This window comes from Drosophila obscura, unplaced genomic scaffold, assembly GCF_018151105.1.
Source record: "Drosophila obscura isolate BZ-5 IFL unplaced genomic scaffold, ASM1815110v1 contig_9, whole genome shotgun sequence".
Classification (NCBI taxonomy): domain Eukaryota; kingdom Metazoa; phylum Arthropoda; class Insecta; order Diptera; family Drosophilidae; genus Drosophila; species Drosophila obscura.
Window position 1 is genome coordinate 3,197,046 of NW_024542883.1, and position 121,896 is coordinate 3,318,941.

Below are 121,896 nucleotides of genomic sequence, written 5' to 3' on the forward strand. Positions count from 1 at the left end.
ATCCGACCAACAGTGGAAATCGCAGGGTGATGAGATGCTTTCTTTTACAGTTGGACAGTTCCAATGGTATGGTTAGCGTCTTTAAAGGCGCTACATTGGACTTTGAGCAGAGTAAGCGGGATATTGTAAGTCCTTGGCTGTTCGGTCTTATGTAAACGCACGCTCCATATGCGGTCATGCTGGCGTCACAGAATGCGTGCAACTGGAGAGATGAGTTCGGGAGCATGACAAAATGAGGGAATTTACAGTTCTGAATTATGCGTAATTGAGATGTCATGTCTGACCACACTGTCGACAAAGGGTCAGGCAGTGCAGAATAGGTGCTATTAAACCGAGGGGATCATAAAATCTGTCTATAGCGGACAGGACAGAGCGTTTGGTGGGTGGGCCATCTGGCATAATTTGCGAAAAATTGAACAACAGGCTATCTGAAGTAGGATCCCATATAAGCCCCAACGCCTTCGCTATGTCCGTTCCATCATGAAACTTGAGAAGCTTCTCCCTGTCTTCCTCCGGCTCCTCAGCAAGCACCATAGGCTCATTGGAGCACGTATGGGAAAGTGTCCTCTATGCAGGAGATCCTTTACTTGTCGCCGGATCACATTCTCCTCTTCAATTGTGTCACCACCAGACATGAGATCGTCTACGTAGAAATCCCTTCTTACAACTTGAGCTCCTATAGGAAATTATGCCTCCTCATCGTACGATAGCTGGTGCATGGCACGAATTGCCAAAAAAGCGGCGGGCATTGTTCCATACGTCACGGTCTCCAGCTTTTACACCTTGATTTCATCAGTAGGAGCTTCGCGCCAAAGGATGCATTGCAAATATTCATCCGGGTGAGACATCCGTACACAGCGATACATCTTGCAGATGTCTCCACAAAATGCAATCTTGAAGAACGCAATGATGCGGCAAGAAAAACTGCACCAATTTCTGTGTGTTAGAAGCCAACGACATGTTCCCTAAGTCTAGATATTCCTGAAGGAACGCGCTATACTGACGCCAATAAAATGGCAGAAAACCATGATATTAGTCATGCTTTGCCTGCTGCCCCTAGTGAGGTTGATTCTTACAGAGCCAAGGCGAAGTCGATCCAGCGCCAACTCGTGGCTATGAACACATTTATTACCGATGACTCTATAATTCAGTTTGACGAGGCTGATCTACGCACGCGAATAAAGCATAATAAAACAATGTACGCTGATTTCAACATTGCACAGAACAGCTTAGAAAGGCTCCATCTGATGGTGCTCGACAGCGTCGCGCGGGCCGATTTCACGGCGGTTTATTTGGAGATGGATGCCAAACTAAATCGCGAGTTGAATGCACAGCAGAAGCAGTTGGGCAAGACAAACTCAACGGCCATGCCTCATCATTTTTCCGGAGTTGCTCCGTTCAACACTTCATCTCGGAGGTCAAGGCTGCCGCATCTGGTATTGACGCGCTTCAGTGGAGACTACGCAGACTGGCCAGATTTCTTCTCGATGTTTTCAACTGTGGTGGAAAATGAGCAGGAGATAAGAAATTTTGAAAAATTCCAGTATCTACGTGCTAGTCTAGACGGGGTAGCACTAGAAACCATACGTTCCCTCGAAATATCCGATGCGAACTATGCAAAATCATGTTGCATGTTGATTCCAATTAGGTACAGTGGGCAGTGCAAATAACGAACAAACGAACTTGGAGAACCAGGGAGGTTTTGACGAAACAGCTTTGATAACAGGAACATATATAAGTAATAGCAGTGTTCCAGTGGTGGCTTGGAGATAAGACCACGACGAATTATGCCATAAGGTATTCGCCGATGGGTGAAGTAGGAGAGACGTCAAATGACGAGCTTTCCAGTAATGAGTTGTTGTTGGCCGATCAGCTCAACAATAAAACAAACAGTTATTTACGGCTATGGCCGGAGCTTATTCATTTATTCGACGTTGGTTCGATAGATGATCTGTTAAGACTAAAAGATTTAATATCAGAAAGATCAAGCTAAGCCCTAAAGCTTTCTATCCAGCGGCAGCGGCGCGACCGTCTCTCGGTGGCGACGAAGTTAGTGGCCTTAGTCAGCTGAATAAGTTCTTGCCTAATTGCAAGAACCCAGTGCCCAATTGCACATCTGTGCTACCGAGTGTTAAATTATATTAAGGGCGTCGTTAATAGTGTCATAGAACGAATTGACTGTTTCGTCAATGTTCGGTAACACGTGGAGAAAAGACCAGTCAACGTGCGAGAGGAGAAGACTTAACTCAGAAAAATTTGTTTTCCGAAAATAGAGTGCGGTGGAGAGAAGCGGTTCACCTATGAAATTTTGACAGAGCGATTACAAATAACCAAATCTCATACTGTCACGTGATGCTTTCATTGCCGCAAAGTTTTTCATGATAAGGCGTAGCGTTCAAACATAAATTGTGGGGCTTTTCCAAAAGTTTTTTTGACGCATTGATGCACCCAAATTCAAGGTAAAACGAGAAGGAACGTGTGAGTCGCTTCTGGGGACGCGACTCTACTTATACCCGTACTCAGTCAGTATAAACATTTTTGAGCTTATAATTTTTTAGAATTTAAAAATTGAAAACAAAAATTTTTTTTCTGCATCTGTTATCTACATCTACAATGTATTTTTTACATCTAACATGTAGATTGTACATGTACCATTTAGATCCTACATCTCCCCCGCTAGGGGTTGCTCGCGCACTGAACGCGGCAAAGTGTGCGAGCGAGAAAGAGAATGAGTAGCTCTCTGGCTGAAGTAGACGGGGGAAGCAACAGAAAATTAATTTCTTCATTCTGGCTATAATTATGATACGATCTGATTCAGATTCGGCAATCTGCTAGATATGATCAGATATGATGAAAACTGCGTTTTCAGTTTTATCGCATCTTTAAAATTGTGCCTGCCACAGACTTTCGTCCTTTTTGGGGGCGGAAGGGGCAGGCCGAAATACACTTGTAGAAGTGTGATATCATATGAGTCTGGAAACCAAATTTGGTTTCTCTAGCTCTTATAGTCTCTGAGATCTAGGCGCGCATCGAGACGGACAGACGGACGGACGAACAGACGGACGGACGAACAGACGGACATGGCTATATCGACTCGGCTATTGATGCTGATCAAGAATATATATACTTTATGGGGTCGGAAACGTTTCCTTCTCTGCGTTACACACATCCACTTTTACCACAAATCTAATATACCCCTAACTCTTTTTTGAGTACGGGTATAACAATAAAAAACGAGAAGGAACGTGTGAGTCGCTTCTGGGGACGCGACTCTACTTATACCCGTACCCAGTCATTATATACATTTTTGAGCTTATAATTTTTTAGAATATAAAAATAAAAAATAAAAATTTCCCATTTTACATTTTTTTGCTACATCTGTTATCTACATCTACATATACTATGTATGTAAGATTTATAATAGTTAGAGTTAATTAGAGATTACATGATTTAAAAAATAGGTCAACTTAATTAATTGTTCTTATAACTCCCGTACAACTTTCCGCTGCTGCTTCCAAAAACCGACTCTCACTATCGACTTCTTCTTATCGCTTTGCGCTATCGCCTTCTACCTTATATCGGTACATCTTACCGATAGTATCTTGAGATTAATGTCATGTCTTATCCGCTTGATACCCTTACTCTTTACATTCGGCCCTCCTGCTCATCTTCATCTGTCCCAGATGATAGTATCTCATCGTTTTCGGATATAAAACGCCATAGCTTCATGTTGTCACTACTCGTTTGCCACCTTTCTGACGTCATAGCGACCGTTACGTTTTACATTAATGACTTCATATGGGCCTAGATACTCGCTGGCCAACTTGAGACCTGCGACGAACTGCGTCTTCTTGATTGCCCCCATGTCTCCCACTCTGTAGCCGTGCTCAGCTCGACGTTTTTTATCGTAATTGCGCTTGTAGACCTCTTGTGCCTGCTCGATGTTGTGTCTCGCTTTTTTTCGCAGCTCTTGGCGCTCGTTGTTAAACAGCGCAACCAACTCCTCGTTGAGTAACTCCAATAGTCGACTCTCAGCTTGGCTATGCATCTTAGTCCCAAACATGACCTCGAATGGCGACGACTTCAATGTTGAATGGATATGCGAATTAACCGCCATCTGGACCTGTGGCACATACTTGTACCACTTCGACGACTCCTGAACCGACAACTTAGCGATGATGCCCAAAATTAAACGGTTCACCCGTTCAATCTGTCCGTTGCATCTCGCCACACCTGTCGTTGTCCACACATGTTCGACTTTATTCTCGTTGAGAAACTCGCTAAATGCGTTGGATGTAAACGCTGCTCCTCTATCGCTGACTATGCGTTTGGGAAAGCCAAACACAAATGACCAATCAGTCAGCCTCTTCACAACTTCTTCTTATCCCGTTGACTTGGTTGGAAACAGCCAGACGAACTTGGAGAACGCATCCACCGCAGCAAAAATGTATTTATATTACTTGGCTGTCGCGTCCATTGGGCCCAAATGATCAACGTGCAGTGTGTGTAGTGGCGTGTCACCCTTGTCAATACAATGAAGATAGCCCTCCTGCTTGCCCAATTTTTTGCTGAAAATGATACAACTGATACAATTAGTAATATCCTTTGCTACTTTCCTTTCAAGATGCGGGATCCAGTATTGCTGCTGAATTTAGTTCATCGTCTTCGCTGTGGAGAAATGACCAACTTAGTGCGATCCTTGAATGATTTCTCTCTCCATCAGCTTTGGGACAACTAATACGTCATTGCTATTCACAACTTTGAAGAGAAGACCTCCTTTTAGCTTGTAGTCTTGGTATGGGCAGTCCTCTAGGATCTCTACTGTGACATTTATGAAATCGTCATTCTGCTGCGCCTTCTTTATCCGAGCTGTCAACTCCGTTGTCCCAACCATGCAAGTTTGTGGAAAACAGCTGAGACAGTCCACATGTCTCATTCTGTCCCCTGGGCGATGTACTGCTTTAAATGTGAAGTCCTCCATATACAGGATCCACTGGGAAACTTCTCCCGGTATGTCTGCTTTGGTTGTTGTCTGCTTAAACGCCACACAATCAGTAGCAAGATCAAATTTGATCCCCAACAGGTAGTGACGAAACTTCTTGAGTGCGAGGTATGCTGCTTTGACCTCCAAATAGTAACTGTGACGTTTGGTTTCAGCTTCTGTAGTCTTTTTACTCCAGTAGTAGACGGGATGGAAACTGCCATCAAACTGCTGCAACAATACAGCTCCGAAACCTTCCTTGGACGCATCCGTGTGGAGTTCCGTTGGCGCTTCTCGTGAGTAGATATGTAATACAGGTGCAATTACAAGAAGCTTCTTTAAGGTGTTTAGCGACTGGTGTTCTGCTTCGCCAATGTTGAAAACTGCTTCTTTCCTGAGTAGATTCGTGAGCGGCCGTGCAACTTGTGCGTACCCAGGAATGAACTTTCTAAAAAAGCCTGTGAGTCCCAGAAACGCTTGAACTGCTTTGATATCCTTCGGCGTAGCAAACCAACTAACTGCTGCTGTCTCTTTGCCGGGCCAGTTTTCCCGTCCTCAATAATATGGCCAAGAAAGTTAATGCGGGGCTGCATAAAGCTACATTTCTTCCACTTGATCTTTAGGCCAAATTGCGCAGGTGCAATTACAAGAAGCTTCTTTAAGGTGTTTAGCGACTGGTGTTCTGCTTCGCCAATGTTGAAAACTGCTTCTTTCCTGAGTAGATTCGTGAGCGGCCGTGCAACTTGTGCGTACCCAGGAATGAACTTTCTAAAAAAGCCTGTGAGTCCCAGAAACGCTTGAACTGCTTTGATATCCTTCGGCGTAGCAAACCAACTAACTGCTGCTGTCTTCTCTTTGCCGGGCCAGATTTTCCCGTCCTCAATAATATGGCCAAGAAAGTTAATGCGGGGCTGCATAAAGCTACATTTCTTCCACTTGATCTTTAGGCCAAATTGCGAAGCTGTATTTAGAACCAATTTCGTTTTCTTCATGCAAAGCTCGGGCGACGCGGCGTAAACAATAATGTCGTCCATATAAAGCTGCATAACATCAGAGTTGATTAATTCTTTAAAAATATAGTTTACAAACCGAATAAACGCTGCTGGCGAGTTCTTAAATTCGAAAGGCGCTTTATTAAACTCGAATAATCCCTCTTTCGTAACGAAGGCCGTATACGACTTGCTCTGCTCTTCGATTGGAACATGGAAAAATCCATTTTCAAGGTCCATTATGGTAAACCACTTAGCAGACTCCAGCTTTTCCAAGACTTCCTCCATGATCGGGACTGGGAAACAGTCCATCAATACCATGTTGTTCAATTTCCTGTAGTCTACACAAACTCGATGTGTACCATCTTTCTTCTTCACGACTACAACTCGGCTTGCCACATTTGAAGATGACTTGCGTACGATTCCTTTCTCGATCCATTCTTCTACTTGCTTCTTTACAGCGCTGGCTTCGTCTGTGGATAAACGAAACGGAGAGTGATGAAACGGCTTGATTACTCCGTCGGGAACAATTTGCAGTTGGATTGGACACTGCTTTGGAACTTCTGTGGGGATCAGGTAACTGCTTTTTAGCATCTGTTCAACGTCTGTGCGATATTGCGGTGGAGCTACAAAGGATGACTCTTCAGTGACATTATATATAAGAGCATACTTATCTATCGACTTGGGATCTTCGTCCAGCTTCGAAAACGTGTATCCTTTCATATCAGCCACGAAACGAAACTTTTTGATGAAATCGTGTCCCAACAGTGCATCGAAATCAATTTGGTTACTGGTACGACTAGAAACTTCTGGTTAGTCTGCAACTTATCCATGGTAATCACGGTAAAGTATCCAACAGGCTTCGTTGTTATATGGTGAAGACCGCGCAACGTAGTTTTGCATTTTAAAAGTTCAACGTTTTTTATTATCTTTAACACATTTTCTTTGATTATGGTTACATCTGAACCTGTATCTACAAGACAGTCGACTTCAATGCCATTTATCTGAATTTTTTTTCATGCGATTGCGATCTGAAACAACTCATACTGTATCAACTTTATCGGCTTCATAAGGACAGTTACGCGAAATGTGACCATTCTGATTACACTTAAAACATTTCATTTCTGCTTTTCAATCTTTGCGCTTGTGCTCTCCTGATCCACAATTATAGCAGTATTCTTTTTTACCGCCTGACCCACTTTGCTGTTTATAATTCGGCTCATGTTTTTCTTTATTGCCCTTCTTCTCCGGTATGTTCAAACGCTCGTAGATATCGAACTCTTCTTTCAAGGCTTTAAATGATTTACATCGATACATGGCATACTTGTACTCGTTTCTTATATCCAAACCGTTTACAATATGGCTTATGACAGCCACGTCTTCAACATGTCCAACTGCAGCTATTTTCCCTCATCTGCAGCAAGTACTCGTGCAGCGACTCATTACTCTTCTTCTTTCTTTCTTGCAGCTGTTGATGAATTTCTGCACTATTTTAGCTAAATTTAAATTCCTCCAATAATACGAATCTGAGCGCCTCATAGGTGCACACGCTTTCAGCTTCTAGAAAAAGTTTAGCTGCACCAATCATCTTTCCTCTGGCATGCACATACTTTTGCTTTTCAGTAAGCTCATATGCGTCGGCATTTTTTTCAAAAATCTCGAACCACTTTTCTATTGGGACCGATTTGCCATTACACTCATTCACAACTTTTCCAAAATTATCTGGAGCGACTTTCATTTGGACTTCTCGTTCCTCATCAGCTAGCACTTTTAAACTTAGCAGCTTTATCATCCGATCAATTTTGTCCTCACCTTTGTTTTCCATATTCCCACCATTTTCCATCTCGTTTGCACTCTGGCGCGACGTTCCTGTTACAGCTTCTGCCATCTCCTCCTCTTTCCATTGCAGCGGCGGCGGCGTGTTCATCATTTTTTTTTTTTGGAAGCAACAGAAAATTAATTTCTCCAACCTGGCTATAATTATGATCCGATCTGATTCAGATTCGGCAATCTGGTAGATATAAGCATTTTTTACGATACTGCGTTTTTAGTTTTATCGTATCTTTAAAATTGTGCCCGCCACAGATTTTCGTCCTTCGTGGGGGCGGAGCGAAATACACTTGTAGCAGTGTGATATAACATGAGTCTGGAAACCAAATTTGGTTACTCTAACTCTTATAGTCTCTGAGATCCATTCGCTCAACAAGACGGACAGACGGACAGACAGACATGGCTATATCGACTCGGCTATTGATGTTGACCAAGAATATATATACTTTATGGGGTCGGAAACGTTTCCTTTTCTGCGTTACACACATCCACTTTTACCACAAATCTAATATACCCCTTAACTCTTTTTTGAGTACGGGTATAACTAATGAGACTGGGAGCAATCCCAAGCAGGGGAAGGCAGTGGCCAAAAGCCTGGCGTAATCCGCTCAATAGCAGGTAAATCCTGCTCGGTGGGGTCCCATCCCGAATCCTGGGTGGCACTTCAAAACCCAAAACAGAAACCTTGGAGAGGCAGCTAAGCAATACTGTGGCTGACCGACCTTCTGGTAAAGTGGAGGGAGCCGATTTGCCGTCGACCAGCGCCCAAGCCAAATACACATACTCCGAAAAGAGGACTGCAGGCCACATACTCCGTCGGCAGAATGCGAGTACGGAGACCAGACCGTCGGCCGATTGGTTGAAGAAGGTGGAGTGGGCCACGGCGGTGCTCCCAGACTTTATCATGAAGCCACCAAGGGAGGTTCCTCAGCCTAAAAGGCAACGCTCCCAGGAGACGCCAGGACCTGCTGCTTAGCGCTCAAGGGTCCAGGCAAATATATCCTTCGCCCAAATTGCCAAAGAAAGGACACTTATTGGTGTCCTGGATAAAGGCAGTGCAGATGTAAGGATCCCAAGAAACCAGTGGAAGTGGGTGGAAGCGGCATTGGTCGACCGCTGCTTCGAGCTGCTGGAGAAGGACTCTGGGCCACCCCCAGTCTGTAAGGACATGAGATGGTTCCAGGGCAACACCAAGATTGTAGCCTGCGAAGCCGAGCGCTCCGTACAGCTGTATAAAGCAGCGGTAGCGCAAGTCGCGGTAGACTGGACCGAAGTGCCCAGTAGACCGAGGGCCAGAATTTGGGTGCCCGCCTCAATGAAGGAGCCGGAGCGCATCCTCAAGATGTTGCAGCGATGATATCCACACCTTCCCACCGAGGACTCGACCCTCATGAGAGAGTTTGAGGCAATATGTCGCGAGGCCGGGTGTGTCACCGACGACTCGGACGACGACACGACAGTGGTGGAGATTGATCATAACGATGTCTCTAAGATCAATCTCCACCACTGTAAGGCAGCATCTGCTGCTCTCATACTCCGCTTGGTTTCAAGCGTAGCCGACATGGTCCTAGTCCAGGAACCTTGGGTGGTAGGAGGCAAGGTCTGTGGATAAGCGACGAAGGACTACAAGCTTTCCGTAGCCCAAACAGAAGTTAAAACTCGGACCTGCATACTTGCAAAAAGACACCTAAATATCTTTCTGCTCCACAATTTTAGCAACGGCGACAACACGGCGGCTAGCCTAGAGATACAGGGAACACACCTAAGACTGGTGTCGTCCTACATGGACCACGAGAAAATCGATCCTCCAAGTGACCTCGTTCGCAAGATAGACAGCGAGAGGTCGGATACAGGCCTCATAATAGTCTGCGATGTCAACGCTCACCACACTCAATGGGAGAACTCCGACACAAATGTAAGTGAATAACTTTTCAGCTTCATCCTAAACCCGAATTTGGTTATTTGTAATCGCGGGAGCGATCCCTTTATTATAAAAAACCGGCAGGAGGTTATCGACCTCACATTAGTGTCTCACAAACTGTCAGACATAATTAAGAGTTGGAAAGTCCTAGAGGACCACTCCTTCTCTGATCATAGGTATATCGAGACAGTCCTATCTCTCGAAAACCCTTACCCCACTGACTACATTAACCCCAGGTAAGCCAGCTGGGATATACATAGTTCAAAAATGGAGGAACTATTCCCCCCCTTAATCTTCTAGTGGACAATTTCATAAATCATGCAATAAAGCCTTCACGGCATCATGCCGCTTAACCAAACCTAGGGGGAAAAAAAAACCCCCTTGGTAGTCAAAACAAATAGATATCCTACGCAAAAGCTGCATGACTCTTTTCAATAGAGCCAAAAGCCACAACGAGGAGGAACACTGGGCAAACTACAAGAGTAAGCTAGCCCTATATAAGAGAGCAAAAAGAGCCTCTTGGAAAAAATTCTGCTCTGAGATTGAGGAGACGTCGGAAGCAGCAAGGCTCCGTAAGATCCTGTCAAAAACAACCCCCTCGGTGGGGTACCTCAAAACAATGAATGGTACGTAGACTAACTCTATTGAGGACTCTCTACATATCCTACTCGACACACATTTTCCAGGGTGCATAACCATCGAGCCGGCAGACCCCCCCAGTGAAGGCCCGGCAACATCGATGGCGCACATCCTCACAAAAAGGAATATCAGCAGGGCAATAAATTGCTTTAGTTCCTTCAAATCACCTGGTCCCGACCAGGTCATTCCGGCCCAATTACAAAAAGCCGGAGACACAGCCATTAACTGGTTGCAATGCTTCTTCAGGAAGATACTGGTAGTGGGAAATATTCCTCACGCCTGGCTTAAGGCTAAAATAGTCATTATCCCCAAAGCAGGGAAAGCCTCACACTCGACCCCAAAAGACTTCAGACAAATCAGTCTATCGTCCTTTCTTTTCAAAACCTTTGAGAGACTAGTCGGGCTACATCTGAAAACCATACATCCTAAGTGGCTGTCAGGCGCACAACATGCCTACCGAAAAGGAAAATCCACAAAACAGCACTCCATGAAGTAATCTCGACGGTAGAGAAATCCCTACACGTCAAAGAATACTCCTTAATAGCTTTCCTAGACATCGAGGGAGCTTTTAACAACGTCATACCGGAAGCCATCACGGAGGCCCTGACTGACCTGTGGGTGGATCGTCACATGGTGATGCTCATTGATCAATTGCTTACATGCTTACATGCAGGACGGTGACATCATCAATGGGATCGTCCACTCAGTCAAGGTATGTCAACAGAGGCACCCCGCAAGGTGGTGTCCTGTCCCCCCTTTTATGGAACATAGCAGATTCTGTGCGACCTGGTAGTGGAGGCTGTAATGACGGCATAGACGGACGATGTTGCCATCATATTCTGGGGAAAAATCCCTCAAACACTTTGCGATCTAATGACTGCAAAACTCACGCGACTGTCTGAATGCTCAAAGTCACGCGGACTGGGAGTCAATCCGTCGAAAACGTAACTTGTGTTGTTCATAACCAAATACAAAGTTCCTCCTCTTAACCCCCAATACTAAACGGATGCAGGCTCTCCTTCAGCGACAATGCCAGATACTTAGGGTTGGTAATTGACAAGAAGCTGTGTTGGAACCTGAATATCAAAGACAGAGTGAAGATGGCCACGATAGCCCTCTACACTTGCAAAAAGGTCATTGGCTTGACATGGGGCATGAACCCAAGCATAGTCCAATGGATATACCTAGCAATAGTTAGGCCAATATTAGTCTAAGGAGTCGCAATGTGGTGGCCTGTCCTATCAAAAAAGACCATCACTAAATAACTGGGCAAGGTGCAACGAACTGCCGCCATATGCATCAGTGGAGCCCTACACACCACACCAAATGACGCGCTAAATGACATCCTATGCCTCCAGAGCCTAGACCTTACAGGCAGGGAGCAGGCAGAAATGGCAGCAATTCGTCTGAGAGACTCCGACCAATGGGTGTCACAGCACACTGGTCACGCATCTATCCTAAACGAAAACGAGATCGTCCCAACAAAAACGGACTACTGTGTTCCGAGGGAGTACATAGATACTCGTTCTGAAATAATTATCCCCCTAAGAGACAACTGGCTCGAGGGACCACCTGGCCCAGACGGAGCCATACAAATCTTCACAGATGGCTCAAAACTGGACAATAAGGTCGGAGGGGAAATCTACTCCGAACAGCTAAACATAAGAAACTCTTTCAGGCTTCCAGATCACTGCAGTGTCTTCCAAGCGGAAGTCATAGCGATCAACGAAGCTTTGGGTTGGCTTTGTGAAATTGCCACTACGTCAACTCATTTAAACATCTACAGTGACAGCCAAGCTTCGATCAAATCGCTAAATGCAATAACATCGAGCTCGGCTACCGTGGCAAACTGTCGCAAATCTCTCCACGAGATGGGTCCCGGGCCACCAGGAAATTGAAGGCAACTGCATAGCAGATGAGCTGGCCAGAACTGGTACTACAATCCGCCTTCTCCAAGATAAGGAGGACGCTTGTATGCCAATGGCCACTTGTAAGCACATTATAAAAGAGCGTTTTAAGCTACTAACAGACAATAGGTGGCAAACTGTACCGCAATGTCGCATAAATTGGCAAACATGGCCTAGTACCACAAAGAAGCGCACCAGTGAGCTCTGCAAGCTCAGTAGAAAAAGGTGCAGCTCAGTCATACGCTCCCTCACAGGACATTGGCTAACAGGCACCCATGCTAACAGTATGGGTGCCCCCTACATCCACTTCTGTCGAAGCTGTAGAGATGAGGACGAGGAAGAAACGGTGGAACACTTATTCTGCTCCTGGAGGATCGCAAACTTCATAAGGGCATCAGGATGGGACAACTGCTGACATAGTGCATCACAAGGGAAGAGGACATGATCCGGTATCCCAACGGGCCGTAACCGGCCCAAGTGTGTCGGGTTCCTGGCAATCCCAACAACCGCCTCAACCTAACCTAACCTAACTGTATCGCTAGTGACGGTATCTATCCCACTTAGGGAGGACTGGCAGTGCGGCAACCGTCACTGTTTCGGGCTCCCGGATCACTATAGCGTTTTCCAAGCGAAGGTTGCAGCAATCAAAAAGGCCAGATTTACAGATAGATATATAGACAGTGAGTGTCTATCTAGTAAGTGTATTCTTGGACAATCCACAATTAAAGCACTAGGATCAACATCGTCGAACTCAAAGACCGTTAATGACTGCCGCATTAACGCAGAGCAATTAAACCTCTTAATATGGGTTCAAGGACACAAGGACATTAATGGGAAGCCAGGCAAGGCACCATACGTGCAGTGTTCTAACGCTTGACATCTTCCAGCAAAATGCAAACAGGAAATATTGCGGTCGATATGGCCATGTCGAATGAACAAACGCTCGGAAGTGCGCAGCTGAGCGCAGTGCTCTGAAGTCGGTCGCACCACCGAGATATAGATCCAGTGAATCAGAGCAGGTGACAGGCCCCATGTACTGCAGAGCATCTTCTTGCATGCGTAAAGCGCAATGGTGGTCTTCTTCACCCTTTCTTCTACATTGCCAGCTCCTGTCTGGCTCCTGTCTCGTTCTGCCAGCTTGCTGTCCAATACCAATGCCGAGGTATTTGATTTGTGTTTTTGGGGTCACACTTCCTTTTATAAATTTTCATAAAGGTCCATGTCGGTACCTTGTATCTCTTGGTAAAGAAGATGAGGTCGGCTTGACCGCGTTGATACTGAGTCCTACTTTTTCCGCCCACTCACATATCTCCCTGAGTTCATTAGATTATGGAGCTGAGGGTGGACGGACATAAGTTAGTTTAGGTTTATAGGGCTGCTCGACCGAAGTCGAGGTCACTTGGAGGCAAATCTGCCCATTGTGATGCCCACACTCGTCACGGGATATTGTCCGGTGCCTAGGGAGGTTTCGCGAACTATCCCGAGGTTTCTATAAAGAGCATCAGTATCTCCAGGGTCATGTTTGCCATGCTGTCCAGGTCTCGTAGAAGGCGCCGCCGAGTATTCGGTGTTGGTTGCTAGTTTCTCAGAGAAGATTCCAGCTCCTGTTCCTTCGGCCGTCTTTGACCCGTCGGTGGAAATGGAGAGCTCGATCTGCCCCAGGGCAGTGTACTCTTCCATTTCTCCCTATCCGGTATGTGTCCTTTAAAATTTCTTTTCCTGCGGGACTGCCGCGAAGCTTTGCTTCGCAGGGGACTGGCGGGTCTATTTAGACCCCTCCTTCTACGCCGTTGCGTAGCCGCTCCATCTCTCTCAGGTTCCGCATGACCTCTGATGCGTACCTCGGATTGCTCGCGAGGATGTGATCTCGACGGAGCCAACTTGCACCGTAGCAACCTCCACTTTCCTCGGGCTGGAGATCAACACCGCTTCCGTCTTGGGTTCAGCCAGCCTTAGGACACTCAGGCCACTGATGTCAGCCACTCTTGAATTACGGCCACCGCTTGGTTGCACCTGGCCTCCACTTCTCCGAGGTGCTTTGCCACCAAAGCGAGTTCGTCTGCAAAACCTACTGTACGAGAATCACCAGGAAGTTGGAGCTTGAGGATAGCATCATACATGACGTTGCATAGGGTTGGGCCGAGGACAGAGCCTTGGGGAACGCCGCATCTGACCTGATACTCCACTATGCCGCAGACGGTGTCGTACAGCAGCCTTCGGCCTCGAAAGTAGTCCTCGATGATAGCCACCAGGTAGTATGGGATTCCTAGCCGCTTGAGTGACCTGAGGATGACGTCCCACCTCGCCGAATCGAATGCGTTTTTGACATCTAATGTGACAACGAGGCAGTACTGCTTCCGCCCTCCAAGCCACCTAGTGCCCTCAATGGCTTTTGACGCAATGTCGGTCGCTCCGTCCGATGTGGCGGTACGGAGTTCACGACGGGCTGACAGCTGGGTGAGGTGCTGCAGAAGGTAAGGTCGATGATTGACCCCAACCCTGCTCGGGAGAAGGTATGCTCTGATCCGGTGTTGAGTACTTGTAGATCTAGAGTGGCAAAGGCATCCATGAGGGTACGACCTCTAGCGTTGGTGGACCCCGATCCCCATTCCTCTGACCAAGAGTTAAAGTCACCGGCCATGATGATGTTTGTCCGTCCCCTAGCGTCGTCTGCTATCTCATCGAGAATGGCGCCGAATTCCTGGATAGATAGGCGTGATGCCAGCTGTAATGTCAAAACTGGCCAACCTTGGCTCTTACGTAGCCGTTTCCCCTGCGAACAGCCTCAGCTTGGGGGTGGTACGCCCGCATATCCATATCGCTGCCGTTTCCGTGCTGTCAAGAATGTAATTGGTGTTGCTGGTTCTGCGGTAGGGTTCGGAAAGAACTGCCACATCCGCTGTAGTATCTCTGACTAGCTGCCAGAGTAGATTAGGCGCAGCTTCGCAATGGTTGAGGTTGAGCTGCAAAAACCTCACTTTGCTATCGGCTTCTGGGTCTCTGGACGTCTACTCAAGAATGAAGTTGCTGGTTCTGCGGTATGGTTCGGAAAGAACCGGTCGATATTGCTCGTACACCTGGCTGCAATGTGCCCGAAGTCTAGGCATTTAAAGCAGCGCCTCTGGCCTGATCGTACTACGATCCTGAATCTCGTCCAGCCAATCTTTATTTTGCCTACCTCCGTGAGAAGCTTCGCCAGTGGGAACGCTAGTCAAACTATAGCCACCTGGGAACTTCAGTATCCTGGACGCAGGGCCCTGATGCTTCCTACATCCACCGGATGCTCCAATTGGGCAGACAGTGCCTGGGCGATCTCCTCCTTCGTGGGTAGGTCGTCGATGTCGCGGATCTCGATAAACGCTTCGCTTACCACCGCCCGGACGCCTGAGTGCCAAGCACCTGGCTTATTTCCCCCTTTAGCTGTAGCAAAAGATCTCTCCCTTTGCTGTCCGTTAGACTCTGTCGACGTTGTTGCCGACTTCCTTCAGCTTTCCGTCATCTCTCCTGGTCACGATCCTGAGAATGTCGCTGTAGGACAGGTCTCGTGTGGTGGCAATTATAATCGCATCTGGCCTGTTACGCTTGGGCGGGTAGGCTGTAGACTCCCTGGGTCTGGTTGGTCGTACAACCGGCGCATGGCTTGGCTGGCTTCTGGGTCTGCTGCTGACGGTAGACTATGTCTCTGCCCGCGGTGCTTCTGCAGTCTGTTGGTCCGTCATCTGGTGCGTGGACGTTGTGCAGCTCCTCTTGAAACCTCGCGCACATTGACGAGTGGAGCTCTTTAAGGATTATTATAGAGTCCCTTGTCGCCTGGTTAATGTACCGCGCTGCCGGTCTCCTCTCTATGATCTCGAGGACCAGCCCGTTCAGGATCTCTCCCACGTCGCAGGCCAACGCCTGTAGGCTTTTGGGGACCTTCTTATTTTTCACACTTTCCGTGCTAGCAGGGCTACCTTGCTCCCTGCCCCTTTTGGGCGTGTCGCCGTCCATATTCGCGTCGCGATGGGGTGCAGCCCCGGAGGGGGACCTCGCGATTTTTGCTCTCTGAGCGAACGCCTGAAATTCGTCCGAATCTGAGAGCTGGGCTAGATTCGAGACCCCGAGCATCCTTCCGGCCTAGGCGCCGCCTGGTATGCCTGATATGGCTGGCTGGCGGCCGGATCCTTGGCCTTTGCCGGTTCCTCCCCGGTAGACCGAACCTTCGGCTTCCCCGTTGCTTCCAGTCACTGTTGTTAGAACGTGCGTATATATATACACGTATATAAACGTTTTCCGCCTAGGGGGTAGGCAGTACTTCCCTTCCGCTACGGTCGCTGGCAGAAGCTAGCTGATGTGGGAGCTTCTAGTTCTCCGCAGCGGTCGCTGGCAAGGGCTGGCTAGTTTGTCCCTTCACAGCACTGTGATCGATCAGCTGGCTTTCGACCTGCGCTCTCCAGCCCTGGTATACCAGTCAAGCAGCTTAGGAGCCTGAAGTGGAAAATGTGAAGGAACCCAGAAAATGGGAAAAGGCCGAGAACAGATATGCAGAGCAGCTATTAGACGCGTCCGTTTTTCCGCCTTTTTTCAACCTTTTTGTGATGCAATTAAATTATTTACAAAAAAAAACAAACTTATCCTCTTTTGTCAAGTGTATTTTGCATAGAACTTTTCAGTTCTGAAAAGCTGAAAAATGCCTTAAACATATTAAGATATCTCAAATTCAAATTTCATAATTTTTTGCGATATTTTTTCCCGAAATTTTGACTTTAAAAACTCGGGAAAAGTCGAAAGAAAAATAGTATCTTATATCTCGTTGCATAAAATTTTACTGAACAATACTTTAAACGACGCCTAATTAAAGCGTCTATCTAAAACTAAAAATACATGCCAAGAATTATTTTATTTTCGACTTTTCCCAGTTTTTAAAGTCGAAATTTCCAAAAACTGCAACTGCAATCTATGCAACCAGATATAAGATACTTTAGTTATGTGAAAAATAAAAGCGCTACCTCTGAAAAAAAAACATTAAAAAAATACCATATTTTCAAGAATTCTTCAAAAAAACCAAAACATAAAAAAAAACCATATTTCGTTAAACAATTTTAAACCCCGAAATCTATAAGAAAAAGTAACTTTGGGCCACAGCCTAATTGTCGTGTTGACTAGTGTTATTTAAAATATTATATTTCCCTATTTTCATTATTTTACTTTATTTGTTTGTATATGTATACCTTTTTTTGTTAAATTTTAATATTTTAATTTGGGAGGTTTATTTTTTTATGTTGCACAGTTAGGAGTTTATACCGTTATAGTAGCTGGTTGGTCTTCAAATTCAAATTATGCTTTGTTAGGCTTACGTGAGGCTTACGTACTGTCGCTCAGACAATTTCTTATGAAGTTATTTTAACATTAATTTTATTATCTTTTGTTTTATTTTTGGTAGTTTTTTATTTTTTATTATTATTACGGGATTTTATTTATCGAATCTTCCCTATTAGAGACTTACTTCAAGTATACAAATCTTAGCCTAATATATTTATTTAATTAATTACACTTAATTACTTAGAGTACGTCCCTAGCTAAGTATTATGCTGCGTGGGGAGGTCTCTTCGCCGAAGTCGTGGCTATTGTGCCAAGTTAAAATCTGCGCAAGTCTATTAGGATGGGTCTGAAGCTTGGCCTGATACTTTGCTTTCACCTTGGCAATTTCATCATTAACTGATCCTACATTTAAGTCTTTATGGATATTTTCATTCCGTATGTATGATCATAGTTCTAAGTATCTTCGATGGAGCTCTGTGGATTATTTCTAAATTACTAACGCAAGCATTTCCCCATAGCTTGGAGCCGTATGTCCAGATAGGTTTGAGAACTGCATTGTACAAAAGTACTTTGTACTCCAGTTTTAGTGGTTAACGGGTGTTTATTAGCCAATGTAGATTTCTCTTCGCTTCGATGTGTTTACGCCAAGTAAGCCTTCTATCCAGATGAACAACAAGGTATGCTACTTCAGTGGTTTGGGGAATGTTGATGTTGTTCAGATATAATAGAGGGCAAGTTTGTCTATTTAGGGTAAAGGTGATATGCTTTCACGTTTGCTCGTTAACCACGAGATGAGATGATAAGTGTTCCGTTGCTCTTGTTGGGCACTTGAAGCGACTTAGTATGGCAGTATCATCAGCAAATGTCGAAGTTGTTGTTAGGATGTTTTTTTTCGGTAGATCTGCTGTGAATATGATATACAGTGTCGGTCCAAGCACGCTACCTTGCGTTACACCAGCTTCAATTGGATAATATTCAGAGTGGAAATCTTTGCATCGTATGACTCCAATATTCCATGGATGCTCTGTGGAAGTAATATTTTGATTTTGTGGATTAAGCCATCTAACCAAACGCGGTCGAAAGCCTGGGCGACATCTAGAAAAACAGCGGAGCAATACTCCCGTCTTTCAAATGCATTTCGTATCTCAGAGGTTATACGGTTTACTTGTTCAATGGTTCCGTGTTTTTCGCGAAATCCAAATTGGTGAGTCAGGATGGCACCGTTGCTTGATACGATTCAGGAGCAGCTTCTCAAATATCTTTGATAGGCAAGGCAGTAGGCTGATAGGTCTATATGATGATGGCTTGGACTTGTCTTTTCCGGCTTTATGGATCATTGTGATGACTGATTTCCTCCATTCTTGAGGATAATAGCCACATTTCATCATGCTGTTGAATATCACAGTAAGGAAATACACTGCACAGCTCGGCAATTATATGACTATTTTAGGGGAGATGAAATCGTGGCCCGGAGCTTTCTTTTGCTTTGAGATTTGGTCTTTAATGACCCTTTGACTTCTCCTGATTGGAATATGATAGGCGGAGTAGCTTCGGGATTGTTGGTTGGTGGGAGCACAAAGCTATTTGTTGCTGGGTGTGGTTTGAAGGCGTTTTCTAGATGGACGGCAAATGTATTTGCCTTCTCTTTGTTGCTGCGAGCCCACTCTCCTGTTTGTGTACGCAAAGGTGATTCACTCTCGAATGGTGGGCATACGCCTGATTTTGCTTTCTACAGTGGGAATCGTTTGCTAGTTGGGGAGAGTTGCTCCATATAGGATATTTGAGCTCGGTTTTTTTCATCTTCTAGGGCTCTGCGTAGTAGGTGGTTGGCTATTTTTAGCCGCTCTTTCGAGGCAGGTGATCTGTGTGCTTGCCACTCTCGGCGAAGCCTTCTTTTATCGCGTAGCAGCACTTCAATGTGCCTAGAAGTACGACTGCTGTTGGAAAGTTTATTATATGCTAATATTGGTGTTGAGTGTTTTGCCGCCAGTGACATTGAGGATACCAATGCTTCGACTGACCTATCAATGTCATCTTTACAATTAATGTTTGGGCAGCTATCAATATGAGAGCTTATGTACTTCCTGTATTTGAGCCAATCTGTTTTGCTAGAAGTTAGAAAGTGTGGGCGTTCCGAAAGCTGTGGATGGTCGTAAAGGTGAAGTAGAATGGGCGAGTGATCAGTATACTGCGGCTAGGTTTAGGTAGCCGCTCTGAATTTCAATATGAATTGCTGTTGCCTGTAGATAGGGTGTAGATATGAAGGCAATGGATAATGCCTAATGCGATTCTTGATCAGAACGCCATGTGCCTTACCATCGGGATGATTTGTCGCATAGAAGTTATAGCCATCGAGGTGAAAATAGTTTTTATTTGTTAGGTGAGTCTCTGATATGAGCATGGCGTCAATGTAGTGTTGAGCGAGGAACTGTAAGAGCTCGCATTTTTGCTGCGAAATGCCATTTGCATTCCAGAAACATATATTTATATAAGCCATTTAAACAGATTTCTGTTTGATTAGGAGCTCCAGGAGGAGATTTCGCTTGTCGCTCATGCATCGCTTGTTGTATTGATACCATTGTGTTTGTTATAGTTACCAGCATTGACTCAATTCCACTATGCATTTGGGATGGATTTGCAGGGGTATGTTGGGCAGAGATTTCTGGGATCTGATTTGATGCCTGATGCTGCATTATTCCTGCTGTGGTTGGCTTAGAGACTTAGGTGTACGACCCGTTGTTGTAACTTAACGCCTGAGCAAAAGAAACTCCTGGAGTCGTAGTTGATGGTATATATGGTAAGTTTTGTCGGACGACCGGGTTTCGAGCTGCAGGTATTTGTTGGGTTAGGCGAATTTTCAGTTCTTTATAGACAGGACAACCTCTATAGTTGGCAGTATGGTTTCCCCCACAGTTGCTACATTTTTTGGCAGATGGGTCCTCCTTATTTACGGGGCAAGCCTCAGTGAGCTGAACATCACCAAAGGCAACGCAGACTGCCCGTAGAGTGCAATAAGTTTTCGTGTGTCCATATTCCTGGCAATTTGTGATCCTACGGTGAAGTAGATATTGAAGCTTGTACATTGGGTGAACTTTATTTTTTCTTATATGCGTACTTTCAGGTGTCAGTTCTTTATTGAACATTGGCTGGGGAATTTTATTTCTATTTATTATGTTCATAGCCATTTTGTCTTCGAAGCCCTTATCGTTAAGTCCATCTATTATCTAATTGATTGGGACTGTTAGTTCGATTCCTTTGATAACCACTTTGCTACTTTTAAGTTGGTCTGGACGTTGATATGGAATGACTGCACCATCAAGTGGCCCATGCGACACCAAGCCGAAGCCTGTTACGCGCGGAACCCAGGCAGAAACGCAGCCCCTCCTCCCGCCCAACCGACCGAGGGGCGCTGCCGCATGACGCGCGATGCGTGTTACTGAACCGATCGCGAGCATGAAGGGAAGATAGGTGTTAGACTAAAATTCGAGGAAAATTAGAGCTAAACACAACTCAAATAGCTAAGAAATAGTACTAATTACGGAAAAGGTATGTTAGTATTAGTGATTTAAGAACAGGAAGTGAATTATTAGTGGATATTATATGGTAGAGGGAGTTAAAGTCCGAGCATAGGACCCTAAATGGTTCTTGAAAGGAATAATTCGATCTACAAAGCGGAAGGAACAAAGGAATGAAGTTTCTAGTAGATCTAACAGGAATCGTAAAGTTTATGCGACTCAACAAGCCCTGACTTGTCTCTATCCCTTGATCAGGTTGTGCATAAAAATCACACCGAGCATTTTTTTACGACTTACTAAAGTTGGAAGGTTTATTAAAAGCAATCTACGAGGGTAAGATGGCAGGCGTGTAAGGCCACGCAGAGCAAAAAGTAAAAAGTTTTTCTGGACTGATTCTATACGGTCCTGCTGTACTTTGTACTGGGGGCACCATACACAAGAACCGAGATATAGAGAGTCTTCGTTATATAGGGGTCGTCAAATTCCTCCTCTTTATAAACCCAAGCACGCCAATGGCCTTATTTACCATGGTAGAAATGTGTTCAGAAAACTTTAACTTGGGGTCTAGTTTAACACCAAGATCATCAACCAATTCTCTCAAGAGAACCACCGCAGAGGCTATAAAGAGCCAAAAAGGGGCTGGAGCGATGAAATGTCATTACTTTGCATTTCGAGGCATTTAGGTGTAACATATTTGCACAACACCATGACTGAAAGTTATTGAGATTGGATTGCAAGCGAGAGTGAGATGAAATGTCCTTATACTGGACACAGAGTTTAACATCATCCGCATACATGAGTACTCGAGAGTTTGTTAATACTAAAGGCAGGTCATTAATAAAAAGTGTGAATCGTAGGGGGCCTAGATGGCTGCCCTGTGGTACTCCAGAAGTAACCTTAACAGGTGAAGAGAAGGAGTTTTTGAAGAGGACTCTTTGAGACCTAGAACGAAGGTAGCTAGAAATACATCTCAAAAGATTAGGCGGAAACCCTAAAAGGTCAAGTTTGTGCGCTAGAAGGGTTTACAGAATCGAATGCTTTACTAAAATCAGTGTAAATGACATCCGTCTGCAAGTTACCTTGGAAGCCTTTAATGATAAAAGAGGTAAGCTCTAATAAATTGGTGGTTGTTGATCGCCGCCTTATAAATCCGTGCTGAGACGGAGATATAAGTGATTTTCAGAGATGTTGCAAATGCGGAGTTAAAATTTGTTCAAACATTTTAGGAATAGCGGATAACTTAGATATACCTCTATAATTATTCGCATCAGATTTGCCACCTTTCTTATGGATCGGAATAATAAAAGATTCCTTCCTGATGGGTGGGGGAAGCATGAAGAGTTAATAGATAGGGTGAATAGTTTAAGCAGGGGTCCACACAGAGCGTAGGCTCAGTACCCAGCCGGGAACTCCGTCGGGACCTGGTGAAAACACCGGCTTAAATAGTCTTGATTTTAAGTTTTTTAGACTGGATAACTCTTTGGTAAACCAAGGAGGCTTCCCAGATCTAACCGGACAAGAAAGTGGGACACAAGAATCAAAAAATGTGTCCAGTGCATTGTAAAAAATGTTTGTGCCGTTCATAACATCAGTGCACATGTACAGAGCGGACCAATCAAAATCCCTAATAAGGTTATTAAGCTTTGTAAGCTCGGCTTTACGAAAGCAGCGGATACGTTCAGATAGCCTACCCATTCGATCCACTACAGTAGGGCCAATATCGACTGACACTTCGAATGTAGGATGGTTGGAGTCTTCAGGTATAGTGAGCGGAAGGGCTCGGGTTAACAACGCTATAGTCGGATCCGAGACAAAGCACAGATCAAGCAATCGACCCAAGGAATTTTTCACATGGTTGACTTGAGATAGGGATAGGTCTAGCAAGCCGTCGATAAAGTCATGTCGTGACATGGGCACAAGGTTATTAGACTCGTTTACCGAAGACCAAACAGTACCTGGCAAATTGAAATCACCAAGAACTGTCATATGGTCTTTATCTGATAGCGAGGAAGAAACAGTTTTTAAAGCGGACAGGTGATGCTCGTATATTAAGATATCCGAGGAAGGTGGAATATACGAGCAAGTAATGAAAATGGAAAAGCCTGAGAGAATCAGTTTTACGCACAGGAATTCCAGGTCTTGTTGAATCTGGACCATGAAATGTTCCGATGTGCAGTTTAAGTCCACTGCACTTCGAGACGAATGGTCATTTCTATTAATTGTGTACCGGCCCGCCAAAACTTCGGAACTAGGGATGTCCGGCTTTAACCAGGTCTCGGTGCACACAATAACGTGGGAAGAGAATGCGAGACTCTCAAGGAAAAGAGTGCTGAGCTTACTACGCAAGCCTCTAGCATTCTGGTAGGTAACTACAAGAGAGGAAGTTAGTTTTTTGGATGGGTGGAAGTAGAGGTGTAAGATGAGGATGGAGATATAGCACTGGTCTGAATGCTAGGAAGAGTATAGGGGCCTATTCTTTTTCTCAGCCTTAAATTCTTTAACCACCAAATGCTCCGGCCAAAACTTGGCGGAACAAATGGTTTCTAATTGAGTTGGGGAGACGCTTATCTTGAAGGAAGATATCTCCCTGGCGTAAGAAAAGTTCACTCGGTCACATCATTGGATGTGAGGTCAGGGGCTAACCGCGAGAAAAAAACTTGTCGCTTTGGTAGGACTCCCACCATTGGTTTTTGCACCACAGGCCTAGTACCAGTGATGGCAGTATCCGGTGGTCCTGGACATCTATTAGCTGGTGGGAGCGAAACTGAGGGGATAGTTAAGGGGTTGGGTGCGGACTCGATGGACACGGACTCTGCAGACATTTCTAACTGCATACTCTCCGAAGTGACGCATTCGGCTCCCGAATCTGCATCACCAGCAGCGATCGTTGCCCTTGGAGTAGCAAACGTAATCAACTGCTGCACTAAGGGAGTGGTCGGAGTAAGTTTTTCAGATGCCGGCGGACATGAGGCAGTCGGCACTTGCAAGTCCCGCGGAGTAGACTTCTTGCGCCTCGGAGACTCAGCCAGCAGCTGTAAACTGCTGAACTGAGTGTTCATGGCCAAGAGCCGATCATATTGCTGCTTAAAGCCTACGATCAGCTCTTTGAAGCCACTCCGCGTCTGCCTCATGAACGAACGCATGTCGTTTTCCACAGCACGGCATTCCTCACAACTATAATGTAGGCCGTTGTTTTGGGAAATGGCGTCTCCTACACGGCCCGAGATCCCTACACATTTTGCGTGCACTACGCTTTCGCAAAGCCAGTAAGGGATATTGGGCTGGTCAGAGGTGATCTGCTTCTTGCAGGTTTTTTTGGCACAGACGATAGAAAATTCCATATTGATGTCTTTTATTTTTTTTTATTTCGGGAAAAAAAAGTTCAAAACAAATAGCAATCAGAGTACTGTGCAGAGCAAATGCTTAGAGCAATGCTTAAAGCGAAATCGGTAAAAATAAGATGAGAGAGGAGAGTGGTTGTTGTTGTTGTGGTCGAAGACCCAGTTTTCAGCGAGGGCATTGTACTAGTTGTTGTCGATATTAGCAAATCACTGGTTAGGCAGTACGAGTCGGGGGATGGGCACTGAGCACTCCATGACCCACTTTGCAATGCAGGGGAGAGAGAGCGTGCTCTCTCCTCGTTCACTTGCAGTGATGCAGTTTTTGTTGGTCCTGCTGCTTTTGGCGAGCGTATAGAGAAGTACGCGTTGTTTTTTTGCTTGCGAGAGCCGACGCTCGTCTTTTTGTTGTTGCCGGGCTTGGCTCATTTTGGCTTTGGTTACAGTGCTTGTGCCCTTTACCAAGCTGGTGCTCTTAAACGTTGACATTTGTTCTTTTCTATTATTTCTATTAATCTTTATTACACGATTGGATGGTATTCATGGGCAGCACGATCACTAGTACCCATGCCTCCCGCGTTATTCGCGATTTTTGTTATCGTTTTGTTTCCGGCGGGCGTCAAAATCGTCTGAGTGTTGCGTTCATAAAGCGTTCATAAAATATTTTTTAATTTTGTCACCTCTTTTCTGCTGAGTCCCCACTTTAAATACACACAATCCAAACAAAAAACAGCCAGTTCCTTCTTTTTGCATTTAAAATAAAAACTTATAAATTTAATGTTTGTTTGATTAATTTCTATGTTTATCAGTGGCAATTCTATTTTTTATCCATTATTTGGTGTTTTGTTTCTTCAAAAAATTTTTCTGTTAGCCCTAGGGGGGGCCCTAGGCAACTGCTAATCCGGCCCTGGACCTATTCCCGTCATCAGACACAAACGTCAGACTTTATATTTTGTTGGCGTATTCTGTCGCTCGACTCGACGCGGGCCGAGGAATTTACGAAGCCGAAAGCAGAGGCAAAGGCTAGCCTAAAAGAGAATGGAAACCAAAATTCAGTTCAAGCGGAAAAAAATTGTAGAGCCCACACACAAGCATTGTATGTGTGAATACATGGCATACACATATTTACGTAACCAGGAAACGAAACTCAAAACAAACTCAAAACGGTTCCGGAAAATAAGAATTTTTTTGTCGTGTTTACACACATACATTTACAATACTCAGCTTGCATTCGCTTCCCGACATGAGTCATACATGCCGAACGGCCCAGCTCCCGACCCGAATGTCTCAGCCTCACAGAGCCGAAGGCCCTGGGAGCTGGGACAGAAAACTCAGCTGCGACACGTTCGTTGTATGAACTGGTACATCTATATACTGTATGGTTAGTGGTTAAGCATAGGCCCCTAGTGGTGGCAAAAAGTTGCGTCGGTCTCTGATTCATGTGCGTCTATTCGATATATTCATTGCTTTTGCGCTTAACAGCACATTTTTTCACTTTTCTGCCTATCAGCGCAACTATCACCACTAATAAACAACAAAAACTTGTGGATCAAAAATCAAATTTTGGCGCTAAAAATTGATGGTTGTGCAAAAAGATGAAAATATTCTTGAAAATAATTGTATTATTATCATACGACATTTTTGTGACCCCTGATGATATTAAGACACTGCTCGAGACGAACTTCGATGGTTTTTATAATTTGAAGAACACAAACTCTACAAAGAAATGTCTGAAAATAATAAATAAATATGAGAATCAATTCTCTTTCATCCATTTTCTTGTCGTCTTGCATAATTCTGTTAATTTCTCCAAATTTGTTTTTCTTTCCTTGTCATCAAGCACCCAAATCAAAACTGAAGTCGCACGTCTGCCAATGTAAACGCATTTTCTGCTTCATTGCGTCTATTCCGATATCGATAGAAGACGCGCCCAGTGTAAAAAGGCTATTAGAGATAGGGGTACAGAAAAGAAAATATCGGGCGACGATCCCTAACTATCTTATAAAATAAAGAGATATTCGTGATCCGGCTTTCACTTGTGCGTTTTACGTCTCAGCAAAAAGTCATACCTTTTCACCTGTTAAGCGCAAAATTTACTGCTGTTACACCCAAGCGTTATTGCCAGCTTATACAAAAAAGGCCTCTGTTATGTTTAACAGAGATTTATCGATAACCAAATCAGGCAGCCACAGCTGTTCGGCCAAATCCACTATTTGTTGTGTCATTGACCAATTTTTTCAAACCCAATTATGAGGTTGGTTTAAATACAAATTATAAAAAAAGGCTCAATTGCACTGGTAATGGTGTCAAATCCATGTCAATTCATCAATCAGTCATGTATTTTTATACCCGTGCTCGAAGAGGTTAGGGGTATATTAGATTTATGGTAAAAGTAGATGTGTGTAGCTCAGAGAAGGAAACGTTTCCGACCCCATAAAGTATATATATTCTTGATCGGCATCAATACCCGGGTCTAAGTCTGTCTATCGGTCCGTCCGTCTTGTTTGTCGCCTAGTTCTCAGAGAGCTAGAGCAACCAAATTTTGTCTCCAGACTCGTGATATCACAATGTTACAAGTGTATTTCAAAACTTTCCCTCGGACCCTTCCGCTCACTCAAAGGACGAAAATCTGTGGCATCCACAATTTTGAATATTCGAGAAAACTAAAATCGAAGTATCGTAGAGATTGCCTGATTAATATTGGATCATTATTATATCCAGAATGAAGAAATTAATTTTCAGTTGCTTACCTCGTCCCTCCGCGCAACAGACGGTACTTATTCTTTCTCGCTCGCAAACACTCTGCCCTGTGCAGTGTGCAACCTTTCGCGGAGATAATCTACATTGTAGATGTAGATAACAGATGTACCAAATAAATGTTATATAAAAAGTATTTTGAAATTCCACATATGTATGTATATCATAAGCTCAAATATTTATATAATGACTGAGTACGGGTATAAAAGTAAAGTCGCGTCCACAGAAGCGACTTAAAACGTTCCTTTTCGTTTCATTTTGCAATTTAGATTCGTTTTGTTGTATACTTTTACTTTTCATTTCGGCAAGTGTTGTTGCCATTTTGAAAACGGAACAATTTTTCGTTTTCCGAATTCGTTAGAACCTACCGTTCCGTTTTCAAAAGTAAATCGTAATTGTTTTTGCAATTGTGAAAATCGGTGCCTACCTGACTATTTTCAAACTTAGAGTTATGATATGATTAGTATTCAGACTGGCTCGTCTTTCTTCGTCGACAGAAAGTGCTATATATTTCGCTGTGCCCAGTGTGACCAAAGTGTGAAAAGTGTATGCTTTACTGTAACACTGTTTTGTTTGTTTAACACAAATCCGTTAAAATTTCAAATTTTGTATTAAAGCAAGCAAGCCAGAAATGTCTTATTTTTGGTCGCTGTGAAGCTGGAGGACAACAATGCAGATCGTAATATTGGATAAATCCGATCCTGCAGAACAGAAATGCAGTCAACATGTTTTTTATCTGCTTAAAAATATATAAAATGAGTACCGGGTATAAAATTAATGCATAATAATATCTATATTATCGGCATTCATTCGAAAGCCTTAATTTGTAAACTAATATAGATTTTCCATTGAATCTGCTGAGGATTCCTGCAGCGTTTTGGTAGAGACTCAGGTTTGATATCCCCTGAACAAATAGTGCAATTTTTTTTTTTAGAACATATCCAACCATTTTTATTTGTTCTCGTTGTCCTCCTGTCTTTACCAGACTACGCAACAAACTTTTTTTTTAGCAATTGCCCCTTAACTAAGAAATTTAAGGTAATTTAATATTTTTTTTAGTATAACTTTAATTAGCGTTCCACTTAAGATATCAATAAAATAAAAATGTTACATCAGCAATACAAAAATTAAGAATGCTTCTTTGCATATCTACGATCAAAATTGTAGATAAATTGGAGATAAACTTAAAGATAAAAAAACTTTTTCTCAAGTGCATTCTGTGGAATGGCGTGCAAATGTGTACCTACAAGGGTAGCTAGTTTTTTAGCATACTGGCAAACAGCTGGGACCCGTGTAGTTCCCGACCAGTTATAATAAAGATGGCACATCTTATATGTGAGCTTTTGGATTTGGTCAGGGTTGAGACGTATGTTGCTATAGAGCACATTGTAGCTAGTTGGCGATACTGTTCCTTGGCGAACCGTCTGTGACACCAAGTAAAAGTCGTATCTTTCGGGAAGAGTGACAATATCATCTACTACCGTTCCAGGGGGGGGGTTTCTTCCGTTTCTAAAAAATCGTGTGTTGCAAGATTTAGTGACCACAATGTATGCCAGCATCGGTGGAGCACTATTTGCACGCTTATATTCAATATCAAGCTTTTCCACAATATCTTTCACTTCGTATTCGAACAACTGCTTTAAAGATCCTGCGCTAACACCGTCCCGATAAAATAGTATACGTGTTGGTAACTTTTGATGCTCTCTCTGATATTGTCTCAGGGCCTTGGCTATCATTGGCCAAAGAGTATTAGCTAGCACATCAAAGGCACTGCACTCAGATACCGTGCTAAAGTAAGTTGAATTCTGCTGAAGATCCATTGAAGCAACTAAAGCACCATAAGCCTTGCGGCGGTCTCGTGCGCTTTTCGCAATATCAAAGCCAATGGTCATTAAACCGGAAAGTGGCAACTCAATCATCCATGGTGTGTACCCCAATTTACAATTCAATTGAATTGCTATTTTTGTTGCAATACTCATAAGGCCTCGATTTTTTGAAGTTTTTACAGTCACAACTTGAGTAGGAACGGCTCTGTCAATACATCCTCTCTTTTTAATAGATGAGTATCTGAAAAACATATGTATTTGATTTTGCATTGAAATGTTATTTTGATTACACTAATCAACACGACATTTACGCTGTGGACCAAAATGATTTTTTCTTATAGATTTCAAGGTTTACAATTTTTTAACGAATTATGGTTTTTTTTTATGGTTTATTTTTCTTAAAGAATTTTTTTTAGAAGGTATTTTTCACATAACTTAACTATCTTATATCTGGTTGCATAGAACTTTGTTGTTCTGAAAAGCTGACAAACGCTGCTACACTTATGGACAAAATAATAGGAGTGCTTTTTTTTTTTTTCAACTTTTGATTTCTAGTTCATATCTTCTCTAATCTCAAAAATCAAAGTTTTTTCAAATCTTATATTAATTGTAAAGAAAAAGTAAAAACAGTTTCACAAACCCTTTAATTTACAAGAAAATTAAATATTTCCTTAAATCTGTCAATTTTGGCTGGACACAATAATAGGTGTATGACGCAAAACATTAACCTGTAGCTTATTAAGATAACTATTTGCTTGCAGAAGGTAGGGTATTAGGAAAATATAACTAAATTGGGACTTAACAGCCATTAAAATTGTATTTGATGGGCCGTGGGCGTCACTGTAGTGTGAAGGAGAGAAGGCTCATTCGACGACTCCAAGATGAAGGAAAAACGTATAAATCCATTGCCAGGTTAATGAAACGATCTCAAAACTTCGTAACAAATGCCATAAAACCAAAAAAGTAGGTGAAACTCGGGAGCACCCAGAAAATCATCATCTAAGACCGACGATCGCATGGTTCAGTTGGTTAAACGCGACCCGTTCAAGTCCTCCAGGACGATTGCCAACCAAATTGGGAATATTGTGTCATTACGGACCGTTCGTCGGTAGCAAACCTACCAGGTAGGATTGCTCATGGGGTTCCTTTGCTTCGTTCGGCAAATTTACAGATGAGGAAAAAATTTGCACTAGATCGTATAACCTGGTGCGGACCGGAGGGTGAGAAAAAATGGCTTAATATCCTCTGGAGTGACGAAACCAAGATCAATTTATTTGGAAATGATGCCAAAAGGAATGTTCGTCGTCCGAAAGGCAAAGAATTTGATCCCAGGTACACATGTAAAACTGTGAAACATGGAGGTGGTCGCCTAATGGTATGGGGCTGCTTTTCATGGTATGGTGTTGGTCCGATTCATCGTATTGACGGAATAATGGACAGATTTGTATACAAAGATCTATTGGAGACGGTGATGCTACCATATGCCGAGGATAATATGCCACTTTTATGGAAGTTCCAGCAGGATAATGACTTGAAGCACGCCTCTCGAGTAGTAAAGGATTGGTTCCGAGAGCAAAGTGTGGATGTTCTTGGGTGGCCAAGTCAATCCCCGGACCTTAATCCCATCGAGAATCTCTGGGGTGAACTCAAAAGAGAGGTCGGGATATTGGGATATTGTCCAAAGAGTAGGTACAACATTCCAATTGGAACTTGTCGCAAGTTAATATCCTACATGCCAAGACAAATGGAGAAATCCCTCCAAAATAATGGCGGATATACCGGGTATTAGCTGCCAGACACTCAATTTAATATAAAACGAGAAGGAACGTGTGAGTCGCTTCTAAAGACGCGACTCTACTTATACCCGTACTCAGTCAGTATTTACATTTTTGAGCATATGATTTTTTAGAATTTTAGAATTAAAAAAAAAAAAATTTACATTTTACATTTTTTTGCTACATCTGTTATCTACATCTACAATGTATATTTTACATCTAACATGTAGATTATAGATGTACTATTCATATACTACATCTTTTCCGCTAGGGGTTGCTCGCGCACTGAACGCGGCAGAGTGTGCGAGCGAGAAGGAAAATGAGTTGCGTTGTCGTTGGCAGGAGGAGGCAGGGGAAGCAACTGAAAATTAATTTCGTCATTCTGTCAGATTCGGCAATCTGGTAGATATGGTCATTCTCTACGATACTGCGTTTTATCGTATCTTTAAAATTGTGCCTGCCACAGATTTTCGTCCTTTGTGGGGGCGGAAGGGGGCGGTGCGAAATTCTGAAATACACTTGTAGCAGTGTGATATCACATAAGTCTGGAAACCAAATTTGGTTTCTCTAGCTCTTATAGTCTCTGAGATCCAGGCGCTCATCGAGACGGACAGACGGACAGACAGACAGACAGACAGAGACAGACAGGCAGACAGGCAGACAGGCAGACAGACAGACGGACAGACAGACAAGAATATATATACTTTATGGGGTCGGAAACGTTTCCTTCTCTGCGTTACACACATCCACTTTTACCACAAATCTAATATACCCCTTAACTCTTTTTGAGTACGGGTATAAAAAGACCTAAAATAGTGAAATATCGATTTAATTTAAACATTTATCTTCGTACACCTATTATTGTGTCCAGCCAAAATGGACGGATTTAAGGAAATTTCATAATTTTTTTCTGTATTTATTCCCGAAATTTTGATTTTAAAAACTCAGGAAAAGTAGAAAACAAAAAATAATTCTTGGCATGCATTTTTAGGTTTAGATACACGTATTAATTGAGAGACGGTGGAGCTAAAATTCGTTAGCCAAAGCTCAAAAATGAAAAAATAGATAAAAAATACTTTTTGGAAGGTTGCGGCCCAATTTGAAACAAAGCAAACGTATTCCTTTGGCATTGGACCAGCAAGGGGTTTCTCAGGTAAAATGAGTTTTGAGTCGTTTTGGTCAAACGGCTGCAACTTGGCTGCAACCGTTTATCCATCGATTCTTACAAACGATACCTTAAGGCTTAAGCGACGCCAAGAATTATTATTTTTTTCAACTTTTCCTAAATTTTAAATCAAAAAAAAAAAAAATACGTAAGAAATTATGAAATTTGAAAGCTTAATCCAGGCGTTAAGCTGCAGCTACAAAGTTTCTAGGTCGGATTTATAGCTGCATTTGTCACCTTTTCAGAACTGCAATGTTCCATGCAACCAGATATAAGATACTTAAGTTATGTGAAAAATAGAAGCACTACCTCTGACAAAAACCAGATTTTAAAAATTCGTTAAAAAATGAAGGAACGTGCGATACGCTTCTGAGGATATGAGTTTTTAGAATTAAAAAAATGTTTTTACATTTCACATTTTTTTTGCTACATCTGTTATGTAAATATACATCTACAATGTATATTCTACATCTAACATGTAGATTATAAATGTACCATTTATATTCTACATCTTTTTTGCTAGAGGGCGCTCACGCACTGAACGCTGCAGAGTGTGCGAGCGAGAAAGAGAATCAGTAGCGTGTTTCATGAAGGGGGAGACGGGGGAAGCAACTGAAAATTAATTTCGTCATTCTGGCTATAATTATGATTCAGATTCGACAATCTGGTAGATATGGTCATTCTTTACGATATTGCCTTTTCAGTTTTATCATATCTTTAAAATTGTGCCTGCCACAGATTTTCGTAATTTGTGGGGGCGGAAATTTTGAAGTACACTTGTAGCAGTGTTATATCACATGAGTCTGGAAACCAAATTTGGTTTCTCTAGCTCTTATAGTCTCTGAGATCTAGGCGCTAATCAAGACGGACAGACAGACATGGCTATATCGACTCGGCTATTGATGCTGATCAAGAATATATATACTTTATGGGGTCGGAAACGTTTCCTTCTCTGCGTTGCACACATCTACTTTTACCACAAATCTAATATACCCCTTAACTCTTTTTTGACAACGGGTATAAAAACAAAGTACTACAAAAATTTGTAAATCCCGAAATCTATCAGAAAAAGTCATTTTGGTCCACAGCGGAAAGAAAAAGTTCAATTTTTTCGAGTAGTGTTATCAAACCTTTCTACATTATTGTTGGGAACAAGACACAAGATTAATTTTGGATCCATGCGCGTACAATCATCCATAGCGCGCACATATGTCGCAGTGCGATCATCGTAAATTTTTAATCTAAAAGTAAAGAGGTTATTTTAAGAAGATGTACATTTTTAAGTGTTACGCTTACTCATGTGGGCTTCTTATTTTCAGCCCCATACCAGAAGCGGCACGAAGCAAATTTTCAAGCAAATTTTTAAGGTCAAAGGAATTGCGCTCCGGTGCAATTACGGCCCACCGGTCGAGACCCTCACTGGGAGTTGTGAGCAGCCGTTGGTCACGGAAGCATCTTGTCCAATCGGCAGTTTCGCCAGCAGAACATCTGAATACAACTTATTTATATACAAAATCCCTTTTTTTTATTTGACTCACTTTGATTGATTAAAGACAATTTTCTGCGGTGGAATTATCCGTCCTTGTACTTCTGTCAGATTTTCATCGAGTTTCATGTTCCAGTCTTTTAGTACCTTCACACTATCGGCAGTGGTTTGCAAACGATTGTTGAATCTACGCAAACGATCAATGCGGCGGTCAGGATTCATGCGTGTGTGCTCTGACATTGCTCGCATTAGTCTGTAATAGGGTTAGACATTTTAGAATAATGTAATCTTAAATGTTTAAGATAGCTGGATTTTCAGGTCTTACTGAAAATTAGAGCGCATGGCGTCAGTAAGTCCGGTAACTCGGCATAGCTCTGGAATAAGAACTACGACATCACTGGCATTGGTTTTCTGAGACTTGTCCCTATTTTTTGAAATTAACAAGGGCTGATTGTGGTCACGAATGCGTATATTATATTTCTAAAACGAATAATGTTAGTTATTTTCTATTTTCTTTTATCGTCGCCAAGTATTGGGGTTTTTTTTTTACTCACAGTCAGATAGTACTCGATAAAACTAATATCTTTCCCTTTGCAACTAAATGTAGACTTTGGGGTTTGTGCAAAATCCACATCGTTAATGCGGTATGTTTTGTTGTTATAATCTGTAAGAACAACCAAATCTAGAACATTCACGCGAAATTCGTCTTGATGGCGTGAGGGGTTATTAGAACAACGTTTCAATATCTCATACACAGTTTCAGTGCGCATAACTTTATGTGTTATTTCTGTACACAGCATAATATCTTTTTCGTGTTGTCGGATAGAAGTTTCATATCCTGGCCAGAGTTCCATTTGATGATCTCGGATCGGTATCTACAAATACTATATATGTTAGATAAAGGTAAAGAAAAAAATCTACATCAATCTGATATACCTTTGCGAGTGGATCAAAAAGATTGCGCCCAACTAACTCAAGCTTCAGACCCTTCATGGAGCGGCGCAAAATAAGATTTAGCACTTGCAAAAAGCGTGGTTCTGCGTTCGATATAATTCCCACACACTTTATGGATATTTTGTAGTCAATTCCCATTTTTGATTGTCCACACAGCACAGTTAAATCCTTCTCAAATTTTTTGGTTGTGAACAATTGTTTTCCATCAAATAAATAGCCTGATCCCAAAATATTAGTGTGATTTGACAGTATGCCCATACGCACGCGTATATTTTCCAGCTCAGGCTCAAAATCCACATGGTAGTGAACTATACGCCACTCTGGCTTGGTTTGTAATCGAAAGAAGTTTGATTGCAAGCGAATAGGTTCTCCCTCATGGCCTTGCTTCGACACGACATCAGCCGGACGTGTCTTCACAATATCAAAGCGATCCAAGTGCTGCCGTTCCTGCATTGGACCTCCTTCCTGTCTCGATGACACATGAGATGGGTCACGATTGGCTGCAGCGCCACTGGACCGCCCCGATGTGGAAGCCTCAGATTGTCCTTTGAAAATCTTTGCACGCTGCAAAAATAAATTTCGAATAGAAAAATTGGAAAAAATTATATTATATTTTGTGGTTTAAATTCATACATGCCCATTTATAATGGGTATAGGAAAAGTAGCTGCTGCTGCGCTACCGTATTAGTGTATTACAGTGTTTGGAACCAATACAATGTGTAATTTGAATTTTTGCTATATCTGTCATCTAGTTCTAAAACGTTAATTTAGATCTAAAATGTAGATTTTACATCTTCCCCGCGCTCACTGAACAGGGTAGCGTGTGTGCGAGCGAGAAAGAGAATAAGTAGCGGCTGCAGCGCTGGTGGAGGGTGTGTGGTTAGCAACTGAAAATCTGATCCAGATTTTTAATAACAGTTAAAACGAGAAGGAACACGTTTGAGTCACTTCTGTGGACGCGACTCTAACTTTATACCCGTACATTTAAAAAATTGTTTGCTACATCTGTTATCTACATTTACATCTAAAATGTCGATTCTACATCTTCTCCGCGAAAGGTCGCGCACTGCACAGGGCAGAGTGTATGCGAGCGAGAAAGAGAATTAGTAACGCGTCTCTTGCTGGAAGAGGTGGGGAAAGCAACTGAAAATTAACTTCTTCATTCTGGCTATAATTATGATCCGATCTGATTCAGATTCGGCAATCTGGTAGATATGGTCATTCTCTACGATACTGCGTTTTCAGTTTTATCGTATCTTTAAAATTGTGCCTGCCACAGATTTTCGTAATTTGTGGGGGCGGAAATTTTGAAATACTCTTGTAGTGACATCACATGAGTCTGGAAACCAAATTTGGTTGCCCTAGCTCTTATAGTCTCTGAGATCCAGCCGACAAACAAGACGGACAGACAGACATGGCTCTATCGACTCGGCTATTGATGCTGATCAAGAATATCAGGGGTGCCACAGAAATCACTAGTGAAATGGGAAACCGAAGAGAGGAGTTGTCTGGCAACTTAAAAAAAACACACATCTGAATTTTACGTTAAACTTAATTAAAATGCTTTTACCGAGACTGTTGGCCATCGAAGAACTACGGAGGCAACATATTATAATACAAACCTTGCAGCGCAGGCTTCTCAGATGCGCATCGGACTCGTTTTTGCGCTCAGACGATACGTATGCGGTTTTTGTGATTGTCTTATCAAACTATTGCTAATTTAGTTCATTACAACTATCAGTTTTAGGTATAATGATCGCTATGATTCTATTTGTGCTGCCATGGGTCTGCACTTAGCCGAACAGGGGTTTTCGACATAAATGCAATGGCAATAATGTGTAGAAATGGTTTGTTAGTTCTGTTCTGGCATTTTGAAGCGATGCCACCTGGTAGAACTACAAATGACTAAAATGTTTTTATAATTTGCACAAAAAGTATGCACACGTTTGACGTAAAGGAAGTTTTACTACAATAAGCTATTTTTTGTAATGCTTAATTAAAGAAAAACAGAATGCTTTCAATATAATTAATATTAAATATATTGCTCCGAATTCGACTTAAAAAAGGTGGCATTACTGTATTAACTTCGAAAGTCCGAATCGCCCTAGGTGGCCACCTCGGTCTGCAGCGGATTGAGAGTGGAATCGTCAAGTGAAAATTCAGTCAGCGGATTGGATAGTGATTTACTAAAATGCTTATTTTATTAACTTAACCTGTATAATGTTAAATTATTTGGATGAGGGTTAACCTCCAATTGAACAATCTTTATGGGAAAGTAAGATTCGAATCGTTTTAGGTGTGTTTTATTTAATAAAATCGCTGGATAAATTGTGAGCGATTTTTAATCCGCTGAAAAATCGGTGTGTGGCACGGCGGAATGGAATTGAGGTGATTTTCCAGCGGAAGTGATTTCTGTGGCACCCCTTTATATATACCTGATGGGGTCGGAAACGTTTCCTTCTCTTCGTTACACACATCCACTTTTACCACAAATCTAATATACCACTTAACTCTTTTTGAGTACGGGTATAATAACTTTGGAAATGAGCACTACATACAGTTGTGGTCAATGAAAAAGTAGTGCTGCACCTCATCTCTTTTTGAGACACTTCCAGCTATCCAAATTGAACAAATTATACCTTTTTAAATAAACTGGACTGTTAGCATTAGAAAACCGAAGAAATATCCATTCATTAGAGTTCCATCTTCTTGTTTTACATGACATAAGCCGAATACCCATGAAATTTGCTGTTCAATGAAAAGGTAGTGTTTTTTTAGAACATCGAAAAAACAACGAATCTCAAATAAAAACATATATTTCATGTTTCCTGAGCTTTAGTATTTAGTTTTTAATCAATTTGGTTTTCATTTCGAACTTGCACCGGCCGAACATGGGTCATTAATCTCTTGCCAACGCTTCAATAGGATTTGAGCCAATAATCCATGAACCACTTGCTAAAACTTGACTCTGGTTAACGAATTTGCAGTTGCAACAATGTATTTGGTATTCCCCCATAAGATTTCGATGAGATTAATATCCAGTTGGACATTGTCCATGGAAAAACGTCGATCTTTTCCGATAACAATTAATTCCTAGCGAGCTTTTATGGGTGTTTCAAGTCATTATCCGGTTAAAATATCCTTTTAGCAGTAATTTTTCAACTGTAATATGAATGTAATGTATTCTTAAGTATGCCTACATACACAGTTTCGCTCAAAACCACACTATACTCAAACGCCAGGCCAGAAAGTACTAGCTCATATGAGCTGGGCCCCATAAGGCTCAGCCTAGCATGCTATATATTTTATGATTTTAAGAGGTAATCGGATTTCTATGTATGCCAAGCCTATTCTTTTGAGCCTATCTTACCATATAATACAACTTTACTATCATTAGTCAAAAGTATTTTTTTCACTGTGACAGAGGCCATTCCACATGCGTTTTTCCTAACTGAAGTCGTGCACCCATGTACTCTCAGACCCAAACGCGGAGCTTTCTGGGACTTTATGCATTCAAATAATGTGTAATCAACCGTCTACGAACTGACACATCACTGACAGAGCGATTTGAAATTTTTTTCATAATTTTTGAGGATTTTGAAGGCCTGGTGGTCTTTCATTTGACCATCGCCGACCATCCTCTAAAAAATAGTTTTTCGAATACAAAATCGATTTTCAGTCTACTTCTTATAGATAATTGGATTAAATACAATAGTGAGAGTGCATACAACATAAATTCCAATCCCATTATACCTCCTGCCCTAAGTTTTTTGTCCAACTCTTAGGTCTCCTCTTCTGTACCGAGCAATGATATCTTCAACGCTTCAAAATCAAAAGTACCACTATGTCCAAAACATTCTTTCATCAAATTATTCGATATGAGCTTGCGGATGGTGACTTATTTAAATTAATTAAATTACTAATTACTAAATTACTATTTCATTAAACAGCAGATATCATGGGTAGTTGTCTAAAGTCATGAAAAACAAGAAGATGGAATGCAAATGAAACGGGGTTTCTTCGAGTTTCTAATGCTTGCATTTCAGGTTTTCTGTAAAGGTATCACTTTTTCAATTTGAAAGACTTGAAATCTCTCAAAAAGTGTTTTGAGCGTTGTTTGCTGCGGCACTACTATTTCATTGTACACAACTGTATTTCATATACATGCCCCCTTCCATTTTGTCCCCCAACCATGTATAACACCTGACTAATAAAATACTTGACCTTAACTTGACCACTTGGATAGATTTTAGAACTTTAGTATACTTTCATAAAATTGTGACGACTCAAGAACCGATTTACCTTTACTGCAAACTTAAACCTGCTACATAGCAACGAACCACCAACTATTTATGCCCTCGAACTTAAACGCTTTGTTCGAAGAGGCAGTTCATTGGCAATGCAATCCGCTTATGGATCAGTCTTCCTCATCATTAGGAGCGCATCTCAATTTCAAATTAAAATCAAAGAACATTTAGGAAACCATTAAAAATAAGCATAATAAATAAACTCATCAATATAAAAATAAATAAATAAATAAATAAATAAATTTAAAACAAAACAAAACAAAAATAATGTAAAAGTATTAGATTTAAGTACATAACTCTTTTCAAAACGTCAATGTATAAGTATTAGATTTAAGTAGATAACATCCATACATATACATGTAACAGGGAGTGAGCAAGTCGTCCCACTGAAGGATCATTGGTTAACAGCAGTGACAGAAGAGCAGCAGCCGTAACAGTAGATGAACAGCAGTAACAGCAGAACGAGAAACAACAGATCTGCTGTTAACCAGCAAAGGCAGAGGAAGAACACAGCAGAGAAGAAGATCAGCAGAAGGAGTAGAAAGATAACCGAAGCAGAGGGACGCAGCGTTGAACAGCAGAAGCAGAAATCAGCCGATATCAAGCAGTTTTAGAAGCCCAACTATTCTTACCATTACCTGTGCACCGCGATATAATATCAATAAAACTATACCTAAATAATAACTTACATTTGGGGGCTCAACCGGTCGCGTATTGCCAGCGAAAAGTGAGAAGAATTTGTATACCGTATGTCTCACAAGCAGCCAGAAGATAAAGCGAGACGGAAGAAAAGTTGTGCGCCGCAAGTCTCAGAAGCCGCCAGCAGAAGAACCGAGACAGCTAGACAGCAAGTGAGTGAAAAGCAGAACCGTGAAAAAAAAGGTTGTTCCAAGCAAAATAAAAGCGCACCAACAGCCAAGAATATGCAGCAAAACGAAGGCTCAAGTGGGTCAGGGGCATGCGGGAACTATCGCCGAAACACAGACAAAGAAGCGATGAGTGCAGCAGTCATAGAAGAAAACACACAGACGCTCCAACAGCTAGTACAACTTCTCTCGATGAAAATTAGTGCTGATGAAATGGACAAGAAAAACGATGCAAAGCTGGTAGTGGAAAATTTTTCCAAAAATTATTCCAGAATACAGCGGAGAAAATATGTCGGTACAGCAGTGGTTCAACAACTTCGAACTAAACACTGATGCATATGGACTTAACGACAAACAAAAATACGTCCAAGCCGAGCAAAAATGAAATGTACGGCCGCTCTTTTCCTCGAGTCCACAGCAGTGTATGAGTACGGCCAGTTACGTCAGGAACTTCTACAGGAGTTTAAGAGTGATCGTTTATGCAGTGCCGAAATTCTGTACGAGTGAAAACTAACAATGAAAGTTTTCACGAATATATACTGCAGATGAAACGCATTGCTTCGCATGGGACAATAGACACGGAGTCGATAATTCGATACATTGTCGACGGATTGAAGTTAAAAACGGATTACAGGTACACTTTGTATGGATGCACTTCATACAAGCAGCTGAAAGAGAAATACGAAATATACGAAAGATAGCTGTCGGCCGATGAGGGTTTGACGCTAAAGAAGAAAGACGCACACCCGTTCGAAAAGAGGCCTAATCACAACAACTATATGAGGAAACAGCACTGCTATAATTGTGGATCCCAGGAACATCTACGCAGGGATTGCCGAGCTGCATTGAAGTGTTTCCAATGCAATGAGACTGGACTCATGTCGAAAGACTGCCCGAGTGCGGCTGCCGTAAACGTGGCATACGAGGAAAAATGCCTGAAGTCTCTCAAAATCAACGATGTGCAAGTCAAGGGGCTCATAAACACCGGTGCAGATGTTTCCATTTAAAAAATGTGCGTGTTCGGGAAACTGAGTGGCGTAATTCTGCAACCAAACTCGTAAACTTTGAGATGACTTGGAAACAACATCACACGCTCCGCTGGGCAGTTCATGGCAGAAGTGGAGATCGACGGAATGTGTCTGGCACACAAGTTCCTCGTTGTGGCCGATAATGCCGTCGGTGGGCCATGAATGGGCCAACGCTGGGATAATACGACGCTCATCATCAAATTTCGCCAGTCGGAGAGTAATCGTCAAGAAAAAAGATGGGAGCAACCGGGTTTACGTGGACTATCGTCAGTTGAAAGATTGTTTCCCCGTTCCAATCCTTGAAGATGTGCTAGAGAAACTGGAAAATGCGAAAATGTTCACCATCATGGACCTGGATTCTTTCACGTTCCTATGGAAAAAGGCAGCAAGAAGTATACGGCGTTCATAACGAAGCAAGGCCTTCGTGGAAGAAGTGGAAGAAGTGCCGATTCCTGCAGTCGACCATTACCATTTTTGGGCCATCAAGTTGGAGGAGGAGAAATCAAGCCTGGACTGGAGAAAACCAAAGCCATCAGAAAGTTTCCGATGCCGCAAAACATAAAGTCCTTTTTAGGATTAACTGGTTTTTTCCGTAAAATTATAAAAAACTATTCACTGATCGCAAAACCATTAACAAATCTTCTGCGAAAAGATGTCCAATTTAAAATATGCCTGGAGGAGTAGCAGGCGGTCGCCATACTAAAGGAAGCATTGGTGAACGAGCCGGTGTTGAGACTCTATCGCAGGAATGCAAAAACCGAGATACATACTGATGCGTCGAAGGTCGGGTTCGCAGCCGCGCTGTTACAGTGGCACGAGGGACAATTGCATGCGATCTTATTCTGTAGTAACAAAACGTCTGAAATGAAAAAAAATGAACAAAAAATACCTTTTCGATGGTTGCGGGCCCAACTGCCAATTGGGAACAAAGCAAACGAAAAAGGGTTGTACATTTGGTACCTGATCGCGATCCCAATTCCCAATGGGCAGTTGAGCTCGCAACCTTCCAAAAGGTATGTTTTGTTCATTTTTTCCATATTTTAGGTTTAGTTAACGAATTTTAGCTCCAAAGTCTCTCCATAGATTTTAATGAGCGATACCTTAAACGACGCCAATTTATTTAATGCACCTCTACACAAAAAAATAGAGAATACAGGATATAATTTTTTTTCGACTTTTCCTGAGTTTTTAAAGTCAAAATTTCGTAAAAAATACCGCAAAAAAATCATCATTTTTGCATTTCAATGCTTTATATTTCCCAGACGGTAAGCTGTAATCACAAAATGTTTGGGTTTAACTTCTAGCTGTTTTAATTACCTTTTCAAAATAGCAAAGTTCTTAACAACCAGATGAAAGATACTAGAGTTATGTGAAAAAAACAAGCGCTACCTCTGAAAAAAGCTTAAAAAAAAAATACCAGTTTTCAAAAATTCTTAAAAAAAGTTCTGCCATAGAAAAAAAACTATAATTCTTTAAAAAATTTTAAATCCCCATATCTATCAGAAAAAGTCGGTTTGGATCCTTGAGGAAAAAAAAGTTCGATTTTGTCGAGTAGTGTAATGGGAGGAATATGGTAAAAGCAATTCAAATTTTAAATGATGCTTCGGATGGGACTCTTTGTGACGATGACACTAACGGGGAAAATGTAATGGAAAAGCTGGATTCTATAGAGTTAGCGAATATTCACCTTGTAAGGTGTGCTGCGCACACGCTTCAATTGTACGTATTTGATATAAACAAGCTGAGTGAGATCAGCGAAAAAGTTAATACATGTCGCAAATTTTTTAAATTATTGCGTACAGAAACATCTAGGTAAGTGAAGGCTTTATTTTATTTTTTTTTTTTTTATTTTTCTTTATTTTTATAAAAATATTTAACTTGAGCAGACGTTTCTTAATCGAGAAGAAAAAAAAATACCATCCCTCGATGTTGCAACTAGATGGAATTCTAGTTATTTAATGGTGGAAAAATTATTTGAATTAAAAGAGTTCCTTGCTGTGCAGTATGACAGAAGTATTGACGTTGATTGGGATTGGATGGAGGTTTATATTGACACGTTCAAGGACACTTACGAAGCGACCTTAAAGTTACAGGATAAGAATTTAATCTATAGCGAATTCTACATAATATGGATGGAGCTTAAATTGAAGTGCGAGAAAAGCCAAAATTATATTAAAAAGAAACTACTTTCACAGATTAAAATAAGAAAGTGTAAGTTGCTCGAAAATCATGCTATGTTAGCTGCAATTTTTATGGATCCACGCGTAAATTGTATTTTAACTGACCAACAAAAATGGTTGGCAAAACAAAATTTTAAAAAAATCGCTTACCGTTTATTCGAGCTAAAGCAAGTAAGGCTAAGTGTGTTTAAAGTCCAGGTCCTGTCTTATTTATGTTAATTGTTTGTAGTTTTGAGTAATTGTTTTTAACAAATTGTATTGTCCTTGTCAAAAACTTATACACTAAACTAAATTTGACAAAAAAAAATGTATTCTTATTTTCTTTTAATTTGTTAAGGTGCATGCCGCAACACAAATTGTGCCATCATGCGAGGTTGATACCCAAGATCAGCAGAAGTAGCCCTCAAAAGTGGATGATATCTGTGCTCCAAAAAAAATCGCTGTTTTCCGCTTATTTTAATGGCGTACAGATACTGTCCGAAACCAAAGAAGAGCCTGTTTCTGCAAAACTTGTTAAAATCTATGCTGATATTGACAACTTTGATCTTAGATATGGTCGTTTATCATTAGATGCGAACATTTTGCAGTTTTTTAACGACATGAAGCTGCAGTCTCCACACCTATGTGCGCTCGCTGGCTGTACCTGCGACTCAGGTGTCTGTCAAAAGGGCATTTTCAGCGCTTCATTTCATTTTGAGCGAAAAACGTAGTTCTTTAAGTGCAGAAACTTTAAATTTGTTATTAGTTGTTAAGCTTAACCAAGAATAAATAATAATATATATAATATATATGTACAGTGGCGACCAAAAGTGAGTGCATGTTCAATAAACTGACCTCGTCACCCATAAAACATCAACGAAACAAGATAATCAAACAAACTTTTTCATTTTATAATTATCATTTAATTCTTAACAAATAGCAGTAAACAACAATAACATATGAGATAAGTTAAAAAAGTTTTAAACTAAAAACCAAAATAGCCCGCATAAAATCACTTTTGCACGTTTTATGACTTGCACCTATTTTCGCTCTCCCACTTCTCTTATCAGCAAAATCAGGCAGATTCATGTTTATGTTTCTTCTTATGCTATTCTTATTGCTCGTAGTGCAGTTTAAAACGTGTTTCGCGCGAATCAGAGCAAAATTTATCAATTGCTATCATATTAAAAATAAATTGCTGATATTTTGGATAATGATAATGAGAAAAATATCTACAGAAATTGAAAATAGTGTTGTGTGCCTGACCGAGAAGGACTGTTTTTCGCGTACTATTTCCGAGAGGCTTGGTATTAGCCAATCGGCTGTGATCGGAGCTCAAAATAGACGAAATGTGACGCCCAAACCGCTAGTGAAAGGTCGCAAAAAATTATTGATGGACTCAGATGCTCGCCTAATGATGTCTGAAATGAGAAAAAACAAGCTGCTAACACCAAAGGGTGCTTCTCTGGCCATTAACAAAAATGTTAAGAGAGCCTGGAGCCAGCATGAAAAATATGAGTGCCAAAATTTCGTATGTCGTATTGTCTTTGGTACGACTGTCCCGTTCGACTTCCAAGAAATGTCCAAATGTATTAGAGCAGGGGTCGGCACACAACTCACACATTTTTTTGGTGCGTTTGTGTGCGAAGACAACAGACACGAAGTCAAATACGTTAGTTATTTCTCTGCCGCTGCGAAAGCCGAGGAATTGTGCATAGGGCACACGAATGCTTCTCTGCCGCTGAGCCAAGCGAGCAGAATATGAAGCCGTTTGTGCTGTACGTGTGCTGACTGCGCTGCCCGAAATTTTTTCCTATGCACAGTGCATACGATGCTGCCGGCCTCTGTATTAGAGCCCTGCATGAACAACGGGCAACCGAATCGAATTCGCTTAGTCCGATCCGATTGAATCAACGATTCATCTTTCTTAAAGCTTCGATACACAAATTTGCTGATTTTTTTCTTTGCCCTCTGTCTAAAAACTGTAGTCGTGTGATGAAGGGAGGGAGAGTGTGCGAGCGAGACAGAGAATGAGTAGAGGGTCTCTTGCTGGAGGAGGTGGGGGAAGAAACTGAAAATTAATTTCTTCATTCTGTTTTTTTGTTTTTTTAATTTTTGTTAAATATTTACACCCAGCACTTCTATTTCTATGAACATCAGTTTGTATAGGCATTTTTCTTAAGTCATGTAAAACAAGAAGATGGAATGCAAATGCAATAGGATTTCTTCTTCTTTTAATGCAGACATTCCAGGATTTCTAAAAAGGCATCACTTAAACTTGGAATACTGGAAGTGCATCAAAAACAGTCCTGAAAGTGGTGAGGTTCGACACTACTATTTACAGTTGTGTGTAATGAAATATTAGTGCCGCACCTCACTACTTTCAAAACTCTTTTTGAGATATTTCTAGTTCTTCAAATTGAACAAGTGATACCTTTACGGAAAGCCTGGAATGTAAGCATTATAAACTTGATGAAACCCCGTTACATTTGCATTCCATCTTCTTGTTTTTCATGACTTTAGACAACTACCCATGATATCTGCTGTTCAATGAAATAGCAGTGCTGGATTAAATTAATTTTTTTAAATGAAAAAACAAAGCAAATTAATTTAAATAATTAATAATAATCAATTTAGATATCGAATAATTTGATGAAAGAAAGTGTTGGAAATTGCGGTACTTTTGATTTTGAAGCGTTGAAGAAATCATTGCTCGGTCCAGAATAGGAGACCTAAGAGTTAAACTAAAAACTTAAGGCAGGAGGTATAATGGGATTAAAAACTAAGTTGTATGCACTCTCACTATTGTGTTTAATTAATTAACTATAAGAAGTAGACTGAAAATCGATTTTGTATTCGAAAGCAAGAAGTCCCAGAAATTTCCGCGTTTGGGTCTGAGAGTACATGGGTGCACGACTTCAGTTAGGAAAAACGCATGTGGAATGGCCTCTGTCACAGTGAAAAAAATACTTTTGACTAATGATAGTAAAGTTGTATTATATGGTAAGATAGGCTCAAAAGAATAGGCTTGGCATACATAGAAATCCGATTACCTCTTAAAATCATAAAATATATAGCATGCTAGGCTGAGCCTTATGGGGCCCAGCTCATATGAGCTAGTACTTTCTGGCCTGGCGTTTGAGTATAGTGTGGTTTTGAGCGAAACTGTGTATGTAGGCATACTTAAGAATACATTACATTCATATTACAGTTGAAAAATTACTGCTAAAAGGATATTTTAACCGGATAATGACTTGAAACACCCATAAAAGCTCGCTAGGAATTAATTGTTATCGGAAAAGATCGACGTTTTTCCATGGACAATGTCCAACTGGATATTAATCTCATCGAAATCTTATGGGGGAATACCAAATACATTGTTGCAACTGCAAATTCGTTAACCAGAGTCAAGTTTTAGCAAGTGGTTCATGGATTATTGGCTCAAATCCTATTGAAGCGTTGGCAAGAGATTAATGACCCATGTTCGGCCGGTGCAAGTTCGAAATGAAAACCAAATTGATTAAACACTAAATACTAAAGCTCAGGAAACATGAAATATATGTTTTTATTTGAGATTCGTTGTTTTTTCAATGTTCTAAAAAAACACTACCTTTTCATTGAACAGCAAATTTCATGGAATTCAAATGTATTGATATTTCTTCGGTTTTTTAATGGTAACAGTCAAGTCTATTTAAAAAGGTATCATTTGTTCAATTTGGATAACTGGAAGTGTCTCAAAAAGATTTTTGAAAGTGTTGAGGTGCGGCACTTCTATTTCATTGAACACAACTCCACAGGACCATTTTCTTTTAGGCTCTGAAATGTTACCGTCTTCGTCGATGCTTTGGAGCGACACAGATGGGACTCAGCCGAAAATTGGTTCTACAAGTCAAACAATGTTATGAGCTCTTTGGATTAAATGAAAATACGCTTCTAAAAGAGAATTTTCAAGAGCTGTCAAATACTTAATTTTAAAGAGCATTTAATTTTACGAGATATAACCACTCAAAGTTGAAATTAAATTCTTATTCGCTTATTAATTTAGCAAGCTAAAATGGGCGATGGCCCCATCGTGCGGCGCTGTCTTGAGTTGGCTCTGCTTTTCGCTGACGAAGGCATAGAAAAGATAATTAAAACCCCGCGCGCTCCCTCTGTCCATGGGGCCTAGCGAAAAATCCCGCCATAGAACAGCTTTTTGGTCGCTCATGCTCTTGGTGTTGTATAGTATTTGACTACATTAAAAAAAAATTTCGAAATATATAGCTAATATTGAAATAAATAGATACATATATATGCACTTATCTTCAAATTAGTTTAGTGCATTTTAATGTTTCAATCTATAATTTCAAGGAATACGATACCAGTTTTATAGCAAGCTGCGTATGTATACACATTCATGCTACATACCAGTGGCTCACAGCTTAAAGCATTCAGTTTCTTTAAACATGTTTGCAGGTTTTATGCATAATAACAAAAGTAGGAGTTTGATGATACTGAGATTCGTATAATTCTAATTCGTGTTAACAAGATTACACGAATAACTAAGAAAATGTATTTCAGTGCAATTACTTGATTATAACTTTAATATTCAAATTATATTAATATCTAGTATATCCATTTTAGTTTCTGGGAAAAGTTTGTATGTTTATACTAGTGCATATGTATGTATGTGATCAAAAATGCTTGACTTTAAAGTTAAAAATGGTGGTCGCACGACGCCTTCAAGAATATGCATGTATTCACATATGTATGTATATGTACTTACATATTCCAACCGTCAGAAATTGCTTGCACAGCAGAAATTCATGTTGAGTTTATTATCAAGCGCTTCGCGACTTTTCTTATAGTGGAAAATATTATAAGCGAAACCTTGATTTGATGTTACAACTTTGATGTTTTTGGATACTTAAAGATGCATGTCATATGTAAAGCAATTTACAGTTTGAACTTTTACGAAACACGAACTTACAATTTTTGAATAAATCGGATATGTTGTTTTTTTCATATTTAAATATGTACTTATCCAAATATGATTTTGCATATGTTTTAACTTTTAAGTACATGTGAATATATACACAAGCAAATCCGTACAATCCGTAATTTCACCAGATACGACAGAAATGTTCGACAGGTAACTACACATATATTTAGAATAGCGGGAATCCAATATATATGATCATGTACTATGAATAATTTTAATTTAAGTTTGAATATTCCGGGTACTGGCGTATATAGTATACGCACACCAGGTCGCAAATACCAACGTATGCTCCGAATATGTACAAACTTAGATTTCATAACGATCTAGGGATAATCAATTCTACATACCGGCTCCTCTCTTTTATCAGTTTTACTAGACCCTGGCTGGTCAAAAGATGCATCTAATGTCCCATATGGACGTCTATGTCCACGCCCCTGATTTTCCGACATTTCGTTAATAAGAAACTGGACTAAAATGGACCGAACTGATGCCGACAAAGTTTTGAAATGATCGCCAAGTTTTGAACAGTGTGACCGAAGACTTATCGCTCAAATACACCACATGACCCTTAGAAATATACTGATATAAACTTTCTCATTTTTTAAATATACCGAGGAACGAACTCAAACCTCTTCAGCCAAGTACTTAGTTCCGAAAAAAGTTTGCTCGCAAAACGTGTCATACATTTTGCTAGCGGCCGAGTGTGCTCTACGGTTACAGTCAGTAAGATGTGTTTTGTAAAAAAATTTGTTTGAGCTACACAAAGTTTATGAAATGCACTTCTCTTAACTTAGTACTGCTCGGCGTACAGTTGCTAGAAAACACTTTGATGCTCGAAGAAATTTCTTCTCGGTTTCATACGACTATCATCCCAGATTTTGCTATCATACACTTTTTTCGGATCTGAGTACTAGATTTTAAAGCCCAATACTCAGATCAGCTGAATTTGTTTTGGACAAAAAGTGCCATATAAGTATGTCGCTCGAGGCAAAGTGTGACCAACATTTGTTTTGTGTTTTTGTTTAAGAATAGAATAGGATTAAATTTCAAATTTTTTACTAAAGCAGAAATTTTTTCTTTGTGCGCGCTGTGGAGCTGCAGGAGCTCCTTGTAGCTCCACTTCCTTTCTACTTACAAAAATATTACCACGATGGGCGTTCTTTGCCCATGATCGGAAATCATGTTCTGCGATTTTTATATTCGAGCTAGTATTACTAACTAGCTAAGGCTCTCAGCAGGCTCCGGTTTTCACATCCACTTTGCGCTTTACTATTCAGCAAAAAGTCATTCTTTTCAATTCAAGGCGCTCTGGAATCCACTTTTGTGAATTAGTTTACTCTGTGTACTGTTAAGCGCCAAATTTACTCCTATTATACCCACTCGTTAGTGCCAGCTCATACAAAAAGGCCTCTGTTATGTTTAACAGAGATTTATCGATATCCAAATCGCTGTTAAGATGAATTCACATATTTTTTTTGCCCTGACCAATTTTTTCAGATCTAATTTTGAGTATGTTTTATATAAAAATTATTTATAAAAAGGGCACAAGCTCAATTGCACTGGTAATGGAGTAAAATTCATTCCTTTTGCAATTAAGATTTGTTTAGTTGTATTAAAAGCCGTTTACTTTTCATTTCGGTGAGGAATTTGTTGCCGTGTTTGAAAACGGAAAAGTCTTCCGTTTTAAGAGGGCGGGAGCGCCTGACTTTTCGTTTTGAAAAGTAAATCACATTTTTTGTGAGAATGAAAACCGGAGCTTGACTGAATATATAATTTTATGGGATATATAAATACATTTTCTACAAGATTGGCTAACTTTGAGGAACCATATCGATTAGATTATTTTTAATTTAAGGTTTAAACAAAAACGGCCAAATCATAAACGTAAGTGTGTATGGAATGAAACAGTTTCAGCTATGATTATGGACATTGGTATACCCAATTTTCTTTAATGGTGCTATGATATTAGACTTAACTAACTGACTGGCTGCAAAATATAGAGAGAGATAGATAACGAAATACATCAGCATGGCTTTCCAGTTGCAGCAGAACTTATCGATTATTTTACTTTGCGAATTCGAACTTATAATATGCGAAAATGTGAATGGTCAAACGCCCAAAACCATCCACAAAATATTTTTTTCAGCATTTTTCTTAGCTTATATGCTATTTAATTTACAATGTTAATAGCAATAAAAACTCTTCAATATTTGCTTCTGAAGATAAATTATTTGAATGGAAATCAGAAGACCACAACACGTCATATTTTGCAAGATCAGCTATCTGGTCGAAATAAATATTGGGACATAATTATGGTTTAGGTTGTATTACAGAGTAAGAATATTCCCTAACAACTTGAGTTTTATTTTTGAGCAAAAAATATAACTCAAAGAATAATGATTTTTTTTGAGTTGAAAAGTATAACTCAAAATTAATTATTATGTTGTGAATAATTTAAAAAAAAAAATTAATCATTATTGTATAATTTTTTGAATAAAACTTATAATAATTACAGTCCCTTGTTTTGACTGCTTCTCAATTTCTGAAAAGGCCTTGCATAAGTATAATTGTAGAAATAAAGTCAATACTTTTATGTAAAATATTAATTTTATCCAAGTAACTTTCTTAATTATTATGTTTTAATTATTAACGGCAAACACGTGCAGCGTGCTTTTCTGACTCTGTACAAAGCAAACGAACATTTTGTCACACTTTCGATGCTAATTTTCGAAAGAACCGTTCAAATCTAAGTAAAATCAGTATAGCATTGTAAAGTTTGGACAATCAGCTGTCCATAAAGTCAGTTGTTGTTTGAACATTTTAAGATTCATTCTTTGATTTTTAGCCTATGGCAGCATCCACTGTGCAGTGTCTTAGTTGTTCGACTGAAATCCCGTAGACGTGTCTATAGACGGCTACGAACACTTATTTAGGATTTTTTCTCTAATGATATCTCTCTCTCGTCACAGCAAAAGTTACCAATATCTAATGGTGGATGGTGCACCGATGTGGCTATCTAAGAGAGCACCCACGAAAATCCGCTCGCAAACAATCCGCCCAAGTATACGCAGTGACAATCCTTTGAGTGCCGATCAATAGTAACACAGTGCCACAGTACCATTAAGTAAACGTTAAACTAGTGCAAACAACAACAGAATAACGACATGGAATCTCACAGCGAGGAACAACCAGGCGAGTTATAGCCCAGGGGCAATTTACCAATGCAGGGGTCAACATTGACTGGATCCACAAACTCCGTCGGGACGATCTGGGAGCTCTCGCCGAAGAATTCGGATTTGGCAGCGAAGGAACGGTCTAGGAGCGACGAAAGAGATTTGCCGCATTCGTCGACGGGCCATTCGTCCAGGACGCCTGGATTCAACTGGTAGACCTTGAACGGCAATACGCCAGACCAGCAAGACGCTCCAGTTTACCCAACCCACCACTCCTGGGCCATCAGACAAGCGGAAAATGGACCCCAAGGTCGGATTACAAATCCCCGCAGCCACAACATACAGCAAGCCCGGCCCACCCATCGTCGTGATGACAACAGAATTTCCAAGGCCTCCAGTTACGGAGACCAGCCGTTCGTCCACGCAGAGGATCGTGTCAGCAATCGACCAACACATGGAGGGATGCCTGCACAGCCACGGAAATGGAGAATCCGGTTCGACGGACAGGACCCCTATAATTTCTGGAGCTACTCAAAGAACGCGTGCTCTCGTACACAAATCAGCTGCCCCTTGCCATGACCGTACTTCTCACCGATCGGGCTAGTCGCTGGTACCGCACCAGTCAGCTGCAAGGCAGCTCATGTGTATATTTCCGCCAGGCATTTTTGACGTTCTTCCTGCCACCATGGTATTTCGAGCAATTGGAAGACCAGCTCCGAGCCCGCAATCAGGCGGTGGGCGAACGGTGGTGGTTCAATGATTTTCTAATCGAGATACGTCTACTCATGCACACACCGCGACAATTTGATCCTCCAGATCAACATGGAGGCGGAGGACATTCTTCACCCGAGATTCGGGAAGATGACGTGGAGCGCAGGGCGCGTGGGGCACGTCTACATACGTCTCAAAATGTGCCACCCCGAGGACAAATATGCGCACACCCTTCAGACAGGAGAGGTGGAGAAGGGTCTTGCGCTGGACGATTTGGAGGTGGACCTGACGATAATTGTCAACCCATTGAGTGCAGCTGAGCCAGACACCCGTCACGCTGAGTATGCTGACGCTCAACTTGCATAAGAGCAAAATAGCGTCGGCGGAGCTCCCCATTTCAAGCAAGAGAGCAAGGGCCCATCGACATAGCTTTGGTCCAGGAGCCCTGGATTGCCTCAGGCAATGCAGTGGCCAGACTAAAGTCCTTAAACTACAATCTACTCTACTACTAGCAGGAACACAACCGCCGTGTGTTTCCTCTTCAGAGAACTACCATCTTGCAGCGCTGAGGGAGCTTAGTAAGCGTAAAGGGCCACCAGAAAGGCCACCCAAGCCGGACAGGTCATGGGGAAGCGTTTTAAAAGTTAAGGTGCAGGGAGTCGGAGACCCAGTACCGGCGGTGAGTGCGGGTGCGAGCGCACACCCCCCGGACTGCAGGAAACCCGAAATGGCAGTGGAGTGCTTGGCTGCCAAATTGCTTAATGCCACAAGCAACAGAAGGATCCGCAGACAGAAAGGGACGATAGAGAATCTGGAACAGGGAACCACAGACGGAAGCTTCGTCTTCACTGGTCCCTTAGAGTCGGAGGCAGAGTTGGCTACGGCCCCGGAAAGGAGCCTCAAGAAGCACGTGCAAAACGTGGGGAGGTACGAGCGGCTTAATTAAGTCGATCCTACCAGCGGAGACCAAGCCCCCAAGCGCACACGCGGCGGTGATTGAGGACCCTAAACCTTCAGCGTCAGCATCAGCTGGCACGAAGACGTAGGTGGACCAACCTTTAACGTCATCGTCTGCGAACGCGCGAGGGAGAAAGGCGAAAAAGGTGTCCGGGAAGCAGAGGGGGAAGACCACACCTCCGACGCAGGTACCTAGGCACCACCAACGCCTCTGTACAGAAAGCACCGGTGGAACCGACTTCCGAGCCGAAGAAGGCGAAAGCAGAGGACATTCTGGCCAGCCTAGGATCGCCGGCCGAGCTGCGGGTAGCCATCATCGACCGCAGATAGCAGATAGCCCGTTTGTTTGCGAGTGCATGGGTATCAAGTGGTATAAGGGAGCCAAAGCAGTGGCCTGTGGCTATGCAGAATCTCTTGAGTTTCTCAAAACCACAGTCCAAGGTTGTGGTGAACTTTGGCCAGGAGCGGCACTCTGAGTAGTCCCCACGGATCAGATTCCCAGGAGAACGATCAAGAAGGTGTAGATTCCTCCCCCGATCAAGGCGGATGAGGACACACACGTTCTAATCAAGGCACAGAACCGGATCCTGGAGACATCTGACTGACCATCACAAGGGCGATAGCGCGAGACAAGGGGAATGGCAAGGAAATCTGGATCAGTATTGGTCAGGAAAGCCTTGCCAAACTCCTTGCATCGGACTGCCGAATATCTTTCAGTATGGGCATCATGGCTTCGTTCAGCGGTACAGTACCGCGACACCCCAGGTCCGCTAAATAGCATGAAAGTGGGGCAGATTAATCTGCATCACTCAAGTGTACCACCGTCAACCGTCAACGACTTCAGACGCATTTTTGTATCGCTCCGTAATCGCAATTAATCATAAATTAATTCGCGAAAAGCGCTCGGGGTAGGCATGGGTACTAGAAGAATAAAAGAAATAATATAAAAGAACAAATGTCAACGTATAAGAGCACCAGCTCGGTAAAGAGCACAAGCACTGTAACCAAAGCAAAAATTACCCAAGCCCGGCAACAGCAACAAGACGAGCGTCGGCTCTCGCAAGCAAAAAACAATGCGAGCTTCTCTATACGCTCGCCAAAGGCAGCAGTACCAACAAAAACTCATCACTGCAAGTGAACGAGGAGAGAGCACGCTCTCTCTACCCTGCATTGCAAAGTGGGTCATGGAGAGCTCAGTTCCCATCCCTCGACTTGTACTGCCTAACCAGCGATTTGATAATATCGACAACAACTAGTACAAAGCCCTCGCTCAAAACTGTGTCTTCGACCACAACAACGACAACAACCACTGCAATTGCTCAGCGCCCGATACTGTAGACCCACTGCGACAAGCCCCAACTCTCACAACCAATCAGTTCGAAAAACGCTAACGGAGCGTTTATTCAGACTGGGCTCGATCGCTATGTGCAAATCAAAAGAAAATTGAGCCCACAAACTGCGATGAACAACAATGCAACTAAAATAACCGAGAACACTGTGCCACATAAGGCACTAGCAAACAATAGATTTGCGATACTAAGTGTCCCAAATGAAGATGAGATCGCCCAAACACCCAAGGCCAAAAAATTAAGACCGCCTCCTATTTATGTTCGACAGGCAAAATGTGCTGAACTGACTAAAAAAATAACTGATAAAATTGGCGCAAACACATTCTAAAAAGGGGTAACATAATTGAAACAAAAATACAAGTCAATGACGAATAAAACTACTACACCTACCAAAGCAAACGTTCTCTTTCGTAGTGACCAGACGTGTTTTTGTTTTGCGCTCCGCATTTTCTTTTTGTTTAACTTAAATAACTCTCTAACTAACTTACATTAAAATCAATTTTTACCGCGGGTGCAGCCTGATAATTTTGTAAAAACAAAACTTATTTAATTAATTTTGTGCGTCGGTTACGTGTGTTTGTGTTATTGCTTTTCGTAAGTACGCCCTCTCATTACATTTAGCCGCTCTTTGTCGTACTTATTGCCGTCTATCACTCTCTCTATCACCTAACTCTCAATAACTGTTCTTTCTCTCTCGCTCTTGTAACTTTTTGTGCAGTAACGCTCTCACTTATAAGCTGTTGCTGCAACCACTCTCCTCTCTCATCTTATTTTTACCGATTTCGCTATTTGTTTTGAACTTTTTTTTCCCGAAATAAAAAAAAATAAAAGACATCAATATGGACTTTTCTATCGTCTGTGCCAAAAAAACCTGCAAGAAGCAGATCACCTCTGACCAGCCCAATATCCCTTGCTGGCTTTGCGAAAGCGTAGTGCACGCAAAATGTGTAGGGATCTCGGGCCGTGTAGGAGACGCCATTTCCCAAAACAACGGCCTGCATTATAGTTGTGACGAATGCCGTGCTGTGGAAAACGACATGCGTTCGTTCATGAGGCAGACACGGAGTGGCTTCAAAGAGCTGATCGGAGGCTTTAAACAGCAATATGATCGGCTTTTGGCCATGGGCACTCAGTTCATCAGTTTACAGCTGCTGGCTGAGTCTCCGAGGCGCAAGAAGTCTACTCCGCGGGACTTGCAAGTGCCGACTGCCTCATGTCCGCCGGCATCTAAAAAACTTACTCCGACCACTCCTTTAGTGCAGCAGTTGATTACGTTTGCTACTCCAAGGGCAACGATCGCTGCTGGTGATGCAGATTCGGGAGCCGAATGCGTCACTTCGGAGAGTATGCAGTTAGAAATGTCTGTAGAGTCCGTGTCCATCGAGTCCGCACCCAACCCCTTAACTATCCCCTCAGTTTCGCTCCCACCAGCTAATAGATGTCCAGGACCACCGGATACCACCATCACAGGTACTAGGCCTGTGGTGCCAAAACCACTGGTGGGAGCGACAAGTTTTTGTCTCGCGGCTAGCCCCTGACCTCACATCCAATGATTTGACCGCGTTTATACAAAGCAAAATAAAAGCCGTCGGCTTAAAGGTGGAAAAATTTAACTTTTCTTACGCCAGGTAGATATCTTCCTTCAAGATAAGCGTCTCCCCAACTCAATTTGAAACCATTTGTTCCGCCAAAATTTGGCCAGAGCATTTGGTGGTTAAAGAGTTTAAAGCTAAGAAAAAGAATAGGCCCCCCATTACTCTTCCTAGCATTCAGACCAGTGCTTGTGTTCACCGAGACCTGGTTAAAGCCGGACATCCTTAGTTCCGAAGTTTTGGCAGGTCGGTACACAATTTTTAGAAATGACCGTTCGTCTCGACGTGGAGGTGGTGTCCTTATTGCAGTGGACTCAAACTTCACGTCGGAACATTTCATGGTCCAGGTTCAACAAGACCTGAAATTCCTGTGCGTAAAACTGATTCTCCCAGGCTTTTCCATTTTCATTACTTGCTCGTATATTCCACCTTCCTCGGATATCTTAATATACGAGCATCACCTGTCCGCTTTAAAAACTGTTTCTTCCTCGCTATCAGATAAAGACCATATGATAGTTCTTGGTGATTTCAATTTGCCAGGTACTGTTTGGTCTTCGGTAAACGAGTCTAATAACCTTGTGCCCATGTCACGACATGACTTTATCGACGGCTTGCTAGACCTATCCCTGTCTCAAGTCAACCATGTGAAAAATTCCTTGGGTCGATTGCTTGATCTGTGCTTTGTCTCAGATCCAACCATAGCGTTGTTAACCCGAGCCCTTCCGCTCAGTATACCTGAAGACTCCTACCATCCTAAATTCGAAGTGTCAGTCGATATTGGCCCTACTGTATTGGATCGAATGGGTAGGCTATCTGAACATGTCCGCTGCTTTCGTAAATAAGGGATTTTGATTGGTCCGCTCTGTACATGTGCACTGATGTTATGAACGGCACAAACATTTTTTACAATGCACTTGACACATTTTTTGATTCTTGTGTCCCACTTTCTTGTCCGGTTAGATCTGGGAAGCCTCCTCGGTTTACCAAAGAGTTATCCAGCCTCAAAAACTTAAAATCAAGACTATAAAAAATTTCGAGATGTTGGTTCTACCTCTTCTCCCTGTCGCTATGTAATAGCTCGGTCAAATTTCTCCGTTCTTGACGCTCAATGCTATAAAAACTACCTATCTCGATGCAGGATACGATTTTCACAGGACCCTAAACAGTTTTACAGCTTCGTAAATAGTAAGCGTAGAACGTCCGCACATCCATCCTCGTTATCTTTTCTCAATATGTCAGAAAACAATGATCAGGCAATTGCCGATCTTTTTGCCAAATTTTTCCAAACAACCTATTCTCATGAAAGCTACTCTGGTCAGCCGTATCCATACAGTTTACCAAGGTCGAATGGCATCTTCAGCCCCTTGTTAAATGAAAGCTCACTGCTTCATGATCTTCGACTAGTTAAGCCGGTGTTTTCACCAGGTCCCGACGGAGTTCCCGGCTGGGTACTGAGCCTACGCTCTGTGTGGACCCCTGCTTAAACTATTCACCCTATCCATTAACTCTTCATGCTTCCCCCACCCATCAGGAAGGAATCTTTTATTATTCCGATCCATAAGAAGGGTAGCAAATCTGATGCGAATAATTATAGAGGTTTATCTAAGTTATCCGCTATTCCTAAAATGTTTGAACAAATTTTAACTCCGCATTTGCAACATCTCTGCAAATCACTTATATCTCCGTCTCAGCACGGATTTATAAGGTGGCGATCAACAACCACCAATTTATTAGAGCTTACCTCTTTTATCATTAAAGGCTTCCAAGGTAACTTGCAGACGGATGTCATTTACACTGATTTTAGTAAAGCATTCGATTCTGTAAACCATTCCCTTCTAGCACACAAACTTGACCTTTTAGGGTTTCCGCCTAATCTTTTGAGATGTATTTCTAGCTACCTTCGTTCTAGGTCTCAAAGAGTCCTCTTCAAAAACTCCTTTTCTTCACCTGTTAAGGTTACTTCTGGAGTACCACAGGGCAGCCATCTAGGCCCCCTACGATTCACACTTTTTATTAATGACCTGCCTTTAGTATTAACAAACTCTCGAGTACTCATGTATGCGGATGATGTTAAACTCTGTGTCCAGTATAAGGACATTTCATCTCACTCTCGCTTGCAATCCAATCTCAATAACTTTCAGTCATGGTGTTGTGCAAATATGTTACACCTAAATGCCTCGAAATGCAAAGTAATGACATTTCATCGCTCCAGCCCCTTTTTGGCTCCTTATAGCCTCTGCGGTAGTTCTCTTGAGAGAATTACCTTGGTTGATGATCTTGGTGTTAAATTAGACCCAAAGTTAAAGTTTTCTGAACACATTTCTACCATGGTAAATAAGGCCATGGGTGTGCTTGGGTTTATAAAGAGGTGGTCAAAGGAATTTGACGACCCCTATATAACGAAGACTCTCTACATCTCGCTTGTTCGTCCGATTTTAGAGTACGGCTCTTGTGTATGGTGCCCCCAGTACAAAGTACACCAGGACCGTATAGAATCAGTCCAGAAAAACTTTTTACTTTTTGCTCTGCGTGGCCTTAGCTGGGATGCAGGTGTGAGACTGCCATCTAACCCTCGTAGATTGCTTTTAATAAACCTTCCAACATTAGTTAGTCGTAGAAAAATGCTTGGTGTGATTTTTATGCAGAACCTGATCAAGGGTGACGTAGATAGCCCTGACTTGTTGAGCCGCATAAACTTTACGATTCCTGTTAGATCTACTAGAAACTTTATTCCTTTGTTCCTTCCGCTTTGTAGATCGAATTATTCCTTGCACGAACCATTTAGGGTCCTGTGCTCGGACTTCAATTCCCTCTACCATATAATATCCACCACTAATTCCCTTCCTCTTCTTAAATCACTAATACTAACATACCTTTTCCGTAATTAGTACTATTTTTTAGCTATCTTTGCATGTTAAGCTCTTTGAGTTGTGTTTAGTTCTAATTTTCCTCGAATTTTAGTCTAACACCTATCTTCCCTGCATGCTCGCGATCGGTTCAGTAACACGCTTCGCGCGTCATGCGGCAGCGCCCCTCGGTCGGCTGGGCGGGAGGAGGGGCTGCGTTTCTGCCTGGGTTCCGCGCGTAACAGGCTTCGGCTTGGTGTCGCATGGGCCACTTGATGGTGCAGTCATTCCATATCAACGTCCAGACCAACTTAAAAGTAGCAAAGTGGTTATCAAAGGAATCGAACTAACAGTCCTAATCAATTAGATAATAGATGGACTTAACGATAAGGGCTTCGAAGACAAAATGGCTATGAATATAATAAATAGAAATAAAATTCCCCAGCCAATGTTCAATAAAGAACTGACACCTGAAAGTACGCATATAAGTAAAAATGAAGTTCACCCAATGTACAAGCTTCAATATCTACTTCACCGTAGGATCACAAATTGCCAGGAATATGGACACACGAAAACTTATTGCACTCTACGGGCAGTCTGCTGTGGTGATGTTCAGCTCACTGAGGCTTGCCCCGTAAATAAGGAGGACCCATCTGCCAAAAAATGTAGCAACTGTGGGGGAAACCATACTACCAACTATAGAGGTTGTCCTGTCTATAAAGAATTAAAAATTCGCCTAAACCAACAAATACCTGCAGCTCGAAACCCGGTCGTCCGACAAAACTTACCATATATACCATCAACTACGACTCCAGTAGTTTCTTTTGCTCAGGCGTTAAGTTACAACAACGGGTCGTACACCTCAGTCTCTAAGCCGACACTTCAACCAACCACAGCAGGAATAATGCAGCATCAGGCATCAAATCAGATCCCAGAAATCTCTGCCCAACATACCCCTGCAAATCCATCCCAAATGCCTAGTGGAATTGAGTCAATGCTGGTAACTATAACAAACACAATGGTATCAATACAACAAGCGATGCATGAGCTTATGCGCAACCAAAATCTCCTCCTGGAGCTCCTAATCAAACCGAAATCTGTTTAAATGGCTTGTATAAATATATGTTTCTGGAATGCAAATGGCATTTCGCAGCAAAAATGCGAGCTCTTACAGTTCCTCGCTCAACATTGACGCTATGCTCATATCAGAGACTCACCTAATAAATAAAAACTATTTTCACCTCGATGGCTATAACTTCTATGCGACAAATCATCCCGATGGTAAGGCACATGGCGTTCTGATCAAGAATCGCATTAGGCATTATCCATTGCCTTCATATCTACACCCTATCTACAGACAACAGCAATTCATATTGAAATTCAGAGCGGCTACCTAAACCTAGCCGCAGTATACTGCCCACCACGCTTCTGCATTTCCGAAACAGAATTTGCAACATTCTTCGACCTACTAGGTGACCGATTTATAGCAGCTGGTGACTACAATGACAAGCACACCCATTGGGTATCTAGACTTACCAACCCGAAAGGAAGACAACTATATAACGCTATAATAACCCCACGAAACAAGCTAGACTTTATCTCTCCGGGCAAGCCCACATATTGGCCCACAGATCCAAACAAGCAACCCGACTTGATTTTCATTTTGATTTGGCAGTTACACGAAGGGTGCTGCAAGCTCAGATTAATGTAGATCACTTAACAGATATATCATCGGATCACTCGCCCATTCTACTTCACCTTTACGACCATCCACAGCTTTCGGAACGCCCACACTTTCTAACTTCTAGCAAAACAGATTGTCTCAAATACAGGAAGTACATAAGCTCTCATATTGATAGCTGCCCAAACAATAATTGTAAAGATGACATTGATAGGTCAGTCGAAGCATTGGTATCCTCAATGTCACTGGCGGCAAAACACTCAACACCAATATTAGCATATAATAAACTTTCCAACAGCAGTCGTACTTCTAGGCACATTGAAGTGCTGCTACGCGATAAAAGAAGGCTTCGCCGAGAGTGGCAAGCACACAGATCACCTGCCTCGAAAGAGCGGCTAAAATTAGCCAACCACCTACTACGCAGAGCCCTAGAAGATGAAAAAAACCGAGCTCAAATATCCTATATGGAGCAACTCTCCCCAACTAGCAAACGATTCCCACTGTGGAAAGCAAAATCAGGCGTATGCCCACCAATCGAGAGTGAATCACCTTTGCGTACACAAACAGGAGAGTGGGCTCGCAGCAACAAAGAGAGGCAAATACATTTGCCGTTCATCTAGAAAACGTCTTCAAACCACACCCAGCAACAAATAGCTTTGTGCTCCCACCAACCAACAATCCCGAAGCTACTCCGCCTATCATATTCCAATCAGGAGAAGTCACAAGGGTCATTAAAGACCAAATCTCAAAGCAAAAGAAAGCTCTGGGCCACGATTTCATCTCCCCTAAAATGGTCATAGAATTGCCGAGCTGTGCAGTGTATTTCCTTACTGTGATATTGAACAGCATGATGAAATGGGGCTATTATCCTCAAGAATGGAGGAAATCAGTCATCACAATGATCCATAATGCCGGAAAAGACAAGTCCAAGCCATCATCATATAGACCTATCAGCCTACTGCCTTGCCTATCAAAGATATTTGAAAAGCTGCTCCTGAATCGTATCAAGCAACACCTACACATAAACGGTGCCATCCCGACTCACCAATTTGGATTTCGCGAAAAACACGGAACCATTGAACAAGTAAACTGTATAACCTCTGAGATACGAAATGCATTTGAAAGACGAGAGTATTGCTCCACTGTTTTTCTGGATGTCGCCCAGGCTTTCGACCGCGTTTGGTTAGATGGCTTAATCCACAAAATCAAAATATTACTTCCACAGAACATCCATGGAATATTGGAGTCATACCTACAGCAAAGAAGTTTCGCAGTACGATGCAAAGATTTCCTCTCTGAATATCATCCAACTGAAGCTGGTGTACCGCAAGGTAGCGTGCTTGGACCGACAATGTATATCATATTCACAGCAGATCTACCGACAAACAGCATAACAACAACTTCGACATTTGCTGATGATACTGCCATATTAAGTCGCTCCAAGTGCCCAAGAAGGGCCACTGAACACTTATCATCTCATCTCGTGGCCTTAGAAAAATGGCTAGCAGACTGGCGGATACATGCAAATGAGCAAAAGTACAAGCATGTCACCTTTACGTTAAACAGACAAACTTGCCCTCCATTATGTCTGAACAATATCAACATTCCACAAACCACCGAAGTAACATATCTTAGTGTTCATCTGGATAGAAGGCTTACTTGGCGTAAACACATCGAAATGAAGAGAAATCTACTTAAATTTAAAGCTAGTAATCTAAATTGGCTAATAAACACCCGTTCACCACTAAAACTGGAGTACAAAGTACTTTTGTACAGTGCAGTTCTCCAACCCATCTGGACATACGGCTCCGAGCTATAGGGAAATGCTTGCGTTAGTAATTTAAAAATAATCCACAGAGCTCAATCGAAGATACTAAGAACTATCACTGGGGCACCATGGTACATACGGAATGAAAATATCCATGAAGACATAAATGTAGGATCAGTTAAAGATGAAATTGCCAAAGTGAAAGCAAAGTACCAGGCCAAGCTTCAAGCCCATCCTAATAGACTTGCGTAGTCTTTAACTTGGCACACTAGCCATACACGACTCCGGCGAAGAGACCTTCGCCTCCAATTCAAGCGGCCAAAAATTGTAGAATCCACACAAGCACAGAATGTGAGAATACATGGCACACACACATTTACGTAAACTGTAATCTCTAGAAAAGTCGGTTTCTGCAGCTAAAAACGAGAAGAAACGTGTGAGTCGCTACTGGGGACGCGACTCTACTTATACCCGTACTCAGTCAGTATATACATTTTTGTGCATATGATTTTTTAGAATTAAAAAAATTTTACATATTACCTTTTTTTTGCTACATCTGTTATCTACATCTACAATGTATACTTTACATCTAACATGTAGATTATAGATGTACCATTCATATTCTACATCTCCTCCGCTAGGGATTGTTCGCGAACTGAACGCGGCAGAGTGTGCGAGTGAGAAAGAGAATGAGTAGCGAGTCTCTGGCAGGGGGTGGCGGAGGAAGCAACTGAAAATTTATTTCTTCATTCTGGCTATAATTATGATCCGATCTGATTCAGATTCGGCAATCTGGTAGATATGGTCATTCTCTACGATACTGCGTTTTATCGTATCTTTAAAATTGTGCCTGCCACAGACGGGGCGGGGCGAAATTTTGAAATACACTTGTAGCAGTGTGATGTCACATGAGTCTGGGAACCAAATTTGGTTACCCGAACTCTTATAGTCTCTGAGATCCAGGCGCTCAACAAGACGGACGGACAGACAGACATGGCTATATCGACTCGGCTATTGATGCTGATCCAGAATATATATACTTTATGGGGTCGGAAACGTTTCCTTCTCTGCGTTACACACATCCACTTTTACCACAAATCTAATACATACCCCTTAACTCTTTTTTGAGTACGGGTATAATTATTCTATGCATACAATCATATATTTTGGAGTGTTACACGTACACAACACATACATGCTTGCTCTCCGTCGGCTCGTGTCACGTCATTAGCCGAACGCGGTCGGCCCTAGAGCCGAAGACCTGGGAACGTACGCTGCAAACTCAGCTGCGCCCCTTTCGTTGTATGAACTGGCACATCTATATACTGTATGGTTAGTGGCATGACGCAGCCCCAATGTAAACAGCCTATTAGACAATTTTTCTGCGTAGAGAGGGATAGCTCTCGAGACAAAATGCAACATTATTGTTCGTAGCCGTCTCTAGACACTTCTAATGGCGTTTAGTAAAACAACTGAGGTACTAATTGACACACAATGATGTTTTCCAGCAGAACACAGACACCAAGCCAGCAATATTGTATCCGCAAAGTAAAATTTTCGATAAATTCTGCTGCAGCGCTGCTCCGAGCTCAAATTGACAGCCAGCTTGACGCATATAATTCTCTCGCCCTGACTGCAGGCATTTCCCAAAGGGGACTCTTTATTTTTCCAGCTACACAGTTAACAAAGTCTAATGTCATATGGCTATTCAAACAGCTAAAAGTGAAGGGTAAAAAAGCTCCTTGCAAACTGACGCATATCCATTGCCGTGATACCCAAGGTCCACTAAACAACATCAGGTAGTGCACTCAAGTGCACCATGCTGCGGCTTATGGACAAAAGACGGTAGACGTAATGCTTAGCCAGGAGCCCTGGATCGTAGGTGACAGGGTTTGGGTGTTCGCAGATACCGTCTTCCCTGCCACACCACAACCCGCAGGAAAGGCCAGAACCTGTACGAACTTAATGTTCTGTTTTCTTCCAGGTACTGCAGATAGTATCTTACGTTGTAAATATGTGGAAGAGGAAGGACGGAAAACATCTATACATCTATTTCTATTTAACCCGCATACCTGACATATAAAGAAGAAGACCTCATCACAGATTCACTGCTATACCATAGATGGCACCACAGAGGCCTCAAGGCTTCGAGGAGCACTGCCAAAGGGGCCCACCATAACAGGCTTGCTCCGTAACCATGACGGTACTTTCGCAGAAAGCATTCAAGAATATATATAGAACTCCTCATGAACCGCTTCCCTGGTTCCTGAAATATCATTGGCGGCGAATCCACCGCCGACGCAGAGCGACATCAGGAAATTAAGGATATCAAACGAGATATAATAAAACCAGACAGGATTCATCTGGGCCATTAAAACATTAAGTCCCTACAAATCCCCGGGGCCGGAAAAAATCTGACCAGGCATGCTGCAATCAGCATGTTCACACCTACTTCCCTGGCTGCTCTATCTTTACCTACCTAAATGGTAGATCAGGAAGATAGATACACGAAGTTTTTGGGCATATTGAAAAGACCCTTAGCCATAAGGAATATACTTTGGCGGCCTTCCCAGATATAGAGGGGTCCTTCCACAACGTCAGGATCGAGTCAATAACGGTCGCAGAAGCCAAGACAGGCACACACCCGACGGTAACAAGATGGATGGGCATCGTTCTCAGGAACAGAACCATAAGCGCCAATCTAGGCTTCTCTTCCTCAAGAAAGACACACGAGGCACTCCTCAGGGAGGAGGTATATCCCCGCTCTTGTAGAACCTGCTCCTCAACGTCCTTCTTTTTCAGGTGGGGAGGAGCGGATACAAAGTCACGACCTGTGCGGATGATCAAGTAATACTGGTAACGGGCAAGCTCCTTCCCACAACCAGTGACCTTCTGGAATCTGCACTGGGCACGACCGCTAGCTGGAGTCTCCAGAACGGTCTGGGGGCTAAGATCCTATTCCAGGCTGCGGTAAGCTTCAGTCTGTCCAGGGTACGAACTACAAGTTATTTGTAGTTTGCTGGGACTTTTAAGGAGTGGAACTGGCCGGGTGAAATCTAAATAAAATAGGGTAGGATCATAACACTTGGTTATGTTTCTGAGGATTTTTATTATTGTTTATTCGATGTGTTCTTCGCCCTTCGTATAGCTACCGACGGTCTACCGATTGACTGGGATACATACTTTGATGATTGTGACTTATCTGCTAGCGCGTGTCTGTTGATTGACCGGTAACAGAGGGTTACCGAATCATCGGCCACAGCCAGTGTCCAATATCCTAAGTAAGGAGAATCGGAGACTGCTGACGGTCTTGCGCGTGTGCGTTGATTGACCGGTAACCGAGGGCTACCTATGTCAATACCCTCCCAGCAAATCTTCAATGTCCCAGGTAATGCGATAGATGTATGTGTATTTCGGTTGTGTAACTGGTGGATATACATAAATTTATGTGTCGTATTGGGAAATATGTGTATTTTGCTGTATTAGCTTATTGCTATATATATTTAACTCTAGTAGGAGGTGGTAGTATTGAGAATATGTTATTGTTTATTGCTATATATATACACGTATGCAGCAATAAGACCCATTATGGCATACGGAGGCCTAGTATGGTGGGAAGCGACTAACACTGAATCTCACCTAGAGAACATCCGTAGAGTCGAAGGGACATCATTCCTTGCTGCCATCCGATCTTTCAAATCCATCCATTTCATCTGCGTTGTCAAGCTACTATCAAAGCTTTGATGTTCTGCAACACCACAAGCAGACCCGTACGTGAAGGTACGGATATACGGATAAAGTAAAGCATATCAGGGTCATATTGACATCGCTTCCAACGAGAGTGCGGAAGACTGTGCCAGAACTGGAACACCTAAGCCAATGGCGGCGCAGTCACCGGCATCATCTTGCAGAAATTGGCCGAGCTAAAACGAGATCAGACAGGCGGTGGAACACAACTCCTAACTGAGATATCTCACGCTCGCTCTGGCCCAAGAACACTGACGGGAGTTATAACGGAGCCCTGATATCGGTCGCATTGCCACTAGATACGGACTGTCCCACAATGAATTCTACCGCAGCTGCACGCACGAGGAGGAGATAGAGCGCGTCCAGCATCTTCTATGCAACTGTCCTGCACTCATGGGAAGACGTCACCAAATACTCGGTGGAGCCTTCTACGAGGACCTGGATAGCCTGGCCACCACAACGATGGGGAAGGTGGCACTCTTTATTGTTTTAAAAACCCACCCTAATTAAAGGAGAGCGTCAAATGACAAGTATGGTGATCACAATGGGCAGGTCTTCACCCACTTCGACCACAAATGTAATATACCCCTTAACTTTTCAAGTACAGGGTATAAAAAGAAAAAAATCTTCTGGTGCCACTTTAACTAGTATAGCTTGACTTGTTGAGCCGCATAAACTTTACGATTCCTGTTAGATCTACTAGAAACTTTATTCCTTTGCTTTGTAGATCGAATTATTCCTTGCACGAACCATTTAGGGTCCTGTGCTCGGACTTCAATTCCCTCTACCACATAATATCAACTACTAATTCCCTTCCTCTTCTTAAATCACTAATACTAACATACCTTTCCCGTAATTAGTTATATTTTTTAGCTATCTTTGCATGCTTAGCTCTTTGAGTTGTGTTTAGCTCTAATTTTCCTCGAATTTTAGTCTAACACCTATCTTTCCTGCATGCTCGCGATCGGTTCGGTAACACGCGTCAAGCGTCATGCGGCAGCGCCCCTCGGTCGGTTGGGCGGGAGGAGGGGCTGCGTTTCTGCCTGGGTTCCGCGCGTAACAGGCTACGGCTTGGTGTCGCATGTGCCACTTGATGGTGCAGACATTGCATATCAACGTCCAGACAGAAAAAATAACTCTTCAGTTCGAAAATATTGAAAATGAGATTGCTTTCAAAAGTGAATCTGTTTTTTTTATGTATACTATATGTTGGGTAATAATTACTTTATTTTATATTTGTTTTAAAGAAATACATGCATAAATGACCATATATAATATATAGGTGCATATTTTTACGTGATTAATTACAATTTGTAGACGATACAATTTATATCTGTGTGATTAAGTGCCTTTGTTATCTTTACATATTTTCGTATATACAGAATATTAAGCATTTAATGTGAATAATGTTGTTATATTAATTATATTCAAAATCTTTTCGGTTATTCAGATTTTAGGGTAGGGATAGTGTTATTATCGATTATTTATAATTTATTATCCAAAACACCAACTTCTATAATACAAAAGACCATAATTATTTAGACACATCTAGTTATGCAGGGGAGTATTTCCCACCCGCTCGACCTATATATACTCGAATATGTCTAATTTTTAATGCTATGTCAGTAAATTTAACGATAATATAATTACTCGTTTGTATATACAATTCTGTTAGTTTTCGATTTTAAATATATGTATATTGTAGGAATAGGAATATTTTATATAAGAGTGGTTAAAAGCTTTGGTGCTTCCAAGTAATCCAATTGCAGACCACGCTTGCTAAATACCATCGTATGGATTAATTCTCTTTGGAATTACTTCTTCTTCTTATTCATTAATATTACGACCGGATTTAATGAATTCATCAGGGATCAAGCCGATGTTTCGTTGGGTTCCATCCAACCTTCACTGTCGTCTTCACTATCCGAATCTTCAGACTCGGACAATTCAATCGCCACACGTCTTGCCAAGATCGATGCCACATCCAGAGGTGCTGTGTTGCGTTCGATTTCCTTCTGCTCCGACTTTTCCACCTTACGCAGAGTGATGCCTGAAATGAACATTTGTTTGTGAGTTACTTTGGCCGTAACTAGTTTATAGATTACCAAATGGCACATACCATCTCGAATAGCTTTCATCAAATCGTTGCGGGGATCATGGAATGGAGGCAGTAACTTTTTGGCACTCACAATGTGCGACCCCCCATTTAGTTGCCCTTGCTGCATTTGCCCATTGGCAGGCGTTTTGGGTATAACGTGGTGTGAATGCAGTGTATGAAGACTGCCTGTGCCATCATCTACAGGAGGTGGCGGTGGCGGCGGTGGTGGTGCCGTATTTGGTGAAGATAGTTTAGGTAAATGCTACAGGATGATTTAAAAAAGTTAACGTCGAGAAATACAATTAAAAATCACAATTTATCAAACCTGATCGGGCACTGGTGGTGGTGGGGGTAAATCGCTGAGAGAGTTCAGTTGGTTTCCTGTCATGCCAATGCTGTTAAATGTATTGCTTAGTTGTGCCATTACAAGGTCATTTGCATTTTGAGCGCTGTTGCTTGGAGCCATCTGCGGAGAACCTGCTCGCGATGCACTGTTTGTGCGACCCAGTAGTTTAACAGAAATATGGCTAGTGTTAGCGCCATTCATTGCTGACAAAGGTGAAACTGCGTCTGGAACTGGCGGTGGCGGTGGCAATGCATCACGACTTGTCGACATACTTCGACCCCGCGTAGGAGTATTTGCGTTTGAGGCAGTAGGTGTGCCACCTCCACTGCCATTTGAAGGTGGTGCCGGTGGAGGCTGCGAAGGTCGGGGTTTGTTACGAGATGGCGTTCCCGGTCCGTATATCGTTTCTGGGGACATAACACCCTGTCCACTTTGACCGTACAACGCATGCGACTGATAAAGACCGGCATCGTACAGTTGCTGATGCTGCATATGCATGTGAGGTGCGGCCGACATACCATTCCCGCCGTAAGTTGAGTATTGATTAGCAGCCGCTTGTGCCGTAAGCTGCTCGTAGCCGCTACCATCGACGAGCTCAGGTTGATAGCTGCGTCTTAATTCGATGGAGTTTGGACGAGGTGGGCGCGTATCATAAACACCCATATCTAGAAAAGCGCAACAGAAACGTTAGTGCCATTGAAATGTCACGAGTTCAATTCGGAAACTATTCTTACAGAAAAAAAAGAAAAGAAAACAAGCCAAGTACGTAAATGCATAAAAGTGAAACTAGGTAAAAAAGAAAAAGCAGGAAGAATTGTTTAATGCCCTTGAAGATTTACTAAATATATTTTCTAAACAGACATCGCAATGCCATTTTGACAAAATCTTTTCCAATTATAATTGGAACAATTATACATAATAATGTACAGTACGGAAAACCAAAACTGAGAGTTTCAAAGGTTTCAAACGAACATTCTTTATCCGTCCTTCTATGCGCTAGGCCTCTTCAAGGGTATTAAAACGATGTATGTATGACAGACAAGCAATTTAGTATTTCCGTGCAGTGATGCTACCATTAGACATTGATGTGAATCGTAGCGAATTATCTTTGCACAAAACATATGTATGCAACTTCACAGCTTATTCTGTAGTAAACTAATTAAGATTTTTTCACAATCAATAAGTTTATCATATTATATGTTTTGTTCTATGTTATGCTTTTGTAGTTTTAATAGCACTGTGAAATGTTTTCCAGCCTTATTCTAAAAAAAATGGTTTGCATCTAGTTGCTATTTGCTCGGGAGTTTACTTTACTGATATTTATACAAATATAGAGTGAATGTAATTTTTGCTGTAGGGTCTTCTTGGGTTGGAATAATTCAACTGAACATAGGGATGTGTACATACATATTTCCCTTGCGATATCGATTGAACACAAATTCATACACATATATCTATATTTTATTGGAAGGAGCTCTCTGGCAAATCAAATTATAAAATGTTGCTCATGGAAAAATTAGGATAGAATCGTAAGAGAAACATTTAGAGTTTATGTTGAGCTATCTTTAAGTTGATTTGATGTCTAACCTGTAATTGCAACGGCGGTTTGCTTTGTGAGATTACTGTTTTTCTCCAAATGTGAGAGCATATTATATGGCTTTACTGAATCTGTAAATGAGATGATCAGGTGTGTTTTTTGTTCCATTCATGTTTACAATCAATTTTATTTGGATCAGTGCACAACAACAAAAAAAAAAGTTCGTAAAACGAATGGCATGCAAAATATTGAATATAACTTTTTTAACCGACACTTTCATGAAATGATCGAGTACTCAGAAAATCTTGAATGAGACAATGTGTCTGAGTCTAATTGAAGTCCGAATGATGACAAAAATTAACAAAAAATTACAACTTTTAATAGAATTATTAGATTTATTTAGAAAATGTACACATTTTTTTCTATTCTGGCTGTAACATTTATCTGCTCGGTATGATCATTCGTTGCTTTTAGCATCACACAAATTAAATTTGGATCCCCTTTTTTCGCCATATAAATTTTCCTGTTAGCATCACATAAATTAAATTTGGATCCCCTTTTCCGCCATATAAATTTTCCTGTTATAAAGTACTGTTTTTCATAGGTGCATATATCCCCAAAATTACATTAGTTTGGTTTGCGAATTGTAATATAAACAATGACCATTGTTTCAAAATTCGACAGCTATGCAAATGAGCAGGCGATCAATGATAAAATGATGAACAGCTTGAACAAATTAATACGTTAATTTATAACTCATACATATATTCAAACAGAATGAAATTAGAAAACGTTCAAGAACGTCGGCGAGACTAGTTTTTTATTTTGTTTCTCTGCAAAACAAATACATACATATGTATACATACATATAAGCAAGCGATTATCAGTTGCTTGAACAAATCGAAAACGAACGAGCTAGCGTTTCAATTAAAGTGATTACTAAACAAGTGAATGTATGGAGTATTTGTATCAAATGCTGAATGACAGTATTGTATGTCCGCCGAAGTTATGCTCATGTTTATCTTACACAGCCCTGGCCCGTTCGTACCTACGTCTTGGACATTATCCCTATCGATATCGGGAAAATACGACACAACCTGGTGTTGTGCATTCAGTGTGCACTGCCGTAAATCGATGTCGGCGCCTTGCGCTGCGGTTTTTATTTTGACTAGCTGGGCTACGTAGGTGGACAGGACATAATTAAAAATTAATCAAATTGTATTTAACATGTCGTTGTGCAGATAAGTACAAATATCCAGTGCGTATGTAAGAATTGTCGAATTTCCTATTGCATACAAATTCGGGTAGCGTTTTAAAGTTTTATTTTCGCACTGAGTACTTGGCTTTTGAATAAATAATAGCTAAATATGTATGGTTGTACATATAGAATATGTATGGTTAAGATAGGTGCATACTTACTTCCATACCCGGCTTCCTCGTTAACCATTGAATTTGGAGTGCGATAAATTACATTGTTGGGCATCAACGTCTCGCCGTGTCCCAGGACGAGCTGACGCTGCTTCTCCCGAGTATTATGCGGAGCTCTTATTTTTGTCTTCTGTTTCTTATTGCCACGACCGGCGGCACCGCCGCTGCCCCCGTCTTGCCGCGGACGGTTAAGTTTCTTGCCTTTATCGTGCATGACGCGCTCAGTGTCCTTCAGCATTTCTTGTCGCCATAACTCAAAGAAATAGTTCGGATCAGTGTAGAATTTAAGGCCATCCTTTCCATCGTCTCGATAGACGTTCAGCTTGTCCAACGGTGGTGGCTTGTCACACTGGGCGTATGTCTCAAGCATTGGGGCAGGCATTGTAGCTCGCGAGAAAATTTGCTGATCAAATATCTTTGCCGATTTAAAGGCCTTCTTTCTAGTAATATCGGTGAGTGGCACCTCTTCCACGGTGCTGTCCAGCTGGGTAACCTTAATTGCCAGCCGATCGATGCGTGCCTGCAGAGAGTTCGCACGATCGCCAATACTTCCCACGTCTCTAGCCAATTCGCCAAACACATCTTCGGCGTGCTTCGACAGCGATGACAGTTGTCGTATGATATTCGTGAGTGTGGTATTTGTTACCGTCTCCAGCTCCACCGACTGCAATTCATCTTGTTGGTACACAGATCGTGCCACATGAACGGGCTCAATGGATCGCTTCGGCAGTGGCATCCTCGGCAGGTAATGAAAATCTCTAACTTATCACAACCGGGTATTAATGTGTCCTCATTGACTTGAATAGAAAATGCAAGTTAAATATAGGTTTAAAATCAGTTGATGATTTTAATGATGTTGATGTGCAACGGTCTGGGTTTTCTATATACTTAAACACGACGATGCTTCTCCAACGTATTTACTTTAATATAGCGAATGACCTTACCAAGAATGAAAATAATGTTACATTCCGACAAATACTTAATGTTCGACTCTAAAACATTCACAGACATTCCCTTTCATTAAATTAAAATCAATTGTCACATATGTAAACTCTTCATAAATGGAAAAAAATTCTATTATGACCGGAGCAGTGCCAGTCTATTTGACAGTCTGATCATGCCAATTTGCTGAAACATTATTCCAAAAACTAAATTCGGTGACTTTCTGGCACATTATCTTTTAAAAAAACCACATTAAATAGTAAATGATATAGTTAAAAATTTTGAATTTGTATGCAGAGTTGAAACGAAGTTTTTGGACCACACCCCACAGATATGTATGGGTATTCTCCATGTTGTGATAAGAGGCTTAGCCCAAATCATCCCTGCCGTAGCGTGGACGGAGCACACTTTAGTAGATACGCCCAATTCAATGTTATCTGACTCGCCCCACTGTTTGCACTGCATGCACTCACCAACGCAAATTAAATAATCAATGCTCTAAGCCTTGGTTAGCTATGCATACATATGTACGTATACACATGTATGTACATGCTGGTACATATTTACAGATGCAAATATGTAGGAATCTCTACGATTTTTTCTGTATTATTATATATACACTTTTTCACTAAATCGACACAATATTCATACGTGGTTATGATCATTTATGAAGGCAAGGCACTTTCTTTTCGCACTGGTTCGGTCATCACTTTATTTGATTCAATCACACCTTTTTTTAAGTTCACTCACCGCCCGTCACTCTTTTTGTTTAGCGCTTCTCAAAAAAAACCATAAAAAACTACTTTTGACGCGGACGAAATTAATATTTCGATTTTATAAGCAAGAACTCCTTAAAAATTCATAAATATTTGCTCTTTTTATTGAATATTATTTTTTCACACTTATTGTAGTGGTGTGCACTTAGATAGACAACCGATGCAATCGATAGACATTCGATGTTTTGGCTGGAAGCTTCTGCCAATTGCAGCGCTGAAAAACAAAATAAATTACGTGTTAACATGCAAGTATTATGTATTGGTATACTGCTTGAATTTAATTAACACACAATTAAAATTAATTTCTTAAAAAAAAATGTTGCATATACAGGCAGGCCCCGGTTTCAAATTCACTTTGCGTTATACTTTTCAACAAAGTGTCATACTTTCCACTTCAAGGCGCTCTGGAATCCACTTTTGTGAATTTGTTTACTCTTTTACTCTTTAGCCTAGTACACAGATCCAAAAACTGTTTGTAAGCAAACAAATGTCATATATTCTTCTAGCGGACAGTGGTGTGACCAGAGGTGTGTACTGCATTCCGTACGGTTACACTGCTCAGACCGCTGCTTGGTTTTGTTTAAAGTTAATAAAATAATAAACTGCACTTCTTCGGCTGGTGTCGCTCTTCGCCAGGCATCTCCTGGGCTCCCCAATATTTTCTTGGCAAGGTAATGTGTCTGACTATCAGCAGCAGCAGATGGCGACGCCTCCCGTGCCGACCACTGTGAAGACAAAATGTTTTAACAATATTTGTTTTATATTTGTCGGAGATGTATAATAAAGATGTATAAAAACTGATGAAACTGTAAACAGAAATGTATAGAATTAAGAAACTATGTCAATAAAGGAGAACAGAAACTACGCAGTAATTTATGCGTTGTTCCTTCTATTCGCGTTGTTGTTGAGAGCGAGGTTTAAGAACGATAGAGAGAGTCGTCTCAGCTGATTGCTAAGGAGAGCAATCATGTATTGCGTAAGCGAAAATAAGAAAACGATAAGAGGAGTTTTCAGTTTGCTCACGGAATTGAATGAGAGAACACATAACCGCGATTCACTGCGTTCAAGTGCCACAATGCAGAAAGAAGAGCACCCAGATTTTCTGCCCCGACATATGTATAAATATTAATAAAAATATTATATTATAATATCCACATAATTGTTATTCATATAATACTGCATTAATTAGATTCTATTTGTCTTCATTATTAAAATATTTCATTTGGTTTTTTGTTCTCATATTGCAATGTTTGCTTCGTGTTTGCTGGCAAAAGATATAAAATTTATATCTTTTTCGAGGGGCTAGCAACATACCAACGAATGCCAGCAAATACCATCGGATACTTTTCTAGTATCTACCGACCTTTTTGTTGTTGTTGATCTGAGTACTGCCTTCCGTACAGAGCCTAGAAAACATTTTTTTCCCGAACAAATTTCTTATCGGTTTCATACGAATATCAACCCTGATTCTGTTCGCGAGGTGTTTTTTCGGATCTGAGTACTTGGCTTTTGTACTGATAAGCATAGTATCCAGCACTGCGGAATCGAAAAATTCCTGTAAAACTCCATATAAAAAAAACTGCGACAGGAATGTTTCGTTTACGTATTCCCGGAGTGTGTACCCAGCAACACGAGCGGAATCCATAGATTTATATCAATTTTTGCCTATCGGGACCGTGTGTGGACTGAGAGAACAGCTGATACCCAGCTCAGGAATATATACTTTACAATTTTTCCTGAAGTGAATGGTGCGAGATGTAGGCAAAAACTGTCCCCAAAACCAAAAAGAGAGATGAAAATTATTCTTTTTTGTTTTGCAACAACATATGGGCAGTTCCGCCAAAAGGTCCACCAGGCCAAAAATCATAAAAAGTCAATAAAAACCGATTTCTATTTAATTTTTTCCGGATATTTTTTTCTAAATTTATTGAAAGGTAACTAATTTACTTTATTCACATATAATTTCATTAACTTTCATCCTAAAACCTATGAAAATAAGCAAAAGTTCACGTTTTTGGTATTTTCTGGTATTTTTATAGACATGTTTTCTTTTACTATTATCTCCTAGGAAGAAGATGATTCTTGATAAAAGTTTCTCCTTAAAGTCTTTCTAATATATTAAACTACCTAAAACCATTATCAGAACGTTGGTCGGACCTTGGCTAACAGTATATATTTAGGGTTTTATAATCGCGGAATTTGGTAACGTAACGCCAGTAACGTTCGCCAGATGCCTCGCGGATTTTTAACAAAAAAAAGGAAAAGTTTTTACATTTAATAAGTTTGAAAATTAACTCTCAATACTTCATTTATTAGCACAAAAAATTTTATACAGATAGCCCATCCCATTCGCAGAGTTTTGCCATTTTGTACCCCAACCTCGAAAACCACTTCTGTTTTATGTAACGCACTTTTAGGTCATACTTTGGCTTATATCTTGAAAACCGTACGCTCGACTATTTCCTTTTTCTGGAGAATATAGGTCTAACCAAATTATATTCAACGAGGATAATCTTTTTTTCAAATTTCAGCTTTTTGACTATTTTTTCCAACATTTTGTGGTACGAATGTAACGTAACGCCAGATAGGAACTGCCCATATGCCGCCACCAACACAATCACTTCATCATCAGAGTGCATTTTTTTACAGTTGCCTCTTTTTACAAAACACAGCTGATTCATCAACCCTGTTTTAGCTATGTTCCACACCCTCACGGAATAGCTAGCAAATTCCTTGCCGCAATTTTCCGCGGTGCTGGAGACAGGCCCTTAAGCACCAATTTAACTCAACGCGTTAGAGCCTGCTTATACAAAAAGGACTCTGTTATTTTTCACAGTGTTTTATCGATAGCCAAATCGGGCTGCCACAGCTGTTAAGATGAATTCACCTATTTTTTTTTACCTAACTAATTTCTTCAGATCTAATTTTGAGGTTGGCTTAAATAAAAAATATTTATAAAAAGGGCACAAGCTCAATTGCTCTGGTAATGCCGCCAAATTCATGTCAATGCATCATTCAGTCATTTTTTTTTTTGCAATTAATAGCCTTTTCACACTGGGCGTGTGTTTTCCATCATTTTTATAGACGCAATGAAGCAGTAAAAGGCGTTTAGAATTGGCAGACGTGGATGTGTCTTGAGAATAGGCTGATTAGTGTGTTCTTGATGGCAGCGGAAAGTCGCACAAAGCAGCGAAACCAAATTTGGTTTCCAGAGAATTGATATCATTCGACTGCAAAATGGACGATTAGAATATTCGCCAGCCACCAGCAAAATAAGAATTTCTTTAGAATGTATAAAATAGAAGACAAGATACAGACCGTTGAAGTGAGAATACTGAACTCGTGTTACAGTTTTCCTCGTCAGTTTATATGTATGACAAGAAGATATATAATAATTATTATGAGCAGTTCATCGCAGGATACGATCCGCTCCATTACTGGAAGGGCAAAATTGAGTAATTTTACCAATTTATACAATTTTTAAATTATTCAGCCATGCTCCGGCTATCGCAAATCCCAAAAAGTTGCACATAAAACCTAAATAAAAACTTGTATGAGCGGAAAAAAATATAAACAAATCTGCTGATGTTTTAAGTTTATATATATGTATATAATTTAAAATTTATTTTCGTGTATCCTAATTTTTTTAAAGAAATATATTTGTTATTGGGCGGACCCAAATTTTACCTCATCAAACAAAACCTAAACAACAATCAAGTGCGAATTCCTATTTGACCAATATCAACATCGGCTTTGTGTAAAAATGTCGTATGTTCTTAATCCATTTTTTGTTTTGTTTTCGTATAATATAATGCGATTTCCAAAATGATGGAATAACATATTTCCATTTCCAAACCAAACAAAGATTTTTTCAAGACAAATATCGCAAAACAATTTGGGAATATAACACTATCGAAAGCAAAAAGTTCTAATCGTACGAATTATCCCAAAATCGTAAAAGCAAAAATAGACGTAAACGAGCATAGCGGATTGTAAAAGTTTTCGATGGCAATTTCGATTTACTGCTGTTTTAAAGTAACGATAGTAAGACCATCGATGGCTTTGCATTCCTGGCTCTTATGACACTACCACAGACGTAGCTTACTAAACTATCTGAAAACATATTACGTCGAACTTTTTTAGTTGATCTGGTGTCAGGAATTAGCCATACAGTACATATATGTATATAAATATGTGCCAGTTATATGAACATATATATGTATTTACGTATACATATTTTATATTCCTATTAAATTATGTATATGGGAACGAATCTCACTGACCTCTGGGAACTGTCGCAGCAAATTCTGTTCAGATATTTCACTTGTATGAAGTGTACACTGTACTTTTTCTATCGACTATCGATAAGTCTTAAAATATTCAGTAGCTCTTGAAGCGTAACACCTCTGTTTCATCGTGCATTTTCTTGGTAAGGTTTTGGTATGTTCTTAGATCTATTAGTTTTTAATATTAAATACTTGTAGATTACACGAAAATATGGCGAGTTTGGCTACAAAGGGATCGGGACTTGTAAGCAGTAAGTTTTATCATTCGAAAGCTTATTTTGTGGAAAATCTATATTTTCATACACTACCGAATTATGTAATGCAATTTTTTGCAGGGCTTCTTGTTCAGGCAAGGCCTCAGCTCGATGTTTTCTTGAAATACGCCAAGGTGGAACTAACTCCGCCAACGCCAGCCGATATTCCAGCAATTCGTCAGAGCATTGGCAATATTGTCAAGGGTGCTAAAACCGGCTCTTACAAGAACCTTACCGTTCGTGAAGCTTGGTTAAATACACTTATCACCGCCGAGGTCATCTTTTGGTTTTACATTGGCGAATGCATCGGAAAGCGCCACATTGTTGGATATAATGTTTAAACATCACATGTCCAGTTTTGTAGCTAACGAAATGAAAAAATGCTTGTTTCAGATATACATAGATGTCTGCTAATGTCTGGACACTAAATAAAGTGAAATAATAATACCGTAAACTTATCGCACAACTCTAAAACGATTATTTGGCTTCTCCAAATTTAATAAAAAGGGATCGACAAATGTCTTGAAGACAATTGTAGCGATTTGTGCAACAATCAGCTAGGCACATATGTACTAACATAGCATGAAGAAACGCATATGAACGTTGGGCTAACTATATAAATACATAGTTGCGACGGAAAACATCGGTCGAAAAACACTACATTTTAATTATGGCGATAGTTAAACCACTAACCATACAGTATATAGATGTGCCATTTCATACACCGAATGTGATGCGACAGCAGCTGAGTTTTCTGGCCAGCACCCCAGCCGAAGGCCCTAGTGGATTAACTATCGCTAATTAAAAGGTAGTGTTTTTCGACCGATGTTTGCCGTCGCAACTATGTATATTATATAGTATAATGATTCCATTCTACCTTGGAATGGTCGAATCAGCTCCAAAGAAAGACGGGTCAGATTATGAAAATGTGCTATTCTAATAATCGATACTATCGATAGATTTTACTGTTTTGTTTCTCTAGAGCTAACTAAGCATTTAATAATGCATACAGCATACCACCTACGACTGAAGTCACAGAATCTAGTGCATAGGCTGCAAAATCGTGAATCGTGTTACACTAGAATCGGCAGCAAATTAAATCAAAGCCCATACCTTTCTTATGAGCGAGGGTTCTACAAAAGTATCACTCCTTGTCTCACAATAGATTCTGTGGCAATTCCACCTGTTTATCTACGCAAGTTTACCCCTGACGGAAGCAAGCTACTGGCATTTTCGCTCGATCAGAGAAGTTTACACATTTACAAATATAAAGGCCTCGGCGCATCGGGTGTGGGAGAGCTAATTCGCGAAACAAATGTCGGAGAAATCGAGAGCTACAGGGTCCCGTCCCAAGGGAGCAAACTGACAAACACAATATTTGATCGACTATTCGCAACCAATGATGTTAGAATTCTGCGCTTGTGCCAGGGCGATTATGGGCGCTTCTATCTGCACCGTGAGTTTAGTGTTTTCTTGGAAAACGGACGTTATGTTCTTCTCGCGGCAATGTGCATCCTGCATGGTGCGCTAGCAACATCGTATTATGTTAGCTATCCGGATCTCTTTGACAAACTAGACGCATTCTCATATATATTTTTTGTTGTGGATTTGGTAGTCGGCGTAGTCACTGACAGACTCTTCCTGCCGCAGGATTCAATCGTTATTGCACATAATCACGGCATTTCGGTCCATGACTCTTCGATAGCGATCATGTCCAGGCTATATCAGTGCATATATATCTATGAGGTGGTCGCTGGCCGCCTTGTCAAACGAGAGACAATTGGTCCTCGGCCAAGAGGCTTTATCGACGAAGGTCCTTTAGATATTGGATTGGACGCCAACACAATTTTACCAATTACACACATAAAACAACGTGTGCTGAGCTTTCTATATCGACAAATTGATTCAAACAGTTCCAGATTAAGTAAAAAATATCAAGATTTTTACAAGAACTTCGACTTTGTAAGTATATATCTTATTTGTTTGCATACGGTTGACATCTGAAAATTTGTATGTATTTATAGTTGGAGCATATGATAATGGAAAAGATGCAATTGGTTAACAGGGACCTGATCTGTTTGCGTTTTGAAGAACGGCCAAAAGACAACAATATTAATCCGATGTTAACGTTGGGCGAGATCCCTACACCTCGGCGCTTTTATGTTTTCTACACCATACTTGGCGAGCAAGTTGTAGGAGTCTATCAAGACGATTCTGTGGAGCTGCTTCAAATTATACTGCAATTCTATGACCAAATGCGTAACGTGCGTTCACTGCATACTGGAGATGCACCATCATTGCCACCGCAATTTTTCCTAAAGCAAAATTTTGTAGATGCCAACAAAACGATTCCATTCATGCGACAAGCAGCGTTGAGATTTAATCCAAGCGTTCCCGTTAGTACTCAGAGCTTTTCACCATCGCCATATCTAAAATACAATGAATTTAGCTATGATGATCGGCTTATTTCTCCGCTGGAGCGTCCAAAACCGTGCTCTGCCGAACCCATTATTTTTCGGGATCGAACCACAAAGTTAGTTAAGTTCCGATTGAACGCAAAGGCGCGAAGGCAAAACAATCCGCTGGCACCACGTGAACTATGTGCCTTTATTTGCCATCCTTTTGAACCTCTTATACTTAGCATACAGAAGTATTTGCACATTTACGCATACAACATACACCTTTACAATCACAGTACGGTTGTTGTACAAGAGAGTGCATGATGAAACGAAATGTAAATGTGATTTTTTCCTGCTTATGCAAGAATGTAAATAAACCTCTGAGCAAAAATGTATCTTTAACTAGAAGGAACATTGTGAGTCGCTGCTGTGGGTGCAGCGCTGGGGGAAGAAACTGTAAATTAATTTCTTTATTATTTATTTGCTTATATATTTATTGTCTAAGGTTCAACTATCGGCAGTTAAACAAAAATTACATGAATAGGAGAACATTGACTATGGCTATTACCCTGACCCGATGGAACTGATTTATTGGCTCAAGCAGCCGCTTTGGTCCAACTCACAGCCAAGGTGTGGTCAGAAGAATAACCGATAGCGTATAGAGATAAGAATAAATTAAATTATATTATTCGTTAACAAGGATTTGAGCTTAGTGGTACTAGTGTCAAAGGAAAACAGATGAAAATATGTTACGGCAAAGGCTACGGAAAGATTTATAGTCAGAGTAATTAGTTAGACAGAGTTGTAGATGGAGAGGAAAGTAATGCCTAGTCGCACGGGATGGAACAGCAATGCTAAGAGGGCTTCTGAGGGCAGTGGAATCGACCTCACCAGAGAGTAGTTTGTGGAGAAAAATAACTACATGGCAAATCCGTCTACTTTCGACAGAATGGACATCGATGTGACGCAGCCTACTGTCATAAGAGGGAAAATGTCTAGAAGGATCCCAATTAAGTCCAGGAAGTGCACAGATGAGGAATTGTTTTTGAACGGACTCCAGCATATCCTTCTATTTTTGTTAATGAGGAGACGGAGGAACTATATTCTAAAATTGGCCGGACAAGAGAAACATACAGAAGTTTAGTTGTATAAGGGTCAGTGAATTCCTTAGACCATCTTTTAATGAAACCAAGGACTCTTGCTTCTCCTTGTTCGAAATCACAGATATATGGACGTTATAACAAAGATTAGGTACAAAGATAGCGCCAAAGTCAGTAGCTTCGAACAGGCGTTATATCGAAAAAGTAAGGCTTGCTGCGATAAAATGTCATGACGTTACATTTAGAAATGTTAAGCGGAAGCGTGTTTATCAAGCACCAATTATTAAGGGCGTTCAAATCGGTTTGGAGGAGTAACGGGGATAACGGGATCACTATAGGAAAAACAGAACTTCACATCATTAGCATACATTATGACTCGTGAATGAGTTAGAACTTGAGGACGATCATTAACAAATAAATTAAACAACAGGGGACCAAGATGGCTTCCTTGAGGTACACCAGACGACACGTAAACGGGGTTCGACAGACAGGTATTTGTAATTGTAAACATCCGATTTAGACCCCTTTTTATTGATGGGAGCGATATACGAATCCTTCCAGACCGAGGGAAAATCCACTAGCTCGAGAGACAAGTTAAACAGTTTTAAGAGGGGCAAACAAAGAGAATCAGCACAAAGTTTATGGACAGCACTGGGAACCAAGTCAGGGCCAGTAGTAAACGAAGATTTACAGGATTTTAATCTAGCTAAGAGGCTATTATAATCGATGAAGGGGGGATAGATACAATTGGAGCTATTAAGGGGAATAGGGAGTGAGAGCTCGGTACATGAAGCATGTATAGTTGAATGGTTATTAGTAGGAACATAGTAGCAAAGTTGGTATCATTATCAGCGAACCTGCCATTATACGAAAAAGAAGAAGGAAGTAGGGAGGAGTTACGTTTAGAGTTGACAAACCTAAAAAATTGCTTAGGATCGCGTTTAAAGTTGAAATAGAGAAAATTTAGATTTTTCAATGGAATACTAAGAAAATTCCGATTGCAACCCAGACCCTTTAAACTTCTTGAACAGACGAGAATTTATAGTCTGTAGGTTTATTAACCGTGGAGTAAACCAAATAGGGCCAGTTAGATTTCTGGAAAATGAAACTAAAGGAACTAATGAATTGAAGATGGAGAAAGTAGGTGTATAGAATGCTGTATAGAATATTTGGATGAGGGTTAATCACCAATTGAACAACCTTTATGCGAAAGTAAGATTCGAATCGTTTTAGGTGTGTGTTTAATCAAATCGCTGGATAAATTGTGAGCGATTTTGATTCCGCTGAAAAATCGGTGTGTGGCACTGCGGAATGGAATTGAGGTGATTTTCCAGCGGAAGTGAATTCTGTGGCACCTCTGAATAATTCCTATTCATCCAATTTCGAAGGGCACCACTTTTTCCGGGGAAGCCGACGACGCTGGTGTTGAAAATATTTTGCAACTTAATTTGTATAATATTGATTTTCCTTAAAATATTTTGCTTTTTGCATTTTTGTTCAATTTGAAACAAATCTAAAACAGCTTTGAAGGCTTTTTCCACAAAATTGTTAAGAAGATGATTGATGCAATGAATATGAGCCGATTCATGTTTGACCCACAATCTGATACAACAACTGAGTCGGTTAAACTTAAACCAAAACATTTTTCGAATTAATAATCCGGAAAAGAAATAAAAGCAAGAAAGAAAAATGATCTTCGTCGTTGACGTTTTCTTTAATTAAACAGTTATACATATCGTGAACAATTAAATACCCTCTGTTAGGGTATAAAACATAGCTCGCAGATAAATGTCAACACTTTTTTCCATTGCGGTCTGGTCTCTGAAAAAACAGAAAAACACCACAGACACTTGCTCCCGCTCTGAGCAGAAAATTTTTGGTCTTTTCGCTTGTGTTATCTGTTTCGTGTCGTCGGGTTGAGCCGAGACACGATCGTTTCTCACAATAACAACTTAAAGCAAAATATATCAAATTGATAAAACTTTCGAGGTGGGTAGAAACATACCAGCAATAAAAGCAAATACTTCGGATAATTTTCTAGTATATACCGACCTTTTTATACCCGTACTCAAAAAAGAGTTAAGGGGTATATTAGATTTGTGGTAAAAGTGGATGTGTGTAACGCAGAGAAGGAAACGTTTCCGACCCCATAAAGTATATATATTCTTGATCAGCATCAAAAGCCGAGTCGATATAGCCATGTCCGTCTGTCCGGCCGTCCGTCTTTTTGAGCGCCTGGATCTCAGAGACTATACATAAGAGTTAGGGTAACCAAATTTGGTTTCCAGACTCATGTGATATCACACTGCTACAAGTGTATTTCAAAATTTCGCCCCGCCCCCATTATGTCCCCACAAAGGACAAAAATCTGTGGCAGGCACATTTTTAAAGATACGATAAAACTAAAAACGCAGTATCGTAGAGAATACCCATATCTACCAGATTGCCGAATCTGAACTAGATCGGATCATAATTATAGTCAGAATGAAGAAATTAATTTTCTGTTGGTTCCCTCTCCTTCTCCAGCGCTGCTGACGCTACTGATTCTCTTTCTCGCTCGCACACTCTGCCACGTTCAGTGCGCGAGCAACCCCTAGCGGAGGTGATGTAGAATCTAAATGGTACATGTAGAATTGACATTGTAGATGTAGATAACAGATGTAGCAAAAAAATGTACAATGTAAAATTTTTTTTTTTTAATTCTAAAATTCTAAAAAATTATAAGCTCAAAAATATATATACTGACTGAGTACGGGTATAAGTAGAGTCGCGTCCCCACAAGCGACTCACACGTTCCTTCTCGTTTTCACTTCGTGTTTGTCTATTATTGTGACACATTTCTGTGAATCTACGCAAAAAGTATTTTTACAAAATAAGTGTGACGGCAAGCTTTTGAAATAAAAAAACAATTTTCATGAATTTAGCATGGTGTAGTTTTCTTGTGTGGCCATTTTATGAAAACTGGGCTTGGGGAATCGTAAGCCACTTTTTACGGGAAATTGTGAGCCACTCGGTTTTTGACATTTAACAAGGTAGCTTTTATTGTTTGTTGTTTCTTTATGATTGTTTATGCAAAATGTTTTGAAATTAGCCACTGAAACGTCTGCGATCGCACAATCCATTTGAAATGCGCGGAAACAGATTGTCAGTTTGTTTTTTAATTTATTAACAATTTTTTTTCTTATTGAATAACAATTATTTTGCCATTCAGAGATATAAATAAACCTTTTTTAACATTATCAGTTTTATTAAATTTACAAAAGTGGCTCACAATTCCCCGAAATTGTCTTCAAACTTGAGATAAGAGGCAATCGTCTGAGTATATCGTGACTAAAAGAAAGGTAGTTAGTCATAATACAACATCCTGCGTTGAAATTTAAATGAACACTTGATTTTTTGGTCACCTGTTGCTCCGAACGATGTGATTTGGAAGCTTGAATTTAATTTGCGAATGGTCTTCAGAAAGATGTTTGAATCTGGAGCCGTGCCGATGAGCAAGCTTTTCAATGGTTCCGGTGGTGTTTCAATTTTGTGGTAGTTGCACTTTTTCTGATGCGCAACACATACCATTTGGCTCATGTTTATATTTAAGCGCGTGACAATGGGAACATTCTTTGTCCCTAGCACCAATCAACACTTTCTGATGTGCTGAATATTCAATATCTGGCTCGTATGCGAATGTGAGACGAAGGAGCGAAACGGATGCAAATGCTCTATGTACTTGTTAGCATTGTCGGTCAATTTCTCTGATATTATCAAATATGTAGCGGCGACCACGTCTCCGTTTCAATTGTCTTTGTTCATTTCGTACATCTACTGATTAAGATTCATGCAATTGCGACATGCCCTCATGCACATTTTCGTTATTTTCTTCCATTTGTTCGGCTCTTTTTTCTGCTCTACTATGTCCATGAATGTTGCATGATTTATGTGACGGTGCAACTTGGCCCCCATGCGTCTTGGTTACTTGATACAGCCAAGTAAGAATTATGGCCGTCAGGCATTCGGGTGATACAGGGGGACTAACGGATGAAAGACTGTCTCGGTTTTACGATACGGGGGGATCACGAACAACCCGTCACCCGCCGTAATTGAACACACCGGTGGAAGAACGATTATACTCTCGTCTTGGGGGTGGATGGAAACAGGTCCTGATACAGTCGTCTCTGCCACGGATACTGGCAGGGCGGAGAGAAGAAAATTCTTGTAGTGAAATTACCCCAATCCACGGTAGAACAGGATATGCCAGGGATGGGTGCACGAGGGGGAGCTCGGTGGAGGATTCCCCGGGCAAGTGGGCTATGCCTCGGGTGACTATCCTCTTCCCGCCTACCTGTACTCAAAAAAGAGTTAAGGGGTATATGTATTAGATTTTTGGTAAAAGCGGATGTGTGCAACGCAGAGAAGGAAACGTTTCCGACCACATAAAGTATATATATTCTTTATCAGCTTCAATAGCCGAGTCGATATAGGCATGTCCGTCTGTCCGTCCATCTGTCCGTCTGTCCGTCTCGATGAGCGTCTAGATCTCAGAGACTATAAGAGCTAGAGCAATCAAATTTTGTTTCCAGACTCATGTGATATCATACTGCTACAAGTGTATTTCAAAATTTCACCCCTCCCACTTCCGCCCCCGCAAAGGACGAAAATCTGTGGCAGGCACAAATGTAAAGATACGATAAAGCTGAAAACGCAGTATCGTAGAGAATGACCATATCTATCAGAATCTGAATCAGATCGGATCATAATTATAGTCAGAATAAAGAATCATTTTCAGTTGCCTCCCCCGCCTCCTACAGCAAGAGACCCGCTGTATGTATGTAGGTGTATTGTTAACAATTATTACAGACAATAAAGTACAATTACTTAACGTACGCTTACTGTTGATTAGCAACTTTTCATAAGAGTCAGGGACAATTTCTATGTATTTTTTTAAGTTAAATGACGACAACGGAGATTGTGCAACAGGAAATTATATGTTCCTGGTGGCTAAGTCAGACGGATGGATGGATGCGGTTTAACCTGGATGTTCGGGTGGCTCTTAGTTTGGTCAGGTATCTTGTGGCTTGCTCTTTAATAATGTCACCGACTGAAGGAACTCCAAGGTCTTTGGCGATGTCTCTATTACGGACGTACCATTCCGCACCAGAGATCTTTCGGAGGGTCTGGTTCTGAAATACCCTGATCCTGTCCAGGTTCGTTTCCGCTGCGATACCATAGACATGGATGCCATACCTCCATGCAGGCGCCAGGATTACCTTATACATATATGCGGATCTTGTTGGTCAGGCTGAACTTTTTGTTAGGCTTAAGAAGTAGAGTTTTTTGGCTTGGTTTCCAAGGCACTTTCCTTTTCTAAGCGAGTGTGTCACTACCACACTTTTCTCAGAGTTCACACTAATATTCCACCTACATGCACAGTTCACAAACCTCTTAAGGTACCACTGGAGGTTGTCCGTGGCTTTGTAAGCGCAGTTCGCCCTTAACAGGACTGCCGTGTCGTCGGCAAATGTGGCAAGTTTCACATGGATTGGCTGGGACGTATTGTCAGCGCTATCTTTAGGCATATCGTGTACAACGTTGGCCCTAGCACGCTGCCTTGCTTCGGGACTCCGGCTTCAATCACCTTCACCGTGGAAACTGCTCTGGTCTGTGCGACTTGGAACAGTCTATTCTTTAGGAAGCTTCCAATAATCAGGAACAGCTGGGGGTTTATCAGGGGTTTTATCTTCGCAAGTAATCCGTCGTGCCAAACTTTCAAAATTTAGTCTACGTTCTCTTTCGTAGTGACCAGACGTGTTTTTGTTTTGCGCTCCGCATTTTTCTTTTGTTTAACTTAAACAGCCGGTGTTTTTTATCTATAATTTAACTCTCTTACTAACTTACATTAAAATCATTCTTTTACCGCGGGTGCATGCCTGTTAATTGTGTAAAAACACAACTTATTTAATAAATTTTGTGCGTCGGTTAGTCGTGTGTTTGTGTTGTTGCTTTTCGTAAGTACGCCCTCTCATTACATTTAGCCGCTCTTTGTCGTAGTTATTGCCTTCTATCACTCTCTCTATCACCTAACTCTCAATAACTGTTCTTTCGCCCTCGCTCTTGTAACCTTTTGTGCAGTAACGCTCTCACTTATAAGCTGTTGGTGCAACCACTCTCCTCTCTCTCTTTTTTTCCGATTTCGCTTTAAGCATTGCTCTAAGCATTTGCTCTGCACAGTGGTCTGATTGCTATTTGTTTTGAACTTTTTTTCCCGAAGTAAAAAAAAATAAAAGACATAAATATGGAATTTTCTGTCGTCTGTGCCAAAAAAACCTTCAAGAAGCAGATCACCCATGACCAGCCCAATATCCCCTGCTGGCTTTGCGAAAGCGTAGTGCACGCAAAATGTGTAGGGATCTCGGGCCGTGTAGGAGACGCCATTTCCCAAAACAACGGCCTACATTATAGTTGTGAGGAATGCCGTGCTGTGGAAAACGACATGCATTCGTTCATGAGGCAGACGCGGAGTGGCTTCAAAGAGCTGATCGTAGGCTTTAAGCAGCAATATGATCGGCTCTTGGCCATGAACACTCAGTTCAGCAGTTTACAGCTGCTGGCTGAGTCTCCGAGGCGCAAGAAGTCTACTCCGCGGGACTTGCAAGTGCCGACTGCCTCATGTCCGCCGGCATCTGAAAAACTTACTCCGACCACTCCCTTAGTGCAGCAGTTGATTACGTTTGCTACTCCAAGGGCAACGATCGCTGCTGGTGATGCAGATTCGGGAGCCGAATGCGTCACTTCGGAGAGTATGCAGTTAGAAATGTCTGTAGAGTCCGTGTCCATCGAGTCCGCACCCAACCCCTTAACTATCCCCTCAGTTTTGCTCCCACCAGCTAATAGATGTCCAGGACCACCGGATACTGCCATCACAGGTACTAGGCCTGTGGTGCCAAAACCACTGGTGGGAGTGCTCCATCTCCATCCTCATCTTCCACCTCTACTTCCACCCATCCAAAAAACTAACTTCCTCTCTTGTAGTTACCTACCAGAATGCTAGAGGCTTGCGTAGTAAGCTCCGCACTCTTTTCCTTGAGAGTCTCGCATTCTCATCCCACGTTATTGTGTTCACCGAGACCTGGTTAAAGCCGGACATCCTTAGTTCCGAAGTTTTGGCAGGTCGGTACACAATTTTTAGAAATGACCGTTCGTCTCGACGTGGAGGTGGGGTCCTTATTGCAGTGGACTCAAATTTCACGTCGGAACATTTCATGGTCCAGGTTCAACAAGACCTGGAATTCCTGTGCGTAAAACTGATTCTCCCAGGCTTTTCCATTTTCATTACTTGCTCGTATATTCCACCTTCCTCGGATATCTTAATATACGAGCATCACCTGACCGCTTTAAAAACTGTTTCTTCCTCGCTATCAGATAAAGACCATATGATAGTTCTTGGTGATTTTAATTTGCCAGGTGCTGTTTGGTCTTCGGTAAACGAGTCTAATAATCTTGTGCCCATGTCACGACGTGACTTTATCGACGGTTTGCTAGACCTATCCCTATCTCAAGTCAACCATGTGAAAAATTCCTTGGGTCGATTGCTTGATCTGTGCTTTGTCTCGGATCCGACCATAGTGTTGTTAACCCGAGCCCTTCCGCTCAGTATACCTGAAGACTCCTACCATCCTACATTCGAAGTGTCAGTCGATATTGGCCCTACTGTATTGGATCGAATGAGTAGGCTATCTGAACGTGTCCGCTGCTTTCGTAAAGCCGAGTTTACGAAGCTTAATAACCTTATTAGGGATTTTGATTGGTCCGCTCTGTACTTGTGCACTGACGTTATGAAAGGCACACACATTTTTTACAATGTACTTGACACATTTTTTGATTCTTGTGTCCCACTTTCTTGTCCGGTTAGATCTGGAAAGCCTCCTTGGTTTACCAAGGAGTTATCCAGTCTAAAAAATTTAAAATCAAGACTTTATAAAAAATTTCGAGAAGTTGGTTCTCCCTCTTCTCTTTCTCACTATGTAATAGCTCGGTCAAATTTCTCCGTTCTTAACGCTCAATGCTATAAGAACTACCTATCTCGATGCAGGATACGATTTTCACAGGACCCTAAACAGTTTTACAGCTTCGTAAATAGTAAGCGTAGAACGTCCGTACATCCATCCTCGTTATCTTTTCTCAATATGTCAGCAAACAATGATCAGGCAATTGCCGATCTTTTTGCCGAATTTTTCCAAACAACCTATTCTCATGAAAGCTACTCTGGTCAGCCGTATCCATACAGTTTACCAAGGTCGAATGGCATCTTCAGCCCCTTGTTAAATGAAAGCTCACTGCTTCATGATCTTCGACTAGTTAAGCCGGTGTTTTCACCAGGTCCCGACGGAGTTCCCGGCTGTGTACTCAGGTACTGTTCCGACGCTCTGTGTGGACCCTTGCTTAAACTATTCACCCTATCCATTAACTCTTCATGCTTCCCCCCCCGTCTGGAAGGAATCTTTTATTATTCCGCTCCATAAGAAAGGTAGCAAGTCTGATGCAAATAATTATAGGGGTATATCTAAGTTATCCGCTATTCCTAAAATGTTTGAAAAAATTTTAACTCCGCACTTGCAACATCTCTGCAAATCACTTATATCTCCGTCCCAGCACGGATTTATAAGGCGACGATCAACAACCACAAATTTATTAGAGTTTACCTTTTTTATCATTAAAGGCTTTCAAGGTAACTTGCAGACGGATGTCATTTACACTGATTTTAGTAAAGCATTTGATTCTGTAAACCATTCCTTTTTAGCACAAAAACTTGACCTTTTAGGGTTTCCGCCTAATCTTTTGAGATGGATTTCTAGCTACCTTTGTTCTAGGTCTCAAAGAGTCCTCTTCAAAAACTCCTTCTCTTCACCTGTTAAGGTTACTTCTGGAGTACCACAGGGCAGCCATCTAGGCCCCCTACTATTCACACTCTTTATTAATGATCTGCCTTCAGTATTAACAAACTCTCGAGTACTCATGTATGCGGATGATGTTAAACTTTGTGTCCAGTATAAGGACATTTAATTTCACTCTCGCTTGCAATCCGATCTCAATAACTTTCAATCATGGTGTTGTGCAAATATGTTACACCTAAATGCCTCGAAATGCAAAGTAATGACATTTCATCGCTCCAGCCCCCTATTGGCTCCTTATAGCCTCTGCGGTGGTTCTCTGGAGAGAATTACCTTGGTTGATGATCTTGGTGTTAAATTAGACCCAAAGTTGAAGTTTTCTGAACACATTTCTACCATGGTAAATAAGGCCATGGGTGTGCTTGGGTTTATAAAGGGTGGTCAAAGGAATTTGACGACCCCATATAACGAAGACTCCTATATCTCGCTTGTTCGTCCGATTTCAGAATACGGCTCTTGTGTATGGTGCCCCCAGTACAAAGTACACCAGGACCGTATAGAATCAGTCCAGAAAAACTTTTTACTTTTTGCTCTGCGTGGCCTTAACTGGGATGCAGGTGTGAGACTGCCATCTTATCCTCGTAGATTGCTTTTAATAAACCTTCCAACCTTAGTTAGTCGTAGAAAAATGCTTGGTGTGATTTTTATGCACAACCTGATCAAGGGTGATGTAGATAGCCCTGACTTGTTGAGCCGCATAAACTTTACGATTCCTATTAGATCTACTAGAAACTTCATTCCTCTTTTCCTTCCGCTTTGTAGATCGAATTATTCCTTGCACGAACCATTTAGGGTACTTTGCTCGGACTTCAATTCCCTCTACCACATAATATCAACTACTAATTCCCTTCCTCTTCTTAAATCACTAATACTAACATACCTTTCCCGAAATTAGTTATATTTTTTAGCTATCTTTGCATGCTTAGCTCTTTGAGTTGTGTTTAGCTCTAATTTTCCTCGAATTTTAGTCTAACACCTATCTTTCCTGCATGCTCGCGATCGGTTCGGTAACACGCGTCAAGCGTCATGGGCAGCGCCCCCTCGGTCGGTTGGGCGGGAGGAGGGCTGCGTTTCTGCCTGGGTTCCGCGCGTAACAGGCTTCGGCTTGGTGTCGCATGGGCCACTTGATAGTGCAGTCATTGCATAACAACGTCCAGACAAATGGAAAAAAAAAAAAAAAGTACATGGTGCTACAATATCTAGAAGTTTTACAACAAATAGTCAAAGTTTAAATTTGTTGCCAGTGCATATTTTACTATTCAAAATGATAGATTTCAAGTTTTTTGGATCGATAAAGAACTTTGAATGGCCTATTATACTATAAAAAGTTATTTTGCATTTAATTTTTAACTTAAACGGATTTAACAAAAAAGAAAAAAATTAATTATTTTTGGTTTACTGTAAAATATGCCTCTATTTCCGATGGATCGTTAGGAATATCTAATAATCTTAACATTTCTGAAGAATAAATACTTTCTTATTCTTTTTTGAACTTCACATGTCTAATAGATGTAATAAATGGATCTGAAAAGGCTGCCAACATGTTGAAAAGATGGTTTTGCCTTGTTCGTGATATCTTACAAGTATTCATGTACCTAAATTTATTGTAATCCTTGTTTCTCGTTTCCTGGGCCTCCTCTGACATCTCTCCAATTGTTATGCTCTGATGTTCTATTAAAATTTGACCGCGTGCCAAAATTGTATGAAGCGTGGGAGTAGGCTTCTTTTCAGGATACTTTTCAAACAACAACTCTCCAGTCTTCGAGGCATATTCACCAAATTTGCGGGTGTTAATTTTGTCCTTGCAGTTTAAAATATTCAAAATTACAGCCAATTTTTGGATAATGCCTTCATCCACTCCAGTTATTTTTGCTGTTATATCGTATTCCTTAAAGAATTTCCGGGATGAGTTTCCATCGTTTGTGTTCCCGTATCCATATTTGGGGCAGGCGACCCTCAAGTCCAAGTTTCGAAAAGAATTCGTCTTGAGTAATTTTTTTCCTTTGTTTATGTTTCTCTTTGGCTGGCATGCTATCGTCAAAAGATTCTTCAGTTCGCGGGATGATATATGCAAGTTTTAAAATAAACTCCTTACTCCATCTTATTCTTATTCTTCAATTCCTTCGTTCTCTTTCGTAGTGACCAGACGTGTTTTTGTTTTGCGCTCCGCATTTTCCTTTTGTTTAACTTAAACAGCCGGTGTTTTATAATTTAACTCTCTAACTAATTTACATTAAAATCATACTTTTACCGCGGGTGCATGCCTGAAAATTGTGTAAAAACACAACTTATTTAATAAATTTTGTGCGTCGGTTAGTCGTGTGTTTGTGTTGTTGCTTTTCGTAAGTACGCCCTCTCATTACATTTAGCCGCTCTTTGTCGTAGTTATTGCCGTCAATCACTCTCTCTATTACCTAACTCTCAATAACTGTTCTTTCTCTCTCGCTCTTGTAACTTTTTGTGCAGTAACGCTCTCACTTATAAGCTGTTGCTGCAACCACTCTCCTCTCTCATCTTTTACCGATTTCGCTTTAAGCATTGCTCTAAGCATTTGCTCTGCACAGTAGTCTGGTTGCTATTTGTTTTGAACTTTTTTTCCCGAAGTAAAAAAAAATAAAAGACATAAATATGGAATTTTCTGTCGTCTGTGCCAAAAAAACCTTCAAGAAGCAGATCACCCATGACCAGCCCAATATCCCCTGCTGGCTTTGCGAAAGCGTAGTGCACGCAAAATGTGTAGGGATCTCGGGCCGTGTAGGAGACGCCATTTCCCAAAACAACGGCCTACATTATAGGTGTGAGGAATGCCGTGCTGTGGAAAACGACATGCGTTCGTTTATGAGGCAGACGCGGAGTGGCTTCAAAGAGCTGATCGTAGGCTTTAAGCAGCAATATGATCGGCTCTTGGCCATGAACACTCAGTTCAGCAGTTTACAGCTGCTGGCTGAGTCTCCGAGGCGCAAGAAGTCTACTCCGCGGGACTTGCAAGTGCCGACTGCCTCATGTCCGCCGGCATCTGAAAAACTTACTCCGACCACTCCCTTAGTGCAGCAGTTGATTACGTTTGCTACTCCAAGGGCAACGATCGCTGCTGGTGATGCAGATTCGGGAGCCGAATGCGTCACTTCGGAGAGTATGCAGTTAGAAATGTCTGCAGAGTCCGTGTCCATCGTGTCCGCACCCAACCCCTTAACTATCCCCTTAGTTTCGCTCCCACCAGCTAATAGATGTCCAGGACCACCGGATACCACCATCACAGGTACTAGGCCTGTGGTGCCAAAACCACTGGTGGGAGCGACAAGTTTTTGTCTCGCGGCTAGCCCCTGACCTCACATCCAATGATTTGACCGCGTTTACACAAAACAAAATAAAAGCCGTCGGCTTAAAGGTGGAAAAATTTAACTTTTCTTACGCCAGGGAGATATCTTCCTTCAAGATAAGCGTCTCCCCAACTCAATTTGAAACCATTTGTTCCGCCAAGTTTTGGCCAGAGCATTTGGTGGTTAAAGAGTTTAAGGCTAAGAAAAAGAATAGGCCCCCATTACTATTCCTAGCATTCAGACCAGTGCTTGTGTTCACCGAGACCTGGTTAAAGCCGGACATCCTTAGTTCCGAAGTTTTGGCAGGTCGGTACACAATTTTTAGAAATGACCGTTCGTCTCGACGTGGAGGTGGTGTCCTTATTGCAGTGGACTCAAACTTCACGACGGAACAATGCATGGTCCAGGTTCAACAAGACCTGGAATTCCTGTGCGTAAAACTGATTCTCTCAGGCTTTTCCATTTTCATTACTTGCTCGTATATTCCACCTTCCTCGGATATCTTAATATACGAGCATCACCTGTCCGCTTTAAAAACTGTTTCTTCCTCGCTATCAGATAAAGACCATATGATAGTTCTTGGTGATTTCAATTTGCCAGGTACTGTTTGGTCTTCGGTAAACGAGTCTAATAACCTTGTGCCCATGTCACGACATGACTTTATCGACGGCTTGCTAGACCTATCCCTATCTCAAGTCAACCATGTGAAAAATTCCTTGGGTCGATTGCTTGATCTGTGCTTTGTCTCGGATCCGACTATAGCGTTGTTAACCCGAGCCCTTCCGCTCACTATACCTGAAGACTCCTACCATCCTACATTCGAAGTGTCAGTCGATATTGGCCCTACTGAAGTTGATCGAATGGGTAGGCTATCTGAACGTATCCGCTGCTTTCGTAAAGCCGAGTTTACAAAGCTTAATAACCTTATTAGGGATTTTGATTGATCCGCTCTGTACTTGTGCACTGACGTTATGAAAGGCACAAACATTTTTTACAATGTACTTGACACATTTTTTGATTCTTGTGTCCCACTTTCTTATCCGGTTAGATCTGGGAAGCCTCCTTGGTTTACCAAAGAGTTATCCAGCCTCAAAAACCTAAAATCAAGACTATAAAAAATTTCGAGAAGTTGGTTCTACCTCTTCTCTCTGTCGCTATGTAATAGCTCGGTCAAATTTCTCCGTTCTTGATGCTCAATGCTATAAAAACTACCTATCTCGATGCAGGATACGATTTTCACAGGACCCTAAACAGTTTTACAGCTTCGTAAGTTGTAAGCGTAGAACGTCCGCACATCCATCCTCGTTATCTTTTCTCAATATGTCAGAAAACAATGATCAGGCAATTGAAGATCTTTTTGCCAAATTTTTCCAAACAACCTATTCGCATGAAATCTACTCTGGTCAGTCGTATCCATACAGTTTACCAATTTCAAATGGCATTGTCAGCCCCTTGTTAAATGAAAGCTCACTGCTTCATGATCTTCGACTAGTTAAGCCGGTGTTTTCACCAGGTCCCGACGGAGTTCCCGGCTGGGTTCCCCTGCTTAAACTATTCACCCTATCCATTAACTCTTCATGCTTGCCCCACCCATCAGGAAGGAATCTTTTATTATTCCGATCCATAAGAAAGGTAGCAAATCTGATGCGAATAATTATAGAGGTATATCTAAGTTATCCGCTATTCCTAAAATGTTTGAACAAATTTTAACTCCGCATTTGCAACATCTCTGCAAATCACTTATATCTCCGTCTCAGCACGGATTTATAAGGTGGCGATCAACAACCACCAATTTATTAGAGCTTACCTCTTTTATCATTAAAGGCTTCCAAGGTAACTTGCAGACGGATGTCATTTACACTGATTTTAGTAAAGCATTTGATTCTGTAAACCATTCCCTTCTAGCACACAAACTTGACCTTTTAGGGTTTCCGCCTAATCTTTTGAGATGTATTTCTAGCTACCTTCGTTCTAGGTCTCAAAGAGTCCTCTTCAAAAACTCCTTCTCTTCACCTGTTAAGGTTACTTCTGGAGTACCACAGGGCAGCCATCTAGGCCCCCTACTATTCACACTTTTTATTAATGACCTGCCTTTAGTATTAACAAACTCTCGAGTACTCATGTATGCGGATGATGTTAAACTCTGTGTCCAGTATAAGGACATTTCATCTCACTCTCGCTTGCAATCCAATCTCAATAACTTTCAGTCATGGTGTTGTGCAAATATGTTACACCTAAATGCCTCGAAATGCAAAGTAATGACATTTCATCGCTCCAGCCCCCTATTGGCTCCTTATAGCCTCTGCGGTGGTTCTCTTGAGAGAATTACCTTGGTTGATGATCTTGGTGTTAAACTAGACCCCAAGTTAAAGTTTTCTGAACACATTTCTACCATGGTAAATAAGGCCATTGGCGTGCTTGGGTTTATAAAGAGGTGGTCAAAGGAATTTGACGACCCCTATATAACGAAGACTCTCTATATCTCGCTTGTTCGTCCGATTTTAGAGTACGGTTCATGTGTATGGTGCCCCCAGTACAAAGGACAGCAGGACCGTATAGAATCAGTCCAGAAAAACTTTTTACTTTTTGCTCTGCGTGGCCTTAGCTGGGATGCAGGTGTGAGATTGCCATCTTACCCTCGTAGATTGCTTTTAATAAACCTTCCAACCTTAGTTAGTCGTAGAAAAATGCTTGGTGTGATTTTTATGCACAACCTGATCAAGGGTGACGTAGATAGCCCTGACTTGTTGAGCCGCATAAACTTTACGATTCCTATAGATCTACTAGAAACTTCATTCCTCTTTTCCTTCCGCTTTGTAGATCGAATTATTCCTTGCACGAACCATTTAGGGTACTTTGCTCGGACTTCAATTCCCTCTACCACATAATATCAACTACTAATTCCCTTCCTCTTCTTAAATCACTAATACTAACATACCTTTTCCGTAATTAGTACTATTTCTTAGCTATCTTTGCATGTTTAGCTCTTTGAGTTGTGTTTAGTTCTAATTTTCCTCGAATTTTAGTCTAACACCTATCTTTCCTGCATGCTCGCGATCGGTTCAGTAACACGCTTCGCGCGTCATGCGGCAGCGCCCCTCGGTCAGTTGGGCGGGAGGAGGGCTGCGTTTCTGCCTGGGTTCCGCGCGTAACAGGCTTCGGCTTGGTGTCGCATGGGCCACTTGATGGTGCAGTCATTGCATATCAACATCCAGACATGCATTGGGGAAATGCCATATTCAAAATGTTGCTCTTCAATTAAGGAATCATCCAAGTTTTGAAAGTCCTTTTGTGTTTTTTTGCAAAAAGCGCATGTCAAGGTCGATTTTGTATTTGTTAGTTCGTTTAGAACTTTTCCATCGATCATAGTAGGGGTAAATTCATAGTTAACAGTAATAGTTGGAGGATCCTTGAATTCCAATAATCCTGGCTTTATATTTTCAATCTGATTCTTAATATTAGTCACTGTGGACTTTATCAATTCTGAAGATTCCTTGGCGTATATCTGGTGAGTAAATGAGCAGATGAAGGTCGGGGATTTTTCCAATGTTCTTAAGCAGCCTCAGGGGGACAAGACAAACATGTTGGCATCAGTAATGGATTTATCATCCGTTTCTATTGTTTTCTTATATGCACTATGTCCTGAAGATCCATCACATCCCCACTTGCCGATCAATAAGAGATTTCGCAGAGGAATCTCAATCTGATGGTAAGCTAAGCTTTCTATGAGCCATTTCGCAGTGTGGTCCACCAGGTCTTGCAGTTTTACTTCCGCTGATACCTCCGTCACATGTGGAGTCGGTCCTACCTTCTTTTTAGCTTCTCCAATTTTTGTATATCCTGGCAGAACGTGGACATTATGCTTCTTCAAGGAATGTCGTAATATTGAATATTTGTCCTTAGACATTCCCAAATCCATAAACAATGCCAAAGCCTCTTGAACGGTGTACGGCCTTGGTTGTGAATTTGGCGGCGTGACGATGCTCTTGTTTATCCGTTCAAGTGTAATCGGGCTTGCCTTCGAAACAGCTTTTGTGATATGTGACCTCTTGTTTTCCTTTTCGTTCGAATATTTGATTGACGGCGCCTCCGATAAGTGATCCGTAGTTATATGACATGTTGCAAATACAAGTTTTCTCTTTCTTGTATAAGATGAAGACTCTTCCAGAGTTTGAATTGGTCTCCCTGTATATCGTCCTGTGGACGTGGAGGGTCCATCATTTAGCAAGTGCTTTCCAACTCACCAGGTTGCGTTTTTGGTATTGAACCATTTAGTATTACGATGTGAGATCTCCCATTTAGTTTTAATACTAGTATATGCAAGTTTAATATTGTTTCTTATACTTGTATGCTGCTCTGGGTTGTCCGATACTTCATTTAATTCAACGAGAATAGCTTCCTGAAATTCGTTGAAGTCATTTGAAGTTCTAAATATCTCATACTACTCATATCTCAAGACTATGGAGCTGTACAAAAAGGACTGCAATATATATGCATATACTACCTTTTGGCAAAATAAAAATCAGGTTACAAAACTTGGTCAAATGCAGGTCAAATATTAAAAGCCAAACAGTTTTACAGCTTCGTAAGTTGTAAGCGTAGAACGTCCGCACATCCATCCTCGTTATCTTTTCTCAATATGTCAGAAAACAATGATCAGGCAATTGAAGATCTTTTTGCCAAATTTTTCCAAACAACCTATTCGCATGAAATCTACTCTGGTCAGTCGTATCCATACAGTTTACCAATTTCAAATGGCATTGTCAGCCCCTTGTTAAATGAAAGCTCACTGCTTCATGATCTTCGACTAGTTAAGCCGGTGTTTTCACCAGGTCCCGACGGAGTTCCCGGCTGGGTTCCCCTGCTTAAACTATTCACCCTATCCATTAACTCTTCATGCTTGCCCCACCCATCAGGAAGGAATCTTTTATTATTCCGATCCATAAGAAAGGTAGCAAATCTGATGCGAATAATTATAGAGGTATATCTAAGTTATCCGCTATTCCTAAAATGTTTGAACAAATTTTAACTCCGCATTTGCAACATCTCTGCAAATCACTTATATCTCCGCCTCAGCACGGATTTATAAGGTGGCGATCAACAACCACCAATTTATTAGAGCTTACCTCTTTTATCATTAAAGGCTTCCAAGGTAACTTGCAGACGGATGTCATTTACACTGATTTTAGTAAAGCATTTGATTCTGTAAACCATTCCCTTCTAGCACACAAACTTGACCTTTTAGGGTTTCCGCCTAATCTTTTGAGATGTATTTCTAGCTACCTTCGTTCTAGGTCTCAAAGAGTCCTCTTCAAAAACTCCTTCTCTTCACCTGTTAAGGTTACTTCTGGAGTACCACAGGGCAGCCATCTAGGCCCCCTACTATTCACACTTTTTATTAATGACCTGCCTTTAGTATTAACAAACTCTCGAGTACTCATGTATGCGGATGATGTTAAACTCTGTGTCCAGTATAAGGACATTTCATCTCACTCTCGCTTGCAATCCAATCTCAATAACTTTCAGTCATGGTGTTGTGCAAATATGTTACACCTAAATGCCTCGAAATGCAAAGTAATGACATTTCATCGCTCCAGCCCCCTATTGGCTCCTTATAGCCTCTGCGGTGGTTCTCTTGAGAGAATTACCTTGGTTGATGATCTTGGTGTTAAACTAGACCCCAAGTTAAAGTTTTCTGAACACATTTCTACCATGGTAAATAAGGCCATTGGCGTGCTTGGGTTTATAAAGAGGTGGTCAAAGGAATTTGACGACCCCTATATAACGAAGACTCTCTATATCTCGCTTGTTCGTCCGATTTTAGAGTACGGTTCATGTGTATGGTGCCCCCAGTACAAAGGACAGCAGGACCGTATAGAATCAGTCCAGAAAAACTTTTTACTTTTTGCTCTGCGTGGCCTTAGCTGGGATGCAGGTGTGAGATTGCCATCTTACCCTCGTAGATTGCTTTTAATAAACCTTCCAACCTTAGTTAGTCGTAGAAAAATGCTTGGTGTGATTTTTATGCACAACCTGATCAAGGGTGACGTAGATAGCCCTGACTTGTTGAGCCGCATAAACTTTACGATTCCTATTAGATCTACTAGAAACTTCATTCCTCTTTTCCTTCCGCTTTGTAGATCGAATTATTCCTTGCACGAACCATTTAGGGTACTTTGCTCGGACTTCAATTCCCTCTACCACATAATATCAACTACTAATTCCCTTCCTCTTCTTAAATCACTAATACTAACATACCTTTTCCGTAATTAGTACTATTTCTTAGCTATCTTTGCATGTTTAGCTCTTTGAGTTGTGTTTAGTTCTAATTTTCCTCGAATTTTAGTCTAACACCTATCTTTCCTGCATGCTCGCGATCGGTTCAGTAACACGCTTCGCGCGTCATGCGGCAGCGCCCCTCGGTCAGTTGGGCGGGAGGAGGGCTGCGTTTCTGCCTGGGTTCCGCGCGTAACAGGCTTCGGCTTGGTGTCGCATGGGCCACTTGATGGTGCAGTCATTGCATATCAACATCCAGACATGCATTGGGGAAATGCCATATTCAAAATGTTGCTCTTCAATTAAGGAATCATCCAAGTTTTGAAAGTCCTTTTGTGTTTTTTTTGCAAAAAGCGCATGTCAAGGTCGATTTTGTATTTGTTAGTTCGTTTAGAACTTTTCCATCGATCATAGTAAGGGTAAATTCATAGTTAACAGTAATAGTTGGAGGATCCTTGAATTCCAATAATCCTGGCTTTATATTTTCAATCTGATTCTTAATATTAGTCACTGTGGACTTTATCAATTCTGAAGATTCCTTGGCGTATATCTGGTGAGCAAATGAGCAGATGAAGGTCGGGGATTTTTCCAATGTTCTTAAGCAGCCTCAGGGGGACAAGACAAACATGTTGGCATCAGTAATGGATTTATCATCCGTTTCTATTGTTTTCTTATATGCACTATGTCCTGAAGATCCATCACATCCCCACTTGCCGATCAATAAGAGATTTCGCAGAGGAATCTCAATCTGATGGTAAGCTAAGCTTTCTATGAGCCGTTTCGCAGTGTGGTCCACCAGGTCTTGCAGTTTTTCTTCCGCTGATACCTCCGTCACATGTGGAGTCGGTCCTACCTTCTTTTTAGCTTCTCCAATTTTTGTATATCCTGGCAGAACGTGGACATTATGCTTCTTCAAGGAATGTCGTAATATTGAATATTTGTCCTTAGACATTCCCAAATCCATAAACAATGCCAAAGCCTCTTGAACGGTGTACGGCCTTGGTTGTGAATTTGGCGGCGTGACGATGCTCTTGTTTATCCGTTCAAGTGTAATCGGGCTTGCCTTTGAAACAGCTTTTGTGATATGTGACCTCTTGTTTTCCTTTTCGTTCGAATATTTGATTGACGGCGCCTCCGATAAGTGATCCGTAGTTATATGACATGTTGCAAATACAAGTTTTCTCTTTCTTGTATAAGATGAAGACTCTTCCAGAGTTTGAATTGGTCTCCCTGTATATCGTCCAGTGGACGTGGAGGGTCCATCATTTAGCAAGTGCTTTCCAACTCACCAGGTTGCGTTTTTGGTATTGAACCATTTAGTATTACGATGTGAGATCTCCCATTTAGTTTTAATACTAGTATATGCAAGTTTAATATTGTTTCTTATACTTGTATGCTGCTCTGGGTTGTCCGATACTTCATTTAATTCAACGAGAATAGCTTCCTGAAATTCGTTGAAGTCATTTGAAGTTCTAAATATCTCATACTACTCATATCTCAAGACTATGGAGCTGTACAAAAAGGACTGCAATATATATGCATATACTACCTTTTGGCAAAATAAAAATCAGGTTACAAAACTTGGTCAAATGCAGGTCAAATATTAAAAGCCAACCTGCATATGTACTGCTTAAAAACTGGTGTAAAAGGTAGGTCGAAGTTTAAAAGACTTACCTGTAAATGGATTAACAGCTAACAACATAATTTAGGTAGCGAAAACTTAAAAATTATTAAATTATTTAGTGTACCTGAGTATATAGTTTAATTAGTACATTAGTACCTGATTTTTTGTTGTTTAACAACTTTGACCTGACTAAAAAAAATGTTTTTGTATTCCCGAACTTTTTGTATACCTGCACTTTGCATAATCCTTTACCTAAGTTTAAAAACCCTATCTGCAGTTTTGCGTTGTTTGTCTCCTACATCGATAACAGTGACGCGACCTCGCACGAAAAACGTCAAAATTTGGATTTTGTATGGGAATTAGAGCCGCGACAGCCCATTTTTGGCCGATTTCGCGCGTGGGCGATTTTCGTTAAAAAAATGTATTGACTTTTGCCACCTCTTTGCGGCTGAGGCCCCACTGTGCGACGTACTGCTTCCTGTGGAAGACATCTAGGATATGCTCCAGCACCCTATGCAGCTGCTCCGGAGTAGCAGCGCTTTTGCCACTCTGTTATCTATATTGTCTATATTGTCCTGGGGCCTTTTTAGCTTTGAGCAAGCGGATATCCGTCTTTAGTTTCTGGAGCGTGATTGGGGCCACCGGCTTAGCAGCAGCTGGGCTCTCCTCGCTGAGGCCGTTCTGAAAGGTCTGAATCTGCACTCCAGCTCATCTGCAAAGGCTGTCCACCCTGTCCGCTGCTGACCTCGCCCATGAGCCGTCTGCCTTCCTTACTGGGAAGTTAGGTGTGGATTGCCCTTTGTACCGGCTTGTGAGCTTCCATAGGGTGTAGTTCGAGTGCACGTCTGCAGTCGCCTCAGATAGTAATTTGTCGGTGGCTTCGGACTTTAGCTTGGCCAGCTTTTTTCTCAGCCTGTTGGCTACTCTCCTGAAGAGTCTATCCACCCGGGAATTCTTTCCTAAGCCTTTTTTTTTAGAAGCAGTAGTCCTTCTACTTCTCTCGACGTCACGCTTCTGTGACTTCCAGTACGCGACGGTTGAGTGACTTGGTGACCTTGTGGGGCAGCAGCTGCAGCAGCCCCGCAGACCTTGGCCACAAATGAGTCAATGGCCCCTTCCACTTCCTCAGTGGTCCTCAGCTCCGTGTCTAGGTCCAGGGAGCCTTCCAGAATTTCTCTGAACAGGACTGTGTTTGTTCCAGTCTTGAGTATCCTCATCTATGCAGGCATCATCTGGAGTGTAGCCGTTAGTTTCGCGATTAGTGATAAGTGGTCAGAGCTTAGCTCGTGCTCCTCACGGACTGAGAGTAGGTTGCTGGGGATCGACTTGTAGAGGAAAAAGTCCAGGCATGAGGGCGTGGAACGGAGACAACTTGGGTAATAGGTGGGGCTACCCGTCGCTAGTACTTGCGCCGCTCAGTTTGTGACGGCGTCGTGCAGTGCCGCTCCTCTGCGGTCTCCTCTGTAACTGCCCTAGATTCTGTGCTTAGCATTAAAGTCGCCCCCAATGATGAACCTGCTTCCAAGCTGGCTAAGCAAGCTATCGAACTCCGCACTGGTCCAGGGGATGGTGGTAGGTAGGCGGCTGCGATCAGTACCATGACAGCTGCTAGCTGGACCTGTCTTAGTCCTACCGCGTGCAGGTGCGTTATTCCACTCTTTATGAGGACGGCAGCTCCTCCTCTGGCCCTGTTGCTCGGGCGATCCGCCCTGTATACATCGTAGCCATCCATCGTGTAATGCATTCTCTCTATCAGCTGAGTCTCCGTGACTAGCATCACGTCGACATTGGGAGCACGCAAGATTAGCGCCAGTTTATTGGAGTTGTGAGCAATGCTGCAACCGTAGGTCCGACATCATTGTGATTCTCTGGATATGTGTAATGGAAGAGTTGCTTTTGTGCTTCGCTGCTGGTCCAAGCTTAGCAGGATCCCTGCAACTGCTGCTTTGAGATCTGCCACGGATTTTTGTAGTCCCTGCAGGATAACAGTAATGGTCCCTGCATCCAGGTGGGTACCTGAGGGAGATCATTGGTCTTGTGCGTGAGAGGTGGGCTGCCTGCGGTTGCCCTGGAGTACCGGAAAAGAGCTGTTGTAGTCCTGTGGGAGGTATAATGCTTTCTGTTGGCCTTCTTGGTGTCATGCTTGCTGGGGCTGATTAGATCTGGATGCATCCGCAAACGAGATCCCTCGCTGGACAGCCATCGAGGGGACATTCATCGCACTTCTAGCCCGTTGTTGTGTGTTTCCTTTGCTCGGCGGCGCAATATTCACGGTTGATTGGTGATTTCTCAACATCATTACGTAGATTTTACATGATCTGTCGCATGCTTCCCTCCACAGTTCGAGCAGCAGAGGTCGTCAACTGTGTTTGCATTGCAATTGGGGGCACCTGTCCAGTGATCCCCTGAGCACCTATAACATACCGGGCGCTTCAGGCAGTAATTTTTTGTGTGATTGAACTCATAACAGCGAAAGCATTGCCTCACGCCGTTGTTCTTCCTGGGCAGCTCGATTTTTACACGTTGTCTACCCACCCGTGCAATTTTGAGGGCCTCCTTGTTGTTTGGGGCTCGGGCAAGGTCAATGAACCAAACGTTTTGATTTTAAGTATCCCGCCTGACTCCGTCGGATTTGATTTTGGGGCTTTTTATGGACTTCTGGTTATATGGGTTTACCACCCGATGTCCCCATTCCCGAAAGGTCTTGTTTATAGTTTCCTTTGGTGTGGAAGCTGCTAGATAAGGGAGCCGTGCGGAATTCGTAGTCCTCTTCAGGGATCGGGGGCCTCAGGCCAGCCTGGACGGCAGCAATGTCTAGAACCCCAGGGATTCTAGGCCTTGGTTTCCTAGGCTTTCGGGACTTGTTCAGCTTGCTTTGGCTGAGCCGAAGCTAAGGTGGACGGTTCATCGTTAGTTCTCAGAACTCAACATTGCCTCCGTCTCAGCAGGCTGGAAAGCTGGGGGTTGTACAGAGACCCCGTTCCATTAGGGCAAGGGGGTCCAGTTCCCAGTCTTCTTGCCTCGGTTCTTCTATTGACTCCATAGTTCTTGAAGATTGCTTCGACCGATGCCATTCTGAGGTCACTCAAGTACATCCACGTTGGGGGCAAACCGGTGGCTGCCAAGCAGAGCTTAATCGCGGATGGTAAGCGCCCTGTGACCTGGGAACCCCCGTCAACCTCTGCAGACGGAGGTACTGCACCACAGGAGAAGAAGCCAAGAAGCCTTACCAAGACAGGAGGCGCGCTGCTTTCATCCTTTCCAACGACGACCCGGATTTTAAGTCCTTGGAAAAGGGGTTGGAGCAGAAACTATGGATCCGCTCGATAGTACCGGACTTCCAGGCAGCCAAATCCGGAAAGGGCGCAGCCAAGACCCCGACCAAGCGGCAACGCTCAGCGGAGGAGCCAGCTATACACCGAAGCCAAGCCCAGCATGACAAGCGGGCAAATACCAATCCGGCAAACGAATCGTTTGCTGAGGTGGCGAGGGGGAAGACCCTAATTGGCGGACTTGACAGTAGCGCCAAGGACGGTTATGTCCCTCGGGATAAATGGCATGTGGTCGAAGCCGAGCTCCAGGACAGATTTCTGGAGGATATCGCAGAGAATGGTGGGCCCCCGCCAAAATGTGAAGACTCCGGGTGGCATTAATTTACGGTGAAAGCCATCGCCTGTCAAGATGCTCGCTCGGCGGCCCTTTACATGAAGGCGGTTGCCGCACTCAAGGAGGTCTACTCAGGAGCCAAGGTGGAGGCCGTAAAATGGGAGGATTTCCCTATCAGACCGAGGGCCAGAGCGTGGGTCTCTTTGAAGCCTGCAGAGCCGGAGAAGATCTTGAAGGTTCTGCAGGTCTGCAACACCCACCTTCCTACAGCCGATTGGAAGGTGGCCAAGGTGGATGGACGGTATAGTCCTCATTCAGGAGCCCTGGATCCTCGGAAACAGTGTTTCCGGTCTGCGAACTCAAGACTTTAAGCTATACGTAGCTGACACCACACGTAAAATCCGTACCTGCAATCTCGAAAAAAGAGATTTACACTTATTTTTGCTCCCAAATTTCATCAGTGAAGATCACACAGCGGTGAGCCTCTAAAGCCAGGAGAGCGAGCTCACGGAGGATGAGCTCCACATATGAGGGTCACGACCAACCTGACCCCCCCACACGCGCTCCTAAGGGCTCTCATCGCAGACTGCGAGGCCGAGGAAATCGGCCTAATTGTGTGATTCGACGCCGACGCACACCACAGTCAGTGAGGAAGCACTGACACCAATGAACGGGGTGAATCCCTTTTCAGCTACATACCGACCACTCAGATGGTTTGATTATTAAAAAAGGAGGTCCTGGCCTCACACTTGCCTGTCACACGATACAGAAGAGCATAGTATCCTGGAGGGTCCTTGAGGAACACTCCTTGTCGGACCACAGGTACGTGGAATCTTTCTTCTCATTCTCCATACCGAGTCCAGTCCAATTCTGAAACCTCAGGCGGACAAACTGGAGTCGCTTCTAAGACCACCTGGGCTACCGGGTGGATACCCGGGGACTCTTCAACAGAGCCAAAGCTCTAAATGTTGAGCAGAACTGGTCCGAGTACAAGGACAGTCGGTCAACCTATAACAAGGAACTTAGAAAAGCCAAACGCGCCTCATGGTGCAAGTTCTGCAGTAAAATCAAAAGTACAAAGTACTCTCGAAGTCAACCCCAGCCTTGGGTTACCTGAAGAAAGCCGATCAGTAAGTCAGGAGAACATATCCTGGGCAATTAAAAGCTTAAAAACCTTACAAGTCTGCGGGAACAGATGGCATCATCCCAGCCCAGCCACGCTGGACAAAGAGCCATAAATTAACTCAAACAGATTTACGGGGGTATTTTCTCTCACGGACAAATCCCAGACACATGGAACAAAGTCTTCAGAACAAAGTCGTTTTTTTACCCAAGGCAGGTAAGCCCTCGCAACCCCCCAAAGATTTCAGTCCAATAAGTCTTTAGTCCTTTCTTTTGAAGACGATGGAACGTCTTTTAGGGCTGCATCTCAGAGCGAGTCTTCCGCCCAATCTAATCTAATCCAATCTAATCTCCTCTCAGAAAGGAAGATCCACCGAGACAGCCCTACACGCGATTACATCGATCATTGAAACGGCCCTTAACTGTAAGGAATACACATTGGTAGCCTTCCTTGACATAGAAGGCTCAGCGTCAGCGCCTTCGATTTTCGATTAGCAGAGGTACGCCGCAGGGCGGATTCCTCTCGCCCGTCCTATGAAACGTAGCAATAAATAAACTGCTGCGGGAGATGCGGTGGATGCCACGTGGTGGCGTACGCTGATGATACCATGATGATACCCATTGTCCCAGTGGGCAGACAAATGCGGGCTGGCTGTTAATCCGTCCAAAACGGAACTAGTACTCTTCACCAGGAAGTACAAGATTCCGACACTGACTCACCCAAAACTCTGCGAAGAAGCGCTAGTTTTTAGCAATAATGCCAAGTATCTTGGTCTGGTCCTCGACAGGAAGCTCGATTGGAAACTGAGCATGGGGTAACAGGGTAGGGTAGCAGAGGATAGGGCAAAGAAGGCCACTGTGGCCCTCTATACCTGCAGAAAAACCATCGGACTCAAATGGGGAATGACCCCGTATATAGTCCGGTGGTTATATACCGCCATCATACGACCAATCCTGATGTACGGAGTGGTGGTTTGGTGGCCAGCCCTAGACAAGGAAACTTGTCTTAGCAAACTTAGCCGAGTTCAACGCATGTCAGAGCTATGCATAATAGGTGGACTACGTACTACCCCAGGCGAAGCCCTTGATACCATGTTGTATCTTCTCCCTGTAGAACTGATGGGGAAAAAGGTGCCAACACTTTCTGCTCTCAGAATGAGGGAATCCAAACTTTTGAAAATATCCGCGTTTGGACACTCGGGAATCTTAACGAGACTCCCGCAACTGCTATCTTCATCGTCTCCAAATTTTCTTTAGACAAACTCAGTGTGCGTCTTCTCAGACAGCCAAGCAGCTCTCAGAGCATTTAGATCACTCCCTAATATGAGATTATCCTTGTTTAATATGAATTGGTTAAGCCATATATTCACCAAAAAAGTGGCAAAATGTGACCTAAGATTGCGTTACATAAAACAGAAGTGGTTTTCGAGGGAGGGAATTGGGTAGGTTTATCTGTATACAAATGTATGCATGTACTATATGAAATATGTAGTGTTCATGTTCAAAGTTATTAAATAAAAAACCTTCCCTGTTTTTTTATGTAAGTCGGCGGAGGCATCTGACGAATGTTACTAACGTGACGTTAAAAATTCCGCGATAATAAAAATATACTGTTAGCCGATGTTGGACAAATGTTCTGATAATTTTTGTAGGTAGTTCAAAATTTTAGAAAGACTTTAAGCAGAAAACTTATTAAGAATCATCTGTTTCGTAGGAGATAGTAAAAGAAAACATGTCTATAAAAATACCAGAAAATACCAAAAATGTGAACTTTCAAAAAATTTGGAAAAATTGATATGTATGTTATGTTTGTTTGATATGATATTTTTTTATTGTCTTTTAATGATTTTTGGCCCGGTGGACCTTTGGCGGAACTGCCCATATGAGCATAAAAAATTGCCATCATCGCCAATGTGGAAAACATAAAAATTCCTAATTACAAAACACGTGTCTTGCCAGCGTCGTCGGAACAGTCAGAAGAATTGTCTAACTGTTCCGAACTCCACTCCCCGAAATCGAATTTTGATAGGGCAAGAAAGTTTTGTGCCCCCAAATAATTTGTTTATTGTGCCAAGACAGTATCAATTCATACAAAATTATTTGAATCATTGTCAGTTTTGTGAAGAGTATGGCTTTCCCTTAACTACATTGTTAAATCACGAAGGCAAGTGAATACACACGTTGTTGAGCCCAAAATTGCAGGAGAAGATGCCGATACTGTAGGTTTGGCGGAAACAACGAATCAATCAATAACACTACTTCAAATCGAAATCGAAGTAGAAAAAAAATTATATCCTGTGTCCTCTATATAGGTGCATTAATTTGGCGTCGTTCAAGGTATCGCTCATTAAAATCTATGGAGAGACTTTGGAGCTAAAATTCGTTAACCAAACCTAAAATATGGAAAAAATGAACAAAAAATACCTTTTCGAAGGTTGCGGGCCCAACTGCCAATTGGGAACAAAGCAAACAAAAAAGGGTTGTACATTTGGTACCTGATCGCGATCCCAATTCCCATTGGGAAGTTATTCCAAAAGTTTTGAAATACACTTGTAGCAGTGTGATATGACATGAGTCTGGAAACAAAATTTGGTTCCTCTAGCTTTCATAGTCTCTGAGATCCAGGCGTCAAACAAGACGGAAAGACAGACAGACAGACGGACAGACAGACGGACAGACAGACATGTACATGCAAACAATTCGGGAAAAAAACCAAAACGAAAAACGGAACTACCGACTAAACCTAACGGAAAGCTCTGGTTAAAAGCTTTACGCAGGCATAGCGGCATAACACCGTTCGCGCACGCCCGTTTGGCTTAAGAGAATACCCGCACAAAAGGGAAATGGAAAATTAATTTTTTTTCTTTTCTCACTTACGGCTTTCTGTGGAAGCTGTTTGTTACGGTTGGCCCATGTCGGGTGGTTATTCAAAGGGGGTATATATATATAAAGTTTTTTTTCTTTTTTACCAAAAACACAAAGTAAGTAAGTAATTAAAGGCAGCGGTACTTTGGAGGGCTTACTATTCTTAAGCTTAGAAGAAGGAACCAAAAACGGTATAAAGGCAAGAAAATAAGTAGAGAAAGATATAGAAAAAATACACTATGCTACGCTAAATTTAATACGGCATCCACAGCGGCTCCATCTCCGCTAGTTGATGCGGTAGTCGGCTACTTTCAGCAGCATGCTCTGTGCAGCGACGGCAACGCGTGGCGGCTGCGCAGATGTTACGGCCGGTGCAGGTTATGTAACTTCGCATGGAAAATTCAGTCGTTTCCAATCGGGGTGAAAATATAACTGGCCCACACCAAGGTAAGGCGGCCGGGTAATAGATAGCGGCTTGACCTGGTGTGGGTGCATAGATTGAAGCGGCAATCGCGGCCAAGGCACTAAGGCGAGAAAAAAAAACGAAAACTCTATGAGCCTACAACTCCTACTTTTCCCCACAGGGCTTTAAACATACCGTTCTTGTCTGTTTTCGAACAGGGGAGGATCGTTGGTCGGGTCTTTTCCACCGACGTGGTGTGAGTCGTGGCAGCAGCGTGGCTGCCGCAAAGCCAAGGGAGTTTTCTCCGAACTCTCGGCACTTTTTTGCTTGTTTGTAAGCTTCACTCACAGCACAACAAAGCACAGAATTTAAATTTTGCACACTTTTTGCTTTTACTACGGACAGCTATGTACTTTTTCGGTAAAAAAATATCATCGTTTTTCGGAACGTTTTGGACTCTCGAACGGATCCACAGCTTAGAATTTTCAAATGAGAACGACCTGCCCTTTTTATCTGTTTAAATACGATCTAAAGATCTAAACGGACTCTAGAGCGAAAGAGTCCACTGCACTGCAGTGGCTCAAGCTTAGCTCAGCTGTTCTAAGTCCAGAGTTTGCACGCACCCACCCCAAACTATGCTAGAAATATAATTAGCCTTAATAGGGAAACCAAGATCATTGCATGCGAGCGTTACACACTTTTACCACAAATCTAATATACCTCTTTAACTCTTTTTGAGTACGGCTATAAAAATGTGGTTAAGGATGAATGGGTATGGTGCTCCGGCTGTGTTTTTTGCAGCAAAGACAGTAGTAGACAGTCAGTGGGCATAAGTGAACAAAAGAATGAAAAAATAATAGAAGTCTCAAATTGAACAAATTTAGGTACATACAACTTTGAAATTATAAATGTAAATTTTAAAAAAACTGTAGTATGTGATATCCAAATTCTGTGTGGAAATTTATAAGTGTAACATGCGATTGATTATATGATTAATACGATTTATATGGCTTAAACAAAAAACTGTAGCATGTGATATGCATATTCTGTATGGATATGAATGTAACTGATCGCATGTTACTATTTATACTATTTATATGGCTTGACCACATTTTCCTTAATTGGAAATGAAAGATCGCTGATGAGGAAGAGTGGTGGTTTCCTCCGCAACAGTTTAATATACATTAATAATTTTAATTTCCTTTCTTCTTTTCCCCACAGGAGTAGCGCCTTCAATCCCAACGACCCTAACAAGCAAATGTTGCTGCAGAGTCAACAACTGCGGGTCAACTCATCCCAATGGACACCTGGACAACAAATATCAGCAGCAACAGCAACCTACCACCAGCACATCCCGGTCGAAGCGAACCTACAGTTCAATCTGGACACACAATGCCCCACGCGTTCCACGCTGTTCGTTCTACGCTGATTAGACACATGGTGCGGCCAGCATGTTGGCGCCTCCCAGTAGCAGTCCTTCCAAGGAGAGCAAGCACATCTCTAATGCGTTGCAGTCAATGCGGACAGTCAATGGTTCGGCCGCGAGTTCTAATGGGTAGCAGCAGCTACAGCGTCTTCAAGAGCAAAACCAGCAGCAACTGCCTGGTTATTACACAATGCGCAGCAGATTTCGATCACCACCGCAAGCAAGACGCACTACCAAGCGAATGCTTCACGATGAATAGTAGACTCAATTAGCTCACGGCGCTCCCTACTGGCTATGCTATCATTGGCACTCTGAGTTTTATTAAGCTTTCCATTAATAGAGCAGGGAAATTGCATATGCCATATGCGAACAAAGAACAGAGACAAAAAATGCATGTGAATTTGAGCTTAAAATATAAGTTGGTCTTCAAAGTACTGTTCGAAAACGGTTCAGTCATCCTTGGGTCAGGTTCACCTGTTTCGATTTTATACTCAGTACTCGAACAGTTTATTAGTTAGCAGTCGCACTTCTTCTCTTTCTCTATGTTTTTCCCACCTTTCATGGCAATCGCGAGAAAAATTCAGAGAGATCGCGAAGAGAACCCCGCATTAAACAACAAATCAATTCGTCTCTTTTAAGAACGGCGATACCAAAAGACAGATAGAGATAGATCATGCAGCAGTCTTTGGCTACTATACCAATTCCTGCGTTTACGGTATACCTACGTATAAAATATATTGTAAAATATATGCCAAGTATAAAAGTAGAGACGCAGATCTTGCTGCGGCTCACCACGCTCCTGCTCGTTCTAGAGACAATTTTTGTCCGACGAGTTTTGAAGGATCTTATCATAATAGTTTCATTATTTGAAAGTGTGCAAAGTAAGAAAGTTTCATCATATGGGTGTTGATGGGTTAAAAAAGAAAAAATTTATATAAGTTATTTCAAGTCAAAGCGTGCGTGCATAAATACTCGAAAATTTATTTCACTGTTTCTGTTTAATGTTGTTTTATTTTTAAAAAATTGCTAAGTATGGTGTCCGTCTTCGTTGTATTCTTTGTTGACTTTAAGAGAGTGATTGATTACACTTGAGGCGGGTGGTGGTGGAGCCTGTCCCGGAGCGAGAGCTGGTTGCTGATTTGGAGGTCCATTATAGTTCCAGATTGGATTTGGGCCCGCAACCGGAGCCGAAGTCCCTTGATGAGGTGGATAAGGTGGCATAAACTGGTTGTAAGGATACGGGCTATAACTGGGCGGCTGATAAGACGGCATGAACTGATTGTACGGATATGGGTTGTAATTGTTTTGTGGGTATGGATAGGGATACGGATTGTATGCGTATGGACTCGGATACGCTGGAAAGTTGTATTTGTTCTTGTTTTTTTTTTCTCCGTATTTATATTTATGCTCCCCACTGCTACTGCTGCTGCTGCTGTCGCTGTCGCTATCCGCGCGGGCAGTGCCTTCGTATAGCCAGCCAAGGCCAAGTACCACAAGGATACATAGAAAAGTTGCTATATTTTTCATTGTTTTAACAGTGGGACGTTTTAATATTATGAATTCCCAGTTCTAACTGAATGCGGGGCATTAAATAACGTTGTTGGGGCGAGAAAAATTATAGACGTACGTGCGTAGAGAAGCTTCGATAAGAAGAAACAAGCCAGCTCCGACCATAAGATACCCCTTACTGCTCTAATTACTAAAACAATTTGCATTAAAATTGATAGATAGTTTGCTAAATTGATTAACGATTCCAGAAGTGCCAACGAGTTTTGTTCACACTATCTGGTCTCATAGCTTCATAAATTTAATTCTGGTGGAATACAACCATAAAATAGAATATGTTTGCCTCTGCTATGTTTTGAATTTAATTATAATTCTTTAATTTACTGTTCAATAACCGATATGTACGGGTCGAAAAAAATTGGAGGTCAATGTTATCTTCTTATCATCTGGACCATTTAACGGAAATTAAATAAAATACCCTTAAAAACAGATTCCAGAACAGAACAGATACATAAGCGGTTAGATGATTTTGGTCAAGTCGAGTCGGATTTTGCACGACGGAGCCTTATCAAGCATAATGTTTTAAGAAAAATATATGCTTGTTTTAAATGAATTACACTAGTCAACACGACAATTAGGCTGTGGCTGTGGCTGACAAATGCAGCTATAAGTCCCTTCCAGTTACTTTGTATCTGCAGCTTTACGCCTGGAAGATATTAAGCTTAAAAATTCAAATTTCATCATTTTTTGTGGTATTTTGTTTTTGGTCCACAGCCTAAAGAAAAAGTTCAATTTTGTTGAGTAGTGTTATCTGCCAAAGTTAATGTTCGGGATGTTACTGATACCGCATGGAATCAGTTTTCTGGAAAAAAACAGTTTTTTCCCAAAATACTCTACTTTTAGAGAAATTGTCTAGATCCACCAGGTAAGAGCATCCAATTTTTAATTTTTAATTAATCTTTGACGACTTTAAGATAAAGTTTGGATCGTACGATGCCCAGTACGGAGAATACAATGGGTTCCGATAGCGCAATTCTCAATATTTTGCAGCCTGAAACTTGCTTAGCATAAGAAGAATAGAATAATTGCTTAAGTGGGTTCTTTTCAATCTGCCCTCGTACACCTATTTGTTCGTACATTTACGTACATTTCTAGATACATAAGTACATACGTATGTACTTATTTGCATACACGTATTCATCTTCTCATAATCAGACTAGACGTCAGGATTGTCCAAGATTGCGCAGTGATCATACCGTAAACAAATTTTTTTAAATGAGTATGTACACTAGGCTGGTCCAAAATTTGACCAACAATTTTTTTCTTCTGTTTTTTCAAGTGAACACCCCCCAATTCTGTTCTTTGTTATTCAATAAAATTATACAATTTTTTTCAAATTTTTAGTTCTATGTTTGGGGGTTGCTACCACGAAAAGAAAATATAAATTTTTGGGTAAATATACCTTAAAAAAAAATTAATTCGTTTTTTTTTAAATAATATTGAAACTTAGAAACTAGTTCATATTGATAATAAGGTATTTTTATTTTTTTTTAGTTACTGTTAAAAAATTAACGATTGGTGAAAATCAAGAAGTTCAGCTGAGGCTGATATATTTAGTTAACTAGTTCGCAAAAACTTGTGCAGGTTTTTTACGCTACTGTTTGCGGGTTACAATATATGCAATAGATTTCACCAATTATCCAACTCATTCAGCCAACAATTTTTTTAAATTTTCTTGATTAAAATTTTGAGTGAAATTCGGTAGCAACCTCTAAAAAATATAAAAAACGAGAAGGAACGTGTGAGTCGTTTCTGGGGGCGCGACTCTACTTACACCCGTACTCAGTCAGTAAACTGAGCATAATAGAAAAAATTGAAAAAACATCTGCACGTATCACATCTACAATGTATATTTACATCTAACATGTAGATTGTACAGGTACCTTTTTTGCCCCATCTCCCCGCTAGGGGTGCCGCCACGAACGCGGCGGTGCGGCGGAAGGATGGTGCGGTCTCTTCCGGAAGGGGGCGGGGGAGCAACTAAACTCATTCGGCATGTCCGATCTGTCAGAGGCAATTGGTAGTTGTGATCTACGTTAGTTATCGTATCAAAATGTGCCTGCCACAGATTTTCGTCCTTTGTGTGGGCGGAAGGGGGCGGGGCGAAATTTTGAAATACACTTGTAGCAGTGGGATATCACATGAGTCTGGAAACCAAAGTTGGTTGCCCTAGCTCTTATAGTCTCTAAGATCCAGGCGTCAAACAAGACGGACAGACGGTCAGACGGATAGACGGACAGACTCTATCGACTCGGCTATTGATGCTGATCAAGAATATATATACTTTATGGGGTCGGAAACGTTTCCTTATCTGCGTTACACACATCCACTTTTACCACACATCTAATATACCTTAACTCTTTTTTGAGTACGAGTATGAAAATAAAATAATGTAAATTACTATTAAATTTGGAAAAAAAGTTTTTTGGCCCAGCCTAATGTACACATGTACGAAGATGGCTATATTTATAAAGTAGGTCATCGAAGGCAACTGAAACTGGCTGCAATGAAGGTAACCTTCGGAAACCTTTGCTTATAAAATTGAAGTTAAGAACTTTAATGGATTACGTTTATTTTAGTCATTAGGGTAGGCTCCGGCTTTTATTTTCACAAAAAATGTGTGATTTATAGGATGTTTAGACTGGGACTGCGTCATGCTTCTTGCGTCTTGCCGAAGACGCAGTTTTTTTTACATAGGTTTAAGCCTAGTACTCAGACCCAAAAACTGTTTGCTAGCGTAAACATTGCAAAACGAGAACAAAAAACCCAATGAAATATTTAAATAATAAAGACAAATAGAATCTAATTGATACCGCATTATATGAAATGGAAATGAAATATGGATATTATAATATATTATTTTTATTAATTTTCATAAATTTTCATATTGTTGTCAAACAATTTTGTCTTCACGGTGGTCGGCACGGGAAGCGTCGCCATCTGCTGCTGCTGATAGTCAGACACATTACCTTGCCAATAAAATATTGGGGAGCCCAGGATATGACTGGGGAAGAGCGACCCAGCCGAAGAAGTGAATTTTATTAACTTTAAACAAAACCAAGCAGCTGTCTGAGCAGCGTAACCGTACGGAATGCAGTGCACACCTCTGGTCACACCACTTGCCGCTAGATGAATATATGACATATGCTAGCAAACAATTTTTGGATCTGAGTACTAGGCTTTAGTACCATAAGGCCATTTTTATTTTCTCCAGCTAATCAGTTAGCAAAGTCTAATGCTATTGCGGAAAATTTAGCGCGTCTGAGTACTAGGCTTTAAAAGAATAGTTTACATATTCGTTTCTGTGAACCAGTTCCATTTCGAATTCAGCTCCGAATCCGTGTTCGTAAATAGTTTTCGACCCCAATGCTTTTGATTAAACCTTGTTTTATGAATAATCAAATAAAAATGAGTACTTAAAATAAGAAAATTTTGCAGGAAATTGATTAATTTATCGGACAAAATTATATGTTCAGTGCTACGGGCTCTATCTAGCTAGTAGTCTTAAGCCGAATATAAAAATCGAGGAATATCCACGCAATCTCGGAGGATGTCAGCGCTGTCGGCTTCGCTGCTGCTATTATTTACTCGACCTCATGTTAAGATATCAGACTGTTTAAAATACTGTTTAGTATAGCCGATACTAGCGCGTCAATCTTCCAGTTAAATAATTGTAAATATGTCTAATCAATGGGAAGTTGTTACCAAGTCCCGCAAACAAAAAAATCTTGATAAAAAAGTTTATGCACATACGGAACAGAAACGTATTGCAGCTCAAACGCCAAAGCTAGAGGAGCTCTGTAAGTACATACATATTTGCAATAAATTGGCATTGAAAGAGATTAAAATTCACCCATTACATTCTCCCAGTGCCATCCCAGCAATATCGCAATTTGTTTGCTACTAGCGACGACAACAACTACAAATCGAATTCGCCTGCAAAATCTAGTTCAAGTGCCTCATCATCGAAAAACAAGTCGCCGGTCAAGAAAAACAACATAAAAACAATTACGACTGGAGGGAGTAGAGGAGGCGGATCAACCAAACAGCCAGCTAAGCCCAAAACACTAGAACAGGCCCTGAAGCATATAACTCCGGATGATTTTGCTTCTCAGCTGGAGCAAGTAAAACTTAGCTGTCCTGGCTCTGAGTTGCGATGGCTCAGTCATGTAAGCACATCGCTATAGTCGCCCATTACATAGTACGATAAAAAACGAAGAGAACCCCGTTAACTTAATTCGAGCACTCCACGCACTTATCTTAAATCTCGGGGAAAGAGCTTGAGGAAAGCTCAATTTGCGTGGAAATAACAAAAAGAAGTACCCAGTAGAACTCTTTTTAAAGGAACAATATAACTAAAAAGTAATATGAATTATTAATTTAATCTGCATTATTTGATTTCCTTACAGATTGCCCTTTATTTCAATGGAGCCCTATCCTACGATTGCGATCCCGTTTTCTCTGGACGTTCTGCTCAGTATCCTAGTAATCTGGCGAGTGCTGCACTCAAGAAATTAGTTGTTGAATTCTTAGGTAGCGTAGGCGAGTCAAATCTAGAGTATTTTTTTCACTATCTATTGGACGGTATGACTACTGATCTTAACAATAATCAGACGGTGGTGGTAGGCTATAAGTTTATGCTACAGTTAATAGGCCAAGCTTATCCCAGTATTTGTTCTAAAAACTTTGCCAAGACCGCTTTACTGAGAAATTGCTATCAAAATAGGAGCAGCATTTGTTTGAGTATTTTGTGGGCCATCGGACAGGGCGGCTATACATCACTAAATGAGGGTGTTAAGATCTGGCAGAATTTAATGTTACCCAATTTGGAACTGAAAAACTACTCCAAATTTGTAGTGGAGTATATAGAAAGAGTTCTCAATGCAGCTGCAGTACGGACCTCGGAGGATATATTGCTGCTTAATCAGAATGAATTTTTTGCCGCCTACAACTCACTGAACGCTACCTATAATAATCTACCCAAGGAGCTCCAGCAAAGCCTGAAGCGGAGTGCAAGTCAATTGCTGGTGAGTATAGATCACAGTTGAGGGTGCTGCTACTGACTCCATTTCTGTTTTTGTATTTACAGCAAAAGTACATTTCCAGTCCGGTTAAGCACGCGAATATCTTCTTGACGCTTTTTCGCGACATTACGACTGTAAGTAAGCCAAACAACGAGATTGAAGGATGCCTGAGTTGTCTTCTCAGCAGCGGCGGTGATGATTGCTTGAAAGTTTGGCGAATGAACTACAAAAAGCAGCAGTTAGCCAGCTTATTGCTATTGCAAGCTATAGGTATGCACATGCAAATGTACATCTCATCGATAATTTTTGTAATTTTAAATGTTTCAGACTTGGACTGGGAGACTTCTACTAATTTGCTAGCAAAGTCGCCAGTATATCACTCTTTTCTACATGATTTGCCTATTTTAAATGATGAGCTGCAGTCAAGTAAACGGAAAGAAAGCTGCCTTAATGATTTAATAGAAGTTTTAGTGGTGAGTTTTCTATTCTACTCCGTGAATAGTCCGCGGTTTGGACCATGTGTACATAAGTTTTCAACTTCACAGGAAGTTATTTGTTAATCCCAGTACTCAAATCGCCTAAGTTTTTTGTTGACCGAATAAGAAATTAATCTGGAATTTATTTCCCGAAATTAGGGAGTTTTTTCAATATTTCTGTGCTTTCTCCGTACATTTTCGTCCTCAAAGCTTTACATCGCCCTAAAATAAAACATATCTGCTTGCTTTAATACAAAATTTGAAATTTAAACAGATTATTTTTGTAAAAAAAAATAAATCAGTGTAACCGTAGAGCATACACATCTGGTCACACTCGGTCATCTGAGCACTAGGCTTAAGATACGAATTTATTCGTATGTCAGTCCGGTCACATTGCTGTCGGGAAAAGGGAAACGAAGGTATAAAAGAAAAGATTAATTCAATTTCTTAAGTGTTCAATAGTTGCAATTGGTGCTAAAAAGGATGAAGAAGGCTTAATCGAAATCGGTCTTTTTAAAATTTGTACAGTTTATTTTCGCGTAAAGCAACCGAAATTACCAATAAAATAAATATTCAGAGGGACGCTGCCAACGCGACGTCACTTCGTTGCCGTCAGAGAGAAACGTTTGCCGGCGTCTGAGCTAATTTTCTCCCCTTCAATTAATTTTTCGTTTTTACTGCGAATATATTTAATTTTTCGCTCCTAAACTGTTGTTGCAGTTGAAAGTGCGTTTTTTTGTCTACGTGTACGACTCGTCTTCAACGGTGTGCGTGTGCCTGTGTGTGACGCGCTTGTGTATTGGTACTAACTAGGTGCATTTTTTCATGGCGTTGCCATGCGGTGGAGTTGCCGCTTAATTTTCTCTGACCGGACGTGTTGCTTTCGGAAAAAGTGCTTTCAAAATTGTATTTATCAGTAAATTTATGACTCCTTGCCCTATCAGTATACCAAATTTTGTGATCTTGCTTCTAGCAAAAGCAATCTAAGAGGCCGGCGTCGATGCGAATGATGTGTTCAAGTTATGATTGGCTGTCGAATGCCATTCGCCGCCCCTCTCTGGCCATCTCTTTTTAGATTGTGCGCACCTCTGCGAACTGTAATTCCTAATACATTTAGCGATGGTGTCACTTTGTCGTCTCTCCCCTTGAAGTTATCCACGTCACAAATACTTATCGCTGCTTAAGAAGTTGAAGAGACCAAGAAGAAACAACAAGCAATTGGGATGAATCTTGTTTAAACACGTGGCATGTCTGTCCATTGTTTATCATGATCGGCAGAGTTTTTCGATGTCTTACCAAAGCTTTATGTATGTAGATTTTAAGCTACTCACAAGTATTAAACTTCATAAAAACAGCAAAGACAAATGAGAGAAGCTATGGCAAACATATCCATGTTATTTACATGAATACATACATAAAAACTTTTTTGAATACCATTACAGTTTCAAGCCTTCTGTTAAAGGTCGTTGACTCGTTGATAGTCGTTGATAGTGACTCTTGTGTGGGCTGTCTTTCTTCTACAGTAGTCCCGTAAAGTACATTCCAACGCCATTTACTATGAGATTACTCGCCTGATGTTTTGTTCCTCTTCCCAAAATCCTTATCAAATTCCTAGTGTAGCCACCTTTCCTGACTCTGAACTTAAAAAAACTGGCTCTGACACTGGGCTTGATCATTATGTGTCGACAAATGCATCTGCCTCCATTTGCTGGAACGCATTTCTCCCACCGTTCGCCCTGTCCCTTGAAGAACCCCAAATCGTCTTCATAGAAATTCATTAGCGCTAAGCTGCATCAAAAGCTCAATATAAAAGCTTAAAAAGCCCTCTTCATACTTTTTAGCAAACACAATTACAATACTCAAAACACAACACGTCATTTTTTAATTCCGAAATATTTTGCAACAGCTGAAGAAAACTAGAAATACTCGTAGTTATCCAAAATTTAAGTGAAATTATCAAAAATTTAAGTGAAATTAAATATAAAATGGCTCAGGTAAAACCGAAAAGTAGCAAACAGGGTGGCAAACAAGTGACCGCTGCCAAAAAGGTAAAGAACAAACTTATCGAAAATAAGCCTCCTCCAATTTACTTTAATACTAATAAGAACTTTATTCCTACCCCCACAAGACGGTTCAGGAGAAAAGCAGCGCACAGCAAAAGAAGAACAAACAAAATTCTGCGACACAGAAAAAGAAATGTGGCTGCTGCAAGTGGACTTTAGGTAGTGTTTTCATCATTGCACTGATTGCCGGCGCTCTCTGCTATGATACCGAGGTCAATGGCAAGGGGCTGTTTGAGAAATCAGCCACAGGCAAAGTACTGAAAAACGCTGGAGTTTTGCCACATGTCCAGAAGGCCTGGTATGTGACCATGGGAGCAAGTGCCCGGGGCTATAAATGGGCTGAGGAACATGTCCCACCATATGCAGAACCAGCAATTAAGACTGCTGGAGATCTGTGGAAGCTGGCGAGGAATGCAGCATGCAATATCATACAATCCGGCAAGGGATACTTCAATACCAAGTGGCCCGTGCTTGCCAAGTTTGTACGTAATTTTTTTAAATTTTAAGATGGGGTAATTTCTCAACGTATTCTTTAAACCGGTTTAGAAGTGATCCGTCTATTTCGACCTGTATTTCCTTTGTTAACGAATTAATGTTTTGTAGATTGATCAATATGTGCCCAATCTGTCAGGGAAACTTGAGGCTTTCGCTTCGGGAGCTTGTGATTTGGCCATCAATAGCTATGACAAATCAGCCACGCTAATCAAGGAAAATGTTTTGGTGTAAGTTTTACTCCCATAGATTAAAGAATGCATTACTGAGTCTTCTGTAATTTTAGCGGCCGCTTCTCGCCAGAAAACATCAATCAGGCTCTGAATCAGACGCGCAACGTCGCTTTGGAATACTACAATCAGTTTCACAAAAAGGTTGATACTTATGCCAAGCTTAAATGATTCTAAGCGTCAGGCACGCTTGGAAAGCATTCTCCGAGTAATACCCCGAACATCATCAGTAGCATCCGAAGAATAAACAAGAACGCGTCATAGTCAATAGTGAATGAACCACAATTATTTGGCAATTAGTTAAAAAGAAGAATTAATATGTTTTAAATAAGTCTATAAACCTGAACCCTAAAAATTCGTCAACCTGGCCTAGTAAAGAAAAGCAATACGAGCAAATTATGGTGCATGCCAAGATAGAACCGATGTATAAAAAACCGGATTAAAAAATGTTCTTGCGTATTGTCTCATGCGTATGCATTTATCCCCGCGACCGAAATATATCCATTTTATAATTGGTTATCTACACCTTGAGGATATTTTAAAATGTTTAATCTATTTCAAACATTTCTTAATTGTAATTGCTTAAATGCATTTTTTGCAGAGAACGAAACATTTCCAACTGCATTTGAAGGCAACCTACAGCAATTGTAAAGTAGTTTATATCTTTGTATTCATATTATTTGTGTGTACATTTTTCAAAAGACTTCTTAAAATTTACATTGACCGTTTGGTTGTTTCTCTGTTCAATAGGCGAATTTTCCGTTTCAATTTGTAATCTCAGTTGTACATTGAATTAAATAATCGATTTTTGCATAAATAAAATAAAGTTGAAAAAAGTGAAGTATTCATTCCTTCTATCTTACATACAAATGTATACATACATATTGTTTTAAAAGTCCATGTAATAGTGGCTCATTTATAGACCGCTTAAAGGATGGCTCCCCGAGTTTTTATACCCGTACTCAAAAAAGAGTTAAGGGGTATATTAGATTTGTGGTAAAAGTGGATGTGTGCACCGCAGAGAAGGAAACGTTTCCGACCCCATAAAGTATATATATTCTTGATCAGCATCAATAGCCGAGTCGATATAGCCATGTCCGTCTGTCCATCCGTCCGTCTGTCCGTCTTGATGAGCGCCTAGATCTGAGAGACTATAAGAGCTAGAGCAACCAAATTTGGTTTCCAGACTTATGAGATATCACACTGCTACAAGTGTATTTCAAAATTTCGCCTCGCCCCCTTCCGCCACCACAAAGGACGAAAATCTGCGGCAGGCATATTTTTAAAGATAAGATAAAACTAAAAACGCAGTATCGCAGAGAATGCCCATATCTACCAGATTGCCGAATCTGAACTAGATCGGATCATAATTATAGCCAGAATGAAGACATTTATTTTCTGTTGGTTCCCTCTCCTTCTCCAGCGCTGCTGACGCTACTGATTCTCTTTCTCGCTCGCACACTCTGCCTCGTTCAGTGCGCGAGCAACCCCTAGCGGAGGAGATGTAGAATCTAAATTGTACATGTATAATCTACATGTTAGATGTAGAATATACATAATATATGTAGATGTAGATAACAGATGTAGCAAAAAAATGTAAAATGTAAATTTTTTTTAAAATTTTTTAATTCTATAAAATCATAAGCTCAAAAATGTATATACTGACTGAGTACGGGTATAAGTAGAGTCGCGTCCCCAGAAGCGACTCACACGTTCCTTCTCGTTTATTATCATTTTGCCGCGGAACAC

The 121,896-nt window shown here is 41.4% G+C and overlaps 6 protein-coding genes across 18 annotated transcripts; 3 read left to right on the forward strand and 3 right to left on the reverse strand.

The window, feature by feature from the left end:
* Window positions 1-28,224: 28,224 nt before the first annotated feature.
* LOC111073956 (protein piwi) lies at window positions 28,225-48,238 on the reverse strand. The gene is made up of 8 exons (XM_022366523.2): window positions 48,073-48,238; window positions 34,367-34,948; window positions 33,985-34,305; window positions 33,756-33,910; window positions 33,483-33,683; window positions 33,241-33,432; window positions 33,075-33,185; window positions 28,225-29,245 (listed from the first exon to the last, which is right to left on the reverse strand). Exons 1-8 carry the CDS (start codon window positions 48,172-48,174, stop codon window positions 28,363-28,365), a joined length of 2,547 nt encoding a protein of 848 aa, XP_022222215.2. The 5' UTR covers window positions 48,175-48,238; the 3' UTR covers window positions 28,225-28,362.
* Window positions 48,239-66,746: 18,508 nt separating this feature from the next.
* LOC111073905 (wiskott-Aldrich syndrome protein family member 2) lies at window positions 66,747-72,919 on the reverse strand. 6 transcript variants are annotated; one of them, XM_041595916.1, is made up of 7 exons: window positions 72,633-72,919; window positions 70,950-71,758; window positions 70,579-70,707; window positions 69,581-69,661; window positions 67,973-68,658; window positions 67,669-67,909; window positions 66,747-67,599 (listed from the first exon to the last, which is right to left on the reverse strand). In XM_041595916.1, the coding sequence occupies exons 2-7, from the start codon at window positions 71,692-71,694 to the stop codon at window positions 67,421-67,423; spliced, it is 2,061 nt and encodes a 686-aa protein (XP_041451850.1). In that variant the 5' UTR covers window positions 71,695-71,758; window positions 72,633-72,919; the 3' UTR covers window positions 66,747-67,420. The 6 variants fall into 6 exon arrangements, with proteins under 6 accessions (XP_041451850.1, XP_022222154.2, XP_022222152.2 ...); XM_022366462.2 differs by having other exon boundaries at window positions 66,748-67,599; window positions 70,950-71,755; window positions 72,651-72,918; XM_022366460.2 differs by having other exon boundaries at window positions 66,748-67,599; window positions 70,950-71,755; window positions 72,374-72,918.
* Window positions 72,920-77,053: 4,134 nt separating this feature from the next.
* Window positions 77,054-77,670, forward strand: LOC111073907 (ATP synthase subunit g, mitochondrial). Its single transcript, XM_022366468.2, has 3 exons — window positions 77,054-77,105; window positions 77,161-77,213; window positions 77,298-77,670. Exons 2-3 carry the CDS (start codon window positions 77,174-77,176, stop codon window positions 77,555-77,557), a joined length of 300 nt encoding a protein of 99 aa, XP_022222160.1. The 5' UTR covers window positions 77,054-77,105; window positions 77,161-77,173; the 3' UTR covers window positions 77,558-77,670.
* A 510-nt stretch (window positions 77,671-78,180) lies between these two features.
* Window positions 78,181-80,004, forward strand: LOC111073906 (DET1 homolog). The gene is made up of 2 exons (XM_022366467.2): window positions 78,181-79,178; window positions 79,241-80,004. The coding sequence occupies exons 1-2, from the start codon at window positions 78,219-78,221 to the stop codon at window positions 79,937-79,939; spliced, it is 1,659 nt and encodes a 552-aa protein (XP_022222159.1). The 5' UTR covers window positions 78,181-78,218; the 3' UTR covers window positions 79,940-80,004.
* Window positions 80,005-111,231: 31,227 nt separating this feature from the next.
* LOC111073918 (extensin) lies at window positions 111,232-111,872 on the reverse strand. Its single transcript, XM_022366485.2, has one exon. It carries the CDS (start codon window positions 111,821-111,823, stop codon window positions 111,323-111,325), a length of 501 nt encoding a protein of 166 aa, XP_022222177.2. The 5' UTR covers window positions 111,824-111,872; the 3' UTR covers window positions 111,232-111,322.
* Window positions 111,873-115,222: 3,350 nt separating this feature from the next.
* Window positions 115,223-120,988, forward strand: LOC111073917 (transmembrane protein 214). 8 transcript variants are annotated; one of them, XR_005968519.1, is made up of 8 exons: window positions 115,223-115,662; window positions 115,733-116,031; window positions 116,272-116,889; window positions 116,952-117,156; window positions 117,214-117,359; window positions 117,432-117,781; window positions 118,336-118,669; window positions 119,204-119,319. XR_005968519.1 is itself a non-coding variant. In XM_022366481.2 (8 exons), the coding sequence occupies exons 1-8, from the start codon at window positions 115,542-115,544 to the stop codon at window positions 120,316-120,318; spliced, it is 2,040 nt and encodes a 679-aa protein (XP_022222173.1). In that variant the 5' UTR covers window positions 115,278-115,541; the 3' UTR covers window positions 120,319-120,988. The 8 variants fall into 8 exon arrangements, 4 of the variants coding, with proteins under 4 accessions (XP_041451869.1, XP_022222173.1, XP_041451870.1 ...); XR_005968518.1 differs by having other exon boundaries at window positions 119,269-119,319; XM_022366481.2 differs by lacking the exons at window positions 117,432-117,781; window positions 118,336-118,669; window positions 119,204-119,319 and adding exons at window positions 119,491-119,907; window positions 120,029-120,147; window positions 120,204-120,988 and having other exon boundaries at window positions 115,278-115,662.
* Window positions 120,989-121,896: the final 908 nt, after the last annotated feature.

Bases quoted from the DNA above. Each gene is read 5' to 3' on its own strand.
- LOC111073956 (XM_022366523.2), bottom strand. From the start codon at position 48,174: ATGTCGGAAAATCAGGGGCGTGGACATAGACGTCCATATGGGACATTA. The intron at 33,186-33,240 runs GTAAGCGTAACA...CTTTACTTTTAG, and splicing joins AAAATAAGAAGCCCACATGA to ATTAAAAATTTACGATGATC. The intron at 29,246-33,074 runs GTTTGATAACAC...TATGTTTTTCAG, and splicing joins CCCAACAATAATGTAGAAAG to ATACTCATCTATTAAAAAGA.
- LOC111073905 (XM_041595916.1), bottom strand. From the start codon at position 71,694: ATGCCACTGCCGAAGCGATCCATTGAGCCCGTTCATGTGGCACGATCT. The intron at 69,662-70,578 runs GTACGAACGGGC...TCTCATTTACAG, and splicing joins GGATAATGTCCAAGACGTAG to ATTCAGTAAAGCCATATAAT. The intron at 67,600-67,668 runs GTATGTGCCATT...TGTTCATTTCAG, and splicing joins GATGAAAGCTATTCGAGATG to GCATCACTCTGCGTAAGGTG.
- LOC111073907 (XM_022366468.2), top strand. From the start codon at position 77,174: ATGGCGAGTTTGGCTACAAAGGGATCGGGACTTGTAAGCA. The intron at 77,214-77,297 runs GTAAGTTTTATC...AATTTTTTGCAG, and splicing joins GGGATCGGGACTTGTAAGCA to GGCTTCTTGTTCAGGCAAGG.
- LOC111073906 (XM_022366467.2), top strand. From the start codon at position 78,219: ATGCATACAGCATACCACCTACGACTGAAGTCACAGAATCTAGTGCAT. The intron at 79,179-79,240 runs GTAAGTATATAT...ATGTATTTATAG, and splicing joins TTTACAAGAACTTCGACTTT to TTGGAGCATATGATAATGGA.
- LOC111073918 (XM_022366485.2), bottom strand. From the start codon at position 111,823: ATGAAAAATATAGCAACTTTTCTATGTATCCTTGTGGTACTTGGCCTT.
- LOC111073917 (XM_022366481.2), top strand. From the start codon at position 115,542: ATGTCTAATCAATGGGAAGTTGTTACCAAGTCCCGCAAACAAAAAAAT. The intron at 117,157-117,213 runs GTATGCACATGC...TAAATGTTTCAG, and splicing joins ATTGCTATTGCAAGCTATAG to ACTTGGACTGGGAGACTTCT. The intron at 117,360-119,490 runs GTGAGTTTTCTA...TACCCCCACAAG, and splicing joins ATTTAATAGAAGTTTTAGTG to ACGGTTCAGGAGAAAAGCAG.